The 144,179-nt window shown below is 38.2% G+C and overlaps 3 protein-coding genes across 8 annotated transcripts in view; 2 read left to right on the top strand and 1 right to left on the bottom strand.

The window, feature by feature from the left end:
- sdccag8 (SHH signaling and ciliogenesis regulator sdccag8) overlaps positions 1-21,846 on the top strand; it is a 42,363-nt gene extending 20,517 nt beyond the window's left edge. The window contains exons 15-18 of the mRNA XM_084392177.1: positions 1-29; positions 5,526-5,657; positions 18,405-18,498; positions 18,659-21,846. The exon at positions 1-29 is cut by the window's left edge and continues 131 nt beyond it. Of these exons, the coding sequence (XP_084248303.1) occupies positions 1-29; positions 5,526-5,657; positions 18,405-18,498; positions 18,659-18,667 (264 nt within the window). The 3' untranslated portion in view covers positions 18,668-21,846. The remainder of the gene's footprint in view (positions 30-5,525; positions 5,658-18,404; positions 18,499-18,658) is intronic.
- Positions 21,847-25,453: 3,607 nt separating this feature from the next.
- akt3a (v-akt murine thymoma viral oncogene homolog 3a) lies at positions 25,454-113,049 on the bottom strand. Of its 2 annotated transcripts, XM_084391539.1 has the most exons (15): positions 112,872-113,049; positions 112,663-112,779; positions 104,276-104,655; positions 48,060-48,185; positions 44,824-44,935; positions 41,657-41,801; positions 40,934-41,065; positions 40,637-40,702; positions 40,079-40,147; positions 38,043-38,165; positions 37,273-37,401; positions 29,611-29,825; positions 29,349-29,436; positions 28,096-28,198; positions 25,454-26,435 (listed from the first exon to the last, which is right to left on the bottom strand). In XM_084391539.1, the coding sequence occupies exons 3-15, from the start codon at positions 104,319-104,321 to the stop codon at positions 26,350-26,352; spliced, it is 1,440 nt and encodes a 479-aa protein (XP_084247665.1). In that variant the 5' UTR covers positions 104,322-104,655; positions 112,663-112,779; positions 112,872-113,049; the 3' UTR covers positions 25,454-26,349. The 2 variants fall into 2 exon arrangements, with proteins under 2 accessions (XP_084247665.1, XP_084247666.1); XM_084391540.1 differs by lacking the exon at positions 112,663-112,779 and having other exon boundaries at positions 112,872-112,992.
- A 21,566-nt stretch (positions 113,050-134,615) lies between these two features.
- zbtb18 (zinc finger and BTB domain containing 18) lies at positions 134,616-140,376 on the top strand. Of its 5 annotated transcripts, none has more exons than XM_084390693.1 (2): positions 134,616-135,018; positions 138,711-140,376. In XM_084390693.1, exon 2 carries the CDS (start codon positions 138,725-138,727, stop codon positions 140,330-140,332), a length of 1,608 nt encoding a protein of 535 aa, XP_084246819.1. In that variant the 5' UTR covers positions 134,616-135,018; positions 138,711-138,724; the 3' UTR covers positions 140,333-140,376. The 5 variants fall into 5 exon arrangements, with proteins under 5 accessions (XP_084246819.1, XP_084246818.1, XP_084246820.1 ...); XM_084390692.1 differs by lacking the exon at positions 134,616-135,018 and adding an exon at positions 135,944-136,739; XM_084390694.1 differs by lacking the exon at positions 134,616-135,018 and adding an exon at positions 136,814-136,927.
- Positions 140,377-144,179: the final 3,803 nt, after the last annotated feature.

Raw genomic sequence — 144,179 nt, 5'->3', positions numbered from 1 at the left:
AAGCTGGAGGAACTGGCCCAGAGCAGCAGGCATGTAGCACTTTCAGTCCTTTAAGATCATGTATACAGTATTCATTTTTAATTTATTACAAACTCAAACCCAATGTAAAACTCAAAAAAATATTGAACCCAGTCAAGTTCAGGCCAGGGACCAGACCTACATTTGTGTCCAGGGTTCCTTTGGTCAGAAGGTCTGGGAATGGCAAGTTGTTGAGTTGATTGAAATGATTAGTCTTAAATTTTTTTCCTACATATTTTATTGATTAGAAATTGCTAGTTCATTAATGACTAAAGAAATCATCAAAATTTGGTAAAATTCATTGGTTTAAAGATGTGTGAACTCTGGCTGTCTTCAGGGCTTCTTTGGTCATGACTCTCACGTCTAGCATATCTAGAGCTGAACTAAACATAGTGTTCACTGTAACTGTGCTATTCCTTGCAGTGAAATCAGTGAATATCAGTTTCCATGTTTAAAATGCAGATTGCCTGACATCGTCTTCTCAACTGTTTGATCTTGTTGACGCTTTGTGAATTGTGTATCTTCGCGGAGTCCGACTTTCAGCGCAGAGCCACTCGCGGTGTGTTATCCAGAGCGTGGCATCCTTTCTGTGCCATACTGCTCTAGTCTGTGCCCCAGTAAGGGAGCTGTCACTGTACCCTGGCACACGCCAGCCTGTCCTCCGCGCAGGCTTTGCTCTCTGCCCATCACATGTGCCTCTCACCTCAGGCCTCTGGGGTAGTCAGCTGTTAAAACAGTGTAAAGCGCATTACTCACATCGCAGCTTGCAATCTGCCATGGTCAGTCAGCCCAGCTTGGGAAGGTACAGGCCACTGCTGCTCGCCCTCCCCCTTCCGCCCGCACGCTGAACTCAAGAAGACCTCTGAAGAAGATGAATGCGGCGAATCATCTCTGCGTATTTGTGATCGCACTGTAGTTTTACAGTTGCTGTTGACATAAAAACACTCATGGGTAATTGACAAATGCCAGGCAGTGTTCTACTTTACTTTTCTACTTACAGCATTTTCTCATTCTTTTATGAACTCATATTATGACCTCATTATATTTTTATGACCTGATGGAATATCTGTACTAAGAATGAATGTCACAATACAGGACTATTTAAGTGAACCATAAAGAAGCACAAAAAGTGAAGAAAAGCTGTATTTGCATAACTTCTGCAAACAAGGTGAATGAAATGAATTTAAAAGGTTAAAACAAACAAGGATGGGCTGTTGACGTACAGTAAATTACATAAGGGATTTTCAACATTGCCTCAGGGTTTTGATAATTCTTTCTGGGATTATTTTGTGATAACATCTTGCAACTCTACATTGTCGCATTTATTACAAACAAATAACAATCAATAAAGTAGATTTGAGTTACAATTATTTTATTATTTAAGTAGAAGTGAGATTTTAAAATGTAGAAAAAGAAATAGTGACTGGTCTCTTTAATTTGGTTACTAAAAGTTAACATGAACAAATGAATAAAAATAAATAAATAAATGCAGCATTTATTAATCTTAGTTAACATTAGTTTTAACATTTACCTAATACATTACTAAAATCAAATGTTGTGTCTGTTAGTATTATGTAATGGACCTGAGCTAATATGAAGTAACAATTAACTAACGTAAACAAAGATTAAGAAATGCTGTAATAAATGCATTGCTCATTGTTAGTTAATGTTAGTTGATGCATTAAATAACTAATGGACTGACTAATTAACTAATGTTAACTAATGGAACCATATTGTAAAGTGTTACCAATTTAACCTAAAAGTTACAAAATCTAAAGTTTATGTTCATGTTAATCATCAACTGCCGACATACAGAATCTCATAAAGGGCTAGTGTTAATGAGATCTGGTACCATACATATATATATATATATATATATATATATATATATATATATATTTATATTTATATATATATACAGTGCAATGCATAAGTTAATACACCCATGCTAAAGTTGACTAAAAAGAGGAATAAAAAATCATATTTTGGAAATTGAACTTAATGCCTTAATTTAAAAAATTAGGAAAAATCCAACCTTTAAGGACACCAATTTTCTTTGTGAATGAATAATGTATCGTAAATAAATAAATGTTCTTCCTTAAAATACATGGTGCATAAGTGTGTACACCCCTATGTTAAATTCCCATAGAGGCAGGCAGATTTTTATTTTTAAGTATTTTTTTTTTAAAAAAATTAGGATACTATGCATCCTGATAAAGTTTCCTTGGCCTTTGGAATTAAAATAGCCCCACATCATCACATAGCCTTCACCATACCTAGAGATTGGCATGGGGTACTTTCCATAAGATCATCTCTCAATGCAAATCAAACTAGCTATTAGGCTAACTGAAATAAAACCATGCCAATCTCTAGGTATGGTGAAGGCTATGTGATGATGTGGGGCTATTTTAATTCCAAAGGCCAAGGGAACTTTATCAGGATGCATAGTATCCTAAAAAAAAAAAAAAAAAAAAAAAAAAAAACTTAAAAATAAAAATCTGCCTGCCTCTATGGGAATTTAACATAGGGGTGTACTCACTTATGCACCATGTATTTTAAGGAAGAACATTTATTTATTTACGATACATTATTCATTCACAAAGAAAATTGGTGTCTTTAAAAGTTGGATTTTTCCTAATTTTTTAAATTAAGACATTAAGTTCAATTTCCAAAATATGATTTTTTATTCCTCTTTTTAGTCAACTTTAGCATGGGTGTATTAACTTATGCATAGCACTGTATATATGTGTGTGTGTGTGTGTGTGTGTGTGTATATATATATATATATATATATATATATATATATATATATATATATAATGTAGACAGGTTTGTAAGTGTTTCATTGCCTTTTAATGAAGTTAAACTAAAACAAATATGTTATATAATAAGAGCAGTGTATTGACTATGTATATACACTCACACACTTGATTCATTTCCCTCTACTGATCTCCTTGTCCTGTTGTTTTATATCCGGTGACAGTGTGGCCTTCTGTTCAGTGTTGTGCTTTAAACCTATAGGCAGATGAGCACGCAGCACGCTGGCGACAAGGTTCATTCTGCATAAGACTCAGATGAAGGTTGCTCTCGTGTTTACAGTGCAGCAGCAGCACATCCAAGCGAGTTGTGGTGGTGGATTTAATTACTTGTATCTTTTAACAGTTTTATCAAACACAACCCATTAGGACGTTTGCTGCTGACTTATTAAACAAGTTTACACATTAAATCAAAGATCTGTTTTGGGGAGCTGATGTCTTCGTTGTACTCTTTAACTTTTGGAGAGCGGGGTGTTTACAGTGCTAATGGAGTTGACTTGGCAGGGCTATACCTGATGGCAGAGTGCTCAGGTGTTTCTGGTGCAATGAGAGTGTGGTCTTGTTAAGAAAAGAAAAAAAAGCCTAAGCCTAAGTAATTGTCATTGGAGCCATGGCAAAGTGATTAGTGCAAGTTCAATTCTGGCTGTGACCCATTCAGTGATCCAAACTCTCTTTCCTCCCTATTTCTCTTTTTGTTTGTACTGATTTTCTTCTTCTTCCTTATTTTTCTGGCCTAAAACTGTATGGGTGTCAGAGACTATAATTCACAGAGACCCCAAACTCAGCAGTGTGGTCCCAATTATGCACCGCTACTCAGGCACACAGACACACACCCGTCTGCAATTTGCATTTTGGATCATACCTTTGGAACCCTGAGGGTTTCAAACAAAAAAATGTCCCCAGAATTCTTGAGTCAAGCCCTACAACATATAAATCTTTTCACCATTTTGGCTTTTCTTAAAAACATAATTTTTTTTAACTTCTCCTTGACCGTTGGTCTGATCTTCACCAAAACTGGCAGCTAGGGACGGTGCTGGTAACTTTTTAAAGTTATTAAAAGCAAAGATATAATTTAACTAATTAGTCAGGCAATGCCCATTTTTATGAGTTGACTTACTTGACACACAAAGACGACAGGACATTCTGAGGAGGCACACCAAGTTTCATATAATTCTGACAATGGGGGTGCTAAAACTAAAAACAATTATAACTTTGCAACAGTACAATTCATTAGGTTGAAAATTGGTATTCATCTTCTTTGGTGGACTTCCTAACATATCCTCTAATATGAATCGGACATTTAAAAAAAAAACATGGCCGCTAGCAGCCAATCAAATTTCAGTGGCTAATAACATCAAATATGAATGGCCAACCATTAAAAAATGTATATGTGTGCCAAATTTTGTGAAAAATGGGCCTCAAGGTGGCGCTATAACAAGCTACTTAAGTTTTAGCTAATAACTCAATAATAATCAAAATTCTTGTTTCCCACCATCATTGGTTTCCCACCATCATTGATCTAGTTTATTTGTATACCTATGGTTTACTGACAGTATAGTTTCATTTAATTAGTGTACAGATAATAATGTGAAATGCTTATAGATCATTAAATGTTTATTTAACTTTGAATATACAACTTATTTTAATATGCTACATATTGAAAACATTTTTTTTTAGTTTGCCAGTGCCAGACATGATTAAATCTGTTGCTATCCAATGGAGAGACAGTTTTATTTGTCTTTTTTAAGATAATATATATTATAACAATTCTACAAATAAACGTATTTACAGTTGTAAACAAACACTTGTGTGCTGAACTGCAAGCATAAGGGTAGAAGGAAACAGTTGAAATAAATTATAAAAATTAAAATAGCCTTAAGATAAATGCATAGATTTTGAGCTGCAAATGATATCTTCACATTTATTTGAAATAGTCCTGTGGCATCCTATGACATGCAATTCATCTAAATTTAAATGTTGAATATGAGTCCACACTTACACCACAAACTGCCTTACAACAGTAAACATTTTTATACTGGGGAATTTTTTTACTTCTCTTTTAATCTAACAGCAAGAGAGTGTGATTTCCTTTAAAGTCAGTTGCTGCTTTTGACACCTATGTGTTTCTGTAATGTATCCCATCCCATCAAACCTTACTTTCAGTGAATATTCAAGATGGACTTTGCTGTAAAAACCACATCATAAGATACTCAATTGGATCGCTAACATGGGCCATTGGTGCTTGAACACCGAGAATTGCTGCTTGCTGCTATATTTTCCTTTCCTTTCTTTACTCTCTTTTCAATAAATGTGGAAAAACAAACAAACGAAGAAAAAATGGTTCTCTGCTACATCCTGATAGCCCCTCATACATGCTGCATTTAAATATGGGAGTGAATCCTGAATTTATCATATTAAAATATTTATATCAGCTGATAACTGATAGTACTAATATACTGTGTATTAAGATCCATCTACTGTCCATTAAGATCAGTTTTTGTGAAATGTGCAGTTTTGTTTAGGCTCTGTAAGCTGCTGCTTTTTAAACTCTCTGTTTTTGAGGGCTGACTGATCTAATGTCAGTTCAAGTAGTATTAGAGTTAAAGCAGATTTATTATTAGAGTTATAGCTTTATTTAACAGCATCCAAATGTGGATTCTAAAACTTAAGCGTGTGTTTGTGTGTGTGTAGAGCGGAGATAGAGCAGTTGTCTCTGGAGAAAGAGCACCTGCAGGAGAGCGCTGAGAAACTGCGAGGTCGCTGTGAGGAGATGGAGGAGCAGTGTGTGCAGCACGGCAGGATGCACCAGCGCATGAAGCAGAGGTACACACACCTGCAGCACTGACCTCAAGTCCGCACATATACAGTCCCTATAGGAGCTTGTGTAGTGTATAACACCATGGCATCAGTACATTTGAAAACCAACAGCAATTAGGGGTGTGAATCTTTAGGATGTCTGTGAATCAATTTTACTCATGATTCGCAGGTTTTCAATTACATTTCGATTCAGCAAAAATCTTAATATTCAGGATTTGTTCATACTGCACACAAATCCAGTTTGTCTTTGTCATTTTGCATGTGGTTAAATTTAGTCTTTTTGTCCAAGTTTGTTAACATCAGATTTCATTTATTTATGCTGTTCTGACTACAAAAAACAAAACCATATTTTAGTTGGATACGGCAATAAAAAAAATCTGATTTTTGCTGCCTGTCTGAACAAACCCTTCAAAGCCTCATGTAATGGTAGGCATGAGAAAGAATCACAAACTAGATTGAGGTCAATGAATTAGTGCAAGAATACACTACTGTTCAGAAGTTTGGGGTTGGTAAGATTTTGTAATGTTTCTTAGGCTCACCAAGGATGTGATCAAAAATACAGTAAACACAGTAATATTGTGAAATATTATTACAATTTAAAATAACTGATTTCTATTTTAATATATTTAAATTTATTCCTGTGATGTTAACAGCAGCCATTTCTCCAGTCTTCAGTGTCACATGATCCTTCTAACATGAGAAATCATTCTAAGGCCCTGTTTACACTTGCATTTTGGTTGATCGGATCACAAGTGGACAATGCTAAATACAGGTGTAAACGGGGTCTAAAACGTTTTGAGCTTGTCCACTTTTGACCACTTCCAGAGGTAGTCGAAAATACATTCTTACTCCTGTGGTCGAATGTGTTCAAACAGCCACAAAAGACACCTACTCTCCACCTACTGACCTAATGTGTAAACATTATGGTAAGTGCGTTAGCCAGACGGGATTTAAACTTTGTTGGCTGGAGACCCAAGTTTTGTTTGAAGAGAAAACATACCAAGCACAATGTTCTCTCACCATTCCTGATTTCTAACACATACTCATAGAAACGAAAGTTGATGCTTTCCGTATGTTTTTCTGTCGTCTCCAGGTGCGTTCATATGTAAATTGCGTGAGCTTATTTAATTCATTAGATCGAAAGATCTGAAAAACACATACATTTACCCTCCGCTCAAAGAAATCAGGACAGAAGTGGTTGAAAGTGGACACAAGAGATGGATTAAAACACAAGGTGTTAACGGGAATGTGTCTCCCTCATCCACTTGTGATCCGATCGACCAAAACGCATCTTAATACCAGGTGTAAACAGGGCCTAACATTTTTGGCTCAAATATTTTTTTTAATTATTAATGTTAAAAACAGTTGTGCTGCTGATACTTTTTTTTTATCTTTGATGAACAAAATGTTTAAAAGATAGCATTTATATGAAATAGAAATTGTTTGTAACATTCTACATGTCTTCATTGTCACTCTTGCTGAGTTTAATGGTTACTTGCTGAATAAAAGTATTAATTTATTAAGTATTAATATTACTGACATCAGACTTTTGAACGGTAGTGTATGTTCATCAGAAAATTACATTTTATCAGACTGAAATAAGGCTGGCTCTTCAAGAAGCCATTGATTGTATTTGCAGGCTGTAGATTTGTAACCTCTCAATATGTCTATTATATTAACTGGAATCAGATACTGGCTTTTTTTATATATCTGATACATGTAAGCAGTGCACTCGTAACACTTAAGACTGCGTGTGTGCGTGTTTCAGGCTGGGGCACATGTGGCCACTGAGTGTAGGGTTGAGGGGCGTCTGGCACACCGCCCGAGCCAGCATGTGGGCGAGTGAGTGTGTGTGGGTGTATCCACAGTACCTCCAGCCTGAACTGAGCTTCTGCTGGGAGCACAACATCCTTCTGTTTCCTCCACAACTTTACATATTAGCGAATATCCACCTCCTCGAACCAGATACAGAGAAAAGTTACATTTCCACTGCCGCCTCGTAATGAAAAGTATGTTGTTTTTAGATAGTTGTGCCGTGTGGGCATGTAAGTGAGCTTTCCTCACATAACTGGAGCTGTTAAAATGGTTTGTCACCTTTGCAATTACGCAACATTTCTCACAAGAGCTCACAGACCGAGCTCAGAGGTGAGATGGAGCGATTAGAAAGAATCTATATGTGTGAAATATTTATAGTTATGTTTACCATAGAAGATATATACAAGCTAGAGAAAAGCTAGAGCTTTTTTTTTTTGCATCTTTTGAACCATCCTCTATGAATTTAATGTTAAAGCTAATCTTTTGAGAAGAATTCAAAACAAAGAGAAAGTTTCAACGTGCAAGAGTGCAAATAAAACAATTTCATGTATTGGCCAAAATAGAGAAAAATCTATTTGTGAGAGTTTAGCGCATCGCACCGTTTCTTTCTCGCTGTTTGCATGCTTTGTTTATTGCAACGCTGACACACACATTTCTCCTGCTGTTGGTATGTAAGACAGAAGGTGCCGGAGCCAAACTTCAGCCCTCGGCTCTGAGTAAGAAACTGAGAGGTCTGGTCCCTCCCGCGTCTTCAGTGCCCCGGGTGTCTCTGCTCTGTAGGGCACTTCACCCCGCCGCCCGTGGGTTAAGGTGTACGTGTTAATAAGTTGGTGCAAATGGCTTCGGCATGCATGCAAATAGCCGGGGCCCCACCTCAGATATTCTTGATCGGGCGCACAATCTGTGCTGCGAAGAGCTGCAACAGCGTGGCACGCATGAAACATTTGGAAAATCAGCTTGATTTATTTTTACCATTCGAGCCAACGCCAAGCAACACAGGGGTTTTCGGCACACAATGTTTCACTCCTGCAATTTATTTATTTATTTTCCACGTGGTATTCGCATATTTTCTGCCTAGAGATTAGGGCCAGTGATATATGAAAGGCTTGAGTGTTGGCCAGCGATTGTGCGTAATAGCCTCGGCTTTATGGAGAACATCAATAATACATATGCGGATCAATCCTATTTTTATTTCATAAATGCATTTTGGGCATCGCTTCACTGCTGTGTTAGATAGTTGACGTTAGTGTGGTAAAAGCCACTTTGGGATGTATTAATCAGACTATATATATTACTGACTAATTTCATATTGTCTGCCTCATTAACATACAATACAGGCAAAGACTCTCTTTAAGTTCAAATTAAGTGTATTGATGAAGAATGTAATTAGAAATGGTTTTGTAAATAATGTAAGAATACTGTTTTTTTTACTGTTCTTATAATTGCATTTTAATGGAAATTTATGGCAGAATAAACTAATTTAAACTTTATTTTATATCTAACTTTAATCGAATGAACGTACCTAATTAGCTATTTGAGCCATACTCAGGTATGCCTTTAGTATTAAATATAGTATTAATGTTATTATTATTCATATAGGCTAAACAACATGTGTTGTAAATTCTTATTACTGCTTAACTGTCTTGTGCTTTGAAAGCAGATGCATTTGTGGGTGACAAACATCGTATAAGTAGGCAGGCAGGGGTCCATGGAAATAACAGGGAATTTGTTTTATTAATTTCCAAGCTTGGAAATCATGGGCATTTCTATAATGGCATTTCAAAATTAATTTCAGAAAGCATTAATGGGTATTTAACATGAAAAGCTTTTAGTAAGATGACAGGTCCTGCGGCATTGCATTCTATAGTGAGGCTAAATGCATATTATTTTATAATTAGTATGCATTCTGCTTTTATGGCCTTATATCACTTGTATTACCTTTTGTGCATTTTAGAATTTATTCGTTGCACCTAGGAACTAGGGAAGTTATTCGAAGGTTATTTAAAAAGACTAGTTACAGCACCTTAAACATCCACTTAAACATTCAAAATAAGTCTTTTTGTTGATAAAAAAACTAAACAAATTGGGGTTAGAAATAAAACCCGGATATAATTATTTGTTATATGATTGCAATATGATTATTTGTCCAAAATTTCACCTGCTCCACGTCCCTGCTCACACAAGCTCCTCAAACATTCTCTCATCTCCACTAGATGAGCCCCACAAACACGCATCTGCCAATGAGTGTCTTTACCAATTATCACTCCCTCTCACCAACACACACAGAAGCAAGCGCGCTCCTGTTCCTTAAAGGAGTGTTGTAGCGTATACGCAGATGTGTGCCTAAATCTACAGGCTTCTGTCAGCCATATGGCAGCATAAAGAAAGATGGTAGTGGCGTGTGGATGTGCGCGGAGGGGAGCGTGGATGGAGAGCCATGTGTAGCGGTAGCTGGAGCGCTGCTGAAAAGGCTGGAGGAGATGGTGCAATGGAACAAATGTCCGAGAACAGCCGCGCTGCTGCCGGGGAGATGGCTGGGCCTCGGGCGAGGGCTGCTTCATCTGGTTCCCTGCCACCCACCCCATCATTCTCTTACACACACACGGACACGCATTTAAGACACCGTGTGTGTGCTGCTTTTCCCAAAAGCAAAAAAGCTTAGTAAACTTTTCACTTGCAAATGAAGTTGGCAAGGAGTTAAGGAGATGGCATATGTGATGTGGATGATGTTTGTCGCTTTTTCTTTAGCATTCGTTTGCTGATCTTTGTCTTTTCTGAGTTAGATGTACCTTTAGCATTTTTTTAATCAGTCTGCTTGAAAGGAAAAAAAAAGCTTTTTTCTCTTCTTTAAATCAAACAAGAGTCTTGTTTATAATAATAGTGCTTCAAGTGGCATTATTTAAAAGTGAGTATGTAAACACAACAGATTTCAACCATAAATCTGAACTTTGCTGACAGACTCATAGATTGTAATAATATATGTGGAGCATATTATGTCTTTCTAGCTTCTCTTTAGTCGTTTGTGTTTGATATTGTTGAACTGTATATTCTCAAACAGAACTGTTCAAAACAGCCAACTCAAACCTGGTGCCGCTTGGTAGCACAGAGGTGTGGATATAGACTCTTTTCACATTTCTGTGTTTGGAACTTTAGCAGAGTAAACTTCTATAGTGGAGAGTGGAGAGCATAGCAGATATTATTTTTGCTTTCCCATTTGAGAGAGATAGATTATGACAGTAAGAAAATAGAACAATGTCAAAGCAGCTGTAATAGAAAACCTCTCATTGAAGTGTTAAAAAAAGAAGAAAAGATTTACTATGTTCATTATTGTGGAAGCACTGCTCACAGTTTCTTCAGAGTATATAAGGAGAAGGATATTATTTAATCTCTCTTTTATCCTGTTGATCATAATCATCATCATACAGCCGTTGAAAAATTGGGGACGGAAACTTTTTTTTATGCTTTTGAAAGAAATTTCTTATGCACACTAAGGCGGCATTTATTTGATTAAAAATACAGTAAAATCAGTAGTATTGTGAAATATTATTACAATTTAAAATAAATGTCTTCTATTTTCATATATTTAATGTAATTCATTCCTGTGATGACAAAGCTGAATTTTCATTACCCCAGTCTTCAGTGTCAAATGATCCACATATGCTTATTTAGTGCCCAAGAAAATGTTTTTTTATTATGAATGTTAATGTTGAAAACGGTGATCATTGATCTGTCAGTAATCAGTGATTGCTCTGATAACACATTCAGTAGATACTTCTGACACATTTAATTCAGTTTGAACAAATTATGCTCTATATTTAAAAGTCATAGTGTAAAGTCACACATATTTGCACTCTTGGTTTTGCAGCTAGGGGGCAGCAGGGAGCCTCTCCACCCTAATATCCCTCTTTCCTCTAGTCTTCTTGGGCCAGCTGGCCCACACTGCTGGGGGCAACAGCTCCATGGCCTGCTGACAGAGCCTTGTGGAGCGGTGGCTCTACTGCTCCTGCTTACGCGGGTGCTGGGCACATCCCAAGGCATGCGAACTGTAAAACGCTTCGTGGTGCATCCAATCGCTTCCTATCCAGCGCTAAGACCCCATTTATAACATCAAAAAGTGCTCACTTAGCATCTTTCTCAAGGTCCCTATGTAGTTTTCGCAAGGAAATCCAAGCTGAAGGTGGTAACAAACTTTATGATGTTTGTAGGGAACTGACATCACATATGTTGTACAGCTGAATGTAATTTTGTTTATGTATTTTATTTTATTTTTATCTTTTAACAGCAGATATTAATTGTAGCACGGAGTCTAGTAGATCAAAACTTTTAACTGGCGTTAATGTCCATAACATTGTGTACAAATTACAAAGACAAAGAAAGTTATTTTAATTTAAAAGTTACAATATTTATTTATTTAGTTATTATTCAGTTGTTGTCAACAGTTATATATATATATAATTTAATTTTGCTTTTCAAATCTTTCAAATCTTTTTCATAACATAACTGTTGACAACAATGGGCAAAATGTTCAGTTGTTACATGTGTCAGAAATGAGTTGCCAATCCAAAATCGTTAAGAATACTGAAGATACAAAAGCAAACAATTAATAATAATAGTGGTATAAATAATAGTGATAGTAAATATATAAAATAAAAATAATAATGCAACAGAATAAAAATAATAAAATATAAGTGACGGCTTAGCCAACATCTAGGCTAATATTCATGTTCTTGATATGGATTTTTATTTATTTAATTTTTGTCAAGTGCTCCTCTGCAGGGTTTCCAGTATTGATGTGTTTTACAGCATCTTTTAGGAGAAGAATGCTGCCATTTTGGGAAAACCTATCTAGAAATGGTTAGATGGACTATCATTAGATGGAAAGTATTCATTGCAATTCATAGGGAGGGACTAGGAGCCATTCTGGGTCAAATCATATAGCTCTGTTGTCTTCACATTCATTCACTGGCCACTCTCATAGTCACCTCTGTAATCCAGTCTTGATTATCCAAATAACCACTTAGTAACACTTCATTTTCAATGTGAGTTCCTTCATTCTAAAGCCTTATTTTTAGCTATAAAAAATCAGATAATAAGTGACAATGCCATGTAACATTTATTGTCCTATGATTAATCTAGTTTAACGATCTGATTATTATTTGTATTTTTTGGGGGTTAACATTTATATGTTAATCCAGTGCCATATCTACATTGGGTCCAAGCTCAGATCTGTAAATAAAAACAGACAGGGGGAGCAGAGATCATGTGCAACAATAGACACTGGTGAGTCTATCAGATTAGGGCTGTGAGATCCAGGGCCTGCGGTCAGTGGAGCTGTGTTTGGCCCTGGCAGGGGAGGAGAGAGCAGTGAGGGACTGTGTCCTCGCTGCCGCTGACAGCCCTGTTTTAGCCGGGCAAGCCAAGACAGATTGCATATATTCTATACTGCTTATCCTTCCTCCAAGCCTCGCGTACCCCTTCCCGCCACTATCTGCAGCATGCTGCTGATGCGAGCCTCATAAATTCGCTGGATTTAGTGATTTGTCATTCCATTTGTTGAGATCTTTTTCTATTGGTTTGTTTGTGCATTGAAGGAACTAAACCTGCCTCATTTGTTCTGATATGCTGTACTAAGTAACTGTTATTTTTACTGTTTCTGTGAGCCCTGTTCTCATTAGAATGTCTTAAAAGAGATAAATGGTTTTATTTGTGTAGCTGCACTGTTCAGAAACCATTTTTTCACACATGAGATGACTTCCAGGGTTTTTCTTACATTTTAAATTGTCTTGTTTTACATTAAATACATTTTTATTTTGATATCTATTTATTTTTATATCACCAGATTTGGGGTCTGTATGTCAGCTATGATTTTTAAAAGGGCAAAAATTGACAGTTGTGATTTGTTTTGTCTTTTCGCAAGAGCTGAGAGTGTATCCACTGCTTCTTTGCCAGTTCATTTGGCCGACGCTAAACAGATGCTAAGCATTGAACATCACTCCGAAAAATCACACACCCTGAGGCCACAGCAGGCCACACGAGCAGAGGAACTTCAGTCCAGTCCATCAGCTGTACAGGTGGCAGCACTGCAGGCCACTCGCCTCGTCACCTGCAGAGAATTTACACCAAAATAAACGTTTTATTTAAAAAAATTGTATAATTAAACTATCAATAAAAAATTATAATAATAATAATTTAAAAAATTACTTTTATCATCTAACAAAATTCCCATTGTAAGTAAACCTTTTATATATATAAACTCAGGGGCATCTGATGCATACTGTCCATTACCGCAGACATTGATTTCGATTCGCCCATTTGAGCTAAAGTTTTATATTTACCAAAATATTCATTTATTGCATTGGGAGTCTCATTCAATGTTTATTTTATTTTTTACAATTCTGTCTTGAGCCGCCAACCCATAGCTAGACTGTTGTTTTGTTTTCAGTTTTATTTCATTGGAACTAAATAACTACTGGACTGCTGTTTTAGCCAGTGACACTTGTGCATAACAGTGATTTATGTTACTGAAGTGAGACAATAAAAGCACTTGATAAAAATAATGGTGACACAAGCAGTTAACAGAAAATTACATTTGTTCAAATGTTAGGGGTTGGTAAGATTTAATTTTAGATCAAGAAATGTATACTTTTATTTATCAAGGATGCATTAAAGACATTGTTACAAAATATATCTATTTCAAATAAATGCTGTTTGAACTTTCTATTTCTCAAAGTATCCTGAAACAAGCATTGATAATAAGAAATGCTTCTTGAGCAGCAATTCAGCATATTAGAATGATTTCTGAAGGATCATGTGACCCTGAAGACTGGGGTAGTGATGCTGAAAATTCAGCTTTGCCACCTCAATTATATATTGCATTTTAAAATGTAATAAATTAGAAAACAGTTGTTTTAAATTATAATAATATTTCAGAATATTACTGTTTTTTTTACAGAAAAATCTTACCAACCCCAAACTTGTGAGCAACAGTGTAGGTTTAGGTACTCAGATTGAACAGTTTGAGAACCTCAACTTTATATTGCATATATTATAAATATTGCATTTTTAGAACAATTTGAAAAGCATTGTTGGCGCTTTTATTTGCAGGAACAGTTCTAAGTTACTTGCATACCTTCTTTAATTCCCCCCGGTAAGTCAGTTACAAACAAAAGCCAGTATTCTCTGAACTAATTGGCATTTTATAGATATGTAAATGGCCAATACAGTTACCTGAGCGCTCTTTTGTCAGCGCATCAGTCGGGTTAACCGTGTCTGTGTGTTGATCTGGCTTCAGTTAGCCTGGGAGCCAGCAGATGGTGTCCTTTCACCAGGGTCAGCGGGGAAGCTCTCCTCTCCCTTAAAACCCTTCTCCATCTCTCTCAGTAGCGGGCAGAGGCAGCAGTGTCCAGGCCGGGCCAGCTCAGCCCAGCTCCATGCACTAAGCTGTATTAAAAACCTAATTAAGTTGCGTGCCAGTAAATGGAGGGAGGTTATTGGATTTGCAGCCTTAGCTGCTGGACAGCCTTCTAATTTAATCAGACTCCCGTTGTGAGTCCAGCTTCAGAGATGACTACGGGAGTTTTCTCTCTCTTTTTTTTCTTTCTTTGGGACGGTTTGTGGGAGTCAAACACAAACTAACATGGCCCTGAACAAGGGCACGGGTCGTGCGCATTGGGCGGTTTCGAGACTTTTCCCTGAGTGGCTGTAAAGCAGATAAATATGGGGGAGATTGAGAGGCGTTTGACATTTGCTGATTAAGGGCGGTGTGATAGTATAATAGGTTAATGCAGCATGCCTGTCTCCAGAGGTGCAAAGGTGCTGCAGATTGCTTGTGTGTGAGGTGAGGGAATTACACAAACAGCTGATTCTACTGGAATCATTTAACATACTGACGCTCTCAGCATAAAGAGCAAACTGTTTTTAGATTCATTATTCATAAAAATATTCATTATTTCTCTAGTGATATTATGTCAGGAGTCATGAGTCATTCCATTCATTCTTGTTTAATACTGACAATATTTTTAATTCCTCACTGCTTTGAAAAATACTCCAATATTATTACTGTAGAGCCATACGTTACCGTTATTATGAGTTTAATGACGAATGGTTTGGAGTTGCACGATTTTTAAAACGTGTTTGAAATAAGTCTCTTATGCTCACCATGGCTGATCAAAAATACAGTAAAAACAGTAATATTGTGAAATATTTTTACAATTTAAAATAACTGTTGTCTATTTGAATATATTTTCAAATGTAATGTATTCCCATGATGCAAATGTTCTATGGACAAGTGTTGCAAATTAGAAGTTTTGCTATAACACTAAAAACCAATGGTTTGTCCAATGCTGTTGTTATGTCCATATCAAATAAAATTAAAAAATGTAAAATAAAAAAGCTGAATTTTCAGCATCATTACTCCAGTCTTCAGTCACATGATCAATCATAATAATATGCTGATTTGGTGCTCAAGAAACATTTTTTATTATTATCAATTTTGAAAACAGTTGCACTGCTTAATATTTTCGTATTTATTAAGTCACTTTTGATCAATTTAATGCCTTTGCTGAATAAAAATGTTAATTTCAATAAATAAAAAATCCTACTGACCCCAAACCTTTGAACGTTAGTCTACTGTATATTAACATTTAGTTACATTTAACATTTGTAATTTTAAAGTCTTTATTTTTAAATTGATTTTAATCATTTTCTTATGGGTAAAGAGGGCTGTAAAGTCATGTACTTGGATCTATAAGCTCACTGTATTTTTTGTTTAAAAAATCTTTATCTGAGTCATAGATGTCAAAGTCATATACATTATACAACTCATATATCATATCCAGTAACTCCAACAGTAAGTCACGCCATATGTCTGCACATAGAGTTTATGCATGTTCTCTTTGAGTGATTAGGGTGTGTTTTTCTAGCTACATATTAATGATTGTTTTTTTACTAATACTGAATCAGTATCAAACAATAAATCTCATGCATTCCGAGAAGAAAAGAAAACCCTGTGTCAAAAAAGCAGATGGTCCACTAACAGAGCTTAAACGGGTTTACAAATAATGGAGATGTCCTTGCGGCTCTCGCAAGTTTTTATTATTCTTCTATTTCTTATTTTGGTAAACAATGGCAGATGAATGGTCCTTTGTGAAAGACCTGAAGAACAGCAAAAATTGTGGATAAAGTTTCGGATGAGTGCACTAATACAGAAGAACATTTGGATTAAATAGTGTGAGGAGGAGGTTAGGGCCAGTGTCAGAGCGCTGCCAGACTCTGGAGGTGGGCGGCAGCAGTGGCGCCAGCTCCCGAAACAGCAGGGCCTGAGCATGGGACAGGATGCCCACCACAGCCCTGAGATCAGCCCTGTCCAGCTCACGCTAGGAAGGCCAGCAGAGGAATCAAAGGATGACAAAAGAACAGCGCTCGAGACTGAGGCCCGAGGACAGGAACAAGCTGTCTGGTGCAGGCAGGAGAACTATTCTGCTCACACTCCCAAATAAAATGGGATTTAAGGAATCAGAGGTGAATGACAATTATTGTGAAAGGCAGAAACACTGTTTCACCAGACACAGAGAGGCTTTAAAAATGGATCTGGCACTAGTCAACAAGAGTAGTACTCTATATTCACTTCTGTTGGAATCCTGTACAGTAGCACATGGACATAATACTGAATCGTGTCATTTGTATGTCATTTTTTTAAACCTTAGTCAGGATAGCACCATATTTCTTATCTGACCGTAATGAAACCGGGACTGTGAGGGATAGAATTACAGTGTGTTCAACGGATTCTATTGTTTTTTTTTAACAACATACCTATTGTTCAGCTGACGTAACATCTTTCCAAAAGTAGTCCAAAACTCCATAAAACAGTTGAGTTCCGAAAATGACATGATCTAGGACCTTTATACAGTGCATGCCATTGAAAAGACTAGCCTTGTTTTCATTTCACGTAAAATGATACATGCCGTCTAACATGACTAAGGTCTGTACTTGCTCCATGTGGACAGAGTAAGCCATTCATAGGTCCCTGGCAAATGTATGAGTGACTTTATGGAACATTAATGGCTCCGGCTCCAGTTGTTTACTAATGTATGGAAAAGAAACTTAGACATTCTGATACATTGCCATTTTTATGTGTTACAAGGGGGAAAAAAGTCATAATAAACAAATGAAAATATAATGGATGAATTTTCATTTTTTGGGTGCACCATCCCTTTTAAGTTAATGATAATCTGTTGAATGTTCACTTAGTGAAAACTACCCTTTAACAGACAAACGATTTTTGACAGACAATTCTGCTCTTCTCTCAACAAACATCCCAAAATTCAGAACATGCTGTTGAAAAGCAGCCATCTCTCTGAAGCTCAGTCTGTGTGTGTGTGTGTTTTGTCAGACTGCAGCAGCTGGACCAGCACTGTCAGGCCAGCTCTCTGAAGCTCAGTTTCGATGTGTGTGTGTGTGTGTGTGTGTGTGTGTGTGTGTGTGTGTGTGTGTGTGTGTTTTGTCAGACTGCAGCAGCTGGACCAGCACTGTCAGGCCAGCTCTCTGAAGCTCAGTCTCGATGTGTGTGTGTGTGTGTGTGTGTGTGTGTGTTTTGTCAGACTGCAGCAGCTGGACCAGCACTGTCAGGCCAGTTCTCTGAAGCTCACTGTCGATGTGTGTGTGTGTGTGTGTGTGTGTGTGTGTGTGTTTTGTCAGACTGCAGCAGCTGGACCAGCACTATCAGGCCAGCTCTCTGAAGCTCACTGTCGATGTGTGTGTGTGTGTGTGTGTGTGTGTGTGTTTTGTCAGACTGCAGCAGCTGGACCAGCACTGTCAGGCCAGCTCTCTGAAGCTCACTGTCGATGTGTGTGTGTGTTTTGTCAGACTGCAGCAGCTGGACCAGCACTGTCAGGCCAGCTCTCTGAAGCTCACTGTCGATGTGTGTGTGTGTTTTGTCAGACTGCAGCAGCTGGACCAGCACTGTCAGGCCAGTTCTCAGCAGGTTCTGCAGCTCCTCAGCAGACAGAAGCAGCTCATGCAGGAGCAGGTCCAGGTCAGTCTCTGCTGCTGTAGAACTTCCATTTCACACCACTCACATTACTGTAATGCAAAGTATTCTTCCCACCCAGTATTGTAGATTCAGTTATAACTAATATATTTTAATTTATACATTATTTGTAAAGTACTTGCACGTCATATGCCATACTTTTCAGACATGCTGAGCCACGGAGATGCAGGTTCAAGTCAATACGTTTCAGAACTTCATCACTTTCTTTTTGTCAGAACAACACATAACATCGTATTTTCCCCCTTTTTTTATTATTATTAACTTATTGTATAACATGTGGCATTTAACTGTATTTTACAGAGTTGTTTATCATTTTTGGTCAATAAATTATTATTGTTGTTGTCATTTATTTTATGCCTAATAACATCTGGCAAAGGGACTACCAATGAAAATTAGCCTTTGGGTTCATGAATGTTGATTAAAGTCCCTTTTTGAAATTAATATAAGAAAAAAAAATCATTTCTTGTCATCTGTCCACTATCTGTCTTAAAGCCATTGGAGAAAATTCAAAAACTACACACACAAAAAAAACCCAGCTTGGAAGATAAAACATTTCTATCATAAAACAGTTGACATGTTTTAAATGTTTCGCTATTTACATCTTACCTCACTCTCTTTTTTATGTTAAGGGGATAGTTCACTCACAAATGAAACTTGTGTCAGTAATTACTCACCGTGATGTCGCTCCAGATTTTCGTTTTATCTTCGGAACACAAATGAAGATACTTTTTTATTAAATCTGAGAGATTTCTGTTCCTCCATTGTCAGCAACGCAACTACCACTTCGATGCTTCAGAAAGTTCACATTAAAGAGATCGTAAACCTATGAATTGACATATGAATTGAGCTCGCCAGCATTTTTTTTAAGTTGCCAGTCAGCGCCATTTTTGATCATTTTCAGAAAACTTTCATGGCCCCCAGAATATTTTGTTGTATGAATATCTGAACATGCAATATATCAAAAGAAAGAACAGAGCCTTTGCTTTTAAACAACCAAAAAATGCGTGGAAATATGAGTTCATATATTATTTGTAAAGTATCTATACATGATGGCAGAATTTGTTGTACAGTGATTATAATTTAAAACTTTCTTAAAATGTCATATTGCAAAATACCTGTAATACAGTCATGACATCTAATAAGAATAATCATTGGGAAAAAATAAAAATGTTAAAGATCTGGATGCTTTGTGTTAAAGCTACACTGTATAAGATTGTCTCCCATCTAGCGGTGAAATTGTATATGACTACCAACTGAATATTACTTTCTAGCCACTCCCATTCCGAGGGCGTTTTAACTCCTACAGTGGCCGTATTATTATAGAAAAGTATCCTAGACGTCGTTCTAGCGTTATGCACAACCATGCTTAGCCAAGCAACTCTAAAACTTCAAATTTACACAAATAGGCTGAACTACCTGTCGAATCCTTGCTCCTCATGAGCTCTTTCCATCTTGGAAAAGCCACTCCAATATGCTCTTTGGTCTTGTTGATTTGCCTGTCTCTCTTTCGCTTCCTTGGCGACTCTAGCCGCGTTTCCATTACCCAAATTGCGCAAAGTGAAAATACGCCCAATGGAAACACGTCAATTTCGCAAAAACTCCCATTTATCACAACTTTTTTTTTTTACACACGCATGAGGTGGTTTTTCAGGTAATTCGAAAAAGAAATATTTCGCAAAACAGCAATGGAAACAGTTTTTGGCATTTACAGGTCACCTGACGTAGATGACACGGTATGTTTGGACAGAAGACGAGATACTGGATTCTAAACCTCAAAGAAATGTCACAATCAAGACCTCGAGGCAGAAATGAGGGAGAAACACCCAGGACGTCTCCTTAGATTAATAATAATGGCCAGTGCAGTGGCTGGGATATAAACTTACCAACGTCCGTTGCCATGATTTTTGGAATGACTTATCGCGAGAGGAAAAAATGAAGTTTTAGTCGCATAACATCGGTTAATGGAAACGCCGTCATTTCGCAATAGTTTTTTGCCGACATTTAGAAAAAAAAAAGTTTTACGCAAATCTGTAATGGAAACACGCCTACTGTTACATGTCCTTGAGAATAGGCGTGATCCTCTATTTTTATCAGGCTTTCAAATCTACAGGTGTTGTGCCGAATTTCGACCCCCGCCAAATTATTACCCCCTAGCATTGGTAGGTTTAGGCTTAGTTGTGGGGGAGGGGTTAGGATTAGGCAATCAGGTACTGACTTCAACGAGGGGGGTAATAATTTGGCAGGGGGTCGAAATTCGGCACAACACCGGCAGTCGCGAGTAATCTCCCCCTCGCATTCGTCACGGTGCCACTGAGTGAAAAAGCGCGAAAGGCGAAGCTTGAATTTCCAGGTATGTCCCTCTTTGGCTAATGTATTTTCAAGATGGAGGCGCAACATGGCTTCCGCCATTCGAGCGACTCGCTCGTATGTATTCTGAATGGCAGATTCTGCTCTTACGAGAATACTTGATTAGTTTGTGTAAGTAATTACACATGAATGAGCACATATTTTGAAAGAACGAAAAGAATGAACTTAAAAATTACACAGTGTAGCTTTAATGAGAATTCATCTTATTGCATTCAAAAAGGTAACAATGCCTTTAAAAATTGTATTCATGCTGGATATAAATGTTTTTGAATCTTTTGATTTTGTAGTAAAATCTGACCTGAATGTGTTTCTGAGAGAGCGAAGCACACACACACACACACACACACGCGCGCGCGCGCGCAGCAGCACCACAGCAGCTGGTAGTCATGGCTGCACATCACGCTACACTAGGCGCCCACAGATGCTCATCCAGATTGCTGCTAGAGGCACGTCAGCAACAGACAGCGAATCGCAGAATGCTGACATTCGTTGGAGATTATTGCAAATGGAGTGATGCTCCGCAAAGCGCCGGCGCTTTCGGCTCTGTTAATACTACCATGCTGTTGTTTTGTTATTAGAACGAGTTAGTAATTCAGACTCTCCCTCTGGTATTTTGTCTAAGAACACCCACATGCTGCCTCGCTGACCGCCACACTGAAGCCTTCAGACCGCAAGAGAGATGATTATACAAGGTCAATTAGAAATGAACTGAAGTAAATGAAAGCGCCATGAGATAGAAGACGACAGTGTGGTTCATTCTTCTTATTCTGCTGAGATGATTATAGTGGTACAGTGTTTCGTCTCTTCTGCGTCCATTTCTCCCCCGGTGCATGTTGAGAAAAGAATGGACACTGTGACCACGTGAGGGCATCTCCATGGGGTCATGTGATCATCACTGCTGTTCCCACAAGTTTACTTAAATCATTATAACACATTCCACATAATGAAAAGTAAAGATTGAAGTACTACGATAAGTTATAGGTACTGTATCTTTATGTATTTATTTTATTCATAATAATAAAAAAAAAAAATATATATATATATATATATATATATATATATATAAATAATCAACTTTATTTTTTAAAACAGGGACCTTTACTATTATTTAATGTTGTTTTAAAAAAAATACTTTTTGTAAAGTGTCAATTCAAACATCTATAAATGATTTCCTAACATCTGAATGTTGATTGTAAATCCATCAGCGGGTTCTGAGGTGTGTAATGATGAATCATGAACGTTAAGTCAAACAGACACGACTCAACCCAAAGCAGATTGACAGTGCTTTATTTAAGCAGTCTGTAAGAAGGAAAATAATGTGCATCCCTATCATATACATTTACGTGTAAAAATACTAGGATGTACAGTGTACAAAAACAGTTTCTTGCAGATAAGCTTTCAACATCCACGTGGGACCTATAATCTTTTTTTTTCATTATTATTTAATATGATGGATGGTATTACAGTTCTTCTTTATTTTTATATTTTTTCTGTGTTAATCCCTTCCATGTAAAATTCTTAACCACATGACTAGTTCTCAACATGGATCTAATGACAGAGCTAGCGAGGTCAAGAAATGTCACAAACTCTAAAGCTACATGGACATAAAATGTGTGTGTTTTTTTTTTGTTTTTTTAAGATTTGTCTTTTGTTTTTAAATAAATACTTTACAATTCATGCTCATTCATAATACACTACCAGGAGCGCGATATAGAGAAAGTCTGTTGTAGACAGTACAAACAGTAGCAGCAGTGGCACGCTGAGGTGCGCTTAGGAGGGATGGGTCTCCATGGGTCCCTTCCTCACACTAGTTCAGTATTCAGGGAGGAATGACTTTAGGTTGGGTCTTTATTGTCCTCTGAAACTCTTGAAGTGGTGACACTGGTACAGATCAGCTTTTCTACAACACTAGCGCATTAGGAAATCTCGGGAAACGTTAGTCTGTCTGTCACCAGGCAAAGGTTGTGTTCTCCTGGCAGCGTTTCACGTCTATCTGCATCCACGCTGTTACATATTACAGAGCACAATCACTCAGAAAAGTAAAGTAGCATGAGGTCTATGAGGCGCGAATCTGTGCTTTCAAGTATTTTCTTCTTTTTTTTTTTTCTCTCCCAAAGCATGGACCTTATTTCCTTATGCTGAGCTATATAAAAAGAGCAATGGGTATGAAAGTGCTACTACAGGCAGATACAAAGCCAAGTGTTAAAATATGGAGTTACAAAAGTGTATGATTGATTTGGCCAAAGCCAAAGGCCCTTCTGCTGTTTAAATGAAGTATTCCCAATGAACGCATTTCACATGCAAGGTACCGCCGCCCCAATGCACAACATTCTCTGCCTCTCCATGTCTCGAGGAAAAGTCCCTCAACAAGTGCATATTAAAGACGATGAAATGGATGAACAGCGTCACAGTATGATTAAATAGTCGTACAATTACAAATCAGTTTATCTAAAGTTAAAAAGCGAAAATAAAAGAGCAAACAAGGAAATACAAAATGAGTGCTTTCATCTCTCTATTCAAATTCGTAAATGTTACCTAATCAGAAAATGTAAAACGAGAAACAAAATCTTGAAAAATGTTCAAGTTATTCTCTGATAAATAAAAAAAAGGTAATAAAAGAAGACATTCAGCAGTACAAGCCTATTCAATTATATCAGGTAGTGGCATTAATAATCTTTTCTCTCTCTTTATCTTTCTCTCGCTCTCAAACAATAAATAAATGAAATCAGAAAAAGGCAAGGAATGATCTAAAGTTGGAAGACAGAGAATGACACAAACGGCGAATCTTCCCGCAGTACCACAGCTGTGCTATCAGAAAACATTATTGGGTTGGACATCACAGTTTTAAACACAAGAACATCCTCGAGCTCAACGGTACCATGCTACATCACACCACTGGAAAATCAACAATGCTCACAATCAATGCAGGCAGAAAGCTCTGTTCGCCGTGAGGGATGTGGACAGAAACTTTCCGAATCGTCCTTGAGCACTCGTCATCAAATCCACATCAGTCCTTAACACACATGCAAGAAACTCTCACTCTATCAAACCTTGTTCTACTTCACTTTTCATGTAAATCACTTCCCTCTTCATTAATGTCCCGCCTTAGTACGAAAATTCTCATACAGGGGCTGCGCTGGGCCACATTTCTTTCCATTCCTGCCCAAATTAAAAGAACACATTAAACATGCACATACGCCATCTTCACGCTCTGAAAATAAACACCACGGGACAGACTTTTATTGCCGAACACCATCAAGAAATGTACTGCATATATCACATTATTACTCGATAATCTAGATATTTCCCTTTGATCTCATTTAAAGAATTCTGTCCATCTGAACTCATTCACCACTATCCTAGCAAGCTTCAGTCAATTCAATCCTCAATCTGCAACCAGAAACATTTTCACTCATAAATGTTCAATGCTCATCGAAGAATTTGTAAGCTAATATTTGATATGGTCGTACGGGTCCATGATGGAAGGATTCGATTTGCGTACCATAGTATTCTAGGAAGGAATGCGATCATGATATTAGATGTAGCGAAGCACGTTAACGCTCAAAATAGCATTTACAGGGTTTCTGCAGGTCAATTTAAGACCAAGTAATGAGTTCTATTAGCAACACTTCAGAGTTTGAAAATGCGACTTCCAACAGATATCCACTACCTTTTAATTCGTTTTACAATATAGCTCTGCTCCAAACCACATGCTCCAAACATGTCAATAACTTTTACTGTAACTTCTGATCGCACCGCACAAAAGTGATGTTCCTCGGTTTCCAGTGAAACTCGACAAGGATTCTTAAATCAAGATGCATTTACTGGACAGCAACTACAAAATGAGTTTATAATTAAAACAAGAACAAATATCTGTCAATGAGTTAAGTATATTATACTCATTTAAATGTTTTCAAGACATTGCCTCTCAAGTAAAAGCATCAAAGACGTTTAGATATGCGCATCGGAAAACAGTGCAGAGGAAGATATTCATTTTTTGCAATGCAACCTCATTGAATTGAAGACTTTCTGCTTTGATTTAAGACCTTTTTAAGGCCTTAATTTGTGTAAGGGTGAATTAAGACTTTTTAAGACCCACAGAAACCCTGATTTAACTTGTCTATACCTACAATTAAACAAAATGATTCTTTGTTGTGTTGAAATGCTCGAGCGTGTCCTGCTCTGTTACGGACTTCACATACAGTAACGTACCGCCAGAGGACAGCTGAATGAATCAGTGTGGTCTTTTACAGCCCTTTCAGTGGTGGAAAGACAAGCAACACATTTCAACATCACTCAAGACTGCTCACAATATAGAGGAGAGTAATGAAACTCCCTTGAGAACGACACTACACTGGTGTGAAAAGAAAACGGTTCAGGGAAAACAAACCGAGGCCTTTGCATTGACCCGTCTACATTCGTAAGCCTTTTTTAGGTGCATTTGTTTCATTCAAAAAAGGAGACTTAAAAAGCACTCTTAATAGACGAGAGGACAAACAAACAAAAAGAAAAGAATAAGTTAAATTTGCTTAAATATATATATATTTTTTTTTAAATCACTTTTTTTTTTTTTCATAACACATAAAACAGTGCTTCCTGCAATTCTTTTCATTAATGCTGTTTTTTTTTATGTTATACTGTGATTGCAATATTGAGCGTTGAGTGGAAAGGGTTTCTTACAAAGAAGTTTGGGCTTTTGGGGAATTCATTCTGATCATCACTGCATAAAACATTCCACATCAGTCAAACATGCCATCTTTTCCATAAAACACTGAGAAATAAAGCCTTCCGTAAATACATTTATGGTCGAAATAATCTGAGGGTAGTTTTAGTGACTGCATAGCTCAGGTTCACAGGGCTTTATCTGAAGGAATACTGTTTTGTGGAATGATGAGGGGTAAAGCTAGTCCTGGTGACTGAGTTGAACACAGATATCCTCTGTGAAGCCTGAGTAAACCGTTTATGGCAGTTTTAACTTTATATAACAGTAACAAAAACAAAAGCGATTGTGTGTAGTTATACTACATGTACCCGAGAGATTGGAATCGTAAAACCCATGTGAATCTCTAAGCCATGCAGTTTTACGTTTTCATCTGAACTGAACGGATGTGTCAAACAACTTGATACCAGTTCCCATTGAGAAAGCAATGAATGTGGAGCAACATCTCAAACCAAAAGAGAGAAACACAATAAATACAAAACTCCTAACAAACAGCTAAAGTTCTCCCATCTCGACCCAACCTTTGGGCTGGAGCTGTGAGGACGTTTGAGCGGGCTGGACCTCGGTCCGACCCCACGTGCAAATTCCCATCACCCTAAATCAGGAGTTTCCATTGGTCTAGCTAAACAAATGAAAGAACCAAGATGGACGATGGAGGGTCAACAGGGCCGGGGCTGTTAGAAGCTGAAGACCTAATTTGTTCCAGTGGTGACCTTGATGAGGATGAGGCAGTTTCGGCTGCGTGGCGCTCACTCTCTCCCGCTGGCGGAGTAGGAGAACTGGGGGAAGTGTGGCCGTCGCTCGTTGTCCATGCAATCCATCCCATCTTCGTCGACTGAGGAGAAGGGCACAGGGACAATCGGTCAGGAGGGGGGCTAGGCTATTGTTACCGGTCATTTTCAGCCAAGCCTATGCAAATAAAATATTTGATGCAGTTAGCTGAGAAGAAAACTTTATCTGAGCCACTTTTACACTTTCCGTCGGGTCACAAAAAAGCCTGCAATATGCCAAAAAAATTGGCACCCACACACTTCCAGAAAACAAGCTGTTGAATATGGAGTCTGTGGAAGTTTGCAGGCGAAAACAAGGTTGTTACTTTTATTAAAAGGGTGATGAAGACAACATTTTATTCATCCCACACATCCTAAATATCGACTAGACCTTCTATAAGCTTTGACTTTGATATTGAAAATATCACTGCCTTAGTTTCACCTCACACTCTCTAAACCTATTTAATTTAGCATTCAGAAGAGTTGATTGGAAGTAGAGTAACCATTATTTGCAGCTTAAGCACAAAAACTGCTCAAAACATTTTTGATTAGCATTTCATTTAATAAATGTTTATACGGTCAACGTTGATGATGAAAAAATGAGGGAAATTCCAAATTCCTCCCTATTCTATTAGCTACCATCAACAACCATACTAGCTGTATAAGGATGTCTAAAATGAAGAAAGGGGGGGGGGGGAGATCAAGTTTAAAACACATGTAATAAGTGATTAGCATTTATGTTGGTTTACAAAACATAAAAAAATTAATAAAAAAAACATTTTCAACAAGTTTACGTATTAACAGACAAAAGGTCAAGTATACACTACAGTTCTACAGTACAGTATAAGTTTGGGGTCAGAAAGATGTTTTTAATGTTTATCTCCTCTGCTCACCAATGCTGCATTTTTTTAATAAACAATACAGTCAAAAACTGTAATATTGTGAAATATTATTACAATTTAAAATAGCAGTTTTCTATTTCAATATATTATAAAATGTAATTTATTCCTTGATGGAAAAGCTGATTTTTTTTTCTTCTTTTTTTTCAATTTTCATATGCTGCTCAAGAAACATTTCTTCTTATTATTATTATTGATACTGAAAACAGTTGTGCTGCTTAATGTGTTTGCGGAAACTGATACATTTTATTCAGGATTATTTGATCAATAAAAAGTTCAAAATGACAGCATTTATTTGAAGTAGAAATCTTTTGTAACATTACAAATGTCTGTACTGTCACTTTTGATCAATTTGATGCAACCTTGCTGAATAAAAGTATACATTTCCAAGCCCACTCAGAATGCAGAAATCTCAGACTTCCTAAAATATGTCATTACTAAAATTCTATAAATGTAAAACATATCTTGGCTAATTTGAAAATGCTTTTCAAGCTCTGGTAACATCTTTAAATCTATTATTCTCCAGATTCTGTCCGGGTCAGTGCATGTGAGATGAAGATCAGATGAAATGTACTGAATAATACGAATATAACCAGATAACTTCTTCACAAACCTTCTTAAACAATATTATGTGCGAACAAAAAGTAACACCCGTAGTTTTCAGGCGATCTTGATTTGTGCCAAACAAATATTTTCCAGTACACAGCATACCTCTCACCACTGAGAAGATAATTAATTCAGCACAATACAACATGAAGCCAGTATGTTTTCTGAATGCACTTTTATATCGTTACAGAATTGCCAATGTATGCAGAGACAAACTCACATTTTTCAGGAGGGGTTATTGTAATCGTCTGAGCTGTGAACTCTTCATCGAAATATCTGGTATCTGTCTCTGACGACACCTGAGGCTTGAAGGGAGGTATCAGCTGAGGAAGGAAGAGAGGGGGATGAAGCACCTGTTTGTGCAGATCTGACACTGCATAGAGTGTGGCGAGCTGGAGGGCTCAATCTAACGCCTCTGAACCGCACCTCCTCTGCCAGCCATTGTGTTATTCGAGAAGGCAGTTTAAGTGACAGTGACCTATTATAACATTGAGTCACACATAACCTCTGTTTTAACATGTACCATTAAAAGTATTTTGTTGTGTACACACAATGAACTATTTAATGTTTCTCCATTAAAAAGTTTTACACAAAGAAATTAATAGAACATTTTTACAATTGAAAAAAAAAACCAAAGCATGAAATAAGAAAGAAAATCAAATTATGACATATAAAACCCAATTCTGAGATATAGGGCCCTATTTTATCTAAGCGCATGGTCTAAAGTGCACGGCGCAAGGGGTCCGAATCCACTTTTGCTAGTTTAACGACGGGAGAAATGGTCGGCGCGCCCGGCACATGGCCTAAAAGGGTTGTCCCTATTCTCTTAATGAGTGTTTTGGGCGTAACGTGCAATAAAACAATCAGAGTCTCATCTCCCATTCCCTTTAAAAGCCAGTTTGCGCCATGGTGGATTCGCTATTCACATGGTCGAATTTGCAAGCGGAAAAACTGAACGCTTCTCTAGCGAGGAAACAGATCTGCTTGTGCACGAGGTTAAAGCGCGTAAGCAGACCATCTACGGGACAAAGTGTACACGCGTTGTGCATCCACCTATAGGCACATATTACTAACGCGCTCTTTAAATAAAAAAAAAAATTAAAGTTGCGCCATTGACTTTAGACCAGGTTTCAATTGGTCAATGGCGCAGTCTATTTCAGTTGCCTCAAAATAGCAAAGCGTCATCAATCCGCCTGAACACACCTCGTTTTCAGACCAGCACGCCCATGGGCACAAATGCATTTGCTATTTAAACAACGTGGCGCAGTACGTGAAAATGATAACTGCGTCGGGCTGAAACTAGCAAAAAACACTTGCCTCGCGCCTGACGCTGTATTGCACTGGGTGTATGATGGGGCCCATACATTTTTACTGTAATGCAGAGGTGGACTTCAATATCCAGCACAACGTAAAAACACTGAGTGCATCTTTATGTGTAGTGGGAAATGCAGGACAGCATAAATTCTAAGTTACCTTTTTGTCATAGACATCCTGCCAGTCAATTCCAGTAAAGAAACTATGTCGCATAATTTCCTTAGCATCATCCGGACCTCCACCAAGTCTGACAGAAAAAAATAAAGGAAAGGAAATATGTATTTAGTCAGAAGACAACTGATGATTTTACACCAGTTCCTGTCTAAATAAGTGAAATATAGAAAAAAAACTGTTGAAATGTATAAAGAAATCATTGTGATGAATCTGGGTTTCTGGGTTAGACCAGGTGTGCGGTTTATACCTCTTATTGGGATCTTTGATGAGCAGACCTGACAGCAGGGACTTGGCATCAGCAGAAAGCGTCCTGGGGAACTTGATGTCCTCCATTAGAATGAGCTCGAAGAGCTTCTCATGGTCCTGATTGTAGAAAGGCAGTCGGCCACACATCATCTCATACATGACCACACCAAGACCCCACCAGTCCACCGCACGACCGTAATCATTGTCCTCCAGAACCTGAAGACACATACACAAACATTCCTGCATGAAAGCATTCATGATCGCCCCTCAAAATATCAACGGTGGATCCCAAAATGTATCAGGACTCAAGAAAGAAATCTCAGAGAGAAAATCGCATTATTGAATGTTAAATGTGTTAAAGGGTTCACCTGTTTAACATTTAATCATGGATAGAAACTCAAAAGGCTTTTAAAAATTGGACCAAAAGTGGACCATTGCTGTGGAAGATTCAGATCTTAAGAACTGTCTCCCTTTTAACTCTTGAGTGTGAATTTGAATATAATTGGCCACACCCCACAGAAGCTGAATTGGAATTTCAATGACAGAAAGAGGAATTTGCGTTTGGAATAAATTTAACACAGGTAATGCATTCTAAAATCCATCCATCCACCCATCCATCTATCTATCTGTATGTATATCCCTATCTATCTATCTATCTATCTATCTATCTATCTATCTATCTATCTATCTATCCATCCATCCATCCATCCATCCATCCATCCACCCACCCAATCATCTATAAGTATATCCATCCATCCATCCATTCATCCATCCATCCACCCACTCAATCATCTATAAGTATATCCATCCATCCATCCATCCATCCAATCATCTATAAGTATATCCATCCATCCACCTGTATATCCATCCACCCATCCATCTATGTTTCTATCTATCGGCCCATCCATCTGTCAATCATTCTATATATCTATCAATTCGTCAGACCATCCATCCGTCCATCCATGTAACATAACATTGAATCAATTTCATGTCCATAACAGTCATTTCAACTGAGAGTTTCAAAATGAATGGCAGTTATGAACAACTGCTAATATATGAATATGAGTAGCTGATAATGGCAGCACTTCACACACTCTTATTGTAGTGCTTCTCATCACCAAAATCATATCAGTGCAAGCCAGCTCTCTCTCTCTGGCCCATCAGCTCTAGACTGATAAAAGCAACTGAACGTTCATTCTGCACCAGTGTATCGGGTCAAAGGTCCAGCACAGGATACAGTTGGAACCTGGAAGCACAGTCCTAAAAGCCTGATATCGTTGGATCAAAGCTGTGCTTTTGGGCAAGCATCCCGGGCCCCAATTACCGAGGATGCTCATACACACCTTACCGGTAGCTCTTAAAGTCTAGGTGGCAGAAACAAGGTGGCTGGAGTTAGTGAGCGATGGAGAAGAGCTCTTCAGAGCAGAGAGTCGTGATTAATACGTCTGACTAATGACAAGGCTGGCTGGCACAAAGCCAGTTAACCATATGCTCAGAGTGGTGTTATAATGATGTCTCCTTTCTGATCTTTAAAAACAGGCAGAGACAACAGCAGCTTTCATTACTCCGTCTGATTAGGGAGCACAATATGAACGTCCATGTGTGGAAGCAGCGCTAACAACCTCCATACAGTGAGATGGGTGTATATGACTATGCCACATATTAATGTCAGATCAAATGTGCTGAATGGTACATAGCACATTGTGTGTTTTAAACTACATTACCGTTCAAAAGTTTGGGATCAGTAAGAAATTAATACTTTTCTTTAACAGTTAAGAAAATGTATTTAAAAAAGGTGACGGTAACGATGCTGTTCTTTTGAAATTTCTATTGATCAAAGAAACCTGAAAATATACAGAAAATATTAAGCAAAAATATTAAGCAGCACAACTGCTTTCAACATTAATAATAATAAGAAATGTTTCTTGAACCGCAAATCAGCATATGATAATGATTTCTGAAGGATCATGTGACACTGAAGACTGGAGTAATGATGCTGAAAATTCAGCCTTGCCATCACTGGAATTAATGACACTTTAAATATATATATATTCAAATAGAATAGTTATTTTAAATTGTGACAATATTTCACAATATTACTGCTTTTACAGTAGTTTAATTAAATAAATGCAGTCTTGGTGAGCATTAAAAACTTCTTTCAAAAACGAATTTTACCGACCTCAAACTTTTGAACAGTAGTGTATGTTACTTAGTGGAATAAATAAATGTCATATCAAATGTGCTGAAAAGTACAGGTACATTGTGCAATGTTTGATTTCAACTATATTACATGGTGGAAAATTATTATTATTATTATTATTATTATTATTCATTATTAACTGAATTATTTACTGAGCATCTTTCATCATATTTCGGTTGCAGCTGCTTCATACAGTGAAGTTCATGTGCATTACATTGACTTTTTTTCCCAGTTAAGAGTGCTTTTCATAAAAGTAATTGCTTTAATTGTGAGAACGAGTTAAAATGTGTTTGAATTACACAGACAGAATGGGTGTGTTTGTGCACGTCTATGCGAAGACAGGACAGGACTGTGTGTTCTGGAAGCAAACAGGAGCTCAAGCACTGTTCATGTGTGTGTGTTGCACGTATGGCCGGATTGTGCTGTTTGTCCTGGGAGTGTACGTGAGCAGCTCGGCTGCAGGCGGGGATGCGATTAATGCACACAGAGCCAGTTGGGGTCTCCCTGTTCCAGAGCCACAGGCGAGTAGGAGCGGCCGCAGGGGAGGAACAGGCCCCTGCTCGGACAGCCATGTGGCAGGGCTGCTGCTCCCAGGACTGGGCCCTTGGCAAGACTGGACGGGGAGGGATGGGACAGAGAGCCTGTGGCTCCACCAGCCCAGTTCCCCAGCAGGGCAGTGGAACAGACAGCCTCCATGAGCTTATCCCACTTTGGCCGGGCTACACGAAGACGCTTGCGCATATGCACAGAGATGGGTGTGCAAAGTGCATACAAATGTATGCACACATACTGTAAACACGCACAGATCACGGTATCCACGCTTACCTGCTGCTACGCACCTGTACGCATCCCACAAGACGACGAACGCTAGCCACACCTGCATGCTGACAAACGCACGTCCTGTAGGCTCATTTAGAGAAAACTAATGTGCTCTGAATCACACCTGGAAAACAGCGATATGTTTTATTGGTAGCAAACATGCTGCAGAAGCACTGTAATTACTAAATGCTGAAGATATGACAGATGAGAACTCGATGACAGATGACAGAGCTTGTGAAAACCATCGGCTATTAGAGAAGTATTTCTGTAAATGTATCTTCATTCATTCTCATTAACACTTAAAACATTTGGCGAGGGCTAAATTTAAGCGAAACTATTCCAGTTTTACTTCTGTAACCCTAAAAGAAAATATATTTTTTTCCTCAAAATATCTTTCACACTCTCTCTCTCTTTCTTCTCTCTCTCTCCCTCTCTCTCTCTCTCTCTCTTTAATCCCCCTCTACTTTGCATCTCCAGAACTTGGCTCAGGCTGTGCTCTGTTATTTTTACACCAGTACGGCAGTATAGATTTCCAGGTTTCCCAGCCACCTTCTTCCAACCTTCCCCATCTGCCACCATCTGCCTCTGTTTAGCATGTACTTTTTTGTGCAATCACATACTCTTGTGAAAAATAACCAACACTCAAATCATCTCCTGGCACAGCGGCCAGGCTGAGCAAAACAAAATGTTGCGCCAAATTGTCTTCCGTACTTTTTCGAGTGGAATCTATATCCCCCTTCACTCCCGCTGCCGCCCCCTGCCCGCTCCCCCCTCCTGTCTATAAATATGGATTTAGCCACTGCAATCTGGGCACCGTGAACACCTCTGGTTGGACAGAAGGTTGAACAGCTAACTACTGTTCAAAAGAAAATAAATGTCATACTTATTTTTGCTATTTATATATTTTGAACAGGGTGTGCATTATATTACTAATAAAAATATCTAACACTTATGACACTGTCTATGAGGCCTATATACATATAATGGAGTGGAATTGTATTAATATATTAATATAGTATTTATTTACACTACCTTTCAAAGATGTTTTTGTAAGAAAAAAAAATACTTTTATTCAACATGGATGCATCAAATTGATTGAAAGACATTTATAATGTAATAAAAAAAAATTTGAACTTTTTATTCATCAAAGAATCCTGAAATTTTTTTTTGTTTATTGTTGTTTTATTGTAAACAACAATAAAAAGATTATTGTATTTTGATCAAATAAATGCAGCCTTGGTGAGCATAAGACATAAAAGTGTATTTATATGTATTCTTTATATATATGTATGTATACACACACACACACACACACACACTATATATATATATAGATAGATAGATAGATAGATAGATAGATAGATAGATAGATAGATAGATATAGATATAGATAGATATAGATAGATAGATATATAAATGTAATATATAGATATAGATATAGATAGATAGTTAAACAATTTTTTTTAAAGATCGAACTGGTAAAAAGTGTATTACAAATATATATATATATATATATATATATATATATATATATATATATATATATATATGTATATCTGTAATACACTTTTTACCAGTAAAAAATAGTAGTAAGTATAGTTATAATACTTTAAAATACTTTCCTCCTTGCACATTTAAAAGCTAAAATTCAGAACAAATGGCATAACGTCAATTTGTTTGCCAGATGTTTTAAACCATTGTATTGTTTAAAGCAGCAATTATGAAAAGATAAATATTGCAATGTAGTATACAATTATTTTTAAGAACATGCAACTGATTTTACTGCAGCTGAGCCATTATGAATGCATTAGGAACATCCTAATAATGTATCTTATTAGAGGCATCTCAGAAGCTTCTAGAGCCTAAACAGTTCATTAATTTTCAGTTCGGTGTATTGTAGGGTGCTCCTGATCATTATCAACTGTATCTTTCAACTGAACAAGCTTTTCAATTTAATTTAATTTCACGGTAGTTTAACCCCTTACAACCTGAAGGTAGACATTTTTTCATGCTATGAAAATGGTGCGAATAATTTGCTAATATTTTAGCAAATTTAAATAAATAAAAAACTCTTAAGAGTTCCTTATATTCACTGTAATACCAAACTCCTAAGATTTTTTAAATGACACCTATTTTGTGTTGGTTAAAAAAGCAAGTGGTTACAGAGTAACATGATGATAACTTAGCAACAGCCTCCTGTACCGGCCCGCTTTGGGACCAAGTGTGGGGAAAAACACACACGATTCATTCATTCATTCATTCATTTCACAAAACGAACAACTATACAAATTGCCAACTCTGAAGGCTTTGATGCAAATACAGTCATTGTTTTTGTCTCGCTGTAACGTGTCTGTCAACTAGCCTGAAAATCCAGACCTAAATCTGAAAGATTAATGGTCTGGTATCGACTACTGAAAATCGGCCAGCTCGAGGGGCGGCACCAAGCATGCATTTGAAAATCTCACTGCACGCAATTGGATAACACTACGACCAATCACAACAATAAGCCCCATACCCTTAGCTACCAGCGGAGCTAACTGGTAGATTAGACTCTTGCTGTATCCGGTCGGCAAAACAGCAAAAATGCCCTTCTTGCAAAGGAACGATTCGAGCGCCGTCTTCTGTTCCTCTTTTAGATAAAAAGCCAAGTCTAACTCGTTCATTGTAGCGGCCAAAGCCGTTTCAAACAACTGTTGTTCATCCATTAGCCATCTTGCAATGTTTACTAATGACTTTGACATCACAGCGCTGTCGTCATCTGTTTAGCTCGCCTCTGGCCCAGCTAAATCAGATAACCCGATGTGATTGGTGCAGCTCGGATACAAGGGCATATTTAATGAGCATCATTACTCGACGCCAGAGTAAACTCGCTGAGCAAATTCAACTTGTGCTCTCGCGAGAACTCTGGATTTCCAGGGTATCTGTCAACAACAAATAAAATAATTACTAAAGCTGCAAGATATAACGCAAACTAAATAATAAATTATGATTGTATTTTAACAAGATATTGTAATTAGTGCTTTCAAGCGGTTAAAATTTTTAATCGAACATTTTTTTCGAAAATACATCTAAAGTGGCATTTACTGTAGGTATATTTACACAGTCCGTTTATGAATGCAGTGGAATGAATGCAGTTAATATTGCATAAATAATGCTATGGGATTAATACGTTTTAAATGGGGATTAATGGTTTAAAAAAAAATGTATATTGAAATATGAAATGATAAAAAAATGAAATGATACTCTAAATATGAAACTAAATCCACCGGTAGGTGGCGGCAAGTCATTCAGTCATTCAGTCATTCATGCAACCAATTCATTCAAACAGCTGATTCATTCAGGAATGAAGTAAGTGAGACTCTTTATGAATGGGGTCACTGAATCATTGGCTCACTGGATTCATTAAAAAACAGATTCATTCAGTAATGAAACACTGATGTGTCGCTCAGAGACGCACAACAATTCTGTGGCTTAGTTGGAAACATTTTCATTGGCAAAATGGAGCAAAAACAGACAAAAAAAAATGAAACAATATTAACTTCTTGTTTATTTAACTTATGTTTAAAATCAATATCAAATTTGCAATCGTGCAGATATTCGGGAAAAAACAGCACTCTTGCTTGTGTGATATTGCTAAACTATATCAAATGATATAGATATACTGTAGATATATATGATAAGACAAAAACCCATGCAGGGGCCTTTTTTGCATTAATATCTTAAATTTTAGGGGCATATAACTGCGTTCTAATAGGCTTCATCATGAATCAGTCGTTGCCCTGCATCATGTTCGTCACTAAGCAACTGCATGCAATGTAAGATAACATACAGGTCAGGGTGCGTTAAATGTGTTAATCATTTTAACAAGTTATTTTTTCAACAATTAATCGCACCAATTTAATGCGCAAGATTGACAGCCCTAACTAATATACATATCTATGATATATACAGCATCACAGCACGTCTTACTGCCATCTTCTTCCAGTCTAAAGGAATATGTATGGTTAATGCTGATTGGCTAACACAGTTGTCCACAAGAAGCTCCTTTCACCAATAAGAAATCTTTCGCCCATTTCTCCAACCTGCAGCTATCCTTCTCTCCATTCAGGGTATTCCAGAAAGCAGGTTAAGCGACTTTGGTAAGTTTACCCAAAGTAAGCGAATAACCTCAACTTTGGTATAAGGTAACTTTGAGGCTATGTAAGTAGCAATAGCAACTCGTTTTCAGAACATAACCTGCTCCGGAGCAGTTAATGTTCCAGGGTTAGTTTACTTCAGAGGTATTGAGCGCATGCGTATTCCCTATTGAAGAGGCTCCAGTAATAGACTACATGATATTATATGAGTGTTTGTTCTTCATTTTGCTCTAAATATTATATAGAAAGCAAATGGTTAAACTTGCAAGTTTTAAGTATTATTTTATTCAACAAGGCACTCCATGTCATGACATCTAAAGCTAATGTTTAAATAGGACCAATCAATCATTCTAGCCATACTTGACTCTCGTGATATTATCTGAAATCATAAATTTGTCATTTAAAAATTGTTGAGCATGTTCATGGTCTACTGCATATGTTCCACTGATTAATGCTGACAGTTGTAGGGTTAGTTGCAGGTTTTGTTAATCATCAGGGGTTTCTTTACCTCTGGTGCCAGATACTCTGGCGTCCCACAGAAGGTCTTCATGGTAGCAGCATCGGTGATTCCTTCCTTACAGAGGCCAAAGTCTGTAATTTTGATGTGACCATCTTTATCAAGCATTAAGTTCTCCAGCTGGGCAAAAAGAAAAGAGTGTGAATGTCGACTTTTTGAAACACCATAGTCAACACAAAACTTCTTCAAGTTTTTTTCAAATCTGACTTTGAATTCATTGAATTCATTGAATTTATAGACTGCCTGTATTAATATGCAAAGGTCATTAAGTGTATTTCATGTTTCATTAAAACATCTTCATAATACAATGAACTCGTATGGCTTCTACATGTATTGAACTCATGGGTGAAATAACATAAAATAACATGAAATTTTTTTTTTTAAGTGTATTAGTTTCTTAATTCATGTTGTTAATGATGGCAAAAAAGTTGACAACTACGAAAATGTATTTATTCCCAGGAAGTGGAAAGAAACTTCAAGCCACATTAATTTAACCTTTCAATTTTAATGGCTAAGCTGTTTGTCCAAGTTTCTTGGCACTGTCACAACTGGCTTGGTCCAAGGCTGCGAGCAAAACACTGTGTCATCATCCACAGCCGCCAGAGTTTGATGTTTCCAAAAAGCAAAGAAAAAAAAGCCCCAAACTCAAGAGCTTTTAATTACATTTTCCACGTCCCATGACATACATTCGGATAAAGGCATCACTACTGAACAAAACCTTCTCTCTAAATATGTGAATTATTTCCCCTTTTTCTGTTTACCTTGAGATCCCGGTACACTATCTTGGCAGAGTGCAGGTAGTCGAGGGCGGAAACGATCTCGGCGCCGTAGAAGCGCGTGCGGTCCTCGGAGAACACCCGTTCTCTCGACAAATGGAAAAACAGCTGCAGGGTAAACAGCAGGGACAGGATTGCAATAATTACTGATTTATTGGAGGAAATTAACACAACACAAACTGCCTCACATCGCCATATTGAGATGATAGATGGCGAGGCCCTCGGAGGATGCCCAGCGAACCCAGACAGCAGCTGGCACATCATCCCCGGCTTTCCAGAGACAGGCCGGCGCGGCCTGTTAAATCAGCATTTTAATCAATACACCAATCTTGTTAAAGGCAGCGCTGTGTGCTCATGGGCTAACGCTCCATTAAAGTGGCAGGAACACCCCGTCCCCTGCAATTATCTCTGCCGTAGCTTTTATGGAGTGTCTTCCCTCTCCCCTCCCGAGTCAATGTCAAGGGTTCCAGTCAACTATCTGGCCCTCAGCACCACTTGAACCTGGCTTATAGAAGTTACCCAGAAGCCCAATGAGGAGAGTCTGTCTATTAATTGCTGAGGGATGTTTGAATATGGCTGTCCGGGGAGAGCTAACGGCTCCGCTGATCAGCTGAAGGAGGGGGTAAGCGGGTGTTGCGCAGGGGACCGGGGTGGCCGAGGACAGGTGTGCCTTCATCAGAGCACTGGCAGCTGTGAATGTGGCGAGGCTGAAAGGGGAGAGACGGATGGGCTCTGCGCAGCATGTGGAGGTTAGGGGCTCTGGCTGGACCAGGCAGGGGGAGCAGGTGACATTGCAGACTGAGGGAATGAGAGCGAGATTGCTGCTTTTCTGATTAAACAGCACCTTTGGTGGTGGAATTTCATTTATCAAAACTCGAGTCCCTCTAGATGGAATCTTGCGCTCTGCCATATCAACAGAGCGACACTGTCAAACTTCTACCAAGTACATCCTGAGCAACTACAAGCTTTTACCAAAACGTACAACAATAAAATCACAATCATTTTGAGTCTGAAATAGTTATTAGAGGTAGAGGTTTTTTAATTTGACTGATATTCACACTTTTATACATGTAATTGATTGTTAAAAAATCAGGTCTACAGATAAATAGTACCATTTGGTAAGTCTCCAGAGAAAAGAACCCAACAACAGCATTACACCACTATGATCAACAGCAAACACAGGTAAAAGCACTGTCCTTTGTTCGCATAATTACTCAACTTTCATTCAGTAAGTAAGAAACGTGAAGAATTTTACACCTAGTCTAAAGCAAGGATGAAAATTTAAATAGCAAAATAATAAGGAATAAACTACAAATACTACTACTACTACTACTACTACTAATTAATAATAATAATAATAATAATAATAATAATAATAAAACATTCTAACCATTTAAATCATAAAAAAAACTTTGCATAAAATAATGGAATAAAAATATTGCTGCTTTTGATTAGATATTCATTTTGTTTTTATCCATTAAATTTGAAAAACAAATGTGCATAAAACAATAATGAAAATAATAAATTTCAAACCATTTAGATTGCAAAACAACTTTGCATAAAATAATGGAATAAATAATAATAATTTGTTGAAATTACTGCATATTTATTTTGTTTTAAACCTTACAGATTTCAAACCAAATGTGCATAAATACAACATTAATAACAATAATAATAATAATAATAAACAATAAATACATAAAACAAACATCAGTTCTGCATATTAGTTATTACTAAAATATAACTGTTATCGGTTGTTAATAATATTGGTTGATAATTTGATATTACCCAAAGGATGAGAGAAAGTCTCTTCTAACTGTGGATGTATCACAAGATATGATCATGCACTTCTCTCTTGCACTTAACTTTTCTCTGATAACAGATTAACATTTTTAGCTCACCACAGCCAAACAGAAAGAAGATATTAGTGACAGCATTACTACAGAAATACATCGTCTGCCAAGTGCCAACACAGACGATAAGACAGTCATACAAAAAAACAAATGCAGACAAACACGTACCTCTCCTCCATTGACATACTCCATCACGAAGCATAGGCGGTCTTTTGTTTGGAACGAGTACTTCAAAGACTGAAACAGCAGGTGGATACACCATTAGAAGAAAAACAAAAGGCAAAAATCTCACAAAACTAAAACAAACGCAACGTGAGAGATGCTCATCAAAATGTATGCAGTGAGAGAAGTGTTTGTCTCGAGAGAAAATGAAAGGAGCGTTTTGAAAAGCTTTGCTCTTTCTCGTAGGCCTTGATGCTAACTTTGAGGGAAGGTGAAGTTTACGAGGGAACACCAGCTTGAGTGACAGTAGTAAATTGTTTTTGCTAAACCTGCTGTGTATGTTGCGTGGCATACAACAGCATCTGGAGTGTCAGAAAATTACCTCTCACTGGCGACTTCTCAACAGATGCACAGCTACATTTACTGTAAATTCATTACAGTTTATTCTCTACATTATAATGAGGCTCTAGGGAAAAGGCAATCATATATACAAAAGCATTGTGAAGCTTTAAGGTCTCTGTAAATTCACTCTGAATGATAGTTCATTACAAAATGTGCACTCACGGTTAAAAAGGGATGTCTCGTGTTTTTTAGTACTCTGCTTTCTGTGAGCGTGTGGGCCACTTCGTCCTACGGGAAGAAAAAGAAGGTGTTTGTAAAATAAACTGTGTTTGCTTACAGTACATTATTTTGAGTCCTGGATATAATGAGATTGTATTACAAATCATGGGATTAAAAGTACACTTTTATAACTGTTAAAAATGTCATTAACCTAACTCACACAACACAAAATGTCTGATTGAAAACCATGAAACCTTTTCAAATAAAATGAATTGACAAAATATCCCTGACGAATCTTACCTTTGCTATAATAACCTCTTTCTTTAAAATTTTCATTGCATAATATTTCCCGCTGGCCTTCTCCCTTACGAGAATGACTTTTCCAAAAGTGCCTTTTCCCAATAATTTTAAGTAGTCAAAGTCATTCATTGTCTGAAAAAAAAAAGAAAAAAGAAAAAGCAATAATTGTCAGGCATACTGAAATGTAATACATGTAATTAGGGTCTTCGTTTCTATTTTGTTAATGTAACTCAATGAGAACACGTCCACATCTCTAAATCTGCTGTGGGGATGTAATCCTGCTGCTCAGAGACTCCACTGCCACCAACACACTGACGTGTTTGTACATTAGCTTGTTGTTTAAAAATGATGAAACTCCCAGAAATACACTGCCATAAAACACATTATTGAAAGAAAGTTACATAATTTTGTGCAACCGAGTCGTAAGGTCTGTTTCATACAGCATATCCTGAATCTGCTGGATTCAGGATATACTGGAAACTCGGTTTCATTTCCTTTTATGTTGCTTTTATACAGATCATGTTGAAAAATAAGTTTGAAGTGCATTTTCAACATTTGCTGCTTAGTTCATTGTGTGATATGTGACATAAAAGGCTCAGCACACAAACTCTACATTCAGACAGAAACAAGCCTTAATTTAACTTTTTGCCGGTTTCTGCCTTTCAGCTTCCCAATGTCTCAGGTTAATGATGTCCCCAGGAAACATCAACATCTGAATCTGACCTTGCGTTTGTGGTGGCTGATAGATGTGTCCATCTCCTCCTCTCCCAAGTTGTCAATCTGTGAGGTGGGACTACACTGGATACGTTCCTCTTCCTGTCTTTGGAGTTTATCTGCCACCATCTGGATCGCCTCTGCCCACTCATCCCTTCGGAAGCACACACACAGCCCATGTTTCTTAAGTGTTTAAAAAAACACTGCTTCATACTTTAAGAATACTCTTGAGACACACTAAACAAGTAGTAAAGTTAAAAATGTAAACTGAAACGTAAACTTGACTTTTTTACTTTGTTGAAGACATTAGGCCAGACCATCTGAGTAAATCACAAGGCCGTTCTCACTAGCTGACAGTATAATCAAATTTGAGTGGGGTAGCCGCCCCTCTCTGCGAACGAGTGTCTCCCTCCATTGAGTTTTCATTTGTCGTGCAGCACAACATCTGTTGTGAAGAATCAGTGGTGCATTCATGTTTTTGAGCATGTGTTAGTTTAATAATGATGGATTCATTTGAGCGAAGCAAGCGGTTTCTCCCTGTTTCACAGCACTGGACTGAACCAGAGTACGGATGTGTGGTCTACTCTGTACTGCAGTACCACAAATTTACAGCAGTATATAATAATATTGTAATTTAACACATTTTGGTGCTTGGCTTGAACAACAATGTGCCACTATTCAGCACATTTTGGCAGTCCGCCGAGCTGGAAAAACAGCTTAACCCAGTTTAAGTTGGTTATCTGGTTTTCCACCCTGCCCAGTCCAGTTATGCTGGTCTATTTGGAGGAGTTTAGAGGCACTTCTCAGTTACAAGAATAGCCTTTTGTAGGAAACACTGATTAGCAGAATTATGCACATACACATACTGTTTTTTAAAGAAATATTAATACTTTTTATATCAAAGGTGACAGTAAAGGCTTGTTTCAAAACATTTAAATAAAGTTCTTATAAACCTATTGAATTAAGGGAAAAAAGTGCAACTTTTCAACATTAATAATAATAAGAAGAAGAAGAAGAAGAAGAAGAAGAAGAAGAAATGTTTCTTGAGCACCAAATCAGCATAATAGAATAAATAATAGAATCTTACCAACCCCAACAGTAACAGTAACTTTTGAACAGTAATGTCATCCCAAGTGAACTGAGGATGAACATTATATTGTTTTTTCTTTTCTTAAAAAGAAACTGAATGTTTTAACAAAAAATGTAAGTATGATACTTTTACATGTACATATTATTAAATGCATAACATATTTAGAACATGGAACATGCATATATAGTATATTGTGTTTTTATTGACACAGAATGATTGAATCTATTGACAACAACAGTTTCATTTAATTAGTAGGCCAAGGTTTTTTTTTCATTCGTTGCTTGAGGTAATGATTTAATATTGATACAGCTAGCTCTAAATGCACCAATGCTAGATTTTTCTATATATCCTAATCATTTGTTAATAAACATATATTCATTACTTCAATGAGCTCATTGTTTCTGCCTTAAATGAATACATTGTTTAAATGAATACATTATAAGCTAACTGTGTGATTTGTATATCTGAAATACATAACTTGGACATGCAATCAGATGCACATGCACCTCTGATAACAGATCACTCTAAATTGTACATGCAGTTAAAGCTGAAAAGCGCTATACAAATAAATGTGAATTTAATACAGCGGTACCAGAGGCTGGTATTTGTACCAAAGCAAAAATATTATCCTACTGGGCAGAGTCTGAAAACTTCCGCTCTTGTGCATTCCCACTGGTTAGTGGGAAACCCTCAAAATGATTAAGGGATTGAAATATTCATTACCAACATAAATGTATGGATTTCCACTTTTTTAAATGGAAGCTGAATGTTATATTCCAGTCGTGGTCCATTTGAAAGCCCAAGGCAAATTCAAGATCCTTTGGGTTAACACAGTAACATATACGAAGGGCCCCGCGCACCCTTTCAAGGTCGTGTGGATAAATGGGTGTGGAGTGGTTTGGTGTATAATGAGCGTTTTTTGCTAATGAGAGATAAAGGCTTTGAATACAGTCTGGCGTTATGCCAGCTGCCGCCACATCTCTCCTCCTCACATGTAGGCCTGCAGTTTCTGGGCCTCTGCCAGTACGCTGTGTCCCACTCCTGTTCGGTGCTGTGTGTGTGTGGGGTAAACAAAGTGTGCATTGGACTGCAATGCCCTGTGATAGATAGACAAGTTAGGAGTGCAAGAATAAATTGCTCAGTGGCTGTTCATATCTTTTGCGTGAACCCTCCAAAAGGTTGTTGTGTAGTTTTTTTGCACTTCAAATGAAGAAAAAAAAAAAGCATATTAGTCAGCCACCTGAATAAAAGAAACAAAAAAAGGACTGGACTGTCAGCCTAAGGTCACTGATCAACATCGCAAAACATTGCGGAGTTCCGCTCCACTGACCTGCATCTCGCATTGTCCTGATTCAGTATCTGCTGTCAGATGAGATGATGTCAGGCTATATGTCAGTCTCATTATTCTAACGTTATTTTTGAAACTTGTAAGGGCCGGTTCACAGAGAACGCGTTTGTTTGCAGTCAAAATTAAGAGCATCCAACATCGTAGTTACGTTGTCAATTTCCAAAATTCCCAAAAGTACCAATAGATTACATAAGGGGTACGTACATCATGTGTTAGCTGGGAAGGATTTGCATGCAGGTATGATTTTCATTTTATTCATCAGGACCAGTGTCCATATGTTTTTAACAGTTCATGTGTATTTACCATGGAAACTGTAGTTTCTGTAACCCAATATACCACCAATTCTACATTTTTTGATAACTGTGGTGGCTCAACTTACTAACTAGTTTAGGATTGCTAACTAGTATAGCCTATATATATATATATATATATATATATATATATACACAGACACACACACAATTTATGTGTATGTTAAGTGGGACTGTTAACCAATCAATTTGCTTGGTTCAAATTTCTAAAAATGTGGGTTGTGGCTCAATGACCAAAGAAAAATGTGGTTCCCATGGCAAAATCAGATGAAAACCACTGATTTCAGGATTGATGACAATGATTAATTAGAGAAAATTAATACACATTATAAATACACTGAACTAAATGAATGTATTTGGACACAGCCATAACCTCTAAATTGAAGCTGTTAATAATTGTGTTTTCTACATTAGAGACCGTTCTCACCTTTCTTCTGGCGTGTCCACATGGAAGGTCCTCTCTATGACTGTAGTCCATTGTAGACATCTAATAATAAAAGTGTTCGGCTTTGGTCGTTCAGTTTTCATCAGCTGGCATTCTGGAATGACAGACCAAAAACAAACTGTAGCCACTTTATATTTCATGTATACAATACAATACAAAAAACATACGCACTAAATAAATATAGATTTAAATCACAGGCAGGGAGAAAGCTGACCTGAATTCTAAACTCGGCCCATTTCCTAACACGCCGGCTGCGAATGTTTGCCATTGTCAGAGTGTTTTATTTGATAAACAGAGGGGAAGCAGCGAGTCCAATGTAAAACAAATGGCCATTAGCAGAGAGGAGGCAGCGGGTGGGAGATTACAACGGTGAGATGAATGAGCAAGGGGTACATTTTCTGGAATGCCGCGCACCATTTCATATACAGCGCTTAGCTCTGCCACATCAGCCACTGCTCAGTCAGAGGGAAATAATGCACTTCTCGGATGCTTTATGAAAGAAGCAGGGAATAGAGGTGACGTCCAGACTGGGCTCATCACTGCTGCAGGTTTTGGGGGTAATGCCCAGACGACAGGTGAAACGCAACAGCGGCCTGGGCTGCCAGTCCCATAATGAGGGCCCTCAGCTGGCCAATTTCAGCCACCTCTGAATGACATCAGGGCCTAAATTTAGACTGGAAGGTTAATGACGACATCGCTAAGGTCACGAAGCCACGCACTGTACAGAACATCTACCTGGGCAGTAGAGGGAAGATTGAGTCCCACGCTGAGTGCAGAAAAACAAGGTCACGGCAGCCAGAATGTGACACCTCAGGAGGAGAGGAGGCAGATCTGACAGTATTGTTTGCTTTGCCACATTAGATCACAGATGACGAATACTGCTTCAAGTAAGAGTTGCTACAGAAAGCCAGCATGCCAATTAAACAGGCCAGAATCTGCGATTTCTACTGCTCGCACCATGCAACATCTCTTAAAGGTTTTCTCAAGTCCAAAATAAGGTTGAGAAGGTGAACGACGCACAAAAACACCAGGAGACAAAATATGGCAGTCAGCCCCATCGCCTTTAGCGAGAACTGGCTTGAAGTTCTTGAAGTGAATTCAGGGTTAAGAATAATTGAAAGTTTCCAAAAAACGTTTAAAATCTAGTTTAAACGTGTGTCAAGTTCTTAGAAATGTACTCTTTGTGTTTAAGTTCGTTTTCAAAAACTTTTATACCATTTTTAGCAAAAGTCTTATATTTTCTTTACACTTGAATATAGATATTGTAGACTACTGTTCAAAAGTTTGGGGTCTGAAAGATTTGTAAAAGTTTTTGAAAGAAAACCTTTATGCTCACCAAGGCTGCATTTATATTTGATCAAAAATACAGTAAAACCAGTAATACTGTGAAAAACTATTTTTTAAATATATTTAAAAATGTAATTTATTCCTGTGATGCCAAAGCTGAATTTTTTTATTATTATTCTTTTTAGCGTCATTACTCCAGTCTTCAGTGTCACGTGATCCTTCAGAAATCATTCTAATGTGCTAATTTGATGCGCAAAAACATTCATTATTATCAATCTTGAAAACAGTTGTGTACCATTTTTTTTCCCAGGATTCTTTAACGAATAGAAAGTTCTATTTCATTTATTTTAAATATAATGTTTTGTAACATTATAAATGTCTTTGTAACTTTGATCATTTTAATGCATCCTTGCTGAATAAAAGTATTGATTTGCTGCTCAAAAAAACTTTTATTATTATTATTATCAATGTTGAAAACAGTTATGTAAGTTTTTTTTTTCAGGATTCTTTGATGAATAGAAAGTTCAAAAGAACAGCATTTATCTGTATAAATATTATCTATATAATAATAACGAATGTTTTTGAGCATTAAGAAAATTAGCACATTAGAATGATTTCTGAAGGATCATGTGACACTGAAGACTGGAGTAATGATGCTGAAAACTCAGTTTTGCATCACAGGAATAAATTACATTCAAATAGAAAACAGTTATTTTAAATTGTAATAATATTGCACAATATTACTTCTTTCTTTTTTTTAACAGAAAGTAACAAAAAATGTCATGTAATTAATCTTTTAATGTTTATGTAGAAGTAAAAATGTCCTGTTCTTCCTTCAGAAAATCCACCTGTACTCACAGGGTCGTGTTTACAAATTGGTGGATTTCACTGTGCAAAGCAATTTGTCATATGCTGCAATCATTGTTAAAAAAGACAAATTGGTCAATATGGAGTGTGGTGTACTAGGGAGCAGATGCATGGCTCGTCAGGCTGTGTAAAGGACTCGGTGAGAGCGGGCCGGAGGAAGGCAGTCTGGTGGCAGCTCATTGCACAGGGGGTGAGAGCGATGCCATTTCAGAGAGTGCATTAGGCTATCAGCCTCCCAGCACCACCTGGCCTCCCAGCTTTCTGCAACAGATGTGGCAATCCTCTCCCACTGCCAACAGGCCCAGGCCGGATGTATGGCCACCTCTCGCTCCTCCAGCCTTTAGATTAAAACCTGGCTGGGCCTTTTGACGGATGGAGGGTTTGGGAGCCGCTCGTAGCACGTGTCCAGAAACCAGCGCTGAAAGCTGGAAATCCACAACCTAGGGCGCTTGAGTTCGAGTTGTGTTTCAGAGGAAATAAGTCACTTCTTTTTATGCTTTTACTCCACTGCCCTGAAAGAATTATTTTAAAAACTCAAACTTAAGAAGAATGAGGTGAAACAGAACTGTGAATGACTACAAAAACATTACGTCTCGTATTAATCACATTTTTGCACATCCTCAAGGATCCAACATTAGAAACAAGCTGAAGTTTATTATTTATTTCAGATCTGCCTTAACAGTTTGAGTGGTTTCTGCACTTGTTTTGTGAGCCTTCTGAAATGTACAACAGGCTTATAACAAAGGTCATTTTACATGGTAAAAATTTAAGGGGACAGTAGCAAAAAAACAGCCTGTTTTAACCAAATTTTCAGAGAGAATTCAAAATTTGACTTCATGAAAAATAAAATGAGAATTTACCCCAACCATAGGCCATTCAAAGATACATTACTGTGAATCTGAATTTTTAGGCTGTCACATTAGTATATGGATTTCATTTTAAATGCAATAACGATCAATGAATCCACTCTTCTGCTAATTCATGGAGATGTACCTCTCTGTTGCCTCCCAAAAGATAAAGAAAGACCAAAATCTTACTTGTTTTGCTTTGCAGGCATCACTTACTTGCAACAGAGAAGTTATTGAGAGGGTAGGGAAGATCTGCATCCTGCGGCTTCTCCTTGTATCCAATAAAGGATCCATCGGTTTTTAGCAGGAAGTAGCGAGGTCTCCAGTTCTTAATATATTCACCTGGGGGGAAAAATAAATGTACATTTAAATGCAAAGAGTAAAACACATGGCCTCAAACTACTTATGCAAATATACATGCACACTAAAAACTCAACCTCACATTCATACTTTATTTTCTTTACAAAGAATTGGAGAGAAAAAAAAATGACCCATTAAAAAAAAAAAACGCAACAAAAAATTTTTTGGGTCGTGGCAAACTACATGCATTAATATCACAAGATTAACACCCCAAACACACAGAATGATCACAATTAGACGGCGCTTGAATTGACTTAATTTTGACTTTGGATTTGACTAATCACAGGATTAAAATGTTAACATGTTTACCACTGCTAGTCCAGCTGTCAGCTACTGCATTATCTGCCTAAATCCGAGGGCAGGTGTAAGAACAGCCCAAACTAAGGCCAGTGGCACCAGGTCGGCTTACAGTAAAACGTGAGTGGAAACGCACTATGCAGGGGGTCAGAGAATCCTCACAAGGGGCAGCAGAGACACCTTTAACCTTTCTATGCTAAAGCCGCAAAAAACAACATCTGCTGAGCAGCTGGTCATGCCATATTATCATGCAAAACTTCTGGTGCAACAGCCTGTGCTATCTAATAATAAACAGCAGGATTACAAGGGTGTCAGCATCACCACGTAGGGGGCAAAGCCGCACGCACACACGGTCCAATAACAGGCTTCAAGAGTGATAATGCACATAACATCTGCCTGCTGAGTGATGCATGCTGGATGCTGGAACCAAACAGACTTGTTCATTTGCAATTTCGTGCATTTAACAATGGAAAGTTCATGTTCAATTGATATTTTCTGAAAAGTAATATTTGTGGGATAGAAATAAATTGAATTTCGTCTGTTATGCGTCATAATCGCACCATGAGGTAAACACAAAAGGAAACAAGAAATGCTATTTCTATGGTCCACTTTAGATATTCTACTAACTATAACTAACTATGCAACTACATGTCAAAGTAACTCTCATCAGAGTATTAGTAGACTGTTAGGTGTTAGGGTTAGTAGAATACAGTGAGTTGAATAAGTCACTTATAGTCAGTAGAATGTCTGTTGGGGGACCATCAAAATAAAGTGACCGCTAGTTAACATGTAGTTGTAAAGTTACTTTACATGAGCTAGTAAAATGTCTAAAGTGGACCACTGAAATAAAAGTGTTACAGTAAATTTATGTATAACATAGTGCATTTATACCAAAAAATGTCAAAATTTTCCACCATATTCCGAGCATTACAGTAGTTGAGCAAAGTTAAAGTTGTTCACAGAAAAAGAGAGTACAGTAAATTATGATTTATGAAATGTTCCTTTAGTCATTATTTAGAAACAGAAGTTTAGTCAACAAAACCACATCCTACTTTTGATATTATTTAAGCCATAAAGCTATGCAATCCTCCGACAAAAAAAATATGCTGAATCTAACCTCAGGACTCTGTTTAAATCTGTTCTTGCTGATAGTATTTATTAAAATCGACAATCTGGTATTCGTTCAAGCGCAGACGCAGGAGAATCCGCAGACATGTACTTTCAGATTCTGAACTCCTGGTAATTATCCACGATCTTCTCTAAGTGACACATGAGCCTCGTGACAGCTCTGATCACTTTTTTCAGCAGAAGAGAAAATAAACAACATGTTCTATTTGTAACATCCACTTAAAGCATAATGACACCAGCTTCTCCTAATTAACACATCAGAGAAAAACACCTGCTCATGTTAATTTGAGGAGACGGAGGTCTTTGCCGGTATGCCTCAACGAGGAAGAGAAATAGCTGGGTAGGAGGGAACAGCTGAACAGAGGCATCCGCCTTCCAATCAAGAGGTACAAATGAAGAAGGGAAAAGGGATGAAGGATAAAAGCGGGCTGTGATGGTCGTCAGAGTGATCCTACATACATTTATCTGTCGCTGACCATATTATTTTCTCTACAGATAAAACTTTAGTAAGAGGGCTTGTTAATTTTTCAAAAATTTCGCTTAACATTTATCAATTAGAAAGGCACGCTGTGTGGTACTCATACGGGAAACGTAGGTTCGAATCCAGCCTGTGTCATGATTCCATTTCCCCCCTTTTAATTTTCTTTTTCTGACAATAAAAAGTAGCAAAAGTTTTTTTTTTAAATAATATAACCCACTGTAATGCAATATAAAATATAATAATATTTAAAAAATAATAGAATAGAATTTTTTTAATAATACAATATATAAAACACTATCTTCTCTAAACTGTCACACACAACATTCATTTATACCTATTATTGGTGGATCAGTTATGGACAAACGCAAAGCAAAGAGATTAATCAACATTCTGATTCTGGATCAGCCATGGTGTCTTGTTAACCAGCGTAGAGTAGAATCAGTGTGCCGTTGACAGAGCCAGGGGTTGAACAGAAGGGGCTGCGTGACTAAAAGCAAATGTCGCTCGAACCCAGCCAGTGCTGTTTCATCAAGCCATTTTTACTGGCTTCTCAATCGTGAAATTTGTTTCTTTAGATCCAAAACAGTAGGCGGACAGTTGGTCTGGCAGGCGCTGGTGATGCTTCTACCCTCAAGTTTCCAGAGCGTTCGGTCAAAGTGAACAGTCCTATTGGTTACCATTATTACCAAGCACCAGGGTCGTGAACACCTCAGACATTCAGATAAGTGGTTGACCGCTTCGGTTGACTGTTCAGTGAATGCGCTTGGTTAGAGCGTAAGAAACTGCATAACGATACACTTTCTCTGACTAAAAAGCTTGCAGGTAATACCTGAGCGATCGCTGGCAAATATGCAACAGGACGTCCAAAGTCCCTCCCGCCCCATTCCAATTAAGTTCTGAATCCAAACAGCTCCAATTGAACAATTAAAATATCATACTGGGTGCCATTCAATTACAAGCCCAGATTAATTGTTCATTTGTCTGTGGTCTGTGACAGCCTGATGGCTGTGGGACGGAGAATTGGATGGGCCACTTTCGAGACAGACGCGATCCTGAGCAAACTTCCCCCCAAAACATCCGAGCCACTCCTGAGACTTCCCGAAGGCTCGCTGCCTCTGCCACGCTTGTTCCGACGTGATGGAGCTTCAGCAGGACAGGAGGAAAAAACAAACCCACGGAACACAAAAAAACAAGGCCATTTGTTAATCAGCCCAAACAAGGATTTAATTTAATGCTTTGGCGGGAACTGCTCTACTTTGCAGATGGCTTAAAGATGGGCATGTGATGGGTGCCCTGGGACCAGCGGGCTGTCGCGTTCCAGCACACGCCGGGCACTCCAAGCGGCACCAGCTCGCCTGGGCACGAGCGCCCACAGCCGCTACAGCGCAGCCTGGGCCCCGGCACGTGGTCCGAGACGTGGGCAGCATTAGGTGGTGCAGTACGGATGAAGAATGCGCGGGAGGGAGAGCTGGCCGCTTGTGGAGATTGGTGTGTTTTGTTCACCATGTACCGCAGCAGCTTGCCGGAGGAGAGCGGCTGGAGTCACTTTGTCAGTTTGGCAGAGACGGACGCAGCATGGACACACTCACACTCTGACTCATTCACACACACACACAGCAAACAGTTTCTCTGAGAAACTATTGTCAGAAGTATTGCAAAAGTCTGACCCATGGTCTGATGGTCAGCACGGCAGCACTTTTTATGCTGCAGATGTTCATTCATTAACTGTGATACGACTATGATGAATTCAGTGAGCATTTTGGTAGACTGATGATTCAAGTATGGCCACTTTCACCCCTGTGGACTTTCAAGAAATAAACTCCCATAAACCAGTTTTATGTTTATTATTTGTCCACTAACAATTTCCAGCTGTAGACAAACACATCACAGGAGAACTGAAACATGAACATTTCCTGTTTACCATGTTGGACAATAGAAATATAAAACTTAAGTGTTATTTAGCTTGATTTTTCTTTATTGAATTCATACATCTTACATATCATATTAAGCATGGTCTTTGTTTCCTTGGTACACGGACTATTAAATGGCAAAAACTAAGTGGCGGAATTTATGTCATAATTTGCGTTAAAAAAACAACAACATACAAATGGATTATGATCATTTCACTTGTTAAGATTCAAATCATTTGAAAAATATATAAAATTGTATAATTCCTTTATAATGGAATTTATCATAATAAAAAAATGAACGCATCAAAATCAAGCCCTGGCATAACTGAATAGCCATCTTCTGTTTGGAATCAAATGTAAACTGCACATAGACTGGTCTCAGCATCAGTCTAAGGGTGAAAAAGAACAGTAATAAACAGAATAAAGCGACAGACTTTTACAGAGACCAATCTCGATGATGCCAGTGACTTTTAAATGACTCAACCTTTCCTTTATGTAACTGTACTTGGTCAAACGTGACCAACCCCAAGACAGACTTAGACATGCTAATCAGCTCCACTGGAAGGCGATGCAGCTGTGAACTTGTCAAATGCAATTTCGGGGCTTAGCCAAGGTGGGCAGGAGTGGGGTAAAAGTGACAATACTTAGCTAAGCTCAGGGGATTTGCTGTATTTTCGCCTGAATTGCCGACAAAGACTTAAACACTGATCCCCTTACAGAGACGAAGGTCATATCACCTGTTAAGACTGCCAGACACAACAAGACAGATTGGCATCTGATTCACCACCGTCACACCGACCAAGAAAAAAACGTAAACTACCCCGCAGTGACACCAAAGTCCATTAAAGACAATTCAAATTCCTTTTCAAGGAATATACTGACTTGACATACCATTTCACTTCTTGCTTAGAGTTGCATGCTGTTCTTGTCAATGTAAGGCAGTGTAAATGCTCAAAAAAAGAAAAGAAAACGGACTGGACTGCATGTAGTACTTTACCATGGTGTAAGATTTTGAAAAACAACAAAATGAGGCTTAAAATAACATAAATATAATAATAATATAAATAAAATATATTGCTGTGGACTGCAGGCCCGTTATGGGCAAATAAGATGGAAATAAAAAATAAAAATAATTTGACTTTTAAAGATAATTACACTACTGTTTAAATGTGTGGGATTAGTAGATTGTTGTTGTTGTTGTTGTTTTTTTAAGAAATTAAAGACCCCCTTTTTGGTAATTTTTTTTAGTTTTTAATGTTGTTTATATGTCTGGTGTTTTTCATATGCTTTGAGACAAACCATGTGCAAATTCATCAGTCAACAGCATTGCTGAGTATTTTCTCTCAGTATATACGCAAACCAAAAACAGTCTCAAAACCGCGGTTTGAAATCGCCCTTGTTCTCGAGGTATATGATGTATTTTACGATGTTATGATTAACTATATTCCTTTCTCCACTGACGTCCTAAGTTGTTTAATGCATTTCTAAGGACAGAGAAGGCAGCTGTCTGACTCTGAGATGGCGAACGCAACATGGTTTGTGTAACATTAGCAACACTTGGTACGCCTGGTACGACTCGGCACGGCTCGTCTCGCTTTACTTTGCCTCGGTTTGCTTTTCCACTGCAATTTAGAAATAGTACCAGAGGTACTAGAGGTACTGTACACAGTGGAAAATCCCCCAAAAGTGAGCCGTACCGCTGTTTGATAGCGTAGTAAAACCAAAAGCTAATCAGATCAATTACCGTTATGTGTCTGACGTAGAGAGCGATAAAAAAAACGCATTACCATTCTGATACATCGACTTGTAGACGAGCCTGTATAATTCGCTCTTCCACTTAATCTTCTGAATCAGTTTCTGGTTCAAACATGCATGGCTGAATTAAACCAGTATTTCCACTTGCCATCGTGTAGCGTTTACAACAAGTTGACCGAGTGGATCAGGTATTCTGAGCGCATGTGATTGAGTGGAGGCGGAGACTAATTTGCACGTTCATGGTTCCGTGTATAATAAATGAAGCAAGGGTGTAGTTGCATTCAAGCTATTTTAAACCATGAAAAAAATATTTTCACAGGGGAAAAAAACATTTAAATATATAATTTTGGTGAGTTTTAAGTTTTAAGGGATAACATTATTGATTACAGTGGTTTTATTCAGCAAGGATGCATTACATTTATCAAAAGTGACAGTAAGGACATTCATATTGTTACAAAAGATTTATATTCCAAATAAATGCTGTTCTTTAGAACTTTCTATTCATCAAAGGATCCTGAAATAAAATGTGTCAAGGTTTTCACAAAAATATGAAGTGTTTTCGACGTTCTAAGAAGCTGAAAGAAGCAGAGCTCCAGTCAGCTTATTTAAAAGGTTTTGAACAAGTAATGAGTATTATTATATAATCAACATGTAACATATGCAATTAATTCAATGAAATGTTTCAATTAAAGCAATGTTTCAGTATGGCTTCCAGCGCAGGCATTAGTGTGTGTGTCCTCTGTGTGTCCTCAGGGAGGGCATCAGGGTGAGCCAGTGGCACTGCAGCCGTGGACTCGACACGAGGCTCTCAGACAACTTAGATGCAATCCAGGGCTGGCTCAAGCCAATCCACTTAACCTGAATTAGTGTCATTAGACCGCAGCAGGAAGGAGTGTCTGTGTGGATGTGCACATGGAATAACCCTGACAAACCCCTGCTGCATGATACTATTAAGAGCATGTGTGTAACAGACACTTTATGTACGGCTGTGAACACCAGGGGTTTAGGGTCTCATGAAATAAGGAGGTTGCGAGTTTGAGTGTAATAAATGACTCGATGGATCCTATACATCACATTTACCATGGAGACCAGCAACTGTTCAACATCTGTACTTAAACTACATGTTCATTTTAAGTCTAAAAATCAATTACCATTCAGTTTCATCTACCAAATTATTTTACAAATGTAATAAACATGTAATCTCATTCGATAATAAAATATCATTATTTTGTATCATTATTATTATTATTATCATCATTTAATAATAATATGTTTTTAAAATATTATTGTGGGTTGTGGGGATTTTTTCAACATAATCCATTTCCTTTTTATTATTATTATTATTATAGAAATGTAATGATTTATTAAATATTGGTGTCTTATTATATTGCTATTGCTACCATTTAATAAAAGCTTTGAGTCCTAATAACACTCATTACCAATCAAATTAACTTCTGGTCTGGCTTTCATAAGCTGAGATCCCACTGTAAACAAACTTTTCAAAACTCTGTTCTGTTTGTTTGAGCAACATGTCAACTTGAGGCTCAACAGAGCCAGACGAAGGTCAGACTAGAAGGGGGCGATAGGTATGTTTCGGAAATCTTGTTTGCAGAATTTTTTTTATCTTTATGTTGTTTTCTCCTCAAATGACTGAATTCACCTTTTTAGTTACAACACATAATGCAAAACAGACACGGGGATGAAACGGCATGTACCGCAGCCAAACTTCCTCAAGGCCGTTTAGTCTGTTTAAGTGAGTGCAGATGCCTTCCGCAGAGACTCCTGCTTGATGGAGGCATCAGACAATGGGCGGCAACAGGGCAGAGGGATGTCAGGCCGGCTGGAGGGGGGAGGGGGGGATGAGGGAGGGAGACAAGGGTGCCCAGGGACAGGAGGCTCCCATGAGGCCTGCACAGATTTCAGTCCGCCAGCTGCACACAGCTTGCCCTCCTGGTGCTCCTCCAGCCCCCCAGCTGGTGCAGAGAGCTGCCGCACTGGGCCCGTACGGAAAGGCCATCCCGCCAACACACACGTGCACATCGCACACACACTCCAATGTGTAACGGGATAGTTTAAGCATCAGCAATCTATATGTGACAGCACTGCAAATACATGATGCTGTGTCAAAGGTTTACTGAAATCTTTACTGAAATTCGGCTGCTTGTCGTTATTTAATACACTGTAAGAAATATACAATAAAATTGTAGATACATTGGATTACCACGTATATGTAATAATTTATGATATTTTTCAATATCAAAATAATGTAACTCCATCAATAAAATAAATTAATACAAATTACAATACATACAAAATTTAAATAACAATACATCAAATCAGTTTCTGAAAAGAAAGAAAACAAATATTTCATTAAAAGGAAACTTTCTTGACGCATCATAGTACATTTCTGGCCATACACTGAAGTAAAGTAAACTCTGTTAACAACTTCAGCCACTAGATGGCACTGAATTACAGATACAGATAGTTTGACGGTTCAGCATGAATATGAGAAACTGAGTTACACCCTGTGTGTGTGTGTGTGCGCGCGTGTGTGTATGTGAGTGAGTGTGAGAGAGAGAGAGAGAGAGAGAGAGAGAGAGAGAGAGAGAGAGAGAGAGAGAGAGAGAGAGAGAGAGAGAGAGGCTGAAGTATTCATTCAACTAACAAACAAACACAGAGGCAAATCATTACGCGTTGCATTCTCAGTATATGAACGGAATCTGCTGAACAGCGGAAAATGAACATGAGCAGCTAATAACATTCTCAAATATTAAAAGCGAGTAGTTTTGCACTACAAAGAGAACTGCAATTATAAAAGAAGAAAGTTTCAAACTCTCTCCCATCTTCTATTGCTTGGACAAACAGACACCTCCCAAATACCGTTCATCGAGATGAAGCCAGACCACTCAAACAGACTGTAATTCTGATTGCTGCCACTAGTGCCACAAAAACTACACCCTTCAACCATGATGACAAACTTAAAATAAAGTATATTTCTGATAATTACAAAAGATTTCAATTTTAAATTAATGCTGTTCTTTGAACATTCTATTCATCAAAAAAATCTGATAAAAAAATGTATCAAGGTTTCCACAAAAATATTAAGCAGCACAACTGTTTAAGATTGATAATATTATTAATAATAATAATAATAATAATAATACATGTTATTTGAGCAGCAAATCAGCATATTAGAATGATTTCTGAAGGATCATGTGACACTGAATTCTGGAGTAATGATGCTGAAAATTCAGCTTTGCATCACAGGAAAAAATTACATTTGAAAATATATTCAAATTGAAAACAGTTACTTTAAATTGTAACAAAATGTAACAATATTGCTGTTTTCTGTATTTTTGATCAAACAAATGCAGCCTTAATGCGCATAAGAGACTTTTCAAAAACAAAAAAATTCATAACGACCCTACCGTTTTAAACAGTGTTATGTAGGAATATTCACCAAATTCACCAAGTCAAGGATAATGGTATTGTGTCAGTGTCAGTACTGAGATGAATCGCATGTACCTGCCCTTCACCTCTGATTGTATTTCTACATAAAACACGGCTAATTAATGAGATTATTGGAGGAACTGGCAGCAACTTTGATCGGTTAATCAAATAGCAGCAATTGAGCCCAATCAGGCCATCCGTTTTGCAATCTAATTTGCCTGTTGTTCACGTTAAATGGGCTGCAGAATTTGCTGCGTTATGTGCAGTCCTGCAGTCATGCTCAGCGGCCGCAGTCCTGTTAAAAGCACAGGAAAGGTCAACTGAATTTAATATAATGGGAGACACAAGCGTACCTTTGCATGTCATAAAGCAAATACACATATACAAAGTTCATCATAGCACATTAAGAGTTATAATTGAACTTAATGCACATTTCATGCCAATTAGACACAGTTCATAATGCGTGAGTGAATGTAAGCGTAGCAGGTCACACGAAACAGAGTTTGCTGTGAAAAGCCTGACCCATGAATCATTTAGAATAAAAGACGAGCGCAACAATGAAGAACTTCCCAACAGTTGCCGTAGCAGCCAGAGGTCAGGGAACGATCTTTAGTGAAAGGCGTGTCCCCCAGGAGCAGGCTGGTTTATTTTACACTGTGCCATTGTGAGGGGCCGCACTGACAATACGTCTGTCCGTGTGTGTGTGTGTGCGCGCTATGGATTACAGGACTCTCCAGCGAGAGTAGCACTGCTCTCTGTCAACCCTTTGAAGCAGAGACAAGATCAAAGGCATGAGGAGATTTTTTTGTCTATTTTACTGGTCCCATTTTAATGGTTGATTCCATTCATGAACCGGCCCACGGCGAATATCAACAAGTTTCCTAACCCCCCTAACACACACACACACACGTCCTGATGGGACTGTTATCGTAGCCATAATTAATTCATAGAGTCAGGACGGTCTCGCAGGGTGACTTACACATGTTACCGTAGCCTCTGGAGCATGCATAATACATACAGGCTCCAAACATCTGAAACTCAGGGAGCATTTGAAATGTAGTCCGTATTCAAAACACACAGTCAACATTGCCCGCATCATAAATCAAAACTGTCAGCTTTGTCCTTATGGGCTGAACTGCAACAAGGCTGATAATAAAGTACGGGTTAAATAGAAGTTAATTTCTATCGACTGTGGCATGCAGTCAGTTACCACAGAAAATAAGAGTTTCTCAGTACAAAATGGGTTGACAGTTTTGCCTTAGAAGTCTAAGGGGCAACAAACTTGAAATATTCTGAGAGAAAGTGATTTCCAGCGTTAAACTGGTCTTTTGTTGGATGAAACCATTTTTTATTTCAGGACTCAGCGATGAATAGAAAGTTCAAAAGAACAGCGTGTATTTGAAATGAAATCTTTTGTAATATTATTTAATGCATATTTGCCCACCAAAAAATTCTTTAAAGAACGATGGTGATGTGTATTTAAAGCAAATGGAGGTGACTTCATTAGAAGGGTCTCAATCAGAGGACTACAAAGGGCCCTAACGCAGGGGCCACACACAAACAGACAGGAACAACAGCTCAGGTCTTAGAAGGCTGCAGCAGCGAGTCGCACCATCAGGACAGCGGTGAACAGGTGCAAAGGCTCCCCGGTCCCGGCCTCTGAATGGCCATTACAGGCGAGTGGTGGGGTTGCTGCTATTATTTATTCAGCAGCGCATCCACCAGAGCAGGCCACTGTGCGGAGAGACAGCTGGCAATGGGGGGACAATACAAGAACCCCTCGGCCCTTTTGTCTGACCAGCCCCTGTCTCAGCCTCTGCTCCCACACGTACAAACACACACACATCTTTGTGAAGCATCCCCGATCCTCTATTCTTCCAGAAACCAACATCACCACCCATCTCCCTCAGAGAGACACACCACAGCTGAAGTAAACAACTACAGCCATGTAATTCTGCCTGTACTCGGCCGTCCCCACCCTCACCACCCCCACAACCCACCAGACGTTACCACACACACAACGCCAAACACATCCCAACACTTCAGATGAAGACGAACACAAGCACCAGCTTTCATTCAGAGTGGACCCATTGAGATGCTCAATAGAGGCTGGACAGATATGACACTTGAGTTCACAAACTGCTGTTTTACTCAGAGCTGCTGTTCTTGATGTGTTTGACTTTCCTTCAGTTGTAAGTGCCGAATGGAACCCTGTTAATAAAGTACATCACACTGGCAACTACAGACAGACGAATCATCGACTAATATTTCATGATTTGGAGATTATAAGTGATAACTGTCCCCACTTGGGCGATAAGAAAACAATCAATCAATCAAACAAACAAACAATAATAATAAAAAACTAATTTGACCATTTTCCAAAAATGACCCAAATGTCAAAATCATGTGGTCTAACAATAAGATTTTCCTTAATCTTGAATACATGAGATGTTTGTCTTTATTGTCATCATTATCTTTTTAATAAAGTTTTCAAAAATATTTTAATGTAATGTTTAAGAAATATATATTTTTAGAATAATAATAATAATAATAATAATATAATTCATAAATAGCATGATATTTTTGGGGGAGTCGCACCACATCACATTTTACAACATTAACTAAGTTTACTTTTTTCAAAACGGTCAAATTATCTGATTTTTTTCTGAGATTTATTGACCTTGACCCACTGCAATAACTCATAGGGTCTGCAGGGGTCCTTTGTATGGTATCATTTCCTGTTTTATTTCCATGTTTCTGCTAGTTGGCTGCATCACATGACTTTGTTAGACATTTATATAAACTCTTGAGAAAAGCATTTCATTTACATTTATTGAACAGGGTGAAAACATTCAATATTGCTTTTATTGGTCTCTAAAATGTCACTGAAATGGTAATATGAAATACAATGATTTGCACAATAGTAGCTGCGAAAAGAATCATTTTGTTGTAGACTGCAACGTCAATGCCTTTCACTTAATTGCAGCTGGCAAGCTGGTCGACTAGAGTCAGTAAAATCAGCAGAACTGAATATAGTGCTCACTGCTCAATGCTGTCAAAACAATCCTGTTTTAGCACACAAACAATTATGAACAATGCTACAAAAATAAAATACATGTTTAACCATTCAGCTGGCTGGCACATAATGAAAATGGAAAGTTACAGATGCTTCTTTTTAAGTTCCTTCTGTCTGCTGTAGTGGGTATTAAGAAGGAAATTGAATGTGCAGACAAACTCAATAAAGAAAAAAAAAAGCCTGAGTCATCAATTACGACTACTGTGATCAATCTTACGGCCGTTGATAAATAAATTATTTAAAGCCTGGAGCTGCTGGCGTGTCTTTGTCTGACCTTTATAAGCATAGCTTGGGAAGAACACCCAAGCGTGTGACCCCTCGCCTAAGCCTAAACTCACGTTCTGAAGAAAAGTGTGTATGCGCATCTGTGTGTGGGGTAAGCTGTGCAACTTCAAATGTATTATAGGCAAAGAGAAATGAGTTGGAAGTAAAAACTATTACTCATAATTATTATAGTTCAGAATGTCTGCTATCAACTGAAATTAGACAAATCTATAACATACTGCCACAGAAATATGACTTCCTAAAAAACAACTGGCCAGTGACTTAACAGAGGTACTGTCAGATGTGTAAATCATGGAGGAATATTTGTATGATCCACATTTCAAATAAAATATGAAAATAGCATTTCATAAAACAGTCAGAAAAAGTTGAATATGTGATATATGAATGCTGTACAACAATTTCCAACAAGTTCTAATAGTAATATTTACAGTAATATAATTAGTATCCATTATTAATAATTACACTAATCAGCAATAGTATTTTTTTCCATTTAGAACTTTTAGTTGAGCCACTGGCACAGCTTACCCCAAAGCATAATAGACTTGACCCAACAGCTAACGTTTTGGGAAAATGCTTAATTTAAAATTCCATGGGTAGTCTTTAACACACAGAAAAATAAAACAATACAAAAAAAAAAATTTGTTTAATTATTTAATTATTTAAAATGACTACATTTATTTTAAAAATCCATGTGTAGTTTTTAGCCATAATAAAATAAATACACAAAACTAATATTAAACAAATAAACATTTAATTATTTTTCACTTGCCATAGAAAATTTACTTTAAAACATTTTTTTTTTCTTATGTGCATCTCTCAATTACAGATAGCTGTATATGATATGGCTTTTCCAAGTTAATCATATGACAAAAATTATGCAGAATTTGCTCAATTAAAGGGGACTCTGTCATGAATAAAACATTTATACAATGACCAGCATCTATATCATTTTCAAATACGGTGAGATGATGTGTAGACTTGCAAACACGACTCTAGTTTCTCACACGCACCAAATCTCCCAGTCTCCTCCCACACTAGTCATGCAAACAGCGCCCTGATATCGAGTCTTGAGTTCCAGCCATTATGCCGTGCGACATCTGCATGTTTATGCGTCTCTCTCTTTCTCATTCACTCCTTCCCTCCCACCTCTTCTCTCCGCGACGCAGACTACTCAATACCCAGCTACGGGGAGAGCACCCATACACACACTTTTCTTGATGGCAGATGGCAAGTCAACAATCAGTTCCAACAGCAGCGGTGGCTCATCACCCAATCAGAAGCATCCCCAAGAAACACACACACACACACAAACACGAAGCCCCCGTCTCACCCCTCATAACACTATCTCATCACAGACACAATAATAACTCTTTGTTTGTTTCCCACAATACAGCTGCGGAAGAGGCCCTCTGCTGAAACACATGTGCCCTGAACGTCCTCTCTCACACACACACACACACACACACCTTCTGTCAGCTCTGGTGTGTGTTGCACAGGCCGGGATCATTGCACAGCTGGGCAGAGATTCTCAGAGAGGGTCTGGGTGTGAAAGAGAGGCAATTAATGAGTGTGAAAGAAAGAGATGAACCGACAATGCTTGAAAGTCCTAGTGGGAGACTGTGTTATTAATGTAGGGGAGGGCATTAGTTGGAGGGGATCAGGTGAGTCTGTAACAACTTCGCAAGCAAATTCAAATGCGAGTCCCTTGTCCTTTACAGTGTCACACTCCCTGTTTCTCTTCTTGTCCGAGCACAAGAGCAGTCAGGAACGGAGCGTTCCCAGCATGCCGTGCAGGGGGTGTGCCAAGACATTGATGGATGCGGCAGGACGGTGAAGAGCGGTGGTGTTTGACCCCAGGTTGAGTTCACCAAGACACAGCTGCATTGCACAGAGTCCACCCCACTGCAGTATGGGCCTCGTCTCAAATGACCCGCTGTTCCCTGCTGAACAGACCACAACCTGCATCACTATGCTCACGATAAAGCGTCCAGAGGATCCATCAGAAGGAAGTCACGCAAGACTCTGAAACGACACTCGCTGATTCAAAAGCTCCATGTGCTCATAATCCAATCGTCATATTGAGATACTTACAGTACATATTAATGACACTGATTGTATGATCTTCTTTAGTACAGTATGTATTATTAGTGCAGTTTTTTCCTTTCAGGAGAAAAGCCAACAATCTGATTTAAAGATTTTTCCTTCTTTTAAAATCCTCTTTCTGCAAATAATCTGATGTAATCTGGATGTTCTGTGGTCTGTACGGGGGGGGGGGGGGTTTGCTCACATATGTGGTAGAGGTCACTAGCTAGGCTAATGGTTTAACAAATCCTATCAAAGTCCTATTTCAGAACTATTTCCTGAATTGTGGCAGAGTTAAAATACTTTTTACTAATCCTGTTCAGAGGTTGAGCAATCTTTTTTGCCCATATGTGGCCAACTGCAGGTCACGTATGTGATCAATATTTTTAAATATCAAAAAAAAAAAAAAAAAAAAAAAAAAAAAAAACTTCCATCAACCCTTAAGATCTGTAAAAGCCCAGTATGCCCAAAAGCTGCCAGGCAGACTCTCAGGATCTTCCGGAATGAGTTGGTGTCAGTGCAGCTTATCTGCTAATTTATGGTTGCGTGTTTATCATTCACACTCTCAGGGAACAGACTAGTCATTGGAAGAGGGAACGTCAGTCTCCACCTCACCCGTGCAGCGGAACCTCCCCCCCTCCCCCTCCTTCCATTAGGAACAGCAGTAATGAGAGGGATGGGAGCCGCTAATTTGAAAACTTGGACATGGCCAGAAGACCATATGGCAAGCATTTATCCCTCCTGAAAGCCATGCTAACCGTCATTTACATGGTTAGGGAGGATTCTACTATTCCTCTTTCCCATCTCTACTCATAACTAGGAGCCAAACTAATAACTACATAATTGGCAAGTGATGCAAGGAAATAATTGATAAGGGACCTCTATATTCCTTATTTCACTGCTCCTTATAACACCAGCTCTCCCTTAAAAGATGGTAAAACCTGAGACTGTACTACATTGCTACATATTTAAAGTGGCACAGTGATGGATTACAATGTTAATATGGTAATACCATGGTGTGTGTGTGCATATATATATATATATATATATATATATATATATATATATATATATATATATATATGTATACACATATATCAACTAATGCAATAAACTATACAGAGAACCCTGTCAGTTGGTACCCTAATAATAATGGTTAAAAATGTACAAATTCAAAAGCTATTTATTTTTAGATATAATAATCAACACTCAAAAACAGTTGTATACAAACATTTAAATTGCACAAAAGGCAGTATTTATAAACTTTTTAATGATATGTTTCTATTTCAGTTCGTTAAACTGTGACTATCATTAAAACTTTGTAATATGGTCCATATATTTAGTAAAATGCTCCTCTCTAGAGTCATTTTTCTAGTTGATTAACAGGTTTATGGACTTTGAATGGCTTTATGAGGTAAATGCAACGTTGCATGAAATATTGTTCTCAAGTTGTTTCATTGACATCTTTCCGCAGTTGAAACACTGATTGAACAATTACTTGAGACATGAGACTTCAGTAAATTGTACTACTTTTTGTCGCTTAAGCTGAGGTGGCAACTGAAAATTGCTTAAAATTGATTAGTCGGTATTGTTAATTATATATATATATATATATATATATATATATATATATATATATATATATATATATATATATATATATATATATAACATTTTAAATAATGACTGAAAATAATGATAACTGGCAGTTCAGTGAGTCAGCGGTTGATTCAATAATCCATCTGACTGACTCAATTAATTCAGTGAAGGATTCATCAGGCAGAATCAGAAACTCTTCTTCAAATAATTCACTAAAATATATATATTTTTAAATCATTAAACCAACCGGATCAAAAGAGTAATCAAACTTCACTGGTCATGCTGTAGTTTTCTTTTTGCTTGTAGCTAATGAGAAAAATCGTTGAATCGTTTCATCTTACCACATTCTGACTACATCAATCCCTCAAAAAATGCTTTATTATGGTACTATGGTAATTTCATGATCATGCTCTAAAATGTGAAACAAGTAAACGAAACCAAAAGAAGTCAAACTGACAGAATGGTCAGATGTATGGGGGGGAGCTGTGAGGGCCACAGTGTCATACTGCACATAATGTATATGGAGAGCAAAGAATTTACTGTAAAAGTAGTAGCTAAAACATATATTACACACAGCACTCAATTTGTCCAGCCTACAAGCTTCTCTGAGTGCAAACATACGAGTCAAATCTAAAGGTTTCATTCTCTGCTCATCTGCTTGTAAAACTGAACTGTGCAATTTGAATCACAATCATTTCTAAATGGGCTTCAGGTAAGTGAATTCCTCTCATACAAGATTCTTTTGCTGCCTCACTAAGCCACCCAAGCAAGTGAATGAGTAAAGCAGCGCATTTTTAACACAAGGCAATCAATTTGGACATAATATCATGTTGTAATGTACAATAGAGTTAGTAAATGCAGCAAAAGTCTAGGAAGACAGTTCAGCTTATGGATACGACCACTGGAAAAGCCTCTGACAGAGCAATTCTGTCATTGAAAAGAGCACAGTCACCGAGACCCACCAAAGAGACACTTCACTGCAGAAACTAAGTGCTCCCTCAAGAACATCTATAGTAGAAAAGGAAGAGAAATAAAAAGTGAGGGCTTGGTCAGGTAATGAATGTTACTATGTGAGAGTCAGTGTCACTGTGACCATCGCTGCTGTATTGTGCTGATCAGAGAAAACGAAACGAAAAGAACAGTATTCGGAGAGTGATAGGTAGAGGAAGTAGAGGAAGAGAACGTTAACTCTTTTACAATCAGATGGAATCTAACTCTTACTTAAAGTTTGTTTAAAAACACTAATAATAAAAAAGATTTCCAAGATTTTGCTAATGTGACCTCATCTTAATGCTGTGTTGTCTAAATTCACTTGTAACATTTAAAATACTGATTTAAGTTTCTACTGTTTTATTTTTAATGTATTTAGACAAAATAGTTAAGAAGTTAATATGAAGCATCACAAAGAAGTTGTAGTGCATATACATCAAAAGTGTAATTTGACAAGTGTCAAGTTTAAAGGCTCATGGTCAAAAACGGTGGGATTTTAAAAGGATATTTCACAGAAAAATGACAATTCTGTCATCATTTACCAAACCTGTGCAACTTTCTTTCTTCGGCAAAACATAAAAGAATGTTGGTAGCCAAACAGTATGAGACCATTGACTTTCATTGCATAGACCCAAAAAAACTATTTTTTAATGTTCCAGCGAAGAAAGAAAGTCATAGTTTTAGAACGACACGAGGGGTGACTAAAGGATGATTATAGTCGCTTCGAAGTTGTGCATCTTCGGATGTGGTGCTGCTCGCAAAGTTCAAAAAATGCTGTGCGAGAGTGAAACCTGAGCACTGAACACTAAGGGACGGGACGGGACGGTATACATTTTCAGCTCATATTTTCTGCCTTTTGTCTCCTTCGGACAAAAAAACGAAAATGCCGTTTCGGTGCATCTCTAGATTTTTCATTTTTAGGTGAACCAAAGGCTAGAATGCTTTTCTATGCGTGAGACATAACAGCAAGTGAAAAAAGGAAACATACCCCATGCATGCATACCCTATTTTACCTGGTTACCAGCTACTAAATTCCATTCCCTTTGGCCTAATTACTTGCACATTAGGCTGGACCTACATGGACCACTACACCTCAAATCAAATTACCATCAACACCCATGAGTGACAGGGTCAAATTTTTGCTATGACAGAATTAAGGTCAGGATCTGGAGTGCTAATCTATCACTAAAGCTCTGCTGTGTTGCACTGAGGGGGCGTATGTTAAATGTAATTACATTTGCACCCACAACACACACAACTGAAATGTCTGGCTCTTGTATTGATGAGAAATTTCCATCATCCTCGATGCATAAACAAGCTTTGCGTCCAGCGTAGAGCAGGCGAGCAGCAATAAACCTGAGCTTGACGTGCAGACAGTATAGCACACGCTAAAGTAAAGCCTCTCTGAAGCCCCTGCTTGATACTAATCCCACCCACACACCTGCCCACCCCCAGCCCGCAGGATTGGCCGCTGCCCTTTATTCTGCTGCTGAAATTAGCCTGCTCAAACATCCTGGATTACCAGCCTCTCTGTGTTCTTTGCAGTGGCCACTTTTTCGAAGGTTAAAAACAGATTCCACTCTCCTAATCTAGCCCACACAAACTCTAGCCTTTTAATCCCAGGATTAGTCTAGTTTTTCCTCTTCAGACATGCTCTACTCGCAGCTCGCTGAAGACATCAACCTATAGTGATGAAGAGGGACGTAAAAGCATGCAAAGTATACAAACGCTGAGTGTAGGTAATCAAAAACATCCTTGCTGTATGCAAAAGAAAAAAGCACAAAAGTAAAGCAGGGAATCAGTTTGAGAACTGTAATATATTCAAAGAAATAATCTGGCTGCCAGCTGAGCTGCACTGTCAGGACAAACAATATGGAATATTTCCTATCAATGTGGATGCGAACCAGGTATAAGAACTGTCAATCCAAAGATATTAATTACAATAATTAATTAATAAATAAATACATACACACATACATATACTGCAGTGTACATACATGAACCATTCAAAAGTTTGGGTTCAATGAGATTTCTTTAATTCATTATTTTAATTAATTACTTCATTCAGCAAGGACAGATTAAATTCATCAAAAAGGTCACTATAAAGACATTTATGATGTTAATTCTATTTCAAACAAATGCTGTTCTTTTGAACTCTCTATTCATAAAAGAATCCTAAAAGAATGAATCACAGTTCACACCAAAATATTAAGCAACAGACAGTGTTTTCATCATTGATAATAAGACATGTTTCTTGAGCACCAAATCAGCATATTAGAATGATTTCTGAAGCATCATGTGACACTGAAAACTGTAATGATATCAGTAATGATGCTGAAAATAGATTTTAATTGTAGTATTTTACAATATTACTGTTTTTACTGTACTTTTGAATAAATATGGAGAGCATAAGAGATTTTAAAGTCAACATGAAATGACATACGCAACCCATTTAACTCATTTGTTTCAAAGTCAAATATAATATTCAAGGTGAAAAAAAATGAAAATGAAATGAAATGAAAAGATTTGATTTATCCATCAGGAACTGATTGGATTGTGAAGAGTGAATGTTCCATATGTTCTATTCCAGAAACTACTTTGTTCATCAAAATAACATGCACAGATGAATGTATAATCAACTTCAATGGTCTTGAAAAGGCTTCCTAACAAAAGGCCAGTCTTTCTCACAGCAGTCCCTCTCAACCAGTTGCTTCTGTTCTGGTTGTTCTGACCTGATTATAAGATCATGCCTGCACAAGAAACATTGATAATGAATGAAATACTAAATACAAACCAAAATGTGTCTGTCATGTACAGAATTTTAAAGACTTTGATGGATATTATAATATGCTTTCCAATATTTTAACTAGGGCTGGCATTTAACTGATTTGGCTAAGTGCAATTATGAAATCGCAAAGGCTGCGATCATTTTTCATACACAGCTTGTCAGTGAAGCACGGTGATCAGTAGTAAATGCTGCTCAATCTGAAAGCACTGTGAGATTGAGTCGCTTATAACGTGCAGTTGAAAAAGCAACATGCGTCAAACATCTTTCCGTCTTTCCAAGCATTTACGAATCTCTTGTCCAACAAAAGACAACATTAAAAACATGTTTTTACTCCAAACTCACTTTGAAAACGTTGAAAACATCCTTCTGTGAGATGACGTGGCTTCTTACATAGAATAAGGCACACAACATATTTTTTCATAGTATTCAGTGATAAAGGCTATGTTGATAAGCATTGAAGTATAAATATAGCCTACTCTATTATCATGAAAAAGTCTTGAACTCAGATAAACCTTATATTGTCGTAGTCATGTGTTTATTAGTCATGTAATCAAAGCGATGCCCATTGGAATTTCCTGGAACGACGTGCATTATCGTACATAAAATATTGTACTAGGCCTGCACAATATATCGAAATTATCTAAATATCGCAAATGTATATATATCGCGATATGCATATCGCAACAGCTTGCAATAACTGGGGTCATGATCAAAAGAGAAAATCACTCATTGCTCTTTGGCTGATTAACTTTTGTAGCTTTAATTAGAATCAGTATATATTTAATTCATACAGTGAAAACTAAGCAGTGTTTTATTTTTACATTTGATTATTCAGATTATTGATTATTCATAAACCTAATGTAGGATAACCAAAATAAAACTATAAAAGCCTAGAACACGCAACTAACGCCTGGTGAGACTAAAAGAGCTCTTGCCATAAAAGTTCTTGTGATATTAATGTCACACTAAAAAAATACTAAGCGGTACAACATTTTACAGATGGATAAAAATACAGCATGGCAGAAAATGTACAACCAAGTTTGTCAAAGTGACGGATAATGATTATTAGCCGCACAACCTCTGGTACAGACTACTAGCTTTTCCACATCGTTACCTGATTCAGTTCAGAAAAAGGTGTAATAAGAAAAAGGTGTTAGAACTCATGGGTATAATCATTGTTTTTTGGATTTACAGTATGGGATGTAGCCAGAGAACGTGAGGGAGGAGGGAATAGACGACAAAAGCAGAGTCTGCTGTGGTATTTCTGGGGTGAGCCAGCTGACCGTCCCATTCTTTCTGCAAGCGGTCGCGAGACGGATCAGCAGGGAACCTGCGCTAGAATAGCGAAGGGGTGGGAACAGAGTCCCCTTCGCTTTCCCCCATCTGTGGGCTTTGACAACAACAGTCATCTGGAGACCCCACAACAAACAGGTGTTCCATTTCACACACACACACACACACACACGCGCACTCATAACCCATAGAGAAAGCTGTTAGGGAGGCCACTCTGTAAGCAGCTGCTGCTATAATTACCAGGAGAGCAGTGGCTGCTGGAGTCTTTGTGTAAAAGTTGGGTTAAAAGATTTCAAGAAAAAGGGGAAGTGAATTATTGATAGCCAGCCGTGCAGTAGGAAAAGGACATCCACAAAGAGTTGTATGACTTGCTTTTGAAAGGAAGTACAGCAGTCTTGGAAACGTGAAGAGTGTCTCATACACAGCACAACTGTATGATTTCATAATTAAGAAAAGTTATTTATTTGTTATAATACATATAACAAATATATAGTCATAAAACACTCTTATTTGTGACTGACCTGGCTACAGATGTGCAAGACGTGAAGATAAGGCCTATACTCCAACAGTCCTGCTACAGTGCATCCATAAATTTGCTTAGTCAAACTTGTCATGGCCGCCTTGTCCAGGCACTTACTTTGCAGGAACAGCACCTTCTGTTCCAGTTCTTGTACCCCATCATTTTAACGCTGCTAAACAGGACAGCCGGTTTACAGCATGACATGAATCAGATGTCCTATATACACACTGTACAAGTGAATAAGGTCCAGGACTTAAAGGGCCTTTAGATATAGAATCACCCATCAAAGCATATAGTTCTGACGGTCCTACAAGCTATTTTACATCCCCCTGGATGGGAACACAGGCCTCTGCATGTAAAAGTGCAAGTCTGATAAAAATGACTAGCGTATCATTGTTGTTATATATCATATGGGGATAAAATGTAATTTCGGCCACATCTAACAATGGTAGGTAAATTTACAGAACAGAAATTGAACTAACCAACCATGAAATTGTATTTCACATAGTTTTTATTTAAATATTTAGATTTAAGAAATTATTAATATAAAACATAAATAATATAAAAAAATATATAATAATAATAATAATTATTATTATTATTGTGTATAATAAATAATAATAAATAACATTATTAATATCATGTTACATATGTATATATGAATATTATATATATATATATATATATATATATATATATATATATATATATATATATATATAAATAATATTCATATATAAATAATATTCATATATAAATATATAACATGATATTAATAATAATTCTAAAACAACTATCAATAATTATTATTATTATAGTGCTTTTATTAATAAAGTCAGTTTTACTGACATGTGTATGAGAGAAGAACGAGAACATTTCGCATTATTCAAAGTGTATAGATCTCAAGTTGGTAAGAACCATGACATGATATTTGAACTACATAAACAACTGGTAAGAAATTTCTCCAAGCATCCGACAAGCTTGCACACTTGATTCCCAGTAAAGCGAAACACGGCGTGTCCCACTCACTGTCCTTTCAACAGCCTTGACAAAGCAAGGGTGATAAAAGAGGTCTGTTTTTTCACCCCCCTCTACAAAAGCCTGCTTGTCTCTGCACACTTAACCGCCATTAAAATCACATTGACCCCTGTGTGTGGACGGAGGCACGCGTGCAGCATCAATGGCTGCCCAAGCAGGCGTGGGCCAGGGCTGAAGCCAGGAAGGGTGTTTACCCACACCACCACTGCCCCTCTCTCACACACACTCAATGAAAAGGCCTCAACATTCCTCCACACGCTGTCAAACAGACCTTGAAGTGTGTTGTAAATCAAGCTGAAAACATTCTCCTGACTACAAACAAGTGCAATATTTTACAAAAATCCTATGGAAATGCTCATCAACATGACTAGCATTATGGCAAAATTATGTTTGTCAGTATTGTTCCCATTCTTTCTCTTGATTGTCTTCTGATTGATTCATAAAAATTTCAAAGGATTTTTTTTACAACAATGCTAAGGTGTTGTGGGTGGTCGCCAATACATTGCTTTATAAGGTTACTAAGGTGTTCTAAATATTTTTTTACCGTGTTGCTAGGTGATCGCCAGAGCCGGACAGTAACGGAGTACATTTACTTGAGTACAGTACTTAAGTACAATTTTGAGTGATCTGTACTTTACTCGAGTATCATTTTTGGGGAGTACTCATGACTTTACTCAAGTACATTTGAGAGGCAAATATTGCACTCTTTACTCCACTACATTTCTATCCATAACCGTGAGTACCCGTTATTTCTTCTAAAAAAAAAAAAGGAAAAAAAGAAAAATCTCGGAAACCCTCAATTTGTCGTTTCCCTCTCAAACATGATTGGATTGTGCAGGCGCCACTGATTGGGACAGCCTATCAGCAATCACCTTCAGCTTTCCGCCAAAGTCAACTCCATGGTCAGATTTAGATAAGAGACAAACCATGGACGAAACAATGGATGAAGACGCAGCAGGTCCATCCCGGGAATGTGCCAACCAGTGGCCCCAACTCGCCAGACTATTTCAATTTTCTGAACAAGTTAATGATAGTTTTCGCTTCAAGTGTTTGCTGTGTTTACCAATGTAAGCACTGTGGCAGTAGTAATGCAATATTGAAAAAATGTACTCTTGATACTCAAGTACTTTTAAAAACAAGTACTTTAGTACTTTTACTTAAGTAGACATCTGACTGTAGTACTTTTACTTGTACTTGAGTAAAATTTAGCAAGGGGTATCTGTACTTTTACTCAAGTAATGAAGCTGTGTACTCTGTCCGCCTCTGGTGATCGCAAACTGGCCCAAGTCAAATAAAGGTCACCAACAAGTCAATGGTCTCTAGGTGTAGCTCAAGTACCCCCTTCAATTTATATTTATGCCATTTTGTTTTTATTATGTCATCATTAAGTCATTCCAAATCTGCATTACTTTCATTGTTCTGTGGAACAAAAAAAAGAAGATAATTTTATTCAATTCAATACAATAAAATTAAAAGCATCCAAGAGTGTCAGCAAAAATAGTCCAAGTGATTCAGTTGGTTATGGTGAAAAATCAAAAGAAATTAGTAGTAAAAATATCACAGCCACCATTGCTCTCCTGCTTGAGTATTGAACTCAATAGAACCAAAAATTCATTAACTTATCTCTTTTTGTTTTCCATTTAGTCCTACAGTTTTGGAATGGCATGATGGTGAGTAAAAGATGACAGAGTGAACTAATCCTTCAATTGAAAAAGTCGCAAATCCAATCAATTTTAGCAAACTTGGGTCTTGGGGCAAAACCGTGTGGGACAAATTACACATATTTGATGTGAACTCTGACTACTCTGACAAATTACACATATTTGATGTGAACTCTGACTATTTGATACATTTGACGTTGAATTTTATTTATATTGAAATTAAGTGAGCAATGATAGTAATGTTTGCCTTATTAAAGATCACTTACTGCTGGAGTTATTCTTTACACACTCAAACTGTGCGTCTGTTTCCCTTCCTGGACTGACGGTGGCGCCGTGCATTTCTCTTACGGTGTTGGCTATCATTATTACCCAAACTCTTTTTACTTGTGGATGTGAGGTCATGCAGAGGTCAACCTCTTTTTATGGATTTTTACATACAGGACTGTTATGCCAGCAAATAACTGAATAAAAAAGGGTTACTTTCACTTTCAAAACGTCATCTTATGTTAAATGATTTGGACTAGATCTGGTATTCATATGATCCTGAATGTTAAGAACCTTAAGGGATAATTCACGTAACAATGAAAAATCAATCATCATTTACTCACACTCATGACGTTTCAAACTTTTATGACTTTCTTCTGTGGAACAAAAAAGTATTTTATTGAATGGAAAAAAAAATTTAGATTGATGATGAAATTATGATTTTTATTTTATTTCTTTGACGCTCATGGGGTCTGATTTCATAACTGTCCATTGAAGCAAATTACAGTGTCCTCCTAGACTTTGAGTTTGAGACTGAGGTTTGAAGTTGGTGCTCACTCAAGGTCACAAGCAAACAAGAACCTTCTGTTTGAGCAACTTACACACGTCAATCCTCACTCTTGTAACATGAGATGCTGATAAGAAGGATCTCTTCATAGCCAAGGAGCCTGTTCAGCCTGCTTTTGGGGGCCACACTGAACTGACATAAAAAGCGTGGAGTACCCAGTGACCGCAACAATGAAACACTGGTTTATTGTTCTTGATGTTTCTCTGTTGTCCCCTTCATAGTAAGTTGTCTAATAGTGGAATCCCATTGAAAAAGGAAATTGTGATAGAGGATAACATATAAAAGAAATGTTTGTTAAGACTGGCACCATAGACTTCCTCATTTGCATCACAATAAAATAAAAAAACTTGTGAACACAAAGACATTTGTATTTTTTTTTATGGGGGTGGGGTATAATGGTATATTGAAAATGGGAGGAAGTGGGGGGCTTCATGCAAGAAACACTGCTGCTTTTGAACTAAAACTAACTCTTTGTCTACTCTGCCTCATCCTTATCAATCGCTCCAAGGTATCAGGGAACAACTTAGTCGAGCCCACACATGGTTTGAAATGACCAATACACCCATTTTTCAAACTGAAACAACGCCCAAAATAACCACTTCTCATTCAGATGTTTCCTCTACGGTGCTCGCTGCATGTCATTCAGAATAATCAGCATAACCACTCAGTTTTATTCAGCTTTGCACAAGAATCCTGCCTATAGAAATCATCAAAATATATAGTAAGGTTACTGAGTCTGAGTCTGTTTTGTTGCTATATTACATGTTATGTTAGAAAATGCATTGTTTTCATATGGCATTACACTCCCTGGCGTAGCTTATGCAACTTTCCATATAGGACAGTTTAGTATAGGCAGAGTCTTTGGAGAATCTTGTCAGCGCAGGTGCAATCTATATTTAGATGGCATTATCATATTTCTGAAAACAGGTTTTATCACCTGAGATAAACTTCACAAAAACAAATTGTATGGTGTAGAGTTTTCAAAACTGCTATATCTGAATGTACTGAGCTGAACATAACATATAGCCTAGCATATTGCATAATATATATATTTGGGGTGTCACGATTCCATACATATCACAATATTACTGAACTCACGATACAATATTAGTGTGATACTCCAAGACATTTGGTAAAATGTTATCAATGTACTGTTGATTAAAATGCTAAATTTGGTATTACATTGTGGGTGTAAATGAACAGGCTTGGACTTGGTGCTGGTAACCCAATGCACAGAACAATAATGACACAGAATAAAAATATTCATAATTCTGAAGCTGAAAATACAGAATTATTTTAGACAAATATGTTTGCACTCTGTCACTAGATATATTAAAACTAATCATTTTTACTGGTAGCATAAGACATTTGGCATTATCAGGACCCACAAATATTCCCCCATTGCATTATTATACATTATATCCAACATATATATATGTAGTACTACTGACACTAAAATTCTGTAATAATGATGCTGAAAATATATACTATCACAAGAACAAATTACATTTTAAAATATTTAAATACACACCTATTTGAAGTCGACAGAGTAAGCAAAGTCAATTTTGAGAAAAATCTAGTTAAAGTTTTCTGAAGGTTAATGTTACACATCATAATGTTTTACACATCACCAAGAGTTAACCAAATGTTAATTTAAGACATTACAGATAATGTCTGCGTGAATACTCTGCAAGACAGATATTTTGAAAAACTGTAATTCTATGTGTGTATATCGGGATCGCACGCTGTCTGAGCCGTCTTTGTGCATACAACATATTGTTTTGACAATTTTTTGATTAAATAAATGCAGCCTTGGTGAGCATAACTTCTTTAAAAAAAAACAATAAAAAGTCTCATTAACCCCAAACCTTTGAATGATAGTGTGGTTAATAAAACTAGTATCAAGTGGCAAGTCAGTTTCCCAGGTATAGGCTACTTAAAACAGCTTACAATTTCTGGGGCACTTACATTAACACTTACATTAACAAAATAAGCCAAACATTTTTTTTTTTACATATTTCAAGAACACACCTCTTGTCTGCCATTGGCCAAAAACAGATAGACCCACCCCAAGCTCATGGCTTTGGTTGAGCCAATGATACAGAACAATAGACCATTGCACCTTATTTAGTATTTAGACTAAATGAACCAACAAATTGCAATTATATTTATTTTCAAGCTAAGATCAAGTATTTTAGTAAACTTTTTTTGAAAAAATATGTTTCTGGTATTAGGCACATCATGCTGAGGAGAGATGATTGGTGGATGTATTGTTGTTACTTGGGGCAGACTCCTTTCATTGAAATCCTGAAAGCTGTCTGATGTCAGTTACACTTCCTGACATTGAGACAGTGAGGTCTTGTGGTTTCTGAGAGTAGGACAACAGCTAGTCCAAAACAGAGCAGCCCGAATAACAGGAAGTGAGAAACAAAGAGGTGAAGAGACTGTTTATGAAGCAACACTGATACAATGGATTTAAACATGGACAACTAATAGACAACCTTGCTCTCCAAACATCACTGTATTCAAGCAATTCTCGTGACAGTAGGACACTTGTGAGATACAGGTTAATCAGTGGAAGCCAGTGTACCTCAAACACATTACGTTTCCTTGGTGCTGCATGGAAACAATAGGTGAGGATGTGCATTGCATGTGCGTTGTAGGTGCTAATCTTCAAGCACCTGGATTGAAGTGGGAATTGTGACTTCTAGGAAACATACTATTCTAAGGGTTATTAGCAGTTGTAAAAACAAACAATACCGTAAACATGCTCACTCTTTGCGTTATAAACATGACACCTTTAATGACCACAGTTAAAAACAAGCTTAAAAAAATAAAGTCCACTACAAACTACTACAGCCAACTACAACAAACTACCAACTTTATTTCTCCAGAGATCCCCAGCTGCCACCTGGCCAGCATTCCTCCCTCAAAACTGCTTTTGTGCTTTCCTCTGTAGTGTGCTGGCGAAAGAGGCGTCTGGCACCCCTACAAGGGACACTAGGAAATGACAAAGACTGCTCATTTCAATGCATCTGTTTTTTCAGCGGCAACACTCACTTTAGCTAATAGCTCCGGTGATTTAAAGCCCACAGGACCTTTAGAGGACTTGATCAAGTCTACAACAACAAAAGTTCATAAAAGTGAACCCGAAGAATTTGTATTTACAAAAAACGAAGGAATATTTAGACATCAATGTCAAACCCTCTCGGGATCTTGAGAGAAACGTGGTACGTCAAGCAACACCAAACAATGCACAAGTGAAACTGTTTGTGTTGTGAATTTAGACACTTGAAGGGAACAATAGAGTTGAACTCCGGAAGACTAAGCATCTCCTTGGCAACGTCATGTGGCGCATAATGCAGCAGAATTCCGGGCACTTAACGCACACTTTTGGCACATGAGTTGGCTGAGAGCAGATGCGCCGCAGCGCCCTTGGAAAGGGGTTAACCCCATCCCAGACACACTGTACAGGAGTGAAGGAGGCCCAAGTGGGCTTAATCCTTACAGAGGCCCAGCTTTTTGTCTGCTGTCCATTATTATTGATATGGCCCCTTCGCTTAGTGCCATCTGTGGGCTTTATACATCCGGCTGCCCGCTTTGTTCCTGGAGGAGCTGTTATTCAAAAGGGGTCCGTGTGCAAGAAACAGGTCGGCCCCTTCGGCGCTAAGGGGAGCTGTCCCATCTCGTCTCTCTAGGGGCCTACCCACCCTCTCTAGACCTCGTCGCGAGGCCACAACAGCCCGGCAGCTGCCACGCTGCTCCAAAGCCAGGCCCAGGACAAGGTGATGTGACAGGGGGGCCCAACCTGCCTAAATGATGCAGCTGGGTCAACCATTAGAGGCAGGGTGCTCCTCATGGGGTAGTGGATGTTAGAGCCTGTGCCTGTTTATCCACGCAATAGGATTTGTGATGGAGCAGTTGAATAAACAACTGTGTAAATGAAGTCGCGCTACTGAATGGAACAGCAGGGTTAAACTGAACATCCTGTGCAGTTAATGCTGATTCCTTATCCCCAGGGAACAGCCCAAGTCTGATTTGCATTGCAAAAAATGAATATGGTATTGTAGAAGAGCGACCAAGGAAGTATTTAAAAAGGAACAAAACGACTCAAAAGTCATCAGTTGAAGTTCAGCATATTCCCGCCACGCTTTCCTGATTCAGGACACCAGACTTTTGGAGCGAACCGTATGTGAAGACTTCAATCTTCCAGCGCAAAGTGAGCGCTGCAGCAGAGTATACAGCAATAATAATCTGGGCTAAAAATAGCCCCCCACAGACAGAGGCTCATATCAAAAGAGCTAGCTTAGTGCGCTTGATGAAAACATCATGTTAAAATCCTTCGCTACTCTATAATGTTCTATTCACTATAGTGCTCTGTAGTTTAATTTTGTCAGTTCGGGCTGCAAGGGTCAAAACGTTTAAAAAATGAGAGTGAGTCCATCTCTATGACTACAGACTGATATCACACTGTGTGTAATCTGGTTTCTTCGAAAGCATCATTCTAGCGCAAACTGAACACTGGTGTATAACGTGGAAAAGCCCAACACAGATGCTAACTTCAGTTTTTCCTCCACTCTTAAGGTGAGTTCCTGTATCCCAACTAGTACAACAATGTGCAAAGTTGCTGGTTTGACTCCCAGGGCCAACGATAAAAATGTATACCTTAAATGCACTGAATGTAAAGTCGCTTTGGATATTTTTGAAAATTATTACCATGCCGTTAAGGCAATAATTATTTTCATGTCACAGCTGATAACCAATAAATAGCCTGTATTCTATATTATTTTGTCTAGATAAAACACTAAAAATTAAAATCAAAAGTAAATTTTGGAGTCTCAATATTAAACTCTATTATATATAAACAATATTATATTAATTTGCTAAAAGATGTATAAGTTATTAACTGATAGTGTTTTTGAAGATTAACTTTAAGAGTTTAATAACAGCAACGATAAAATTAATCTAAAAATAGAGGGAGTGAGCATGGAAAATATAAATTATAGAATATATTACAGAATTAAAAAAAACACTCATATTAATGGTTATGGTACCACCTTATATTGTTCATACAAATATTTACTTGTGCCAGTATTCTTTTAATAAAAATGTTATGCAATTCTCACTTTATTACAGTATGTCCCAAAATTTCATTAAGAGTAGCTGCAACAACAAAGACAAAACTTATAAATATGAATATGAATATGAATAAGTATACAAATTGGATTTGGAAACGTTGTACAACTAGGGATGTTTTATTGTTCTTAATTTTAATAAGTCAGCATCAAACAAAAATTCATCACCCCATGTTCTAAATTGTTCCATGTTCCATATACAAGATATAGATCTTATTGTGAACGATACATCCATGTAAGTGTAACTTTGTTTTAGTTTTTTTTACTGTAATGTTTAACCAAAATGTCATAATTCTGTCTTCTCTGATGACATGTACAGGATTTCCCCTTTTACAATCAATTGCCAAGCTTGTGTTTAGATCTGCCCACATCCAATCATTGATAGATCCTGATAGATAGATCTGATAGATAGATCCCACCCTACTTTTTTTTCTTTTTCAATAACCCTTTTCACATGGATGTACGTCACAATACAGGAGAAATGATCTGTCGCTACTTAAATTTCATCATGACTTTTACCTTAATGCATGATTGTAAGTGTGCCTCACCTTAAAAGTGGAATTCTGAAAACACAATGACAAAAAAAAAGCACTTTTTCTGAGGAGACAGGCTGTAACTTTATTTTGCCATTCAAGCCCTTCTAGGAGAACAGCAATGGCCTATATTGGTTAATATTTCATGAGCGCTCCTCAAAATACTACCTGATGTCTAAGAACGCTGAGCTCGATGTTCCGATGTACTGTGATGCGTCTCAAATATACACAAACCCTTAAGGGACCTTGCGGGCTCTCTCGGAGCACTCTAGACTTTTAAGTCTACAGCAGAGCCTTAAGTATTCAGAAAGCCTCCCGGCCAATGGAAACGACAGGAATAAGTCTGAAAATGCTGGGACAAAAAAAAATGTGTCTGCTTGTGAAAAGAAAAACAGTCAAAGAACATGACAATAAATGTGTGGCATGACCTATTTACTAGAACCATATAGGCTACGTTCACACTGTCAGTTTTTGGGACTGACAACCGAATTAACTTGCAAAATGTCCCGTTCAAACAGCAATTTACAGTAGCGTCTCAAACTGTCTGCATGAAAGTGCAACAGGAGTCAAGCCTGTATGCTTTTACCAGTAACCATAGCGACACTGACCAAAGTAATATCAAAGTTGGCGACGTCCATAAAACGGAAAAGTCTTAAGTTCACCCAAAAATAAAATAATTACTCACCCTGGCCTCATGTCGTTCCAAACTCATCTCCGGAACACAAATGAAGATATTTTGGATGAAATCCAAGAGCTTCGCCCCAGTGCAGCGCTTCCAGGTTCAGGTGAGTTTGCGGTGAGTCTTGAAAATGTACGGGGTGTGGATTCGGTTAAAGAATCTGGTTGTCACTCCCGTAAATAACTGAACTGTGTGTGAATGTAAGGACTCAAATACAGGACTGACAACTGTATGCTGTTGCTGTGTGAACGTGGCCTTAGTTTTTGGTTTAAATACTGGTAATAATAACCTTGATGACAGTGTGATGCTAGCAGGGAAGTAATGAACATGGCTGAAACAATGTCAGAATAAAGGCACATCTGGTGAATAACCTTCAGCGGCACAAGATGCGTGATAGAAAGTGACAGTGCATCGTACCACGCTGTGACTGTGAGAGGAGTGACACATCACCGAGCACGGCCCCTGCAGCCTGCTGGGATGGACACATGTTGTAGGGTCAAGTGACCTGAAAGTCCCAGTAGCTAATACTTCAAACATTAACAGAACATTCTATGGGAAAATACTGAGATACACAGTTTTTATAATCAGCAAATCAGGGAAGTATAGTTTTACTGTTACAATCTGCCCATAAATCAAAATGGCATTTTAATTATTATGAAATAAATATGTTTATTTTGAGTTAATAAACTCATTCAGCAGTACTATAAAGCAACACATACATACACATTATTTATCACATACCATTAAAACTGCCATGAGAAATAAGTAAAAGTAGAAAACAAATACTTTAAAAAGGCTTACATAGAAAATATCAAGGGCTTTCAGAGGATCAATGCATTAAAAACATCAATCTTAAATGTTTTAATACAAATTATTATTTTTTTTTATTTACTGTGTTACTCTGTCTATAAGAAGCATGTGTTCTGAGCATCCTGTTGAATGGTGCTGAATGCTGGACTACCTACAGGCATCAAGAGAGCCGGCTAAGTGCCTTTCATAGATGCCTCAGGTTTAAAAACGTTAAAACCTGGAGGGATAAAACGTCGAATGAAGATCTGTTTAAAGTGACCAAAAGTGAACCACTTTTCTCCCACCTAAAATTCATTCACCACAGAAGGGTTGGACATGTCACCAGAATGCCCCCCTCCAGCAGCATTTTCCTTTTCCATTTCCAGGAATTCATTTTTGAATTCCACGCAATTCTGCACAGTGTGCTCAAGGAGGGTGCACACAGTGCCGGTAGACCCAAACTCAGGTACTGTATAAAGATGTCCTGAGATTTTTTAACATACCAAGTAACTCCTGGACCCAGGCAGTGCAAAACCAAGCTAAATGGAGGGCTGATCTATACAGAGGAAAGGCTCAAGACCATGCCAACAACCTGCAGTGGCTAAACATAAACTATGCTAGTCACTATATCTCTATTTCCTATTGTCACCAGCATTGTCGCTCGCAACAGAAGCATGCCAAACAAGGATAACCCTAGTGGAGTACACAGTAAAAAAAAAAACATTGCTGCCTTAAATTTTTAAGTAAAATCAACTTGGAATATTTACATTACATTAAGGCGAGACACGGCAGGAAAAAAAATTTTTTTTTTTTTACTGGTCAATTTTGAGATTTTTGGATATTTGTCTTCAATAACATGTCTTCTTTCAGACTTGTGTTGAAAAAAAGTCTGAAATACACATTTAGGTCTTTATTTTATTACACTTTGTCTGTTTGCGTCTGTAGATTTCTCATAAATTCAACAAAAGTCGCGTTCTTAATCAACATGCTGCTCCGCGATCGCTGCCGGCACCCTGTCATCACATGCACCTTTAGGAAGCTCTCTCTCTCCTGTACAATCCTGTCGGACCCAAATATGGTAATTTCCTTTTTATCAGCAACCAATCGTGAAAGTAAAAGGGCTGAATGCGCAATCTCATTGGCTGATGATAAATCTTTAAAGCCCATTTTCTCAAAATGACTTTTCTCTCATACTCCAAGTCTGAAATCTCCACTTCAGTAGAACCTATATACACCAAAACTTTCCAGTCTTGTACCTAGTTATATTATGAAGACATTTACAGAGGGATTTGTAAATATATTATTCCTAGCCTGATTTATATAACATTTTATTCCAAAAAACATGGCGAAAATCATTTTTTTTAAGGCTATTGACAGTATTTTCTGATTTTCAGGATAACAAAAGTAGATATCCATAAATCCCTCTGTAATTTTTTTCTCTAATATGTGAACACAATGAAAAAATTATTTTTAACCTGGCTTTATCCAATACTCAGATTTCGTTTTTTTAAATATATGCAAATTAGTGCATATTTAATTAGATATAGCCTAATTTGCATATTTAAACATTAAATTACAGAAAACTTGTAATACATTTTTTTCTCATCTTAATGTAGGTAATCAACTAGAAAAGTTTCATGGTGATATCTGCTAGTTAAAAAATTTACCCTATTCACCTGTAGTGTCTCGCCTTAAACTGACTTTAAAAAAAAAAGGGTTGAATCTTGTATGACTTGGTAAGGTGTTTTTTTTTACAGTGTAAGGGTTAGTACTCTGGATTAAGGGTTAGTACTCAGAAGAATATAATAGTTGTGTTTTCATACATTAACCAGCACCAATAACCATATTACAAGGGGGGGGAAAAAAGAGTTTAAAATAAAATAGTAAAAAAAATTCAGCTTGAAAGCATTTCTGTTTCATCTCCGGTACAGGAGGAAAACAGCTTCCTGATGGCTTTCACAATGAATGCATTTCCTCTACCCTCTCTCTTCATCATCTCACTCTCACTTGCGCTTTTTTTTCGTTCTGCCAAGCAATTAGATCAGTGATGGAGGAGGCGTGGCTCCCTCAGGCATTGCCCCATGGGATTCTGAGGTTTCACAGCTTAATGGAGTCTCTTCCTTCAGCCTAACCTTAAATGACTGCACATTTCTGGAAAGAGGGATTTCCCAGGAAAGCTTTCCAAGAGAGACTACGTCTGCTGGAACATTGAGACGGCGAAGACAGGACGAAAGTACATGAGATGTCTTGCTCCTGTCAGCAGTTTTAATCTTCCTTAAAATTTAATCTAACTCTTCCCAACATTCAGCAACCTTGCTTTAGGGTGAACGCAAATATGTGGTCCATTATTTCAGATGTTCAAACCATGGTGAGGCTACGTTCACACAGCAGCAGAATATGGTTGTCTAGTTTGGTTATAAAATGACATTAATATGATCTTGTGCATGTGAGGTGTTTATGATGATAATGATTATGACACCAAAAACAAAAATCCCAGCAAAAGCAGTCCTCCAGTCAAAGCAGCTGGAGACAAATTTTAAATTGCAATTAATTCCAATAATTTTCATAAAAGGTATATTATATGTATATTATATGTGTTTTTATTCTAATTAATTCTATAAATATGTTTTTAAAGACAGAATAAAAAGTCTTGATATTCATTATTATCTGTCATCTATGGTCACAGGCATTCCTCACAGCTATTTTGAGAAAGGGATTGACTTCTGTTCCTGTTTTTACGGCAATCTGAACATCATACATCAGTAAGTACAGCTGTCACTGACTGTGGAACTGTAGCCAATGAGTAAATGAAGTGTATATTGTCTTAATAGACCATCGGGTTACTGAAGACTTAAGAGATGCACAAATGAAGCTGGCAGATGACAGCTGTGAGTTCAGGTTGGGAAACACTCAAGAGCTCAAGCAGGTAAGGTGAGCGGAGCAGGTAAGCAGATCCTGGGCCGCAGGTTGGCCCGGGTCAACACTTCTCCTCCATCACATGCCTCACACTCACATGAGAGTTCGTCCAAGTAAAGGACTGCCTTCAACCACTCTCAAATACAACAACGTGAGCTGTGCTAAGAGCTTCCCATCTGCCATTCAGTTTTGCCATCACAGTAATAAATTACATTAAAATTATAATTACAATTATATTTCACAATACTAGGGGGAACATGAGGGACTTCAGTCAAAAACATTTAAAAACCTTATCGACCCCAAACTGTTTAACAAGTGTACGAACCATTGTACATTAAAGTCGGCCACTAATATTTATGCTGTTTAGCAGTAAAACATTAGTGACTACATGGGAAAAAAAAAAAATTCTGTGGAAGTGTTAGCTTAGTAAGAGTAGAGTCCCAATGCTCTATATTGAGTGTGTGGTGCCATGGTTGCCAGGGGTCAATAAGGAACAGGCTGAACATTCGCTGTCCTCTAAATCAGAGCAGGGCAGCTACTGACGTAAATGGTTGGGCACAGGGAATTCAGCATTAGCCTGAGTCCATAGTACCTAAAGAAGGCCTTTCAGTGACTGCAGCGTTAAGACAATAGCATGTAGTTGAGTGTTTGTGCAAAGACCAGACACTACAGAACTCCACTGCTCATTAACCTGAGAAAACACAGCTGGAGCCCCCCGACTTGATACGAAGCTGAATGATATGGCACACTTTGGTTATTCAGAGAGAGAGAGAGAGAGAGAGAGAGAGAGAGAGAGAGAGAGAGAGACAGAGAGAGAGAGAGAGAGAGAGAGAGAGAGAGAGAGAGAGAGAGAGAGAGAGAGAGAGACAGACAGACAGACAGATATATGAGAGAGAGAGCCACCTGACCCACTACAAGCTCTACTGAGTAGTCACAGTTAGAGATGTGATAAAGCGCTGTTGTGCAGCCCTTTGTTTGACAAAAAAAAGTTTAATTTCATATGATTAAAAGATAAATTAAATGAATGTTTTATGCTTTCATTTGATTGCCAGAAAAATGTAAATACACAACACAGAATTTCTGAAAAAAGAAAAACAAAACATTTCATAAAAATATATTAATAAATGTTGTTTTTATGAATTTGGTTAATTAGACATTTTTTTTATTATTAAAATATAATTAAACCATTAAAATGGAATCCAGAAAACTTAAACCAGAAAACACAGTATTTGGTCAAAAATAAAATGAAATTTGAGGAAACAAGTCAAAAGGATTTCATAGGGCCCTAAAAAATGTTGCTTAATAATTAAAGGTGAACTAAGTAACTTTTTTACCTTAACTGAACAGCTTCGGAGTCATTGGAATGGTTATATTACTTATTTCGGGTTGAATGGTGGTCGTTTCGCACCCCCCTGGTGCCCGTGAGCGGAAAATCCGCACTTGCAACTTTGCCGCGGCAGGAAATATCGCGTGATATCAGGTCTTGCGATGTAAACAATTGCTTTACGGCCAAAAGAAATCTGCTCAAATACTGTCATTATTGCGCTCCCTCACGCTGTCCGAACCCGAAGGAAGAAGACGTTTTAAAGAATGTCCCATCTGCTTTGATGTCATTGATCTACTAGCCTCTGGTGTCTGAGAATCACCAACGAGTTTTTACAACAGTGTTGTCAAATATCTATTCCGAAGCTGTGGGGGGAGCTCTAGAGAGAAACCTGCGAGCAAAAAGCGAGAATACAGCGAAGAAATCCCGAAGCTACTGAGTGCTGCTTTAATTAATTCATAATTGATTGTTGTTAAATTGTATAATTTCCATGATTTAAATTAATTAGACATGCTTTTTGATTACTAAAATTTAATTTAACCTTTAAAATGGAGTCCAAAAGAAATTAAAACTGAAAAAAATATTCCATAAAAATTTAAACGGAATTTGGGAAAAAATAAAACGGATTTCATAGGGCCCTATACGTCACTTAGACACACTGACTTGTAAAGTTCCCCATTTTAATCCATGTATTTTGACATGGGTGGATTCTTTTTTAATCTAATTCATCCTTTACTGTGGTAATGTTTGTAAAGTTGCAAACCGCAATTTACAAAAATTCACTAAAATTCTGCAAATAAATAAATAATTAGTAAAATACTACTATTACTACTACTAAAAATAATAATAATAAAAATAATAATAATAATAATAATAAAATGTATTCAAACAAAGTAGGTTTAAATTTGAATAGAAAATATATTTAACAACCAAACTGTTGTCAGAGCCAGGCGAGTAGTGTGCGTGCTGCCACAATTCACACTCATTTCAAGATCCCACTTCCTCCTCTTTCCCCTATTTCTGTCAATAAAATGCCAAAAAGGCCAGAAATACATACGTAAAATGACTCAGATGTTTTCTTCTTCCTGCATCTTAACGAAGACCAATCAAGCCAATTGCAATGTGCAACAGCCTCCAAGAGACAGAGAGAAACCTGGCCACCTGGCCAAACATGTCCCTCTAGATCAGTGCTAAGGTTATCAAACTTGTAACATGTATCTGCAGACCAGCAAGTGTCGTAAATTTGACAGGTCCCTCAATCTCTAATGACCCTGTATGAGTGCTCCCGAACAGCAGCCACCAGGCCAACGCCGTGATGGATGTGTGTGCGGCCTGAGCTCTTGTTTTGAGTCGGGCTGCCTGCAGTGGCTAAAGCCTGCTAGCAGGGCCTGTCCTTGTACCTCTAGTCATCACTTTAGCTGGTGTGTAAACAAGTTGACAGGCATGGCCAGTGGGCCGTGCTGGACACCTATGGCCTGCTGAAACACACAAACACACACACCAACAGCAGCTGATTCCATCCTTCCGGATGGCAGCAGCAGCCCTATCGATAGATGAGCTCCATGTTGTCTGCATGCTGATATGAGGTCCGACCTGTCCCAGCGTCGCTCTTTACAGAGGAAATCTTCCCGCCACAGTAATGGGCCAGTAAACTTTTAGTGCTCTGGCGATTTAAATTTAAAGCGTATTCTTTTATAAGGGCGAGAGCCGGCAAAGTAAGGAGGGATGGTGAGCAGATCCTCCTCCCCTGCAAATTTTATACCAGATGCTTCCAGCTCTTCTTGTGCTATCTAAATTCTATTTGCTGGCCAGGACTGGAATAGAAATTGCACTGTGGGTGAGAGGAGATGAAGGTAATTTAATGTGAGGGTAATGGTGATGGTCACAGCAGCCACCCAGGCAACTGAAGGCTGCGGCTGAGATGATGTGTATTTTTTTTGGGGGGGGGAGTGTGTGTGAGCGCAAAGAAGTGAGCTAAAGGACAAACTCACACACACTATAGCTGAACGATCTGATAATGCGATACATTTTTTCCAGATATTTCGTCATAAACTTTTTATTTTGTAAAAACTCAACTAAATTTAAGTGGCAGTTCAGCTCAACATGAAAATTATTTACTCACCCTCATGTCATTTCGAAAGTTGTAATTCATGGATAATTTCCCCTCTGCCAAAGATTAAAGAGATTGTTCATACAAAACAAAAGATGTTTTGAGGAACGTCTCGTATGTTTTATAAACATGTCATGATATAGAAATATATAGAGACATTTTGGCTAATATTGACAGCTGAAAGTTTTTAAAATATTATTATGACTGATAACCAACATTATTTATGTATGCATGTATGTTTTAATTCATTTATTTATAATTGTGAAAAAAATAAATGTAGTACAAAGAGTGAATGAGGAGTTATTAACTTAAAATTAATACTAAGGTTAAAGCAAACCATGAGTTTGCAGATATCGTCCCCGACCCCTACCAGACAGGACAAAACTGATTTATCACCAATGATTCAGTCCTGATTAAAGCTAGACATTCCTATTTAGAGGCCAGATAATACCACTGGAAATTCAACACGGCATCTAGTCTATACATGTGACAGCTACTCTGATCATCTATAAGAAGAGCACAGTAAAAAATTCAAACTCGATCATATGTGTGGTGGATGACTAATAATAAAACTTGTGAAGAATTGTAGCGTGGAGAAAAGAGTCAGCGGCCATCTTGGCACACATGAACCGTCATGATGAGCATATGAAGACTGAAGTATTCAGAAAGACAAACAGTGGTCAAGAGCTCTGAGAATCTGTCATCTGCTTACTAGTCGTGAGCTCCTAACACCATTAGCCTTTTGCTCTCTGAGACCTCTGCGGTCCTAACAAGGTAATGAGGGATTCCTCCTCTTTCAGGACACAGACATTACCACAAGCGGAGCACGAACCCTTAGCAGACGGCTGACCCTGAGAGGTTGTGTAAAAAAACAAAGGGATCAGGCTAAGAGGCTTGCCTGCTGCTTCTGAAGGGCCAGTGCAGCCAGTGAATGCTTCACAATGGAAAGGATATGCGTTTTCACTATACCTAACCGCAATTCTTTTTTCATCTTATCCTTAAAACTGACAGTCCACACTGTCATTGTGCAAGAAGTTGGATCTGTTCAGAGAGTGGGGTCAATGTCTGGTATATCTGCATCTTAATGCAAACACACAAGTGTCAGATGCATTACTCTACTACTACTATTTACACATTTATGCATACACTATGTCCAAAACCATTTGCTCATCCACACGTAAGAAAAAAAGAAAAAAAAGAAAGAAAAATAACCCCGACATGTTCAGACTCTAAAGCAGGGGTTTTCAAACTTTTTGTGTGCGTGGACCACTATTTGTAATCAAGAATTTTCGCGGACCACCTCATAATACACATAATAAAATATGTCTACACACAGTCCTACCTGAATTAATCCGCACCTCTAAATAGGCTTACTAGCACTAAAACTATAACTGGTCATCACATCAGTACAACAGGCTTGTTAAAAGAAAGTTTACTGCACACAATGGCTGCCACATATTTTATTTATTTATTTACTCAAGCGCCCGAGGGCATAATCAAGTTCATTTGAACAACAGGCTTATTTCCATAGCAATGGAGTATGAAATCTATACAGTTATAAGAACACTTGGATAGAGTCAACATTTCAAAACCTTTGGCGATTTCAGGGGATTATTAATCTTCAGAGTTTTACAAGTCCTCAAAAAGTAGGCTTGAGTTTGTCCACTTAGCACATCCGCAAAACATTTCAGAAACGCGAGATCAAGAAACTAACTGAAATTAAAATAATAACAGGCCTTATTCATTCCATTTATAAACATTTTGTTTCATATAAACTGCCTATAAAGGCTATGCATGTGATGTGATAATGAGAACATATCTGCCTCTGCCCTTTTCTCTTCAGAGAACCTGTTGCTATCCACCGATCCATGTTGTGCTTCTAACGGCACTGAACTTGAACGTCACGGCCGAGCGCCACTAGCCTATTTTATTAATCACACAATAACTTGACAATTTAATTAAAATTTTATATCAATATATGCCTACATATTCTTTTTACTTTTCTTTTTTTTATGGGAATTTCCTGGTAAAATGAAGGTAAAAAAAATATTTTATTTTGCCTTTCCACGGACCACCTGCAGTACCCTCACGGACCACTAGTGGTCCGCGGACCACAGTTTGGGAATGGCCGCTCTAAAGCATTTTCAAAAATAAAATTTACGGGTTTGTGTTTTTCTATTCAGACTAGGGATGCACCGATATGAAAATTTTGTCCGATACCGACAACCAGTAATTCTTTATTTCTGTCAGGACCATTATCGTCAAATACGATTGGCAATTGCATACAGTTAGGATTGGCGGTATGGTTCTATTCTGGGCAAGAACTCCCTGAGCATCCATGCAGCCTAGCATGGATAAGAGCAGGGAGAGCAGCAATACTAAACAGAACAGAACCAACATGAATGTATTGCAGATATCATTAATGCGAGGGGAATCAGAATGCCATACTGACTGACGAGAGGAGGAGCTGGGGATGGAGGAGGGTAATAGCTCCTGAGAAATGCGATAGCTGCCGATAATACTGAAGGAGCTTATATACGTATGCAGTGATAGGCGTCGTATTCCTATAGTGAGTCAGCTGATGCGAGCTTGACTAACGTGACCTGCCAGAACTGATGCTACGCTTAATATTTGAAAGCCGATAATACAATTTATATCATTTTTGAGAGCCTGATAACAAAAACAAATGTCCCAAGCACACAATTATAATGTTCTCGTTATAATTTTATATAGCCTATATGACAGACTTGCACTGCAAATGTTGCACTGTTTTTTTCTTTTTTGGAAGTGATTCCAATTATATTTCAAGCAGTTCAAAACCATCACCAGCATCTGAAGTGTCTCAGCTGAAGGAAATAATCCATTATTTATCGGCTTTAATATATCGGCCCAAGTTTCTTATCGGGCCGATAACAATAACTTTTAAAATGATCATATATCGGCCGATACCAATATAGTGGCCGATATATATCGTGCATCCCCAGTTCAGACTAAACAGATTTTATAGCCAGCCAGACTTTTACACTGCAAAGGCGGCACAGAAAATCTGCATCAGAAGTGGCACATACACTAGCATTCAAAAGTTATTTAAGCAAGTATGCATTATATTAATCAAAAGTGACAGTTATAATGTCAAAAAAATACTATTTCAAATAAATCCTGTGCTTATCAAAGAATCACGGTTTCTACAAAAATATTAAGCAGCACAAATATTGATAATAATAAGAAATGTTTCTTGAGCAGAAAATCAGAATATTAGAATGATTTGTGAAGGATTAGAGCATCTTTAACTTAGCTATGTAAAAACGTCTTGACTTAACTGCTTTTTTTCCACAACACACCGGATCTGCAAGGCACGCCCAATTAACTTCCTGTTAACATGTGACGACTGAGCACAGATCAGCATCCAAACAGTTAAATCAAGGTCTTTTAAATGTAAAGGTAACCAGCTGTAATCTTTAGGCCATGCTTTTCACTGGTTCATTCACAGAAGAAAGAATAGAAAAGTATTGAAGAAGTGGTGACTGTCTCCACAGTTGAAAATGAGTCACCCTTTCAACAATGGCTGTAGTTAGTAAAACACTGCACTGAATCCTTTCCTCCGGATGTGAGTGTGTATAGCTATACTATGTGTGTGTGCTATTGACTACAAAACCCCCAGTGTCTGCAGCCTTGGCACAAGCTGTGTGTGTGCGGTGGCCGGTGGGCTCACATGTCTCAGCGTATGTACAAGCAAGACTTCATGTATCAATGTGATTGCAAGCTAGCAGCCACACATGAGGAAGAGTCGCAATGATAATGCGGGAAAGGAAATGCAAAGAGGAAAGGAGAAAGAAGATGTGCTTTGACAGGTGATGCTGCTGAGAGGAGAGGGTGACACGGAGACAGTGGAGGGGTGATTGATATCGCAGTGTTCGGCGCCGGCTCCGGCAGCAGCAGAACTGAACCCACTGAACTCTCTGCGGCCCAGACTGGAGTCAGTGGCTGCCTGCACTCACTCCCCTTCACTCTGAAACACACACACACAGAGCACCATTCACAAGCAACCACTGACACGTGTAATTATGCGCAATAAAGTCCCAATCTCCAGCTTTAGGGGGGTTTGTCTGTTTATACTGAGGCGATGTAAGAAACGCTTGCCAAATATCTTTTGCATGTTTTTATTAATCATGTGGAGACACGACGGCTGACTGCTGTCAAATACACTCTTGATGAAAACAGGAATGCTTAATGTCATCATACCTGTCGAGAACCTGTCTAGATCACTATTTAAACCAAAAATTGTTAGAAAGTTATAGTTAGCATAGAGAAAATGAAGTCATTATGAATGTAAATTAAGAATTTTTGTGACAATTAACCATGAATGTGCTTAATTATAATGAAAATAACGTCACAATGGAAAAACTCAGGTGAAATCTGACATGCATGTTCTTTAAAGCATTTGTGAAATACATTTTCTTTCATTACAATGTTATTTAAAAATTGATCAACACATATCAAATATAGTAAACACGAAGCTTATTTGCACTTGCTTGATGCGCGAGAACAAAGCTTAGTTCATTCAGAGGCTCAAACTTCCTCTTGGTGCCTGAGAACTCACTGGTTCTCGTCAAGCAACCACATTTGATATTCCATTTACCCTATTTGATGAGCTCTAGGTTATTTATATGTAAAAAAAAAAGCCTAAATAAAATCTGTTTATCATATAAAGTGATCAAGCCTCTTGAAGACTTGGATTAAACCGCTCGATCCATATGGATTAATATGTTTTTTTGAAGATTAACAAAAGTCTTATGGTTTCAGAACGACATGAGGGTGAGTAAATGATAACAGAATTTCCATTTTTGGGTGACGTTTAAAACGAGTTATATGTATATAAAAAAAAACTACAGGTGTCAACTACTTCTCCAAATTATATGTATGTTGTTATGTCTAACAGCATCCATACCAGCAAGACAATTATGGGGTAAATTTTAAAATACAAACTAGACGCACTGTGAATGGCCACACGACTTTTACTGCTCAAATGACATACATTTTGGTATGAAAGATTTAATATAAATCCATTTAATACAAAGCAGAACCAGACAGATTTCGTGCCACATAGACCTCCACTATAAATGCATTATTTTCAACACGATTTTTGTTTTTACATATCATACATATTTACTTATAAATCCAGATTATTGCCTGTCATAACAGAACTCAATTTGTTATGAATGCAGAACAGGTTTAAGGACCTTAATAGTTAAGTTCACAATTCATTGTTGATGCGCTTGAGGAAACCTTGAGTCAAATCTTAATCCCAAATATGATCTGGTCAACCCTCAAAAGCCTCCTCAGTCTGACTCGTGGTGCAATTTCACATAAAATTTTGATCCAACTCTAAATAAAGAGAAGGAAAGCTAGGAAGATGCTCCAGAGCGTCAACACAGAGGTGACTGGGCCGTCTGGCTGGGGATCCGTTGCAGGGGGTAAGATGATCACTTGGAGTCAGAGGGATGCGTGTGAGTGGATGCTACTGGCATCACCAATGAGCAGCTCTGTCATGCTTTCCCAATTTTCCTAATGGGCTTGGGCTCATTACAGAGTTATGAGAAACACAACCCTCCGAATAACAGCGCAGGAGAAAGCCCCACACAAGTGGACAGAGGAAATTTAAGACAAACACCCACTTACGTGAGCACACAAATACACATTCACTGATCCCTACAAACATACATTGCATCAAACTTGAGATGGATGCCAATGCATCCAACAATCAATGTTTATTTGACAGTCATGCATCTGCTCGTCTTACTTCAAAGATTCTTCGTCTTGTTATTTTCAGTTTCTTCTGTCACTTTTGAGAAGAGAGTACAGAGATGACAGGAAATGATGCTCTGGAAAATATCCTTTTTTTATCTGAATTTGTCTCATTTTCCATTAAAAATATCTAAACATCCTTAAAACTGGATATAGACGGTTTTAACTTGTTTTAACCCTCAACTTGCTTTTTTTATATTTATGCTAGGAAAAAAACTATTTGCAAATGGGTAAAAGGGAATTACTGTATAATAAACTTCATTCAAGATATTTTCTGAGAACAAGTTTTTTTTTTTTTACATTTAGCAATTGTGCATCTCATGTAAATCAGTCTTATTTTAGTATTATTTAAACACTATTATAGCATGAACTAATATTTTGTATATTTTGCATTTACTTTTATATTTTACATTTTAAATTTCATTTTAATTGAAGCTTTAGTAATCTTGTTATTTGCTTTTGTTTTTTATATAAATTTTTAAAGCTTTCATTTGTTTTTTATTTCAGTTTTAATAATTCAACTTAAACTTATTTCACTTGGTTGCCAAGGCAACAGTTCTCATTTTTGTTTGTTTTGTAAGTTTAAAGGTGCAGTAAGCAATTTCTGAGAATCATTGTTGAACACTATTGAATATTTGAAATCTGCAACAATGCGACAGCTAACACCTATCTGAAGGTCAGCGACCATCGCTTTGCAAACGAAGATTTGCCTCCTAAATTCGAAAATAAAAATGTTCATCCTGATGGCCATCTACGCTACTGAGTCGTGAAAGTCGTCCACAGCGATCACTAAACGGCTGAACGTGTTTCAACAAAGATGCAGAACTTAAAAATGTACATTCATGACTGAATCTCCAACAAAGTTGTTCACCGCCGCATGGCCTTTGGCCGACATCATCAACGAACGCCGTTTCCGGTTCACAGGCCACATACTACGCCAACCACAGGACCACTTACCATATTGAAGGCCACCATACTGTGGACGCCTGCCCAGGGGAAACGGAAGCAAGTCTGGCCAAGGCAAGTCTGGCGCCGCTCATGATGATTTACGTGCTGTCTGCCTATCAAGTCGGCACTGCCGATTGAGTTTGTTGTATATCGCTTGGCGCCCGATGTGCCAGCCGGCAAGGGAGGAACTAAGTGCTAAGTAAGATATCTGAAATCAACCCAAACAAACACGTCACCCCTTACTTACTTCATTGCTTTGCCCCCAAAATGCATGAACACGCTATGCAAGAGTCTCTTTATCATTGCTGAAGCAAAGTAAAATAATGCTTCACCAAAATTCAGGCCCTGAGATTAGCATAGAGCTAACTGGTAAAAAAAAGTCTTTCAGGCCATGATTCCATATCAAACCGCCTGCTGCCTGCATGGCTCACCCTGACAGAAATGTCCTGCCCCTGAGGAGCTGTCGTTCCACATGTTTTCTGGGAGAAGTCACAGGCTAATTGAGCCCACCTTGGACATGGGCATTAGCATCAGTCCTTAATCCAATGACTAACATTTACATTTATTCATTTAGCAGACAGTTTTATCTAAAGCGACTTACAAATGAGAACAATAGAAGCAGTGAAACTAACAATAGAACAATATGCAAGTGCTATGACCCTTCCCAGTTTAATCTAACGTAGTACATATATATATATTTTTTTTTTTTGATAATAGACATAGAATAGAAGATAAAGTGTTAGTATTAATGCATCAGGTGTTGCCGCAACGCAATCTACCGCGTCTGGTTTAAGACGTACTTTTTTTGGGTGGTATATTAATAATGGCGCAACCACTGGTAAATTGACGAGCACAAACCTTAATAAATCACCTTGTATGATTTATTTAAAAACTGAAAGGGAAACAAATGTATATGCAATGTGGTCAGCCGTGAAAATAACTGAAAATTTTTCACTGCGTGTCTTTAGTAAATCCTGACAGTAGTTTTTTTACGCCAAAAGAAGGTTTGCGCTGGTGCAAACTGTTAGTAAATCTGGCCTCAGGTCTAAATCTCAATCCAGCTAATTTCCAGCATGACACAACAACACTTGGATCCAAGGTTTGTAAGAGACAGTCTAGTAATATCTCCATCCATCACACATTCTTGGAATGCAGATGTGCTGCTGGAACTCTGAAAGGCTGATCTGTGATTGGTCCGGATTGCTCCTGCCTAAACATACGCATACTCTGCAGGCACTCCTAAATTCTCGGAGGCATGCACACGTTCACACACCCCGTGCATCGCTGCCTCATCACTAAAACATGCGAGATGTGATACAGTCAGATAGATCACCGCGGGGCTTGGAAAAACGTTACCAAACACAGTTCGCAATTTTATCTCCCCTCTCCTTCTCTCTTTGCTTTAGAACAACCATATCATGACCATAAATAGAGTCATCTAGCACCCTCAGTTCGTGCTTTAAAGCCACGGTTTACCTAAAAAATTTAAATTCTGCCTTCATGTTGTTCCAACCCTGAATTTTGTTCTTCGTGGAGCACAATGTGTGATGTGGAAAACTGAAGGCAGGATCTTTATGCTGCTCTTCTCCATAGAATGAAAGTGAATGACTATAAGGGGCTGTCAAGCTCCAAAAATGACAAAAACACCATCAAAGTAGTTCATATGGTTTAATATACATTCTATGTCTCCTGAAGACTGACAATACCAGAAAACCAAAACAAATTTTAAGTCATATATATATATATATATATATATATATATATATATATATATATATATATACATACATATATATATATATATATATATATATATATATATATATATATATATATATATATATATATATATACATACATATATACATATATATACACACATACTATGTTATATATATATATATATATTTTTTTTTTTTTTTTTTTTTTTTTTTGTTGTATTTTAAAATGTTGTCTTACTGTATGGCTGCTACCTTGGCCAGGTCTCTCTTGTAAAAGAAAAATTCTGTTTTTCCTCACAAAAAGTTAGAAACTTCAGAAGACTTGGAAAATGTAGCCCTGAACACTATTATTTAGTTTTTTGTCATTTTCTGAGTTTGACGGTCCCTGATCACCATTCACTTTCATTGTATGGAAGGAACAGAGTGAAAACTTTTGGGTGAATCATCTCTTTAAACTTCTAACTTTCTTAAAAGAAAACCAAGCACTGACAGCCTAAACCCCTTTATCGTTTTCTCTGTTTTATTTCCTCTATCTGCCTTTCCTTACCTCAAGGTCTCGTTCTCTCTCTCTCTGGGCTGGGTCTCTGCACGATTCAGAAAGATGACTAACTCTGCAGTCAGTCAGTCAGCTGAAGGCATGCAGTGAGTCAGCCTGTGACCCCCAGCCTGCTGCTACAACACCGCCTGACCCCCAGAGTCATCATCCCCTCTCTGAGCACGTCACCCTGTCCTTGTTCTCAAACACACACACACTTATACAATAACCAGAAAAACAACCACACACAAAAGCCACTGAGTCGTGACTGAGGGGGCCGCAGTATTTTCTTCATACGTGCTAATGCTAGTCTTAAAGGCACACTGGCAGAAGAATGGAAAAGGCTTTCCATAGATGTTAACATGTGAGAGAGCATGTTGGAGACTGTGCAGGTGCGCCTCCTTTAAAGGAGAAGGCAGATCTGTTTGGGTATGAGGAGGCTTTTCCCCTCACCGCCAAGAGGTAAGTGGGAGGACTTAAGACGGATGACTGTGAAAAGCTAATGTGAAATTAAAAAGCATCAAGATGATACAGGAGCTGCTCATGATAATTTATAGTTCTCAGACTCCATTTGGCACTTGTTAGAAAACAAAGCTTGAAGGGAGGCACATTTCATCCAAATTACCCTCAACCGTGCAACACAAGTAAATAACCATTTTAAAGCTGAATAATTTACAGAGTAAACTCACATCCAACCACCAACTTTTTATTGTTAAGTTTTATCTCCTCATTTTTATCTCAGTATGTCATTGTGTTTTGGATTGTTTGGAATTGAATTGAAATATTTTCTGTTCTCTTTTTGGGTCCAGCAAGACTAATTCATGGGTGTGACCTGTTCTCTATAGTGCTGTATAATTGGTTGGATCCTAATTGGTGGGTTATATATTATCATATCTACTTTATTGGCTGAATCTTATGATTGTTTTGTTTTTTTAATAGTTGCTCTTCAACTTGCACTCAAACTTTCTTAAAGTGGTCATGAAATGAAAATTGCGACTTTTCTTCCCTATTAACATACTGTATATACAAGTGAAATGGCTTCTAGAATGAGAAAAAAAAATGTTAGCAGAAACTTGATTTTGTCTACCAGGAACTGATTGATTGGTTGGAACTCGTCTAGACATTGGACAACCATATTGTCCAGACCTTGAACCGGTCTACACATCAGAAACGTCTTAGCCAGGGGGAGGGTTAATGCTTATTATTAACAATTTCGAGGGCACACATTTAAAAAATAAATAATAATAATGACACTATAACAGATAATAGATACATAATTTAATAAATACAGAAAAAAGCCTGTGTGCCGAAACAGTTTTGACTTAAATTAACACTCCCTTCAACAAGTGTTGCTGAATTTACCTGGGCCCAGTTCCCCGATAACGCTCACTCTAAGAAGACTCGAAAGATATACATCTTACCAAAGTTGTTTATGTTCCTAAGTGTGTTCCCCGAACCATACCTTAGGAAGCTGCTTAAGATATACCTTCTTACGTGCGACGTTACCGGGTGCTGTCCGTGGCGATGGTGCTGAATTGGTTGATATCGATGGCTCGAGAATCAATTATTCTCTCGTGCAGGGGCTGTTTATGTGAGAAAGCGGTGTTCTTTATAAAAGAAGTACTTCAGAAATAGTTGAAATTGCATTTATTAGGACTTTATATTATAAAAAATAATCCAAACTATAATAGCCTATAATAGCCTAGCCTACATATTTATAAATTGTATCATATATTGCTGCCATAATAACCGTTTCAAATTTGTACGTGCTTTCTTCTCTTTCCCATTTTTGTTCGCTGAGGTGAAGCTGCGATGAAATATTGTTCTTGGAGATACTTTCCAGCATTTCAGTAATAAAAGTGTAGGCCTACATCTCGGTGCTCGGCAGTGATCAAAAAGGGTTTAAACAGTGGATTTTGAATCTCTTCTTGTAAACTCAGAGATGTGGATTCAGACAGTAGGTACTAATTTGGCCAGGGATTTTTACGCGGGTTGGGTGAGAAAAAAACACTGATATTATGGATTCGGACGGCACTAAAATCACTGACTCACCCCTATAAATGTTTAAAATACCATACAAGCCCATGAGAAACAATATTAGCGTCCGAATAGGACTTAACTGACAGTAGCCTATGCTTTCACTGGCCTTTAAAAGCGCTTTTTAATTAAATTAATAATATTGTATAATAATATAATTAAAAATCTAACAACAATTTTATTCTTTGCATGAAAACACTTGAATTAGCCTAACTGAATACTGTCTGGGTGTATTAAAACTTCAGAATTATATTCGTATAGACCTGCAACAGTGATAAGGTAAAGCTAAGAGTGGTCCAGACCAACCTTACGAAAGTATGACTTACAGAAGATATACTTAGCGTACGAACGTGTCGGGAATCGTGCCATAACGTTAAGAGAGAGGTTAAGGAATAGGTTAAGAACTACTTAGCGATAAGAACGTTTTGGGGAACCGGGCCCTGTTCGTTGATGCATCTTTCTTACTGAAGTAGCAACCAACTCACTATCTAAAACATTTATTTTCCCTCAAATCCAACTGCAACATTTGTCATCTCATAAGTCATGATTTAGTTTTACATGGCCATTCCCTGTGAACGAAACAGGACATTTTTTCTACTGTACTATACTATACCTAGTAAGTCTACAATATATACAATTATCTTTATTATGATTGGCTAATCCAATCACACAAAAGCGCTGATTACACCGCCATTCAAAAGGGAGGGTTGAGTTGCACAATTACTTTTAAAATTGGGTGATCATGTTTTAATATACACATGGTTGTGTCCTCAACACCACGACTGAAGCTTACATCATGTCCTAACCAGCTGTGAAGAGTTAAGTATCCAGAAACAATGTTCTGTACATGCTAAACTAAAAAATGCTGAATAATGAAACACAAGTACAGCCAGAATAAATGTCATGTTTACATGTAATGTTTAATATGGAATATACAGTATGTAATGGTTCTCTGTTTGTTCATGTTGACCTGAATGAAGATGCTCCTGTACTTCCACTGCAGTCTGAGATGATCTGGGGTGCACTGAGATGCACTTTACATACTGAGAGAGAGAGATGGGACAGGAAGGAGATAATGAGGAATGGCCGCAGTGGTCATATGAGAGCAGGAGATTGCTGGGTATGAGAAAAGGAGCAGGAAGTGAAGGATATAACAGTCAGCAAGGTCAGAGTTTCGTGTGTGTAAATAATCCATATGCTTGTATGAGAGAGTGAATGAACGAGTGCATCGCTGGTCATGTGAGCATGCCGGAGAGAGCAAACGAGCTTCATTCATGTGCCTGTATCCTTTCCTCAGAACAGAGTGTTCCAGCGGTCCTGCGGGACAGAGCAGCGCACCATGTGACTCCTCTGCGCTGCTCTTCGGCTATGGAGCCTGACAGCTAACCTCCACCACAAACACACACACACTGCGCAGACATCCAAAGCATTTTTATCAACAGGTCTGCTTGCAATCAGTGCTAATTTACCGCAGACCAGCGATCTGGAAAACATAACTGCATCAAATTAAATACACGGAAATAAAACTTCATGCTATTTAGTTCCATGACATTCCAGCATGTTGCGTTTTGCTTGATTTTGCTGAAGTAACCTCAGAACAATCAAACTTTGGCAGGCGCATTAAACAGGCTGCGGTCAGTGATGAGGGGAATGTTTAGACAATGTGCTTTGAGAGGGGGGCGATGTCAGAAGCTGGCCCTTTTCTTTGTGATCCATTCATTAGTGGAGTAAACAGGATATGATGTCACCCTTTTGGTTACCCTCGCCTCACACATAGCCCTTTTTTTCTAAAAAGTCACAGCTCAAAAGACGGGTGGGGTGGGGTGGGGGGGGGCAAAACTTGTACTGCGACACAGGTGCTCGAGAGAGAGAGAGAGAGAGAGAGAGAGAGAGAGAGAGAGAGAGAGAGAGAGAGAGAGAGAGAGAGAGAGAGAGAGAGAGAGAGAGAGAGAGAGAGAGAGAGAGAGAGAGAGAGAGAGAGAGAGAGAGATGATGAGACCGAGAGAGACAGCAGCAAAATGGAAAAGTAAAAGTACAACAGGACACAGACAGAGAGGGGGAAAGACAGTAAAAGCTATTATGGAAACAGAGAGTGGCAGAGACAAAGTGGAAAAAGGAGAGGAAAAGAGGAGGGTGATTGGGGTCATCCTGGTCGCCGGCCAAGACAAACAGAATGAAGCCAGTTTCCCAGCCCAGGGCTACACCGAACTCTCCCATGCACTTCACACACACAATCGCTAATAAACACTAACCTCTCCATCCTCAAGCCCAGCCCAGGCTGCACACACTGGAGGGAATTTCAAATCTGACTCAACGTGGCTACAGCACATGACTACACAAACACTCACAATCAATTAAAAGGGTTCCCACAGTTTTTGACTGGTTCATTTTTGACCATTGACCTTTAAAGTGGAAAAAAAGAAACTGTTGGGAATGAATTTCCAAATAAATGCTAGATAATGGCCTTTTGAATTACTCAGTGTTGTTAATGCTACCTAAAACAAAAAAAACTATTAAAAATCCTTACATTAATTATAAAAAAGATAAAATATTGAATGAAAAATGTAAGCTTAAAAATCTTAAAGGGGCCATGACATGACATTTTTTATTATTTTACTATATTCCTTGAGGTTCACTTCTAATGTTAATAAAGTTTTTTTGCACACAAAAAACAAACACACACATATATTTCCACCTTCATTTTCCTGACCCTGTCTAAAATGATCCATTTTTAAAGGGCAGCTCCTTTTAGGCTTGTCAGTGAACAGCCACTGTTATGATTGGCTAACAGTATCAACAATCGCTATTGCGTGTGAATTAGTGTTTCGAAACCATTATCCATATAAACCCATCATTTACAGAAAAAGCATTATGAAATCATTTACTTACATGTTTGTGATGCATCTGGCTGGTTCATCTTTCAACTAAAATGTCTTTGCAAACTCTACATTATACTGTGCCTTGTTTATAAAACAAAATGCTCCGATATAATCCGCTTGTTTCACGTGGAGTATGTCAGAAACTGAACGCGCATCTGTATACTGTATCCAGTGTAGACAGCGTCAGTGAATATAATAGGTTCTATTTGCTTTTGAAGTGATACGACGTGTCACACACTGTGCAAATGTCAGACGTTAAGTGATGCAATGATGTATAATTATTCGTCAAATATATTTGCCCGTGTGACATCGCAGATCCCATAATATGAAAACGAGACATTTTTTTAAGCTTAAATAAAAGCTTTGTTTATAATTAAAATGATGTTTTAAGCTATGAAACTTGCAGGATGTTTCAATGGTACAAAGTCCTCTTACATGTTTAAAGATGAAGGAAATGTTTTTCTTGTCATTGACCCCTTTAAATGAAAATTAGAAAATGTTGCCTTGACAACTACCTGAAATAAAATAAGTTGATGTACTAAAATCACATATAAATTAAAAGTAAATATTATAAAATAAAAACTAATAAAAATGACAGCACATTACAATATGACTAAAACTAAAAGTAAAATGAAAATATAAAAATAAAAGCTAATTCAAAATATTAATAAATATTATAACAGTATATAAATAATACTAAATGAACAATGACATTTTTTTAAAACACTCATAGAAATTAATAGTAATTTTTTATATTATTTGTAGTATTTTTAAAATAGATATTTAAAATGAGATTAACACTTACATGGAGCCTTATGGGTACTTAAGACATTTCTTTCTCAGTTACATCTCAGAAACCTCCAGGTCATTACACACTTTTAGTTCACAAAAGAAATGATCCGTGGTTGACTGTAAACAGGATATAGTGGCAATACTTTTACATGATATCAACCAGTGCAACATTAATACAAAATTATTGAGCACTTTAAATACGTTTTATCTTACAAATGTCCTCAATAATATCCTCAACAAAACAGATCAATGTTTTGCTGTTGGTTTGGGGGCAAGTTTTATAAATATAAGTTATTTTAACTCAACTTTAACTTAAAATAAATTACTGAGTTAGATCAGATTTAGAAGTCGAGAGCTTCTACAAAGCCGCTACACTCCAGGAAAGTTTCAGTCCAATGATCCAGTAAGCGAATTCATTCAAACAATCAGTCCAAAACAGCGCTAATGTAAAGAAAACCAACCAGCCTGATCACATCAGAGATGGCAGAGAGAATAGAGACTCATGTTGCGTTTTCAGTGAATTATTCATTCCACTGTGTGTTTATCTTTTAAAACACGAGCTGTCATATTCTGTGATTGCTTCTGAAGAGCGCGAGCCCTCACGCATCACGCTGTGTGAAATACAGACTCAACGGAACGTCACAACATCTCAGCGCTGTATGCCCAGATGATAGGCAAGATACGTTTCTCGGCTTATTAAGCAAACCAGCGACTCGCTAGTGAAGTTTTGATGGATGAATATTGCAATACGGTAAAGATGATGTGACGTACAGGAGTCATAGAGTGAGCATGTGTGAGTTCGTTATAATTGATGTGCAAACAGACCATGTATGTGCGCTCTCAACGCACTGATCGTACACTGTATTTATGTACACATTTCAGTGCATTCACATTGTTTCCACACACATTCAGGATAATGTTTTGATTTGTCATGTGTATGGTTGCTGTGTTTAGTCATTCTGAATGGATCCGTGCACTGTAAGAGGTATATGCAGTCAGGTCAAGACCAATCTCCATGTGGTCCTGTTGCAACTTGACTTGTCTAAAATGTAAACAAGCTCTTGCATTGTTGCATTGTACACATACTACTAGTATACACTGTGAAATCTGAAAAGTTTGTTCGGTAATGTTTTTTTATTTATTGTTAGTTGGTTTTTTCATGGGTGCATATAGCAATTATATGGACTATTAATAACATTGGGTTATTTGGTGTTCTTTTGTCTCCAAGTGTCCTTTTTTGGAAAGACACCTAAATTTACCTTGAAAAAAGCTTGCAGAAAATACAGTTTTGTGAGAACAGTCTTTCAATCTGATGGCTTACTTATGGAATTCAGGTCCACTGTAGCATTAGCATATAAACATCTAGAGTTAAGGGCATTTAACAATGACATTGGTTAAATTGTTGTACTAGTAGGCTCTCCTACTTGACTGCTGTATCAGGTGTTGGATCCCATGAACTTTGCATTTATTTGTGCAGTTATAATCAAGAGGGATTTTGCGTAGTCAAGCTACAGTATTCACCTGTTTGTCTAATATATAGCTTGCTATCATGAAGTAATAAATTATCAAAATATTTGAAGTAGGGTTGTAAAAGTATACCGGTATGACGATATATCACATACGTATGGACATCATATTGTTATCATTATCATATTGTGCACATTTGCTTTTCCACAGTATTGGGGGAAAAAATCAGACAATCTCACCTGCGCATATGCAACTTCTTTCCACTTGAATGCTTAGACTTTATAGTTGTAAAGCATTTAGATGACATTGTGTGATGAAAAATTATCACTTTAGTCTGACTGAAATAAAACTTTTAAAGTGCATGTAAACGAACTACACTCCCATTGCTAATCACTGCTCATTTGCATAAAGTTACATTTTGCTGATTAATCATATCGCCAAAAGTCACAATCACTTGTGTCGCCAAATCACCAACTTTCATTGAAAACGAGTGACTTTTGGTCGCTGCACATTTCTGTCAGCATGAACGCCCCTTTACTATGGATGCACACTTATGGATACACATATAGGGAAGGTACAAGCAAAGAGGCACTTGTATGCCTCAACAAGCGACAATGATACAGAAAGGAAACGCAAGACAACCTGGATGAAGTACCCTAGTCACTACGTCCCATAAGGACAACTAGAGCAGCTTCCCATATGGATGTCAAATAACTTTGACTTATAATAACTTTGAGTGCGTTTAATTGTACACAACAGCCCTTGCAGTCCATACTAACCTAAAAAGGCTAAAAGATAAGTTGTTTTCCAGACATAATGATGAAATAAAATCATCAAAACCATAATCTAATCAAAACAGAGCATTATGCATCAGAATGAGTGCAAGCATTTGTAGAAAACCCGTCAAACGTAGCAGCCCGACACGTCAGAGCAGTGCAGTGAGAAATGATGGATACCAGTCTGAATGCAGTTGCTCCTCCGGCAGACACACTCAAACACGCATGCACGTTCTCTGAAGCGCCACACTAGCACTAAACACAGCTCACGAACACACGCGCAAAGAGGCACACCCACACGCCGGCTCCCACAGACACAGACTAAAGCCACGCCGTGGCCCGCCCATGACGGAGGGAGCCGTCCACGGAGGCACACGCGTACGTAAGGTCTTTCTCGACCCGGCTAGTTGACCAAGACGCAGGCAGAGACAAGCTCCTTACCTCTCTTCTGGACCCAGCCTTCCTTAACGATGGTGACATCGCTCATGTTGCCTCAGTCACACTGTACTCGCCGCTCCAACACACCAGCTCCTGAAGGAGTGAGGAGGGGGGGGGGAAGGAGGAGAGGAGAGGACAGGAGAGGAGAGGAGAAGGGAGGGGGGTCAGCTCTCCCAGCCTCAGCGTCTCTCTCCCTCCCTCACTGCTGCGCTCTGTCTCTCTCTTTACGTCGTTCTCGTTGGCTGCCTCTCTCTCTCGCTTCGCTCTCAAAGGCGTTGTGTAGCGGTTTTCCCCTCCTTCAGTTGCTTTTCTCTCTTGTGCTCTCCGTGATGCCGTCTCCCTCTGTCTCTCTAGATCTTCCCACTCCTCAATAGTGACTCAGCCTGGAAGAAACATAAAAAAAGAAGCATGTGGATTTTTCACTCTTCTCTTCCTCCTAACTCCCCTCTTAGTTCTTACACAATCTGACAGACAGTCATTGTAAAAGCAGACGTACAAGCCCCCGGTCGCCTTTCTGATTTCCCTGTCTGTCTGTCTGTCTGTTTTTCTCTCTCATTCTCACTCTCGACATGCACAACTGTTTAACACTTACCAGCAACACAGTCACTTGCAACAAAGTCTGATGAGGATGACCGTGAGAATAAATAAGCAAACAGGAAGTCCCGTGGTAAATGCAGTGGCATCTAAGGTGTGAATTAAGCACCATGAAAGTGTACGGTTTCATTTATCAAATACAGGGCTCAACACTGAGGACTTCTTTAACTGGCCCCACCGCTAAAAAATAAATAAATTAGGTATTATTTTCATTGTTTTTGTTTTCGCCTAACATCTCTTTCATGAAAACAATGCAAGGTTGAAACAATATGGGATAAGCAAACAATGACAAAACTTTCTCCACCATTGACGGAATTTTCTGGCTTTTCGTGATTTCATCATTATATGGTAGAGGGTACTATTATGCAACTCTGAAAGAGTACAGAAAAAGAAGCAGAATTGATTTTCAACTTTTTGTTCAAAATGTTGCTTTTGTTATGAAACTTACTAACCCACATTCAGGTGTTGATTAAAAAAAAAGAATGTATGATGCTAGAATAAATCAAATTGTTTAAAAGAATATGTAAATAATTTTGATGTATTTTTATTTTTTTTATGTTCAGATATACAACAAAATATTTTGGGGGCCATGCAATTTTGTGAAAATGTCAACAACAAAAATGCCTTTAAAAAAAAATGCTGGCAGAGAAAGAGTTAAGAAGTTGCTAATGAGTTACAACTGAAATTTTTATCAGATCTGATATTAGATTGAAAAAAAAATGGTGATAGCTTAATGATTTTTAGAATGAGGAAAAAGACTTCAAAATACGAGACTGATAAATGTGGCAGAATACCAACACTTACTATCATCCAAGATAAGGACACATGATCCATAGATGAATTTTCTGTTTAAAACAGAAGGAACAAATAACTACAATTATAATGTGAATACCACAAATTAGTCCTAAATGTCCTAACCTGGTCTCAAACACATTAAATAGTTTCATGCACATGCGCGTTTTACAAAAATACAACCAAGCAAAATATGTCCCTCTGACAGAGAAGTAAGCCAATAAAATAAATCTACTGCATGAAATATGGGATTTCTGAGGAGATATTTGTCTATATTTCCTTACCTTTAAAATGCTAACGTACATTAGTTAATCAAAATGTTTTGTTTTTGCAGAAGCAATCATACGTGTCAAATCCAAGCATTCAAATGTGTGCGAGTAGAGAAAAGGGAAGTCAGCCTTTTAAGAGAACAAACAGAGTAAACCTCCAACAGCTAAACAGATGAGCTCAGACTGAGTCAAAGAGGAAAAGAAGAAAACCATGAACCTTTAACTGAACTCAGAAACTGGGGAAACACATGATGATAATCATCCTCTAACTAAGAAAACAGAAAGTAAGAAATCACTGAACATGTTTATCACCACTGAGTGTGAAGCGTGATAAAAAGAAATCTGAATGCACAACTGTGATGCAGTGTTGTGTCCTCTAGGCCTATAACAGAAAGACAAATGACAGAAAGGCTCTTATTTTCCCTTTGGATATTATTAACAAATCATGTTTTGTCCCAGACTTTTGGATATAATGACAGAGGTCATCACAGTTACTGGATACACTGTAGCCCATATGGAGACCACGGCAGTCACAGGGCCAACAAAAGACAACACCTGCAGGGCTAACTTATTATAATATAATTACTTCACAGCAAAAGAAATGTGGGCCAGGCAAGGAATATTTAGTATTTTTATATTACAATTATAGAATATTTAGGAATATTTGGCCTATTGAGGCCAGAGTATTCACAGCACCAACTGATAATTCTGGTTGTGTGCATTTAGCTGCAACCTTAATCTGCTGTTAGCATTGTAAGGAGAGTACGTGATTCAAGGTCCAAAGAGATATCAGTGAAACCCTGTACGTGAGTCACACAACCCTGGAAGACACCACTTGCCACAAGTTCGTAAGTAAAAATCCCATTCATTTTCTCTTTAGAGAAATAGATTTTTTAACGTTAATGTTTAAACCTTTCCATCAAACCTACCTTGAGCTCTGAGAAGATTAAGCAATGATATACTACTGTAGAAGCCCTGAGTCAGTGTCATTACAACTACAACTTTAACAACAGTCACAATATTTAGTTCATGGCGTTCTGAGGTCTGAGTCCTTTTCCACTGCAACTATTTTGCAGTCATCTGTCTGATTAGTTTTCCTACAAGACACTCAAGAGTGAGTACCACACCATAAAGAACCAGTCACTGACTTCAGAAAATACTGTGCTTTAATCTTACCTCAATACCTTACCAATAAACCTGTGAGTTATGCATAACAACAGAAACACTACTAGCAGCAGGCAACCTGAAGTGAGACAGCGAATGTCTGAGAATATACTTTTGAAGGCGATGAATATGTCCACAAGCAAGCACATCCTTGATGACTGTAGTGGTGGTGCTGTAAATCAAACTAATTAAGAGACTCAATGAGATGTGTGTTGTTGTTAAAGTACAAAAAACAATTGACAATTGCTTCTCCATTTAAAAACGACCACTAAAAATGATTAAACTCACTAGTCGAGCATCCTCACTCATACCTATCAGCAATCCCTTCCAACCCCTTCCCATGAAGCACTGATGTAAATGAGACTTCAAGAACCAGTTCTGCTGTTAATATGGAGTAGACAGTAACGTTATCTGTTTGACTGGGCCAGAGGAAATGTATGTTATTCAGCCTCCATTGGAGTGATAAATATTTCTGGCAAACCATATCAAACATATAAGATTTTAAGAGATATATAAAAGGTCTGATGCAGTGATGCCCATTTAAAGGGGTTAGTATGTCCTCATTTACTCACCCTCATGTCATTCCAAAACCCGTAATACTTTCAATCATCTTCAAAACACAAATTAAGATATTTGTAATAAAATATGAACTATTTCTTTCCCTCCATTGACAGCTACGCAACCACTTTTGATGCTTAAAAAAAGTTCTTAAAGATCATAAAACTAATAAATATGAATGGTTTACTCCAAATTTTCTGAAGAGACACAACCGCTTAATACGCTGAACAATTTGATTTAGGCTTTTATTCACATATAAACATTCATCAACGCAGTGTGCACACATAAGTTATGATAAATGGAAGCTCAAGCATGTTCGCTTGATATGCGAGAGCCGATGAGGTTAATTCAATCTGTTCATTATATGCGATCATGTCTCTTTAGAAAATCTGGACAAACCACTCAATTCATATGGATTAGTTTTACAAATTCTTTATGAACTTTGAAGCGTCAAAGTGGTAGTTGTGTAGCTGTCAATGGAGAGTAAAGAACTGGCTCAGGTTTTATTAAAAATATCTACATGTGTGTTCCGAAGATGAAAAAAAACTAACGTCTTACGGGTTTGGAACGACATGAGGGCGAGTAATTAATGACAGTATTTTCATTTTAGGGTGAACTAACACTTTAACCTGAAAAATAAAATACATCTGGGAAATACAGAACCATCCACAAACTTAAAGGTATAGCGGAGGATTTTCCCGAATTTTAGAAAAGAACCGCCCTCTCCACTTTTTGAAAAAATGCACATGCGCAACACTCTACCTGCTCCCGAGAGGGAACGCCTGTTAAACGTGTGCATGAGAGAGCATGCACGAGCCTAGTTCTCCTCGTGCACGCTCTGTTTACAAGTTGCTGTCGGCATGGCTCATACAAGCCTACTTTCCTTTACCTGTCGAGTAGAAACTTCGCGACTGAGGCATCAGTGGGAAGCCCAACCTGTGCTTTTAGCGCACGCCAGCATGTGAAATATTCTCCCAAAAACACTCTGGTCTTGTTTCTTTCTTCAGAGGCCTTTCTCTTCTTGTCATACAATTCGTAGACACTTTTTCTCTTGCGACCCTCAGACAACGGGCGAGCATCAATGAATGGCTGAAACCGTAGCTCACCACACATATACACCCAAAAGTGCGCATGCGCAGAAAGCGAAAACTACCTAGGGACGAGCACGTACGACGGCCTTACGTAAACATATCACCAGAATGATTGACAACTAGGAGGACCAATAGTCTTGATGATCCACCCGGAAAAAGAAAATCCTCCGCAATACCTTTAATCGACAAGTCTGCACCAAGTTGCCTCAGAGGCTATAAAATGTCCAGATACAGAAAAAGCCACTAAACGTGAGGACCATTTTCATTTTCAGTGGGTCTGTTGGGATATTCTACTTTACAAACCAATCCTCAACATTGTGTATTCTGGCAGCAGCACAAACTCTCTTTTCCTTTGGCTCCCTTTGAGTGGCAGGACACACAATTCCACTGCGTCACTGTCGCAGCCAAGCATCTGTAAGCCTATCGCCGCAGCAATATCTGGGGATGTCCCGAAGCTGCCACACCAAATACAATTTTTCCATACAAATGAGGGGAGCACCCTTGAGATAATCATTTCGCGAGTTCACACGTACATGAAATCAGATGTAGTAATTTATGCGTATTTGGCGTGCTGTCCGGGAGAGGGCTCCGAGCTCGGAATTTGGCCCGAACCCAGAGTACTCCCCCCTTTTGACTGGGAGAGAAAACCAGCCAAGAGTGAGGTGATGGGGTGGTGGAGGGATGCTGCAAAACTGTCATGGGACAGGGGTGAGGGAAGGCTATATTTATACCGGCTTCCTCTTGTGCTGATTGGTTGATTACCTGAACGTGCTCCTCCCGAACTTTGTTACATAAAAATTCCTGAGCAGGCCTGGGAAGGAGGGGCTCTCCTGGTGAGCCCAGACAAACACAGACACGCAGCATCAATCATTCTCAGCGTGCCACGGAGAAACATCTAAACATCCGCCACAAGCCTTCAATGCAGAATCTACATTTATTTACATCGAACTATTCCCAAGTGCATTGTCACAATAACCATTAGTTTAATGAACCAAATGGAAAATGAAATGAAAATAATCCCACATTTTCATGGTAGAATCGTCCTAAATTGTTAGAAAAAGAACAATGTGACCGCTTATGGTAACAGATGGCCTCCTGTGGTGAAATTTTATATATATATATATATATATATATATATATATATATATATATATATATATATATATATATATATATTATACACACATACATATTTTTTAAGAATTTAATACATTCATTCAGCAAGGACACATTAAATTGATCAAAAGTGACAGTAAAGATATTGCAAATGTTACAAATAATTTTATTTCAAATAAATGCTGCTCCCTTGAAGTTTTACTTTTAACCAACAAATCGTGAAAAAAAATGGTCATTTTTCACAAAAATATTAAGCCGCACAACTGTTTGCAACATTGATAATAATAAGAAATGTTTCTTGAGCATCTAATCAGCATATTAGAATGATTTATGAAGGATCATGTGACACTGAAGACTGGAGTAATGGCTGCTAAAAAAAAACATTTTATTTTTTTGTCATCAAAAGAAGAAATTATAATGAAACAGAAAAGCTATTTGAAATTGTTTTTATATTTCACAATATTACTGTTTTACTGTATTTTTGATTAAAAAAAATTAGCCTTGGTGAGCAGAACTTTTTTTAAAAAAAACATTTTAAAAAACGTACAGATGACAAACTACATTTCATGATGTTATGAAAATGTGCAAGAAAAACGCCAGGCACCGCGTCTTTAAATTATTCTGGTGAAAAGATAGATATCTACTTGGAACACAAACTGACACCCTCCAAAGTTTCTAACGTCCCCTGAAAGAGTTTGCAACTGATGGATATTTTCTCTTCAAGTAATCAGAGAAGAACCGCTGAAGGTGAAATCCAGCCCTTTCCGAGCAACACTTTCAATTTCAGTAATCGGTGCTAATGTTACCCTGAAGCAAAGGAAATCCGTGAGCTCCCATCACAAGTCCCCAACAAAAGTGTCGTTCAAAATAAGTTGTTTACACGCCCTTCTAATATTATTTTTCATGAATCTTCTTTTGGCTGCAAGTAAAGAGCAAATTCGTAATATGGCTTTGGTTTGCACCATCAGCATTTAACGTGCAAAGATTGTGATGCACCACAAGAATTATTAAGCACGACAAATATCCTAATCTGAACATGCATTTAAAACTAGCAGCATGCCGCCACCCCGTTCACAGGAACATTATCTGATGTGGACAGTACTGTATATCACTGCTGTTAAGGATTCACAAGACAAACCACCTTTGTTTTAAGTAACTGAGAGCTTCAGCATCTCCATGAGGTTTTCTTTGTATGTAAAATTAAAGCATTGTATGTTCACGAGAGAGACATGAATAATGAAAGATTTCTCTGCAGTCACACACCAATGCTGCAGCCGCAAACACTGTAACAGAAACTGAGAAGACGCTGTGGTCTATATAAAACCTAAGAAGAGGAAACGAGAAATTTGTGAATGAATACTGGCGGATGTGGATGTCTGAGGACTCTGAGGACCTTTGCTAATCTGCTGCAGCCATTATTCAGGAGTGCTTTTACTCGTTCTCCATATAGAGCTGGAGAGCACTTAATGTGAGGTCAATTTAATAATGTCTTTTGCTCTTGTTTTATATAATCCACTTAAAGACTTTCTTTAAAAATAATTCTTCCTTTAATAAGGCTCACAGGACATTCAGAGATTCAGTCAACGCACGTATAAATGGAAATGTTATGCCGCCCAACAAGCAATGCTTTTGGGTTCTTCAGACAAGCAAACTTTCTAAATACCTGTTCGGAATTTAATTATAAAGCAAATTATAAAGTGATACTTGTGGTTAAAGTAAAGAAATATGATCAGTTTACACTTTATTCAGCATTTGAATCTGTCGGATATGTAACAGGTTGTTGAATACACACCCTTAAATGTGTAACACAACTCTTTTAAAACCTGAAAAATGTTTTATGTAAAAGTGAAAGATAAAAACAGCCAGCAGATGTGCAATATGCGACACCACACACAGCACTCTTGTTCTTTTTAAACTCAATCTGAGTGAAGCACTAAAACAGCTCTTCTCAGGGTATCTGAAGAATCCGGAAGTGTTGTTTGTAAACCAGTCATTTCACCTCAACTTGCACCAACAGAGATTTCATCTGTTCCTGAACGTTTCCAGAACTAAATGACATAGATGGTGCATCCTAAATAGGATAAATAAGGCCAAATGACACTATAGATGTGACAAAAGACTGAAACCACAAATCTAACCGAGACAGACAGGTCGGGCACAAAACCAACAATAAAAGACAGGTTATCTTAATGAGTAAATGTGTTTGGAATAATCAGTAATGTTAAGCAGCAGCAGCACAATCCCACATTCAGATGGTCCTTCACAGATATGCTCGAGTCTGAGGGAGGTGCCAATGTAATGTAAACAAGAGGGCGTGACATCTAGCCTACAAACATCAACATTAAAGCCAATGAGGGAAATTGGATTTCCACTTAGTGGAAGTTCGTGTAATACCCACGACCTCAGCTACAACCTTCTGGCCAATTGTCAGAGTCTTGATCTGTCAGTTGCGAATCTGTTGCCTCAAAAGCAATGAATAAGCTGGCTAAAAAGAATAACAGTGCTCGTTAATCGTGACTTATACAGAGATTCTGTTATGCCGAGTCTTTTTCAGTTACTAAAATTAATTTGCCAATGGAATGGGGGAATGTCTCGGTAGATAAAAGTGGGAATTATGCGTAAAACACGCTAGGCCATAAGCAGAGCTCATTCCCCTGCTTCACAGCCTCCACACCGCAGCATCAACTGTTTATATGAACTGAATGTTCCCAGGCTGTAATGAACCGACGCTGCGTCACAGGCAGCCACGCGCTCCGTCAAATGTGGCATTTAACATTCGTATTACAGTCATAGCGGGTTTTTTTACCTGGCGCTGGAGTCTGTAGGGAGACCAGTGGGCTTCCCTCCCCTCCCTGAGTACGTGCGCGTCCTCCTTAAAGGCTCGAATGGAGCATGGATGGATGGGATAATCGGAGAAGCACGCCTACAGAGAGAGCACAGACTCAAGTGGTCACTACTAGAGTGTTGTCTCGAAAGGAGGGGTTGTATGATGGACAGACTGCGGTAGTTCCTTACCCCGGGAACCGCGCTCAGACACACCACAACGACGACACAGGCAGGTTACCCTCTCTCACCCCGTGTCTCCTGCTACAGTCCGCGCCAGGTTCGGTTGGTCCGTCTCCCGCCCGCTCTCACTGCTCCATAGACGCTCCTGCGTGTGATGCGCGGCGCGAGGAAATCTCGCGAGAGCCGCTGTGTTTACAGGAGATGCGCCTCTTCTGTAGCGCTCTGCGTGGAGGGGAATTCTTTTGGAATTAACAGGATTCCCACAGTCAGGGGAAACCAAGAAATAACAGGAATTTATCTGGGGAAAAGTCGTGGGAATTAATGCAAGCAATCAGATAATAAAATAAAGGGCATTTCTGAATATACATTTCTAGATATGCTCAAATATGCTAAATAGCCTATTTAGGCTAATTAACGAGCTCTATACTGAACTTGTGCAGATATATTAGCGTTGTTATTGTTAAGGAAACTACAACTAATAAAAATCGTTTCGTTTATTGAAATAAAGCTGAGTCAAATGAAAAATAAAATTATAAATGTTGCCTTGGCAGCTAACTGAAATAAAATAAGTTTGCTAAAAGTAAAATAGGCCTAGATATAAATATAGATGTAAAGCTAAATAGAAATATTAGATAAAACTAATTACAAAAGTTTAGTAATAAAATTGCTAAAACCTAAACTGAAATTTAAAATAAAACCTGAAAATCCAACATGTTACATGACAAATAATATAATAGCTATAGGCTATAAATAGGCTATAAATAATACTAAAATAACACTGATCTGAATATGGATCTTAATCAGAGGTCCATGTGCAAGGAAACGTAATGAATGATTAGGAAATCAGTCTACATTAAAATGATATCTAAGTTCTAATGCTAAGATTTTAATGCATAAAAAAAAGATACTGTTGATTATGAATTGTACTGACACACCTGGTAATACTTATGTTTTTGTATTTTATGCTATTTTTTGTGAACATGGTGAGCCATAAATCTGATACCAAGGAAAATTATAATAGTTATTTCAAGAACTATTCAAGAACTATAAACTGCCTTTTATTATTGTGCTGAAACAAGTAGAGCTAAAATCTGATGCATACAGTTGAGTTGCATGTGTCTGGACCCTTTTCCAAAAAACACTTCCCACTACGCCCTTGTGGTCAGAGTTGGAACTGCAACACATAAACTGTGAAGATTGAAATAATTTGTTGTTAAAATAAAATAAAACTTAAAATAAGTTTCTAATCTAATTTATTTATTTACTTATTCTCCTTATATGTTTGTAAAAGATAGCTTAGAGAAAATAAAGTGACAATTCATAAAAATAAATGACAATACAAGATTTTAAAGGTACTTAGTAATCCTGGGGATATCAATATCAATAGACAGTAGTATATTTAATTTATTGTATTTGTATTATTATTATTTAGTACTGCCCTCAAGGATAAAGTGAGAGGAAATCATGTAAATATCTGTCAAATAGCATATGCATGATCGCTTTGGTACTATTTTCACAAGTAAGGTGTACATTTTCAAAACTCTTAGTACAAAAATCCAAACTGATCACACTTGTTTGTAATAGTAGGCCTATATATCTTGTGTGTTATGCTATGAGGTTTTGCTAGAACAGAGTTTGCTGGCAATACAGTAAATGTTCTCACTGTGAATATTCTGTAGCTGATCTTTACAGTTGAAGGGTGAATTACCGTAATGTGGCAGTCTCTAACCAATCTGTTTACAGTATCACATGGCATGTAATGTAAAATGCTGTGTTTGATGCCATCTGTCTCCCTTTTGATGCATCTCTGATCAATCTTATGTTATAAAGTCATTGACTGTTTCCTCTCCTTTGTACTCTATCTGCATATGTTCACAAATTGCAACTTTCTCTGTCTCTCTCTCTCTCACACACACACACACACACACACACACACAAACACACATGTGTGTGCACACACTTTGAACATAGTGGTGGTTATGTAATTTTTTTTTATTAAATTTGGTTATACATATCGTAAATTGCAAACAAGTTCTATATAAACTATCTATATAATCAATATCTATAGAAATATATAGGTGTACTAAATGATTAATTGATTAACTATTCAGATCAGTTGGATTAAATAATAGACAAATGTATTAAACTGAACAAGAAGTCAAAAGTTTGATATAGTGAGAGCTTTATGAAAGGCAGTTAGGCCTACTGTGAATGATACATTATGAACACTTATTTTGTGTTGTGAAAACGATACTGTTTTATGTTGGCTAATGTACTAACACAATTGAAAATATGCTCAAATGTTTGAAAAAAGTGCGCTTTTGATTATTTGTTGTGATATTAGCACTAAGAGATTTGAAAATGTACACCTTACTTGTGAAAATAGTGCCAAAGCGAATAAAAAAAAACTGCAAAACAAAAATCTTACATTTAGGTTTTCCGTCTCATTTCCTTTTCTCTTCATTAAATACATAAGGACCCAGGGTAATTCTCACATCAGAACTCTGCACTTTTCAAAGCATAACATGTTAACCACAGCTGCTGTGGTCCTCAGTGTTTGGCCAGGTATCACCTGGGCATCGCTGAAATGGACTATTTCTTGATCCCACTGGACAAAGTGCTAAAGCTGTTTTGTGAGTCGTCGGCCCTAGGCTGTGGCCTCAGTTCAGCCCCCTGCCCACGATGACTGTTCCAGATGGCGGACCGAGGTACAGCAGAGGTAAGGCCACAGTCCTGTCCTATGACACAGGTGGGGAAAGGCCTGTTTAAACCCACAGGAAAGCATGCCTGGCAGTCACCCCCTCCCCGTCCCTCCATCAGCTGTCCATGCAGAGGGAGACCATAGTTTCCACACTACACTTGGGACACTGCATACACATGGGTTTGCTTGAAAAAGTCTGTTACACCAAGAAACTAGGTGAGAAACTTGTGAAGTTACAGAGAAAAGCTGATATTTAATGATAATAAGCATTTCGTGTCACGGTGTCAGCATGCCTGAAAATGCTCATAAACATTCCTTTACTCTTTTGTCATATTTAATTCTTGAAGTATTATTATTTCACATTCTGATAGATAGATAGATAGATAGATAGATAGATAGATAGATAGATAGATAGATAGATAGATAGATAGATAGATAGAGAACCGTTTGTAGGTCAACACTTTAATGTAGGTGTATCCTGCTTTTCTTGTCATCCATCAATCTGGGACCACATTAGCCACTTGAATGCTGTTAGGTGAACCAGAATGGACATTTCTGGCCGTATGTTTCCCCATCTGAAACAGATAAAGCTGTCCTGCACACCTTTGACTGTGGCTACAGCTGCTCTGCCTGATCTCATGTGTCGTCTCTGCCTACAGCTGCCTCTCACTCCATCCAGGCCCACATACGAGGGGCTCCAGCGACCACTGACGTGGACACACATGAAAGTGGCTATGGACAAATCTCCTGAGCTTCTCTGTCGTCCTAAAACCTTCTCAGGGTTCAGCTGGCAAAGTGCCCTCTCGTCCATTGGGAATGGTCAGTGTGAGGTGGGGACTGAGTGGGCCTGGGAAGGGGGAGCGATTAGGTGAGGTAAAAGTGCTGTCGGAGGTCTTATACCTTAGGACGGGGGAGGGGATGTACGTCTGTGCTGCCCGTCTGGAAAGGGGTGAATGCGAATATGTATCTGTGCATGTGAGAAAAGAGGACTGCATATGAAATCCCCATATTACCGTCCCATGATCAGGTGGAGCCATATGGGACACATGTGTTTATATGTATGTGGTAAAACATTTATTATGTTCTCAGATGTTAATCCTGTGAAAGAACGATCAATGGTCAGTCTTAGCCCTTATCCCGGGGCATCTTTGAGAGTCTGTGGGGAAGAACAATTATTTCTTAGGAATTTTTTTTAAAGGAGTCATAATGTTGTGTTACCTTGGATACCCAAATGCTCTATTATAGTATTTTAGGCACTTCTAAAAAAGAAAAGTGGAAAAAAAAATCAACACAGAGCCCCTCAGACCCTTATTTCTAAAGGCATTATTGTCTCGCGAGATCTGATGCGATGTTTTGGCTGTCGTGGACGGTCATTATAATAATGCAAATGAGGGGCGCGTTGATTGGTTGCAGGAATGTATTTTACTACTTCCAAGCGGTACAAAAACATAGACAAAATACTGCAATAGCTCAATAAATGTGACGGTACTTATTGTTAGTGAAATTGTAATCACAACCAAAGAAAAAAGAAAAAATACACCATTGCCATATACATTCTTACAGAAGCCCCACTAACTGAAAGCTATTTTCGATATTTTAGGTCAATACTGCCATAGCCCAAAATAATATCTGCAGTTATATGCTCATGGACGTGAGTTGCAAAAACCATAAACAGCTCAGGTAAACCTCTGAGAAATGACGGCTGCTCTGCACACACACGCAAAGGTCTCTCGCTCCCTCTCTCTGCCGCGCGCGCTACGTATGCGCGCTCATGCTCGCTCGCGATTCCGGGAGATTTAAACTAATTTGCGGGCATTAGGGAGCCGGTATCAATACGCGGGAGACTCCCGGAACTTCCGGAAGACTTGGGATGTCTGTGTTTTGAAAATCGCTGTCCGTGGGTCACTCTTAGATATATTTAAATACGTCCACACCGCAGATATGTAATGTTGCTTCAGACAAGCACGTGCAGGTCGCGGTATCTGCTGTTTGCGTCATCACAACATTTCGGCCGTATTGTTTCGGTGATAAAAGTCTTTCGGCCGAAAACCGAAAATGCACTTTTGGGCCATTTTCGGCCGAAAATTTTCGGTGGCCGAATATTCGGTGCATATATTGTTTTCATACTTGCATTTAAACAGTTTTAGCCACTGAGCATGGACTCCTGTACCGTCACTACTGTAGCTGCTAGTGTAAAACAAAGTGGAAAGATGTGGCTAGCATTCGTAGAGTCCATTCCCCGTGTTTACCTCGAAGGTAACGTTACATACAATAGCCGCATTAGCTGTTAGCTGCTATTTGTTAACCACAGTAGAGCAATAAAAACACAGTCTTACCTTTTCAATTTCTGGCAAGTCCCTGATGGTTGGGATGGCACCTTTTCCCAAACGGAGCTTCGAGGCCAAGTTCGCCTGATATTGCCCCAAATTTGTAAAAGATTCCGGTGTAAAATGTTTAGCACACACACCTAACGATACGCCACTTGAAAGAGTTGTTGGGACAGCGTCATTAAAAATGAATTTCCTCCACTGTTCCCTGATACTTTCGTCCGTTTTTGGTAGATAAAACACATTTGCATGTTGTTTGTGGCAGTCACCCACAGAGCATCTCAGGTGTGCACTCGATTTCTCCATCTTTCTCGAGTCAACTAAACTGAATCTGAGGGGGAGAGGGGCGGGCTTCCCGCGGCATAGGTTTGCGGTGTCCATATTTGGTATATCCTCCCCCGTCTTGACGTCAAGAAGGGGAAGAAATCAAAATCTCGTTTTTTCGTGCGCGTGCACGTGGCCTATTTTACAAACCCCGAGGTAAACAAACGCTTCACTTTTAAATATCGGCTTCCCGGCCAGTGTACAATCATTATGCAATCATAACATACATTGATTCTCATGGAAAAGTGAAATTTCTACATTATGACTCCTTTAAAGAAAGGCCCTTTGAATCTCAGGATCAATCAGGTCAAGTGACTTAACCTCTGGCATAAACTCAACATCTTTATGTAAAATAAACTAGGCAGTAGAGGACCACTAACCTTGAGGTCAATGCTCCTAATTCTCCTTTACATGCAGTATTTTCTTTAGCTACAATGCACAAACATTTAAATTAAAGCATCTAGAAGAGAAACGTTATGATAGAGTCCTATAGTGATGGGAAAATAGCAATAAATACATTTTAAATAGTGGATTGTATATTTTGAAGTGAAGGCTATATTGTATGTGATAGGCTATATAATTGTATTTATTGTAACTGTATAATTTATGCACACTGAGCAGATTTCAAATGTGGCCAAGATAAATTCCAGTGTGCCATAGTGAATAACAAAGTTGTCATGGGTTGGTTCCAATAAAGGCAAGTGGAAAATCTATGTGCAGCAGTCAGTCTTTATTAGACAAATAAAAAACAAAAACAATACAAACAGTAGGCATAGAAGAAAACCGCAGGAGAACTAACACAACCAATAATTAAACATTACAGACTCCGGACAAAGAACTGAACTGAGGGTTTAAATAGACCAAACATGGAGCTAAACAAGACACAGGTGAACACAATGGGTTGTTATGGAAACAAATAAGCACACAGAAGAGCAACCATGGCACACAGGAACTAATGCTGCCTTCACATGCTATCAGAAATTCACTCATTTTAGGGGCTCATTGCATTCAAGTGCTTTGTTGTCAGAAAGAAAGGGAATCATGGAGGAGACCAGGTTTATTCTTGCCCATTTATTGAGAAAATCTTATTAAAGCCGAAATTATATTTAGCATCCCATTCATTGACAACCAAACATTCACCACACTATCTAGATAGTCAGCTTGCTTGAATTTCGGTCAAATACAGGCTAGCCTATTTTCGCTGTGTATAAAACAATACGCTTCAAATGATTATTCATATATGTACACCACTTTAAAGACAAGACAAGGCAGGCTATGAATGAATGAATGGGTTGCTATGCTAAATATAATTTTGGCTTTAATAAAATTTAGCTTATAATCCTCTGGCTTTTCCTTCTGTCAACACCACCTTCAGATCATCTGCAATTGCCCATAACTAAATACTATTTTTCAAAAAAAATCTTGTTTTTTGTATTGATTGATTTATATTTCCTCTTTTTCATGCTTTTTGATACCTAACTTTTTTTTTATTTGATTCTTACAAGTATTATTATTATTATTTTATTTTTTTGCTATAAGCTGACTGCTGTTGGTCAATAAGTAAACCAACGCTTAAGACCTGCGTTTTTTGGCAGGATAGACAGCCCAGGTGTGAACATGAATATTGATTTAAACCATAGGTCAAACTGAGAGTATAGTACTACTGCAGGTTTTTTATGTGAGCCAGTTTCCTGTGTATGACAGAGCCATGTCTGCACATATCATTTTTCTAACAGAGCTTTAACTGAGTTTATTTTGTTAAGCAGTGGCTCTTCCGAAGACTCTCTGCTGTGCACTGTGTTGGATGTGGTGGCCTCTGGCAGGTCTGCTGGATGAGGAAGGCAGTCTCTCACTGCCCCCAGCCAGTGCAGCTGTTACTTGGGTGTGACATCTGGGCTTGATAAATAGTCATGATGCCAGCGGTGCCCTAAACACCCCTAGGTGCCACACACTACATCCATGCCACACCCCCTGCACATTCTACTTTTCCAGATGCATGCTAGGGTACCACAGTGTGCCATCCAACCTCATCGCCTCACAGCCAAGGCTCTCAGACTGGCAGCCAAGCCATATGTCAAGGTCATATCTGTATGAGAGAGAGCTATATTGTACATCCTCTCCGGGAAATCCTGTAGAATTCATCCAATCAGATGATGACTTCGAAACTCCTGAAGTGATTCCAAATTTGTGAGCCATATTTATCAGACAGACATTCAGCCAGCGGTCTGTGGGTGTGATGATCCAATTACTTTTTTAGAGTAACTTAGCCAACACTGGTTACTGGTTGTTGTTCAAAATGTATTTAGCAAAATTCTCTCTTTGCAAATTTCTGTGTTATATTACTGACTTTATCGTTACATATTTATTGTTTAATGGTACTTAAACAATTGTTAATGGAACTTGAAGTTCTTCATGATTCTGCATAGACCATATTAAAGGCAATGTACTCTGCAAAATGAAACTGAAGACTCTTTTAATTTTAATACAAGTTAATACAGTGATTCAAAATAGTATTTGTTTGAATATGTTATAGCAAATCTTTAAATAGTGATTTTATTTCTATCTCTCTTGCATGGACTGTTTGCCATATTAAATTTGTTTTACTCACTGTGCTAAGTTCTTCCTCAGGATGAGCACAACTGGGAACAGCTGGACTCAACTAAGTTTAGCGATTATATTGGTTTTTACATTCCCTGAGGGCCCAACACGCCTTCACAGGGGACAAGGGGCTGAAAAATACACATCTGGAAACGCAGACTGTATTTGCATAACAACAACTGGATGACATAGCTTCCCCTCTTTTCTTCTTCACATCTTGAAGAATGTTTGTTTTGGCTCACCTTCAAGGCACAGGGATAATCGCATGGAACCTCCCAGGATGCTGAGAATCTTCTCTGCAAAGATTCTTCAGCTGAATCTTGGTGAGTTATCAAGTGCATTTTCACACAGGAAGTTAATCACAGGTTGTTATGCTTTGTCATAGTATACGAAATATTTCAAAAAAAAAATTAGCATTATGATTGTGGCAAATGTTCCATAACTCAGCCAACTGTAATGCAATGCATTTTTCACAGAGAAAAATTAGCAAATTACCATCAGAGTTTCTGTAAGATCTTTAACTCTTTAATGCACCACAGACTACTTAGTGGTTTTTCAATTTTAATGATAAATGCATAACTAGTCACCAGTGCCTAAGCTGTAGAGTGTAAAGCATTTAAAATGTTAATAATGAACAAGTGTCTCTCCAGATCTTCAGTCAAACATATTTGTTTATGTCCCTGCATCTACAGAGCATCTCATTAAAGGGTGTGTGTGTGTGTGTGTGTGTGTGTGTGTGTGTGTGTGTGTGTGTGTGCTCATTGTACTTATTATACGTGTGCAGTATGAATATGTTTTCATATTGATTAGCCATGATTAAGGGAACTCAGTCTAAAGAAATATTTATCACTTACCATGATTCCCCCTTTAAATAATAAAAATGTAACTTTTAAACTGGGTTATACTTTTCATAATGTATTCATATCATATTTTAGACATTATGGAAGGGTTAAACCTTTGTGACAGCTGCTCTTTACAACAACATGAGTGCCTAAAACCAAGGATAAATCAAAGTCAAATCAGATCAAATTTTGAAACACCTAAAAAACACAGTCTAACACAAAATAGATTAATTATTTTGGCCAAGTATTCTTATGGTTGTTATTTACACCCAAAATCATATAAGTAAAGGGACTTTGGTTTGACACCTAGAGCTGATCCTGACCTCCCTGGGGCCCTAAGCAAAATTCTGTTAAGGGGCCCTCCTACCTGACCCATGAGCCATGTAAACATTTGCCATTGCCACACAGTCACACCTGACACCCCAGTGCTCCCACTACAATCCTCCCTCCTTTAATTAATACTAATGAAAATGTAATTCCTGATATCAGAAATAGACATTGTTACTAGAAAAAGTACATTCTTAATATCAAGAATTTACATTTTAAATAGTACAAATTTAATTATCGATATCAAAAATGCATCCTGTGAATGAATAAAAGCTATATGGCTTGCCATAGCATGTCACTGTGTTTCAAATGATAAAAGCAATACTTGATGGTTATTATTTACTGAGGGATGTGCATCCATATTGACCAGTATGTCCAGCCAATCAACATTTTAAATGCAATAGCCTATAAATCAATAGTTAATGTCAATACATTGCTTTATTGCAGAGTTGTAACTAAACTGACTTGGAGACTAGATAATCATTGTCTTGTTTTAAAAGTATGTGCGTCTATAATGAGGGGTGCCATCACGCCCATATTGTACTGGTCCCCACAGATGTTTTGCTGGAAAGTGCGCGTTTCATTTCGTGCACGCGCATATGAAAGCATGTTAACGCGCGACGCGGTTTCCTTTTCCGAGCTGCAAACAAACACCGTTGCTATTGGTCGTTTTATCAAACGTAATAAATAGTTGTATTTCACTCTCACTTTTTTTGTCAGGCACAAAGTCACAGAATACAGCCCTGGAAGTGGCCGGAATTAGCAAGCAAGACACAGAAAGACCAAAATATGCACTGCCCAGCTGGGTTAGCAAGACAGACTAGAGAGAGATGCATGCACATCAACTTAACTTTACTGTTCTTTGCTGACATCAAACTTGGAGAGGAGAGAACACAAGTCTACCTGATTGCTGTTCCCGCACTTCACTCCCATGGTCTGTGTGTGTTTTATCCCCCCGTAGTGTGCGTATAGGGCTGATCGGCTCTGTTGACACCCCTTACCTAACCTATATGAAACAAAATGAATGCTACAAACGAGCTTTTATGTTTAAAACATAATACGTTTAACAGTATGTTTCCTTGGTAGGTGTATGAGAGAAATAACAATGTCTGATTATGGAACAAATCGTTGTTGTTTTTTTGTTGTTTTTTTTAAGTCGATATTTTTAGGGAATCATTTGATTAATTTCACAATTCTGAATGATTTGATTATGAATGAAACTTATCCGGTTCAGCTCAGGTGGCTTCCTAGATAACTAGCATAATGCATACAGTACATATTTTTTATTGAAGTAAAAAATAGACATCCATGTCAACTGTTTTGTGGTCTATTTGACTGTTTAAAGAGGCTATCTTTTCAAAAAGCTATCCCATAATCTGCCAAATGTCTTGAAAGACACATCTGCAAGCCCCTCCTTAGACAGCCTCACCACTGCATCTCTTCACATCTCGCTCTCTGTGATGGATGGTTTGTTGTAGTGTATGCTGAAAAAAAAAATCAGCCACTTGCAATTCATCAGGAGCGGAATAATGAGCGGAGAGCTACATTGATTTAGCCCGGGGCTTACAGCTCGAACATCTGGCCTGGTTGGCAGTCATAGTCAAGGCCAGCACTATTGGAAAGCTTTCTTTAGAGGGTCCAGATGCAGAGAGAGGAGGATCCGTACAAATGCTACAGATGGAAACGCTGGAACAGATGATGTGGTGGGCAGCTCCCGCCACCGTTGGCACAGGTAGCTTGTCTCCAACAGCTGGCACAGGTTAGGCATTCCTGGGAATTGGTGCCACAAGGCAAATGTTCGCACTGGCAGAGGTTGTGGTTGTGGGACATACACACACTGTTCGTACAGGTATCATCAATCAGGCGGACGGTGGGACTGAATGACAATATGAAAATTGTTCATCTTTGCTTCTGTTGATGTGATTTATTTCATCTGCAAATCTATTTATAGTAAACCAATTAACTGGGTAAATCTATGTATAATCAGTTGTTGTATTTAAAGAAGCTAAACGCCTTAGCTAACAGTTCAATAAACAAGAATTTGATATTGAGTGACTTGATTGCTTTACAAACACAATACTGTCACAATACGCTCCGGCAATGAAAATAGTTCCAAACAAAGCCACAGCTAAATAAACCACTGTCTCTGAGCTATACAAAGTAGTGAGGTTATGTTCCTGAATGTATCAGAGTTTTTTTAACAAATCGGTAAATAAATGATTCAATGACTGAATAAATGCGGTCACTTTTTTTTTAACAAATTGGTTGAGTGAATGATTCAGTGATTCCCGTCATGAAGAAAGTTGGCTCCCTACATAGTTAACCTGTATATCGTGACGAATTCGGGCACTGGTAAGAACCCTGGCTCACTACACATTGATGACTCCATTTCTGACACCATGACCATATATTCGCGTTACAAAAGGTTATCAACAACAGCAAAGCGGCAATAGCAAATAATAATAATAATAATAATAATAATAATTCGTTACATTTATATAGCGCTTTTTCTGAGACCTCAAAGCGCTTTACATATGGAAGGGGGGAATCTCCTCAACCACCACCAATGTGCAGCATCCACTTGGATGATGCGACGGCAGCCATATTGCGCCAGAACGCCCACCACACACCAGCTTACTGGTGGAGAGGAGACAGTAATGAAGCCAATCAGTGTATGGGGATGATTAGGAGGCCATGATGGACAGAGGCCAAGGGGCAAATTTGGCCAGGATGCCGGGGTTACACCCCTACTCTTTTTCGAAGGATTTTTAATGACCACAGAGAGTCAGGACCTCGGTTTTACGTCTCATCCGAAGGATGGTGCTCTTTTGGCAGTATAGTGTCCCCGTCACTATACTGGGGCATTAGCACCCACACAGACCACAGGGTGAGCACCCCCTGCTGGCCTCGCTAACACCTCTTCCAGCAGCAACCTAGTTTTTCCCAGGAGATCTCCCATCCAGGTACTAACCAGGCTCAGCCCTGCTTAGCTTCAGTGGGCAACCAGTCTTGGGCTACAGGGTGATATGGCTGCTGGCCTCAAATGTGACGTATTATCAATGCTTCCTGTTTATTGCGGTGGACTTTCTTTTTTGTTGCAATGTCCAGGGCACTGGAAGGATTTTGCAATTGAGACAGCCTTGGCCAACTCTGCATTTGTATAAATGAAACGGAAAATGTAGTGTAACCGCCCCTTGAGCGCTCCTAGAATGCTGCTCAGCCAATCAGAATCGAGGAACGGAACTAAAACAGTAATATGAAAACATACACAGTATGATGGTTGGGAAAGATGTTCTTTTTAGACCAAAAAATATGCTACAAAGATTCTCCATTCTATGTAGATTGCTACACTTCTAAAGCAACGAAATTAAAATAAAAAACACACTTCACACTATAGGCAACACATGCACACAAAAAAAATCCCTCAGTCATACTCAGGCATGCTTTTGGATTTACAGACGAAAAATAACAGATTGTGTGTGGGGGTTGAGTCTGAGACTGTGAATAGAATGGTCTTGCCCAGATGTATGTGTCTGGACTGCTCAGACTGGCACAAAGCTGGCCACTGCTCACTGATGGACATCTGGATAGCAAATTGGTTAATGGTGCCTCCAAGCCAAAAGGTAGTCAGCCATCTCCTCTCCCAGCAATGCAAGGACTGCCGCGCATCTGTGTTCCACCTATCCCAGGAAAACATCCCCCTGTATACAGGCCTGAGGAAAGACTGGAAAAGGAGAGAGGAGTAGTGCTTAGTCCAAACCAGGTCTCTGTCTGGAGGGCAACATGTCATGATGTGGGTTTTAAGACGACTGTGTATGCTGTTTTTTAGATGTTAAAAGAATTGCAGCACTTGTTTTAGATCTATATATATATATATTATACTGTAAGTTGTGGGTTTATTTGCAGTGACTTCTTCTGCAGGTTACATTGATACACCAGTAGGTGGTGACAAGAATTGAATCGTTCATTCAACCGATTTGTTCAAAAGTGCTAATTCCTATTAAGGACCAAAAAAAAAGTGAGTCACTGAATCATTTACTTAATCGATTTGTTAAAAAAAGCTGAGTCATTACATAAAGTAACTTGCAGTATCAACTTCTGATTTATTTAACTGTTGAATAAAAGTAATATAACACTTGCAATAATGCTATTGTTCTGAATATCAGCAGGATTGTGCAGCACATACAATAAACTATAATGTTAACACTGTGAGGTTTCAGTTGTAATCATTATTTATTATTACATAACTACATTAGTTAACATGAAATAACAACAACAATACTTTTACAGCATTTATTAATCTTTTTAATTGTTAATTTCTACATCTATTAATACATTTTTAAAATTGAAAGTTGAATAACAAGAACAATGAACAACTGTATTTTTATTAACAAAGATTGATAAATACTGTAAAAACATATTGCTCAACTAATGGATCAGCTAATGTTGACAAACGAAGCCTTACAGCAAGGTGTTACCATGCATTATAATATAACAATGTAGTCAACTATACTGAACATTTGAGTTTCAACGAGTTGTTCAGGGTTGCTGGAAGTGCTGGAGTACCAATGGCACATCGCACCCCACACTGCTCCAGATTCAATTATAGGCAGTGTTGATTAGGCAAGCAGATGTGAATGTGTATTAGACCTTGAAATCATAACACAACACATTAATATCCTGGACCTATACAGTAATATTTGGAACACTGATTTCACAAACGATCCATTCAAAGAGCATTACAATCACAACTTGTGTATGTAATTCATGTAATTGCTTGACAGACAGAAGAAGCATTGTGAAATTAAACTAAAGCTTCCTCTTTTTTTGGCCTGATCTCCACCATCTGTGGATAAACAAGTTAAACACACAGCAGTTTCCCCTGACGCCTGAACCCTAGAGGATGTGCCCTCCCCCCAAACAGATGCAGCACCTCCAGAGGCTTTGGGTGTGCTGAGGGAAAGAACAGCTGTTCTCTTGCCTAATAAGAGGTCTGCAAGTGAGACAGGTAGGTCATGAATTATTTACTTGAAATGTTATTGTTTTTAGCTTCTGTTCAAAATGTCACCATATCCTCTGATCTGTAGGAAGTGATTTTTAGGGTATGTTCACTAGACTTAACCATACGCTGTGAAGAGGGTACATAAATTCTCTTGACAAGTGCAGTATTGACTTGTTTCCTATTAAAACTGATTGAAAGATATCTTTGCTGTAATGTGAATAACTTTGGATATAAGCGATTCGCAAATGCAGAAATGTAAATGTGAAGTTAGGCCAGGACATATCGAAGGGTTCATCTCACCATGTTTTCTTTTCTTTTTAATTCATAATTATTATTATTATTATTTTTAATAGCCAGTAAGTCTTAGTATGACACAACCATGAACATGATTTGCTACCTGCATTTGATTGGACATATATCGGGGTAACACTTTACTTGAAGGGGTGTGCATAAGACTGACATGACACCTTCATAATCATGACATGGCAGATGTCATAAATATGAAGGAGGTCTTATGCATGTTTATTACAACTGTCATTAAGAGTCATTCGCTCAAATATGACGTTTTTAATGCAAATATGACATTGTTTGAGATGTCTTTGTTACGACAACTTGACATAAACCAATACATCATAACCTGTCAGTGTCTTTGTCATGACAACTTGACATTACCAAGACAACATAAATTGTCATAAATATGTCATAAACATGACATAGCAGATTAATTATCAAACTTAAAAAAAACACTTAGCTTTATGGGTTAACATTTCATTAAACTGTCAGGTGGTTGGTTTTGACATTGGCTGTCATGAGGCCATTATAACTGTGTCATGAATGTTTTTCTTGACCTCAACTACAGTGGTACAAATTTAATTTGTCATTAAAATGTTATAATGGCTTCATGACAGCCAATGTCAAAACCAACCACATGACCGTTTAGTGAAATGTTAACCCATAAAGCTAAGTGTTTTTTTTAAAGGAGAACTCCGGTCAATTTTAACATTGAACTCATTTTATTGTACATTTGGAGTGCTGTCAGTACAGAGAACAACGACAAAAATCGGTGTTGCCTACACCGTGTTATCCTCGTTTTAAAATTTGCACCCTGTTGACTTCAATGGGGCAAGTTTTAAACCTGCTTTTAGCCTCTTAACATCCTTGATGTGTCATTACAAGTGCACAGATCATGTGAGTGATTCCTTCTGAGTGAACGCGGGTGAATCTGACTGCAGTAGATGTGAAAGAAATATATAAAAAATGATGTTTATTCAGCCAGCGCACATACCTGTATTTACATCCTGTTTTCGGTCGAAGTCCACAGTAATCGATTGTCGAGTTCACGCGCGTGCATGATATATATTTCTTTCACATCTACTGCAGTCAGATTCACCCGTATTCACTCAGAAGGAATCACTCACATGACCTGTGCACTTGTAATGACACATCAAGGATGTTAAGAGGCTAAAAGCAGGTTTAAAACTTGCCCCATTGAAGTCAACAGGGTGCAAATTTTAAAACGAGGATAACACGGTGTAGGCAACACCGATTTTTGTCGTTGTTCTCTGTACTGACAGCACTCCAAATGTACAAAAAAATTAGCTTAATGTTAAAATTGACCGGAGTTCTCCTTTAAGTTTAATAATTAATCTGCTATGTCATGTTTATGACATATTTATGACAGGTTGTGTTGTCTTAGTAATGTCAAGTTGCCATAACAAAGACATCTCACACAATGTCATATTTGCATTAAACATGTCATAACTGAGCGAATGACACTTAATGACAGTTGTCATAAACATGCATAAAAACTCCTTCATATTCATGACATGTGTCACGTCATGATTATGACGGTGTCATGTCAGTCTTATGCACACCCCTTCAAGTAAAGTGTTACGGATATCGGTTTAGTTCAAGTTGAGTCTGCTTTTTTAAGAGAAAGACTGCTAATTTGCTAAACTTAACCTTTACATTTTTAGGAGGACATTAATGTATCGATGCCACAGAGCTAATAAAAATACATTAAAAATAAAAATATTTTTTTTAATGCAATTTTTCTGATTTAGCCTGAAGCGTCAACATTCAAACTGTGTTTTAAAGACATTGTTTGTCTTAGGCGCGCTAAAGTGCTGTTGTAAACTTAATACTTCAGGACATTTTGTTTGTAGCCTATGTTTGGAATATCGTTAAATGACGTCATTGTCGTATTTGCATATACTGGTTTGCGATTGGTATTTTTTCTTACAATTATTTACATACTGAATTACGATTGCTTTCGTTTTCATATATTTTACAAGGGATGGGTGATATACTATGAATGTCAATATTGCTAATATGGATACTAATACAGAATGTTTTTGCAGTTTATGAGGATAAAATTGGCAATTTGCTCATTTTCTTACTTCAAAGCTTATATGATATAAAGCTTTTGTTAAATAAATAATACAATCATTTATATAAAAAACCCTCTTTGTACAACATCATTATTGGATGTATGAGTACAGTATATTGCTTGTCCTTAAAACATTTTTTTGTATATCTATGAACTTCTTTCCTTCCTTGTGTCATGTTGCTTAAAAAGTGTTGTTTTAAATGGAAATGCATATCCGACCCGAATGACTGATATAAAAAATACATTATAAATGATAATAAATCTTGCCCATTTAGTCCTTTTTCCAGCTGTGTTATTTATCACCCAGCATTAACCTACATTTATCAGCATGCCTTCACCAGTTAAAATCAGATTCCCTCCATATGGCTGGGTGCTTCATTAAATGCTAATTATTATGAGATATAATAATTGTGAGGCTGCTGTGTGCACTGGGTGACGTGCTGCTGCAGTGTCCCACGAGAGTAGGAAATAGACTGAGATCCAGATAAACAATCCTACTGTTCTCCCGAGACTGTGTGATCGCCCATCTGATGATATGTCCGCTTCTCTCCAGCTCGTCCTCTCTCCTGGGAGCCTGTCTCTCTGTTGCTGGGTGTGAAGTAAGGGTGACATTGCCCTGCTGATGTGTCATTGTGTCAGCACTGCAGATTTCATATAGATTTATATTTGTATGTGTGTATATTTATACTCTGCTCTTTCCAAACCTCGATTTGTAAGAAACATTTTCTTATAGTCTCTGTACTGCCTCAGATAATATATGCTGTTCTTGCCGTATTATGCTTACTGCTATTTGGTTGCTGTGTTGATTCAGCGGGTTTCTTGTGTCCACATTGATTCTTTTCTGATTTTGTACATACTTGTTTCTCTGAATCTGGTGCTAAGGTTTACTGTGATACAGTAAGACCCCCATGCAGTTATTTTAAAGTTGGCCTCTCTTGATTGAGTTTGATGAAGGTCATCAAAGACGTCGTCAGTTGATAGTTGGGCACTTTCTCTGGTTTTATCATACATAACACCATCCCACCTTCTGCCAGTATAGGTTGGACACCTTGTTGTGAGTAGTACTGAGTAGGTATGGATCAAATAATGCTGTTGCTGTCCAGCTCTTTATCATCATAAGCCTCTCTCAAACATCTGCTATTAACATGGATACATAAGAAAATAAATTAGTAACTGTGTGAGAAAAACTCCCTCTGAATGCACCGCAACTGTAAAAAGTTATCAGTTGACTTAACTTAAAAAAGTGAGGAAACCCGTTGCCTTAAAATTATTAAGTAAATAAACTTCAAGCGTAATTAAAAAAATTAAGTTATGGAATTGTCAAGTTCACGTTACTTCATTTTTTCAATTACGCATGGTTTATTTACAGGTCTGTAACAACTTTTTACAGTGCTGTAACAACAAAATACTTTAATGAAAAGTTCAGTCAAATGAAAACTTGGAAGCAAAACATTTCATTTTATTTCAGATTATATTGATGTGATATGTTGTGAATGATAATAGTCCTGGATAACTCTTGTGCAAAACAAGGAATAGATTGTTGGGTGACGGCATGTAATATAAACTCTTCTTGATATAGCCTATTTGATGTAAATCACTATTCAATCATACACACACACATATGGCTACCAACACATGGACTAATGAAGTATTTTGTTGAATATATTTTTTTATTATAATTCTATAAACATATACAAATTTATAAATTCCATAATATTTTTAATATAAAAAGTCTAAATAAAAATAAAACATTAAAAAACTAAATGCAGTTCTTTTAAGTGACACAAATTTAGGCATCACATTATAATGCACAGTATGAAGAAATTCGCTAAAGATTTATTTAACTGTGTTATAAAATGATTATTGTTTAAAGGTTAAAGACGATGTTAGATTATAGTAAATGTAAAATGTAATGTAAAACCAATACTTATCAAAATTTTGAAATGTTAAACTAAAAATATTTTGTTAAATATTTAATTGTATATTTGTGTAGCCAATGTGTTGATGCTTTGCAATATTATATAAACAATCATCCCAATAAAGTACTTTGAAACAGAGAAAGTGCTCCAGTCCAGATGTTAAGTACCAGAAGCCAGACTTTTCCCGTCTACATGTCAAAGACAATAAATTTGTTTAAGGCCAGGATAGAAAACCAGCAGTATAAACATTAGTCAGGGCCATATTTTATTTGTTGACAGGAATAAAAATGAGGCTGTGAGTGATAGAATACAGTCTGTTCAATGGATTGCAGATGTTTAAACATACTGATAGTTCAGCTGATGAAATGTCTTTCAGTTGACAACACTAGGAGTTTTAAAAGTTGTGAGTTGTGAAAATTATGTGATCTAGGACCTTTGTAAGTGTGCGACATTGTAAAGATGTCTATCATTCACTGCTTCATTGTCTTCTACGTTAAATTTAATTCATACAGGGTTCACGGCTAGGATGACATTACTGTGTCCCATGCATAATTGAACTGCTGTGAGAGGTGACTTTACTCAATGCTTGCATTTGCGTTTGTAGCTGTACATTGTTCATAGGCTTTGTTGCATGTTTAATCCTATCAAAAAGGTCAGAGTGTATAAACATCTGCTTATGTATGTCTAATAGCTCACGTCCACATGAAATTCCTCATAATTTGGATGAGCAAGTAACTTATTTATATTCCTAATTTTACTTATAATTAACACATATCATATACTCTTAATGTGTGAAATATGTATAATCTTGTGCATGTAAGAATGCATAAGAAACGTTATGTTGGTGCAAGTTGAGTGAATCCTTTAGCCATCCACAAACATGGATTCCACAGTGACCTCAAGAGGTGGGAATGCAGAAGTACCTGATTAATAAACTGTCAAATGTGTATTCAGTGGTTCTACCAGCATTATAGCCATATATATACATAGAATTACAGAACATAGTTTTATTTTGTTTATGCACTTTTTCTTGTTAAGCATACATTGAATTTTCAAGCATAAGAATACACAAACACATGAAAAACCTCTTGCAAATTCTGCTTTTGTGTTTTCATAGAACTGGCAAAACCCCCTTCTTTATCTGGAGGGAGCTGTAATGTAATTATATGCCAAATTTAGATCATTATATAAATATCAATAAATTGTAACTACTGTAAAAGATGCATGTAACAATTACTCATTGATAAAACTATAACTCTAATAGTAATAGTAAAATAAAATGACTTTTACTAGTCCTCTATCGCTCTTCTGAACATTGCTCTTATTGCACAGAAGCGAGGCCTCACATCTTTGACTTCAGTCTGAACAGATGGAGAGAACTCCAGTAAATATCATTTCAAACATCAGCCGTGCTTTGCTGATGGCACAGCCGTATTCAAGGGACTGTCATCTCCAAAAAAACATTTGGGATCAAAAAGGCTTGTTGATTATCATACTGGAACTAACAGCAGTTATGCTAATAGTTGGAACTATACGTGAAGCACACTTTTTTTGGTGTAAAAACAGTTTGAGGATTGTGGGGATTGTTTGGTAAAATGTATCTTTTGTTCTAAACTGAAACATTAGTATATTGACTAAATACTTAATAAAATCTAAAACTAAATTACACTTATGTTTTTAGAGACAGAACCATAAATTAATGAAAAGTTCAGTGAAATGAAAACTTGGAAGCAAAACATTTCATTTTATTTCATATTTCATATTAGATTGATGTGATCTGTTGTGAATGATAATAGTCCTGGATAACTCTTGTATAGAACAAGGAATAGACTGTTGGGTGACGGCATGGAAAAAACACCAACACATCACATGCCTGGACTCATTTGCCACATCAGCTTAATGAGGCCATTATTTGCATTAAATTATAATGTTATTATGTCAAGATTCCAGTACCAGTAGGACAGTGGTTTGTTTTGAAATGTATTAGTAACGCCAATTAGTTTACTGGGACGCATGAGTGTGGGAGCGTGGATGATTATGGGCGGGTGCGTTCAGCAGCCAAATATGACAAACACGTGACTGTGTTCACAAGGTCCTGAGTGAACTTAGCGCATCTGTGGACCATTGCACATGCAGTACTTAGCATTGCAAACGTTTACCTGTTGACGATCTCACACACAAACTATGGCCTACCTGTGTGGAGTGTAAGCATAGCCTTCAAGGGATGGTTCACCCAAAAAGGGAAAATGTTGTCATCATTTACTCACCCTCATGTTGTTCCAAACCTGTATGAGTTTCTTTCTTCTGCTGAACACAAACAAATATATTTTAAAGAACGTTGGTATCCTCCAGACAGTTGACAGCACCCATTGACTTCAATAGTATTATTTTTTTCCAACTATTGAAGTCAGTGGGTTCCATCAACTGTCTGGTTACCAACATTCTTCAAAATATCTTCTTTTGTGTTCAACAATAGAAAAAAAAAAACTTGAGGGAGAGTGAGTAATGACAAAATTTTCATTTTTGGGTGAACCTTTCAGTTAATTGCTTATGAATTGAACATTGAGTAATTTTCTTTGTTTTTATTTAGTGTAATTACTTATCAACTGATCCATTTAAAAAGTTCCCTTTCATTCACCAAAGAAACAAAATGTGGACAAAATGTTATCGAAATAACGACAGCACAATTTCTGTATGAATATACAGCATATTACATTAATTTAACCAAAATTATGTAATTCATGTAATTTAATAAATAAATAAATAAATAAGATTTTAGAATGGTCGCATTGCTCTCGTAACTTAAATAGTGTAATGCCGGATGAAATATGAATACATTTATTAATAGGCCTAATCTCGGAATTAAAGCTGCCACCAAAGGAAACCCCTTGGTAGTATTTCAGATGATGATGATGATGACAACAACACCCATGATAATAAAAATAATAAATAATAATAATAATAATAATAATAATATAATGACCATTGACCAATAATAACAGTATAATCACAATAGCATTAATATTTCTTCATCCGTTTGGAAACCGATTTTGTACGCTAAATATTTGGAAATTAGATGCCCTTCTCAAATGTAATGGTTAAATTTTGGACCGTGTTACTTTTTAATTTATTGTTTATTGTTATTTCATCAGACTCTCAGCTCACTAGATTTCTAAGTGGCCATATTAATGTCCACTAACCCTGTGACTCTCTCTCGCCGTCTCTCCGCAGCGCTGGAGGAAGTTGCAGTGCACCTGTTCTTCACCGCTGCTCGGCCAGTGACTACAGTTCCCACGTAACATTGCGCAATGTCCCTCGATCCGCGCGCTGCGCCAGTCTGCTCGAGGAACCAGTCCGTCCGTTCGCTCGCTCGCTCGCTCGGCCTTTTTTTCTGCTTTCTCACTGTTGCCTGGTGTCAACCTACGCCGAGAAAGAAACATCCCTCCCTCTTCCCCCCTCAGCGGCAGCTTCCAATTTGCCTTCGCTTTTCTTTTCGCCTCTTCCATTGGCTTGCGCGCTGCCAGTCAAGCGCTTCCTCTTTACAGGAGAGTTGAGTAGCAACAGCTCGGAAACATCTGGCTGCCGCAGCTCTCGTCGCTCCGCTCGCCTGCTCTGTCTTTCCTGCCACTGCAGGTTGTTATGGAAAGCTGTTGAAAGTCAATCGAGTTGTTTTTCTCGCTGAGAGGATTAGACGGAGGAAGCAGGAAGACGTTGGACCTGGTTGTCTGTAAGTGCCTGTGATACTAGGTGCTCTTTAAGGAGATGAAAGGGGGGTTGGAGGCACGGGCTGGATTGTTATGGGGAAAAGTAACGATCTTTTTCACGCGACTGTTGGTCTTTACGCGTAGAACGAGTTGCTCGAGCGCGTGGCATCGGGGCCTGTCGCAAAACTGTAACACTGCAGGTTGAATGCTTACTTTTTATTTGTTAGCCACACTAGCTAGCTTTTCCTGAACGTACGGGGTCAGGATCCAGAGAAAGACCGTCGGCAGTGCTGTGTGTGTGTGTTTGTGTAGGAGTAGCCTGCTATAATACCATTTCCTATCTAGGTGGACTCGTAGTTTATTTTATTTCAGTGTATATTTATTTTGTAGCGTAGCTTTTAAGTTCAAGAAGGGCTAACTTGGCACAATTCCGTCTTTCTGGAGAACTTGCCAGGTTTGAAAACAAGTTTACTTTGAAATAGCACAGTATAAAAACAGTGTGTTGGCTTAGTTTTTTTCTTTTACCTTCATGCTGACCAGTTGCTTTTTAAACCAAAATATATAACATTGTGCATAAGCAAGGCTAATCGTACGTATTTTCCATGGAATTAAAAGCTCCTATTAGTTGTTTAAAACCCCCTGAGATCAAGTGTAACGTTCGTGACAGATGCAGCAAACTCTTCATTCTTGTGCTGTTTTATGCATTTACAAATATTTTTGCATGTCAATGAGTAAAAAACCCCAAAAAACTAACTATTCTGTTCATATTCATTAGTGTGACATCCTTCAGAAGAGACCTTCAGATTATAGTTTGGTATCTTTGTTTTGCTGCTTTTAGTGGTAAACAGGAAACTGTTGTTTGGCTTGTACCAAAGAAGTTTGTGAAAATTAACACAATTATAAGTGGGATACTTCAGAAGAAAGGAGGTATGTAAGAAGACCTAATGCGGAATACAGTGTCTTTTGTTTGAACCGTACTTATAAAGCCTGTATGATTGTTCCCATTGTTTCTTATTTTCTTCCCCCCCCACCACCCTCCTCTGTCAGTTGTCCAAAGGGTTAGTAAAATGAATGACGGTAATGGCGCAGCCAGTGAACCATAAAGAAGTCGAAAACAATATCAGCTGCGTGGATCTGTCAGTTGCAAATGTGCTGTGCTGGCCTTTGTTTATGGTTACTGGAAGGAGAGGGGGGAAAAAACTTGAGGGTATTTAAATTCTCAGTGCAGGAAACTAGGTTAGAAAAAAGTGTCGGCTTTCAGACGGACCCAGTTCCAAGTTCTTCTTTGCTGAGAGATTACAACTAAAGGGGGGAATTGGCTAGTTTTCTACAGAATCACCTCACAACACTTCCCTTCCTCCCGTTTTTAAAGGGGGGAAAGAGAAACAAAGTTGTATAAAGGAGAGGCTGGTGGCAAGAGTGTAGAGGAGTAGCATATGGCACTAAAAGGAGCACAGCTGGAGGTAGCATTTCCATCTGAACATGATGTCAGAGCAGCTGACAGGCTGCCATCCCCCAGTCTTTTCTTCTAACGCACAGACTGGGAGTTAGTGTGTGTGCGGATCTGTGTGCAGGAGGAGGCATCGCATTCCCCTCCAACATCTCCTCCACTTTGCATCTGTCCCTCACAGTTTGATTTTCTCTCTCTTTCTCTCGCGTCTCTACCCTTTCATTGATTCGGCGGAGGGAGTTACAGCCGGCGCTACCACAACAGTGGACTTAATCAAGTTGATGCGTACTGCAGGTACTGTACCGGGGGGTCCGGGCAACAGGGATGTGTTTTGAATAGGGAGCTCTCGTTAAGTCTTTTTTTGCGCGTCTGCCATCAGCTATCAGAGTGTGGGAAATGGGAAGTAAAGGATTTTGAGCTGGTGTAGCGTAACCAGGCTGGGGACAAGTGACACTTTTTGTTGCCATGAAGAGGGTTTCCAGGCAAGCGTTTCATTATTCTGTTTGTTTACAGGTCTTCTTTTCAGCCACTTTGTTCTCAATGGCAAATTGTTGCTCTGTTGTGACGTTATACAGTGGTGTGGTTGGTAGGTTAGTTTATTATAGTATTATTGAATTAAAACAAGAAACTCTTATGTGTTTACATGCTGTTAATCTGTCAAAATCTGTTTGTTTTTTAAATAACGAGATTTTCAGTCCGATTGAACAAAATTCCTAATCTGCTAAAGCAACCGAAAATACATAAATGCTTTTCAGGAGATAAATCTGCAACTTTATATAATCACATGCGTTCTTCAAAATGTCCCGACTTTAGGCTTTTGCTCATCTCTTTCTGTCTTTTTTTTTTCTGTTTGTAAGGACTAATTTAGAACTTGCAGATTTGAGCTGCCTGAATTGGCTAGACAGCTGTAATCGCACTCCTCCTAGTCTTAATCTCTTTATCTGGGCAGCAGCTGCCATATGGTCTCAGTCAGCTGGATCAGATGTTCATAAGCCTCCTTCTCCGTCCCTCTCTGTCCTCCCAGTCTCCTAATTTGATCGCTGCTACCTTGTGAGCTGTCCTGCAATCTTTATTTTTAGCCATCTTAAGGATTAGGATTGATGTGGACTACGGGGCACTTAAAGTGATTGTATTGTAAATCTGCTGTGGACCGCCTCTTTGGGGAGGATGTTCCATTTCTCCAAAGATTTGGGGAGGGGGAAAAGGGGAGGAGAGGGTTGGCGAGAGGTTTGTTATCCCCCTGTCCCCCTATAAGCCCCTCATTAATGAAGGTCTGTACGCTGTTTGGGGTGGGGTGGGGGGCTTTGGCTTGCTATCCCAATCAGATTTAAATGAAGATTCAAATGAGTTCATTTAAGTCCGCTGGTTGAACATGACGCTGGTGCATTTTTTTAGATGGGAACGATCTCCGCGGGTAACAGGTGTGATTTCATATTTTTTCGTTTTTTTTTTTTAAATTAGCCCTTTTTTAATTTGTATATAGATTGTGAAACCTTTTTTTAATACAGTGTATATTTCCAGTTTTTTTATCGTAGTTTATTTGCACATTGTCCGTCTTTGATTACGCACGTCATACTGATGTTCTGCTACTTCAGTTGTCGCAACCTTTGAGATCATGGTACTTAGTATACTTATGCAGTATGCCCATGATGGTGAGCTGTTTGTGTACCTGTAAGCCTGTTACCTATACTTGGCGTCCTGGCCAAAGTGGGTTATTATAAATAACTGCTCCAGGAGCACAGAGAGTAAAAACAGGAAAGATTCTCTCGCGCAGGCATCTGTAGAATCAGGACTTCAGCTTCTTACATCACGGCATCTGATTAAACTCAAATGATTCTGGTGGGATGCTCACGGATATATTCCTTTAATGTAACTTGCAATAAATATAGTTTTTAATTACATTTTAGTGTTCATTTCCCAGGTTTTAAACTTTTAATTAAAAGGTTTAGTTTGAAATTTAATAGTTAACACATCACTGCTTACTTTAAAGTGCACAAGTGAGAAAAATACAATTAGCTTAATGTGATGTTATACTTTTTGCATGTGCTTTTTTGTAATCCTTTTATGTCAAGACTGTGGTGAACATTTTTCCAGTGTTCCCACAGGGGAGGAGGGAAGGAGAGAGAATTAGAGTGTGAGAGTATGTCTGTGTGCATGAAGCGAGAGAGAGGGACGGAGCGGGTGGGAAAGAGAAGTTCCACACAGAGCACAGACAAAACAATTGTTGTTCTAGAGAGCCTCACTAACATCTGTGGTCTTTTGCAGGTTATGAAGACAGCATGGAGTTTCCAGACCACAGCAGACATTTGCTACAGTGTCTGAGCGAGCAGAGACATCAGGGATTCCTTTGTGACTCCACTGTGCTGGTCGGTGATGCCCAGTTCCGAGCCCATCGTGCAGTGCTGGCTTCATGCAGCATGTACTTCCACCTCTTTTACAAGGACCAGCTAGACAAAAGGGACATTGTTCATCTGAACAGCGACATTGTCACGGCCCCGGCCTTCGCTCTCCTGCTTGAGTTCATGTACGAGGGAAAGCTCCTGTTTAAATCGCTTCCAGTGGAGGATGTGCTGGCTGCTGCCAGCTACCTCCACATGTACGACATTGTCAAGGTGTGCAAGAAGAAGCTCAAGCAGAAGGCCACGACTGAGGCCGACAGCACCAAACGGGAGGAGGATGCATCCAGCTGCTCGGACAAGGTGGAGAGCTTCTCGGAAGGTGGAAGCACGGGCCGGCCGGCCACCGCTGACCTGCTGCAGAGTGATGACGAGGACATGGAGAACAAACGGGACAGCCCTCAGGAGCCGGGGAGCATGTGGATGAGACTGCCTTCTGACCGGACCACGTCTCCCACCACCAGCCCCAGGGAAGCAGAAACGCACGGTCCCGACGCTGGCAAATCCCCTGCCGGCAGCCCCAGCAGCTCCACCGGCTCCCGGTCCCGTCGCTCTGCAGCGTCTCGGAGAGTCTCCGCAGACACAGATTGTGTGCTTGATCTCTCTGTGAAGTCCAGCCTGGGCGGTGGTCCTGGGGAGACCATGGCAGGCAATCATTACTTCTGCAGCTCTGTCACCCCAGACAGCCTTCAGAGTGCCCTGGTTCAAGTCAAGGTGGAGAAGGACACGGGCTCGGACGACGATGAGCTGGTGAGCGGCGACTACGAGATGGAGCACAGCGGTGTGAAGGAGCCGCCCAGCACCAACGGGACTCACATCAGCCTTGTTGCGCAACGGAGGCTGGGCCTGGAGGCCCACCTTTCGGCCTTGCGTGAGGCCTCACTGGCCAGCGAGCTGGAGCGGGACGACAAAGGAGATGACACGGACGTCCTAGGAGGGGACAGTGAGCGAGCTCAGGAGGTCGCAGGGGTCGAAAGCGCCCTGTTGCCTTACGTCTCCAGCATGCTGGGGGCTCCACATACCCAGATCTTCATGTGCCCCTTATGCAACAAGGTCTTCCCCAGCCCCCACATCCTGCAGATCCACCTCAGCACGCATTTTCGCGAGCAGGAAGGCGTACGGGCCAAGCCGGCCAGCGACGTTAACGTCCCCACCTGCTCCATCTGTGGCAAAACCTTCTCCTGCATGTACACGTTAAAGCGCCACGAGCGGACACACTCGGGCGAGAAGCCCTACACATGCACTACTTGCGGCAAGAGCTTCCAGTACTCGCACAACCTGAGCCGACACGCTGTCGTGCACACACGCGAGAAGCCGCACGCCTGTAAGTGGTGCGAGCGGCGCTTCACGCAGTCAGGGGACCTGTACCGACACATCCGCAAGTTCCACTGCGAACTGGTCAACTCGCTCTCAGTCAAGAGCGAGGCGCTCAATCTACCCACGGTCAGAGACTGGGCACTGGAAGATAGTTCTCAAGAACTGTGGAAATGAACGCTAAAATGATAGCAGACTGTTTGAACTGCTTGTTGAATTGATGAGAGAGATCTGAGTGACATTTTTTGGGGCAGAGTGGTGAAGGTAAGAGTGGGGCAGAGTGACGGCCGAAGGGTCTGAATCAGTCATTTTTCTTGTATGTACATTGCAAATCTTGTTGAATTGCACTTTACTAGCACATGAAAATGTTACTACTGATTTTTTTCTTTTATTATATTTTCTGGTTTGTTTAGGGTCTCTTTTTTTTTTTCCTGTTCTCCTTGGGTTTTTATAAAACATGGGTGCTGGTCTCAGTAACCAACTTTGACAGAAAAATTATTCATTGGGATTTTCAACTGTATATAATTTACAATATTTGTATACGCTCCTAAATTTCAAGGAACATCTGCCATGAAAAGCAAATGAAGATTTCAGGTAATAGACGGAGGAGTTTAAAACTAAGGACACACTAAACGGGTACAATGGTCATATATTTACCTGTACACACTTGCCTCTATATATATATATATATATATATATATATATATATATATATATATATATATATTTGCATACCTGATGTGTGACTGTGGTTGCGGTGCATGTGTATTCATGCACATACGCACATGTACACACGTAGTGTGTGAGCAGGTCAGTCCTTTAAATCCCACGAGCAAGCTCTAAGCTCGCGTTACTTAAGCTCTTGTACATTTTTGACTCGTTATAGGAAACTTGACTGATGGAAGACAAACAAGGCACTCATGCAATGTACATTTTCCCTTTTCATATCAGTTGCTGCATTTCCTCTATCCTTTCTTAATATGATTTGAAGTCATTTTCACATTTTAGTTGCAGTCTCTCTACATCACTCGTTTGCTACTGAAGTTGGTTTTTACATCGGCTGCATTTCTAGAGATTTCTGTAGTGTTTTATTAAGACTTTTCGTTTTTAAAACGGAATCTGTTGTTGCATGATGTCTGACCTGTATATTGAAAAAGATGTGACTTGCTGTATTGCTGTACACTGTAATTGACTGATTCATTACAGTCAGGGCACCTGTCTGTTGAGAAAAAAAAAGTACCTTTAATATTACCGCTGTAGAAATTGCATGAATTTTATTTAACTTTTTTTTTTGTTGTTGTTTTGCATCAGAGAGTGTATTTTTTAATTAACTAATTTGATTCCTTGGTAGATTTGAGTTTTTTTTTTTCCTCTCATTAGAGAATGATTCGGGGGTTTTGGTGAGATGTTTATTCTGGGCTGTGAAGATTGTGGAAATGCACTGACGTTAGGCTGCAGTATCTACACATGGGAAGCGATTCGGTCTGGGCTCGCTGTAGATTTCGGAGGTTAACGAGGGGCCAGGTGTCAGCAGAAGCTGAATCGCTACGTTTATTGTTCAGAAGGCTAGCGTTGCTCCTGCTAGCGTCTCCTCAAGCGCTGCTCTTCCCAGTGCTGGGTCCTCAACTGCTGTTTGTCTCAGTGTCCTGTTTACTGGCTGTTGTCATTTGAATCATGTCAGCTCTGTTTGTAATTTATTTATTTATCTTTTCAATTGGCACTTGCTTCAGATTCGATTGCCATGAAGACACATTTGCGTGGCTGATGGTACAGCTCTTCTTTATGGGTGTCCTCAGCAGCGCACATCTATTTGGAGACAGCTGAAGGATCTTTAAACAGCATAAAGCTCGACACACTCTGATCTGAGTGGTTTGTGTGCGTGTGTTTGTGTTCGATACATAAGTCTTTTTTTTTTTTTCGCCACTTGAAGATGTTTGGCAAGGTTGGCTGCACCTTTTGAAGCTTAATGAAATTAGAATGATGTGCAAAAGAGGCCTTTATGAAATGTCTACACCTAATTATTAACCTAATTGAATTGACTTTGTTACACTGAAGAAAAGATCTATAAATTTGTGATGGTTAAAGTTCAATTGTTAACTTTTGCAGCATTTGTGATTTTGAAAAATTGTTTTTTTTTCTTTAAATTCTTTTAATTTGCAAAATTATATTAAGGTTTCTTTTTTTTTTTTAGATTGTGAAAATTCTATTAATTTTGTTTGTTTGTTTGTTGGTTGGTTTGTTTAACAAAAAACACTTTCATTGTCAAATCCAGAGAAATAAAAAGCAAAGAAAAATGAGAAACATATGGCTTAGCGCTGTAGACATAGATCAGTCACTTACACAGGGCTGAAATGCTTGAACTACTTTAGTTAGAGAGGGCCGGGGGCTCCGCACATGTTTCGAGCGGGACAGGAGTGTGCGGTACACGGGCCTCTGCAGGCCTCAGGAACGGTCCTTCCATATATTTGGCTGGTGCAACGGCTAGTGAAAAGGTTGAGCTTTGCCAACAGCGCACGCTCCTCATGGCGTTTTGCACGGTGGTACTTTTACCTTTTGCACTCTAAAACGTGACCGAAAAAAAAAAATCAACTGTAGGGTTGATTTGTTTTCTATGCTTTCTTTTTCTTTACGTTTTTTTTTTTTTGTTTGCTTCTATTGTACTTGACCGCCTTAAACTACTGTTATCAGCTTATACTCAGAGGTTGAAAACTGGAAACTGTTGCTGGAATACTGGATGTCTTTCTTTGACTTTTGTTCAATGGAAATTAAGCTGTGAAATGGCCTATGAAGCATATCCATAAATTGGACACCCCTTTAGTTTACTTGAAACCCGGGAACCCCAGTGTGAAGAACAACTCTGTCAAATTCAAACTCGGTGGCTAATGAGTATGGGAAAGAAAAATAAATATCTGTTGAATTCAAGGACAATCGCTGTCTAGATTAAAAAAAAATAAAAAATAAAAAGAAGAAGATGACGATTCGACTTCACATGTAATTGCTTCCCTTCTGAGATTTTTTGCTATGTTGACATTGTTCTTTTTATGGATTTAGACATTTAGCTTTGACAATCATAGTATGTTTCATTTTCTCAAGGGAAGTAAATTATGAGGCTGTTTAGTTTTGTACTTTTGGTGTGCTGTTGGTGAAATTTTTAAATTGTGTGCAAACTGCAATAAATTATAAGAACCTTAACCTCTCCGTGCCATTTTTCTGTCAGAAACTTCTGGCGGGATTGCCAATGCGATGACGATGTGCAGATTGGTGAGACGGTGTTTGTGTTTTTGCATTCAGTTCAATAATCTTATTTACTGTAGATGCTCGTGTGGGTGGAAACATGTTTTCCAGTGCGTGAGGTCTGTGGATTGAGTATACTGTCCGAGTGTGTGTGTGTATGTATGTGGTCTTACATGGCTCGTGTGTATATGCTGCTTTAATGTCTGGCTGGTGCTCCAGTAAAGGCGTGGGTTGGACCTGGGAAAATGTGCAGCAGCTTGTACGAAGACCATCCCCTCCCCCTGCCTCACACACACACACACACACACACACACACACACACACACACACACACACTCAGTCACAGGCTGCTTCCAAAGCTCCTCAAGTACAGTTTTCCAGAAAACAAATCAGCTTTATCTAATGTCTCGCTGTTCGGCAAACCTGGCCTACAGATGCACTAAAGGCTGACCACTTTTTAAGTCAGCGAGCGTTACTCAACAGGCCACTGCCACAGATGGTCCCGTGCTGTAAGCCTGCCCCCCCCTTTCCTCATACACACGCCACCTCCATCTAATTGGTACGAGATTTAGTTTTTGATCACGTTTTGGATTTAAGATCCCTTCGCGCCTTTATTATCGTGGAAGTATGAAATTGTAGACTTAAAAAAATTATTGTAATATTAACAGTAAAAGACTGTAAAAATGCTTTGCATGTTAATTGGTTAATTGCAAGTTCCCTTAAAGTTACAGTTTTTGGACGTGAAAAAGTTATCTTAGAATTTACAGTGAAAAACTGTAAATTGACGTTC

The sequence above is a fragment of the Rutilus rutilus genome (assembly GCF_951802725.1).
Source record: "Rutilus rutilus genome assembly, chromosome: 20".
Classification (NCBI taxonomy): Eukaryota; Metazoa; Chordata; class Actinopteri; order Cypriniformes; family Leuciscidae; genus Rutilus; species Rutilus rutilus.
Note: the sequence above shows the minus strand (reverse complement) of the source record. Positions and strands in the feature narration are given on the sequence as shown.

Excerpts from the sequence above, each read along its gene's own strand:
- zbtb18 (XM_084390691.1), top strand. The coding sequence starts at position 137,818 with ATGACGCTGGTGCATTTTTTTAGATGGGAACGATCTCCGCGGGTAACA. Across the intron at positions 137,867-138,710 it reads ACGATCTCCGCGGGTAACAG|GTTATGAAGACAGCATGGAG; the intron begins GTGTGATTTCAT and ends GGTCTTTTGCAG.
- akt3a (XM_084391539.1), bottom strand. The coding sequence starts at position 104,321 with ATGAGCGATGTCACCATCGTTAAGGAAGGCTGGGTCCAGAAGAGAG. Across the intron at positions 29,437-29,610 it reads ATCAAAGATCCCAATAAGAG|ACTTGGTGGAGGTCCGGATG; the intron begins GTATAAACCGCA and ends TTTTTCTGTCAG. Across the intron at positions 28,199-29,348 it reads AGGATGTCTATGACAAAAAG|CTGATACCTCCCTTCAAGCC; the intron begins GTAACTTAGAAT and ends TTCCTTCCTCAG.